At 31.5% G+C, this 144,179-nt stretch overlaps 11 protein-coding genes and 1 pseudogene across 19 annotated transcripts; 7 read left to right on the plus strand and 5 right to left on the minus strand.

Annotated features, from left to right (window-relative positions):
• The first annotated feature begins 2,720 nt into the window (after nt 1-2,720).
• On the plus strand, nt 2,721-7,837 carry LOC118048435 (E3 ubiquitin-protein ligase APD2-like; annotated as a pseudogene).
• Nucleotides 7,838-9,659: 1,822 nt separating this feature from the next.
• On the plus strand, nt 9,660-12,362 carry LOC118048433 (probable pyridoxal 5'-phosphate synthase subunit PDX1). 6 transcript variants are annotated; one of them, XR_004687470.2, is made up of 3 exons: nt 9,660-10,721; nt 11,232-11,320; nt 12,031-12,362. XR_004687470.2 is itself a non-coding variant. In XM_035058102.2 (2 exons), exon 1 carries the CDS (start codon nt 9,755-9,757, stop codon nt 10,682-10,684), a length of 930 nt encoding a protein of 309 aa, XP_034913993.1. In that variant the 5' UTR covers nt 9,660-9,754; the 3' UTR covers nt 10,685-10,721; nt 12,031-12,362. The 6 variants fall into 6 exon arrangements, 3 of the variants coding, with proteins under 3 accessions (XP_034913993.1, XP_034913992.1, XP_073266118.1); XR_004687469.2 differs by having other exon boundaries at nt 12,095-12,362; XR_012170168.1 differs by having other exon boundaries at nt 12,098-12,362.
• A 221-nt stretch (nt 12,363-12,583) lies between these two features.
• On the minus strand, nt 12,584-13,577 carry LOC118048434 (rhodanese-like domain-containing protein 10). Its single transcript, XM_035058103.2, has 2 exons — nt 12,961-13,577; nt 12,584-12,842 (listed from the first exon to the last, which is right to left on the minus strand). The coding sequence occupies exons 1-2, from the start codon at nt 13,416-13,418 to the stop codon at nt 12,641-12,643; spliced, it is 660 nt and encodes a 219-aa protein (XP_034913994.1). The 5' UTR covers nt 13,419-13,577; the 3' UTR covers nt 12,584-12,640.
• Nucleotides 13,578-16,385: 2,808 nt separating this feature from the next.
• On the minus strand, nt 16,386-19,719 carry LOC118048466 (uncharacterized). Its single transcript, XM_035058152.2, has 6 exons — nt 19,065-19,719; nt 18,505-18,633; nt 18,279-18,399; nt 18,112-18,193; nt 16,944-17,097; nt 16,386-16,845 (listed from the first exon to the last, which is right to left on the minus strand). The coding sequence occupies exons 1-6, from the start codon at nt 19,419-19,421 to the stop codon at nt 16,711-16,713; spliced, it is 978 nt and encodes a 325-aa protein (XP_034914043.1). The 5' UTR covers nt 19,422-19,719; the 3' UTR covers nt 16,386-16,710.
• Nucleotides 19,720-21,995: 2,276 nt separating this feature from the next.
• LOC118048431 (PHD finger protein ALFIN-LIKE 1) lies at nt 21,996-24,753 on the plus strand. The gene is made up of 5 exons (XM_035058094.2): nt 21,996-22,277; nt 22,392-22,424; nt 22,903-23,125; nt 23,833-23,953; nt 24,311-24,753. Exons 1-5 carry the CDS (start codon nt 22,187-22,189, stop codon nt 24,557-24,559), a joined length of 717 nt encoding a protein of 238 aa, XP_034913985.1. The 5' UTR covers nt 21,996-22,186; the 3' UTR covers nt 24,560-24,753.
• A 146-nt stretch (nt 24,754-24,899) lies between these two features.
• On the plus strand, nt 24,900-27,690 carry LOC118048430 (myb family transcription factor PHL7). Of its 4 annotated transcripts, XM_035058092.2 has the most exons (7): nt 24,900-25,736; nt 25,823-25,908; nt 25,994-26,070; nt 26,504-26,540; nt 26,620-26,677; nt 26,774-26,843; nt 26,978-27,690. In XM_035058092.2, exons 3-7 carry the CDS (start codon nt 26,023-26,025, stop codon nt 27,401-27,403), a joined length of 639 nt encoding a protein of 212 aa, XP_034913983.1. In that variant the 5' UTR covers nt 24,900-25,736; nt 25,823-25,908; nt 25,994-26,022; the 3' UTR covers nt 27,404-27,690. The 4 variants fall into 4 exon arrangements, with proteins under 4 accessions (XP_034913983.1, XP_034913982.1, XP_073266270.1 ...); XM_035058091.2 differs by having other exon boundaries at nt 25,823-26,070; XM_073410169.1 differs by lacking the exon at nt 25,823-25,908.
• A 7,571-nt stretch (nt 27,691-35,261) lies between these two features.
• Nucleotides 35,262-37,794, minus strand: LOC118048467 (jasmonate-induced oxygenase 2). Its single transcript, XM_035058154.2, has 3 exons — nt 37,088-37,794; nt 35,891-36,224; nt 35,262-35,767 (listed from the first exon to the last, which is right to left on the minus strand). The coding sequence occupies exons 1-3, from the start codon at nt 37,591-37,593 to the stop codon at nt 35,522-35,524; spliced, it is 1,086 nt and encodes a 361-aa protein (XP_034914045.1). The 5' UTR covers nt 37,594-37,794; the 3' UTR covers nt 35,262-35,521.
• Nucleotides 37,795-60,557: 22,763 nt separating this feature from the next.
• On the plus strand, nt 60,558-62,014 carry LOC118048497 (jasmonate-induced oxygenase 1). The gene is made up of 3 exons (XM_035058195.2): nt 60,558-61,140; nt 61,227-61,560; nt 61,659-62,014. Exons 1-3 carry the CDS (start codon nt 60,644-60,646, stop codon nt 61,914-61,916), a joined length of 1,089 nt encoding a protein of 362 aa, XP_034914086.1. The 5' UTR covers nt 60,558-60,643; the 3' UTR covers nt 61,917-62,014.
• Nucleotides 62,015-78,781: 16,767 nt separating this feature from the next.
• LOC118048425 (calcium-dependent protein kinase 13) lies at nt 78,782-85,331 on the minus strand. Its single transcript, XM_035058086.2, has 8 exons — nt 84,344-85,331; nt 83,563-83,706; nt 83,151-83,303; nt 82,216-82,331; nt 81,957-82,124; nt 79,494-79,724; nt 79,264-79,408; nt 78,782-78,999 (listed from the first exon to the last, which is right to left on the minus strand). Exons 1-8 carry the CDS (start codon nt 84,966-84,968, stop codon nt 78,959-78,961), a joined length of 1,623 nt encoding a protein of 540 aa, XP_034913977.1. The 5' UTR covers nt 84,969-85,331; the 3' UTR covers nt 78,782-78,958.
• Nucleotides 85,332-107,207: 21,876 nt separating this feature from the next.
• Nucleotides 107,208-108,522, plus strand: LOC118048494 (trihelix transcription factor GT-3b). Its single transcript, XM_035058191.2, has 2 exons — nt 107,208-107,635; nt 107,813-108,522. The coding sequence occupies exons 1-2, from the start codon at nt 107,354-107,356 to the stop codon at nt 108,341-108,343; spliced, it is 813 nt and encodes a 270-aa protein (XP_034914082.1). The 5' UTR covers nt 107,208-107,353; the 3' UTR covers nt 108,344-108,522.
• An 11,305-nt stretch (nt 108,523-119,827) lies between these two features.
• LOC140955676 (uncharacterized) lies at nt 119,828-120,712 on the plus strand. Its single transcript, XM_073409702.1, has one exon. It carries the CDS (start codon nt 119,828-119,830, stop codon nt 120,710-120,712), a length of 885 nt encoding a protein of 294 aa, XP_073265803.1.
• A 12,848-nt stretch (nt 120,713-133,560) lies between these two features.
• Nucleotides 133,561-136,488, minus strand: LOC118048506 (omega-3 fatty acid desaturase, chloroplastic). Its single transcript, XM_035058211.2, has 8 exons — nt 135,745-136,488; nt 135,551-135,640; nt 135,348-135,414; nt 135,136-135,228; nt 134,873-135,058; nt 134,668-134,748; nt 134,242-134,379; nt 133,561-134,099 (listed from the first exon to the last, which is right to left on the minus strand). Exons 1-8 carry the CDS (start codon nt 136,260-136,262, stop codon nt 133,917-133,919), a joined length of 1,356 nt encoding a protein of 451 aa, XP_034914102.1. The 5' UTR covers nt 136,263-136,488; the 3' UTR covers nt 133,561-133,916.
• Nucleotides 136,489-144,179: the final 7,691 nt, after the last annotated feature.

The following is a 144,179-nucleotide window of genomic DNA, read 5'->3' on the forward strand; positions in this document are numbered from 1 at the left end:
GAAACAACAATGGAGGCATGTATGTGATACAAAAAGGAAAAAAAAAAAAAAAAACAAGAGAGAGAGAGAGACTGCCTCTGTGATTCTGACTTGTCCACTGCATTGTTAGATATTGAGACTTCTTCGTAGCATGTACCATCCTCTCTTGCAAAAACCAACAACTTTCCATCCTTTTTGGATTTTACTCTTGGGTTCATTAGCTCTTTCCCTTGCCTGCATTTCAAGATCTCCCATTAAGATTATGCGATGAGGTTTAATGGAATTGTAAAAAAATAAAAAAATAAAATTGTGCTCTCTGATCATCCACGTACGTGACCTCCTTAATTTACTTCCTCTTGTTATACTGGCAATACGTGTATTCTGTAGAAATAACTACTTTACCAGATTCAGTTTATGCTAGCCTGATAATTTGTTGAGCTGTTGAGAGAAGTTCTGGCCATCTCTTCCTCTGTTATTTTTAGCATATTTAAATTGCTTAGCAAGATTAGTTACCTTCAAGTTCAGCCCGTGCCCATTGACATTGGTTTATGCTTTTTTTTTTTTTTTTAGTAGGAAAATTATAGAATATACTCTCAATCCCTCCAGTTTGTTATGGAAAATATACTAATATCCCTTCACATTTAAGGATAATGATTTACACACAAACTTTTCATACTAAATTTTCATGTCAATTAATAAGTGATAAAAAGCAACTAGAAAAAAAACAATGAAGTACAAACAAATTCAAGCAACCTAGTAACAAGACTCTCGGGTTAGATAATTGGTTAATCAATTGATCCTATTAAGCTCTTCTATTCTTTCAAGCTAATGTAATTGATAGCTTATACTTACTGCTTAGTAGACCAAGGTGATTTGTGGCTAATATCTGCAAAAAATCTTCATTTGATAGAGGTGGGGACTCTCCAATACTTAAATAAATATTTTTTAGAGAGAGAAAAATACAATAATATTATAAAGAAATGCTTTGAAAATATATATGAAGATTGTGAACCTTTGATTTGAAGGTTTTATGATGTATTTATAATCTATGAATCTTATAATTTTATCGTGATAGCTTTTAAAAAGGGATAAATATCCCTTACATCTATATTAATATTTAATAGAAATGTAGTGGGTCCTTGAAAGACTTTTATACACTTAAAATGTTTAAAGATATTAGGATCCTAGATGTTAGATGTAGTTGAATATATGGAGGCTGAGCTTTTTCCCTTTCCCCTATGCTAGACCCAAGGGAAGAGGGTCATCCTTGTGGACGTGTCTCAAGTAGGATGGTCATTCCCTTGAACATGCCAGGGGAAGATGATTATTTCTTAGACATGCCTAAGAAAGGATGATCATTTTTTTTAGGCCGTGCCAAAGAGAGCATGTGGTAATTTCCTTTGGGTGTGTCAATAGAAGATGATCATTTTCTTGGCGTACTAAGAGAAGATAGTTGTTATCTTGGATTTGTCGGATTGTCAAGTTCAAGTGTCGTGTGTTGACATGTTTGTCAAACTCATGCCAATTTAGACTTGGCAAATGGCCAAGTTGAAGTACCTTGGGTCTAACATGTTTGCCAGACTCATGTTATCTTTAGATTTGGTTGACTGTCAAGTCAAAGTACCTTGAGTTTGACATGTTTGCTAAATCCATGTTACTTTGGGCTTGACTCAATACCAAGTCTAAGTACCTTGGGTCTAACATGTTCGTTATATCCATATTATCTCATTCTCTTGTTTTACCAATGAAGGATGATCATTCTCTTAGGTGTGCCCAAAGAAAGAGGTGGCCGTTCACTTAGGCGTGCCTAAGGGAGGATGGTCATTCCATCGAATGTATCAGACTATCAATTCCAAGTAGACCCATTGTTGTTTGGACTTAGTGAACTACTAAGTTCAAATGTTTTGGATCTAACATATTTTCCAGACTCATGTTAAATGTCAAGTCCAAGTATCTTAAGTTTGGTATGTTTGCCAGACCCACATTATCTCATTCTTGTGGGCGTGCCAAGAGAGGATAATCATCTTTTTTGACGTGCCTAAAAAAAGATGTTTATTTCCTTGAGCGTGCCCAAGCTTGACATACTATCAAGCTCAATCGTGCTTGTTTTCTCAAAAATTTGGTTCATAATTTCTCAACAAACAGGTTCCAAATTATAATACATTTTTTAAATGTCTTAATGAAATATGAGTTGAAATTTGAGATTAATGTCATTTTCCTCTTTTCTGCCAACTAAGCCTATTTTGACTAACCGGGAAAATGATAGCATACATTGCAATACCAACGAAAAATATAGTAATCTAATTTGAAGTGGAGTCATTAGTCAAAAATCAAAATTAAGCCAACGTACCTTCACCCCATATTAAAAACCACCTCTCTCTGATTGGTGTAGAGAAGAAGTACACACCCCGAAAACATCATACAAACATAAAGGGAATTGTATTTGGCAAAGCTTTATCATTTTTTTAAAAAACAATTTTTAAAAATCAAACGACTAAGCTACCCTCTTCTATCTATTTTTTTTTTTTTTTACTTTTTTTATCATGAACTTAAATATCTAAAACACCCTTGAGGGAGAAAGTATGTCTTTATAAAGGCTACATCATTTAAAAGAACACTTGCACACACACACACACTCGCCCACGCATAACAAGGAGACAAAGGTCCGAAGGAGGATCTTACTAGCTTTTCTCGCATAAAATAAAAAAGGTTATCTGCAGTTATAAATTATCCAAGGACTCGGAAGGTCATTTAATCAGACAAGTGTCCATAGCTTAGGCATTCCAAAATATAAAATAAAACCCCGCCAAAATTCACAACAACCAGTCCGTGGTCTCTTTTCGAAAACAGTAGACTGATCGGTGGGTTAGTTGCAGTAACTCAGCCTGTATCATCAACTCTCATGGAATCTTCTTATCTTCAACTTCTCCAAGGTTTGCTCCCAGCTTCTCCCTCTAGGTCCTACTTAGGGTTTTCAATTTTTCACTCATTTAATTAAATTATCCATCCCATTTTGCTTCTTAGAATGGCACAACCAGGTCAAATTTCAGTTTCTTCTAGGGATTATTCCGCTGCTGCATCTTCTTCTTCTTCTTCTTCGAATCACGCTTCTTTTCCAGTCCACGAAGAAGATAATCAACGGTTTCGTCAACTTGAATTTAGACAGCCAGAGATAGAGTACCTGCAACACCAATACATTGACCTTTCCTACCGTGGAAATTATTTTGGGTTTGATGATTTATCTGCTATCAGAGATTGCACGTGGTTTTGTGTCGTTGTGGTTCTCACATTCTGCTTCTTTGGTTTGTCTTTCGTGTATCATTTTTCTCTCTATTATTATTATTATTTTTTAAATTGTTTTTAGATCAGATTTTAGACTGTTCAATGTTAAATTTTGTAGATAGTTTTAGCATCTTATAATTGGTTGTTAATTTGACAGTGTCCATGACTTTGATTTTGGGGGTTTTTGGTTCAATGAGGCTAACCCTAGGACCGAAATGCTCGATTCTTTTACCACCTAATCCCTTATTTGTGCAGTCTATAAAGGTAAATTATTTTATTTTATCTGTATCTGTAGTTCTTAAAGCTGGCACCGACGGGAATTAATGGTTTAGATACAGTACTTCCATTATTGAATTAAAAGAGGTTCTTGAACTTGATATGGTGTTTTGGGTTGTAATTTTGATAAATTTGGGTTGGTTTTCTCTAGGTGGAACAGTTGTATGATACTAATCCGGGGCTGATGCTATATGGGTTTTATAAACCTCCTCCGCTTGATGTTGTACGGACCTGGTCTAGAACTCTTGATGTCTCTGTTCCTGCCGATTCTCACAAGGCAGGTGTTTTTTTCTGTGCAATGGTGTCTGTAAAGCTATGCTTGCAGTTATGTTTTGAATTGGTTTTGGTGCTTGTGAATGTTCTTATGCTTATTTTGCTTTTGTTCTCCAGGACTTCGTATATTTTCTGAATAAGGGATCTCAAATAAATATCTCATACAGGGTGAACTCCCCGAGCTCCTCTGTTTTACTTGTAATTGCATAAGGTATGCTTAGGAACTGACTATTAGATATATTTTCTGGCTTTTCTGGAATTGTCATTTGTGCTTGCTTCTAGGGTAGGTATGCAAATGTAATGAGTCCATGTGAATTCGGAATTAGTTATCTTTCTTTGTTGGCTACAAAATTGGACTTTGAGTTTTATTTTCATGTGATTCTGAAGCTGGGAAATCGCAGGGAATGAAGGCCTTTCTCAATGGCTTGAGGATCCAACTTATCCAAACACCACTTTATCATGGAATGTCATTCAAGGTGAGATTAAGGTTGTGGTTTTAGATGTTTTCTTTGTATAAAAATGTTAACTGATATGGAATTTGTTTTCTTCGCAGCAAGTGGTTTTGTCCAACAGAGTATATTGACCTCTGCAAGCTACTATATTGCAGTGGGTAACTTGAACTCAGAGAAAGTAGAGGTAATTTGCAAACATTTGGACCTGTTTATTTATAATCAATTGGTTTCTTCTTGCAGGAATGTTCCACAAGCAATTAATAAAGATTTAATCCATAAATATCTCATTTCTTCTATTACGATCCACAGATAGACAGTTCTTTGTTTTTGTAGTTCATTGGCTTCCTAGACATGATATTTAGTAATTGAAGAATAAGTTGGCTTCCCAGACATCATATTAAGTAATTGAAGAATAAAAAGACATGAACGATACTTTATCTGAAAATTTAGGACCTTGCCTATCCTTGTTTCTTGTATTGAACTTGCTAAAATATTTTCCTTTGGGCAATGTTTAGATCACCCGGTGCACCTTATCATTATGATATTTTCTACGTTGGAAGATAAGTGCAAAATATGAAAATTTCCTTGTGCCACTGGTGCTTGAACCACATAATTTTTTTGTTTGATTCACTTACAAAAGAATATGAGAATCTACATGGATTAGTATTTGGCTAACGTCACCTTTTGACCCGTGAATTATGCCATAAATAGCAAAAAAGGTGCTTATTTTTCTTTACATTGTTTTCATCTCTTGATAAGTTTACAATTTTTCTACGTTGAGAGCATTCATGTTCTTGTCAACCTAAGCTTCAGCTCATTTGAAAGGACAAACTTTGTAGACAAAACATGAAAAAGTATTTTGTGGTTTTGGCCATTTGCACTCCAGTGACAGAGGCCCCCCCCTCCCTCCCTCTCCCTCTCCATTGTCATCATCCCCAGGTTCTATAATCGGTCTAGCAGATAACCCTGAAGATGACTGTTATGGTATCCTTCCTTCTATACAAAAATCTTAGGCAAAATATATTTATATATATTTTTATAGTGCATTCATGCAGGGTTCTGGAAGTCAGCCCTTTAGACCCATAACCTACTTAAGATATATTCAAAGAGTCTAAAAAAATGGCCTATTTTCATATGTGCTATATCAGATGCGTTGAATATCTTTGTGTTCATTTTATTACTTTATAATCTTGTTTCTACTTGTGTTGATTTTGAAACAGTCCTGTGTCCTTCCTGGATGGCTGTTTGCACTATTTACTTGGGCGAGTCTTTTTTTTTGTTTTTAAACAGGTTCAGTTAGCCATCAGAGTAAGATCTTTCCAATACAATACAAGCAAAGCTTACTACAAATGTACATTTACTGATGGCAAGTGTAGTTTGAACATTATGTTTCCCAATGGAAATGTTGCTGTCTTAAACTCTTTCGGTCCAGAACAGGTAAATCTGTTTATCTTCACTGTAACGCCTCTGTTTTAATGTAAGGCCAACATCTGGAGTTGAGAGCTTTGTTGAATGGAAGAGGAAAAGAATAAGTTTTAGAAGTACCACTCCCACTTTAGACGTCACTTTGGAGTTCCATTTCTTTTAAGGCTGTCCCATTGGCACTCTTACAGTACTGTATTTATAGATTTCAGTAGGACTACCAGAGAAAAGATCATCATCAAATAGTCTGTAGAACTAAAGATTCCCAACCTTTATCCATGTTTTTTTTTTTTTCATTTGCTTCAGGGTTCAGAAAGTGACGAGTGGAATGTCAAAGTCTCCTATGTACCAAGATGGGTCACATATATTGTCGGCATAGGTATACTCTATTCTTGTATTTCCTCTCTTTAATTGACACAGGGATATCTTATGTTTACGTGTTTTTCTGCCTGTAGGTGGAATGACAGTTCTCATACTAGCGGCATTCAACTTCTTGAACAAGTTTCAATGCATTCGTGAAGATGGAACCAGACTTCTGTTTGGAGAGGTAGAAGCTCAGAGAGCCCCCTTGCTTTCATGTAAAGATGATGACCTTTCAAGTTGGGGCTCATCTTATGATTCTGTCTCAAACGATGAGCAGGATCTTGAAGATTTTCTTGCAGCTGGTTCCATTGAAGGGAAATCAAGAGATGGTGAAAATGGCAATAATACCCGTCGTCTTTGTGCACTTTGCTTTGATGCTCCGAGGGAATGTTTCTTCCTCCCATGTGGGCACTGTGTTGCTTGTTTTGCATGTGGAACAAGGTAATCACTCTCCACCCTCAAATTTAGATTATTTATTTGATCTTGAAACAGCACTTTCTGGACCTCGTGACAAATTAAGGTTGGCACACTGGGGATGACGTAAATGCATCAATTCTTCCTTTAGTCTGTGAGGGCGTGCCCTGTGTAACCCTAGGATGTGTTTTAGACTTAGTTGGCACCTGGTAGATGGCGCATATTAAAATGAGGAAAGCACTATTAATATGCATATGGTTACAGAAAGTATTTAGAATGCGACAAGTCCATGCTTAGGCCTTTGGTATTGTAAAATGTCATTGTTTTAAATCACAATCAGAGTGTTGCTGGCTGATGCGGATGCTCTTTGATGGTAGTGGACAAGATAACCCCTTCCGTGATAAGTGGTAAAATATCAGCAGTCTAAATGTCTCACATTCCTTGGTTATACTCGATATTTAAAACCATGCTGTCTGCAGAGTTGATGAGACCTAGAGAGGCTTGGAAACCATTTCAGTGTTTTAGTTGGTCTATCGGAGCACTTTAATAGTATCTTTTAATTACTGGACTATTGTTTTAATGGAAGCTAGATGGCTGCATCCTTTGTTAGGCACAATCTCAACCTGACACCAATTATTAGGCATGACCTTTAGAACAAGCTGATCACGGCATGGTTTGGTTGGGTGGGACTTGTGGAATGTCATGATTTCTATTTGAAGTTGATATCATGCCATATTAAGGTATTCTATTCTGTCTCATAATAGCAATTGCACATAAAAAGAGTCTGATGATTTTAGTGTTTTCAAATATCGCAGGGAATCAATAAAAACGTTTAAAGTTCCGGAATGCTATTTAGCGTTATTTTACTTCTGACTCACTCTTCTGGGTCATTAGCTACTAGTCAGAAATGGTCTGAATAAAATTTGGTCTTTGCCAATACTGATTGTGTTTACTGATGCAAGGCTATTTTTCCTTCTGCGACAATCATCTTGACCAATAAGAAGCCAATTTATGTTTAAATTTGATCTTCGCAGGATAGCAGAAGCTGATGGTACTTGCCCTACATGTCAAAGGAATTTGAAGAAGGTGAGGAAGATTTTTACAGTTTAAGCAACATGAAGCTACATTCTTAACACCTTGTAGATCCGGTAATAACTTGCAACATAGAGTAGTTGCATCTACACCATTGCTTGCTTTCATGCCCAGATGCGATTGCATGAGCTTATTCTTTGAAGTGGAAGACCATGCCCTTTGTTTTTTGTTTTGACCCTTCCGCCATGTAACATTCATTATCTCTTTGTATAGGCGTAGAATACATGTTACCTAGGACCCAGGATCCAAAGTTTTAATGCAATATGTTATCTTCTGTTTTTCCATATCTGGTCTCCGAGAGCTTCATTATGTGGCAAAAACGTGATGTCTGGTTTTGTTGCGACCCAAGGAGCTGATCAACAGGATGATTTGATTTTTATCAGGTTAATTTACTATTTTAGGTTTAAATAGATAACAAAAGAAATTAAGAAATGATCTCTAATATCTAGTGAAACCAGCGGAGGCGAGAGAGTTGTTTCTCATGACAACGTTGCATATGGCTTCAATACTGGTAATGCTCCCCGTCATATCTTAAAAGTTAAAACCAGATGACCAGTAATCAATCAGCTGCGCCATACGAAAAGAAAAACAATCAAACTTAATTAGACTAAGTACTTTACCAATCATATTTTAACAGAAAGCAAAACAAAGATTTGCTTGCTCTTTCATACTGAAAGCGACCCAGAAGAGTAAACGACAGTCAACAAATGCAAACCTTTTTCCAAAACCCATCCCCCTTGACCCCACATTGTTTAATCATGTTTAACAAGAGAAATAAAATGAGGAGGACAAATCGAAGACGGCTGCATGACCATTTCCACACTTTCTTCGTGGGGAGGATAAATTTTATCAGGATTGGAAATGAGCCGCAGCCTTCCTCTCTTTTGTCCCAGCCACTTAAAATCCTACCTTATCACCTCGCCTTTTCTCCATCGAGTACGAGAGAAAAAAAAAGTATTTTCTGAATATACTAGTGGCCATGTACAGTCTGCCTGTCCAGGATTTTTTTTGGGGTCAAATATGGATACAATTTTGATTTCAAATCATCTCATACAATCTACAATAAGTTATTTTAGGCGTCGTCCGATGTATGAAAAATCCCCTGCCTTCATTTAAGCTTTTCAAAAAATTCCATATTAAATTGATTTATATGTCATGCCTTAATTACTCTTTTTATCCTTTCATTTATATATAAGTGATTTGTTAATGCCTTAACTTGTTTTTTATGTTTTTCAACTATTCTTTATATAAAAATATATTAAATTAATGATTTTTTCGATAGTTTTTATATACAAGTTAAAAATTAAAAAAATAAAATCTTGTAAAAAATCATTAAATTTTTTTAATTAAAAATTACATTTGCAAAAATGTCACCAAACATGTGATGATTTTTACACACTATTGTATAGTAGGACGGGAATTTTTAAGATTTTTGATTTTTTAAAAAAATAAAAAATTATTTTGATATATTTTTATAAAAACAAAAACAGTTTAAAAACCGATCAATTGTTACTTCAAATAAAACAAAAATGAAATAATAGGCCGTCAGACATCCGAGGCAAATTGGGTAGGGCAAAAATTCCTGTCAGTCAAATAAACAAAAGAACCTTGATTCCCCACGTAAGCTGATCTGATTCCCCAAACCGAGGTTCCGCATATCGAAAGGAAGGCGTGGCCTCCAAGTTCCGAAAATCTACCTGACCCCACCCCCTCCAAGACTCTTTTCAACCGTCTGATCAGAATCTCATATCATCAAGACACAGCCTCCCTCCTCAACCAGTAAGAATTAAGGCTACTCAGATTAGTCCCCCAACTCTCATTTAATCTCTATATCAAAACCATTTTACAAAATTATGAAATAGCCTTCACCCCCTTCGAACCAAGCTCAATTTGATAAAACAAATTATTCACCAAAAATTAATTTTATTAATTGACACATTATAACTGGGCCAATTTGAAATTTAAGAATTTTTTAACCATCTATTTAAGAATAAAAAATATTTATAAATCAAATTGAATACACCTTTATAATGTTAGGACTAAATTCGATGTTTTCCAAATAAATAAGAACCATTCAACAGCCCCACCGCTCTCACTACTTAAACACCACAACCCCCTCTCCTCAATCGCCGCCTCTCTCTCTCTCTCTCTCTCTCACAACCCATCCAAAACCAATCTCTCCCTTTCTCCCTCTGAAAAAAATGGCAGGAACCGGAGTTGTGGCTGTCTACGGCAATGGAACAATAACAGAAACCAAAAAATCCCCATTCTCCGTTAAGGTAGGCCTAGCTCAAATGCTCAGAGGCGGGGTCATAATGGACGTGGTCACCGCTGAACAAGCCCGTATAGCCGAAGAAGCCGGAGCTTGCGCCGTCATGGCATTAGAACGAGTCCCCGCCGACATCCGTGCACAAGGTGGTGTGGCACGCATGAGCGACCCTCAGCTCATCAAAGAAATAAAACAAGCAGTGACCATCCCTGTCATGGCGAAAGCCCGAATCGGGCATTTCGTAGAAGCCCAAATCCTTGAGGCGATTGGTGTCGATTATGTTGACGAATCCGAGGTTCTTACACTGGCTGATGAAGACAATCACATTAACAAACATAACTTCCGCATCCCTTTTGTTTGCGGATGCCGGAATTTGGGTGAGGCCTTGAGGAGGATAAGGGAAGGGGCGGCAATGATTAGGACTAAAGGCGAGGCGGGCACGGGCAACGTTATTGAAGCTGTTAGGCATGTTAGGTCTGTGATGGGGGATATAAGGATGTTGAGAAATATGGATGATGATGAGGTTTTTACCTTTGCAAAGAAGATCGCTGCGCCTTATGATTTGGTTATGCAGACAAAGCAGCTCGGGAGGTTGCCTGTTGTGCAATTCGCAGCGGGTGGAGTAGCTACTCCTGCTGATGCAGCGTTGATGATGCAGTTGGGATGCGATGGGGTGTTTGTTGGGTCTGGGGTTTTTAAGAGTGGGGATCCGGTTAAGAGGGGGAGAGCTATCGTGCAGGCTGTTACCCATTATAGTGATCCTGAGTTGCTGGCTGAGGTGAGTTGTGGGCTTGGTGAGGCTATGGTGGGGCTTAATTTGAATGATAAGAAGGTGGAGAGGTTTGCTAGTCGGTCGGATTAGGAGGGGGGGTTTGGTGGTTTGTTGGGGGTGGCTCAAGGTGAGGTTCAAAGAAGTTGGTGCTTGATAGTAGTAATTTTATTAAGATTGTTGGTTTTTGGATTTGATGTTTTCGAGATTTTATAATTCTTGTACTTTGTTATGTTTTAGATGGTGTTACTATCTTGGGTAGCGTTGTTTATTTGTCAATGGTCAAATATATGGCACCTTTTATGTTCTATCTTTAATTAATAGCTTATTATCCCTTTGATCAGTTGATGGCTATTTGTTTTCTGTCTTTAACAATGATAATCTGGAAACTTATATGCTTATGTATGTGCTCCTTGATGTGGGACTGAGGCATTTTTTTTTAGCTGTAAGTGAAGAGAAAGTGTTGTGATTACTGGTGTTTGGCTGCTTATTTTGGCTTCTTTGTTGTCCCAGTGCTCTTACTCTAAAGATTTGACAGTATGCACAACATCGACATAATTATTCTATTTTACTTCTGCTGATTTTTCTTTGATTTAAAAAATTATGTTAACTTCGTTGATTCTTGTTAAAACAATCTCAGATAAACGCCAATGATTGATATCTGTGGACATGCTGCTGTTTTCTATTGAAGATTTGTTCCCTTGTCAAATTTAAGAAAGTTAAAACCAGGTGATTACTTGTATTGTTGATTCACTGACCTGTTCTTGGTCCTGGAGGTGTGACCATGCAGCTTGGAACTGCTGCATATCACTAAGAAACGAAAGAAAATCTTATTGTTTCCTTTGGTTTATTGGAGATTTAATATCACATATCACGCCATTATAGGCTGCATCTGGGCACAGATAGAGCTTCTTGAAACTAGCAAGTTCTTGCCCCCAAAAGGACCAAAGAAAATAAAATAATAAAATAAAATAATTACTGAGAATAGCTTACAATTGTAAATTTTTTTATACCAAGTTGTTAGCAGTTTAAAGAGTCTGACTAGGAATGGTTTGGATATCTTCATAGTTGGTTGCTTTGCATCTCACCATGAATTCATTAGGAGGCAAGCCTTAGGAATCTCATGTGATTGCTTTATGCTTCATCTTTAAATTCGAATTTTGGCATGGATGACAAGATTAGAAATGCTCCTTTCCAGTGATAGATACCTTTTCACTCTCGTAGCATCTCGTGGAGGTGGTAAGAGCTTGTGATTATTCGAGACTTGAGAGATCTCAAGTTTTGGTCTTGTTACAGATATTTATATGTTATCGCTTGCGGAACTTGTAGCCCTGCTGAATGTTCCTGTTTGTCTTTCAATACATGCTTGCCTATTCAGCTGTTTGTAATGTTTTTCCCAATTTAGCAATTCTTTCCGATCGTTGTATGTAATCTTGCAGAAATATTTTCAGCAACGTAGATGGCGGAGAGCTTGCTGATTTTGTTTGATTGTATTTTCTGCAGCAGTCTTCTCTGATGTAGCTGTGTTCAAGTCATCCAAAAGCAGTCCACAAGCACTTGGCTACTTTGTGTATAATATTTGCCAAGTGCGGATCTTTTCAATTGCTTTTACCTTTTCTTTTCATCCGATACTCGGAGCACCACAGAGACAATCCAATAAATGTCCCTTTCCTTGTTAGACTATTTATTCATGGTTTAATTCAACTCTTAAAGGCTCTAAGATCTTGTTTGATCTTGAAGGTTGATTTTTTAAGCATGTGGCATTCAATTATGTGGGCAAATGTGTCTTTTTCCTCATCTTTTGACAAGCCTGCATGATTCGTACCTGCCATTGGGAATGTTCATGCAATTTGACCTGTGATGGCTGTTATGATTTGGGATGCAGAGTGGGAAATGTGTTTTGTTTAACATGCTATTCTGTAGCCAGCATTAGATATTAGCAACGTCAAGAAATGCTTAAAAACGTCTGGGCTTTCTAGCCAACATTACCATAAAAAAACTGCCTCAAAACGCTCACAGATTTTGAGAGCGTATCGCATTATTTACCAATCAATCATCCTTGCCCACGGCTTGCAACAGTATGAGTAATTGAAGGAAGAAGTAGGAAACACCACCTATGGTTGCATATTGCAATTTTTCTGAACCCTCAACAGCTGGGAAATCACTAACTGCAGAACGATTGAATCCTCCAGCAAGCCATCCCAAGTTCTTGAATCCTCCAGCGTACAATTTCGAAGCTGCCATAATGGACCTGAGCCATCGCAACAAAGTAAAGCAAGGTGGCTATAGAACCGTATCTGTCACTTCATTTTGGGCTAGTAGCCTGTTTTAACAAAGATTTCTAAGAAACAAACAGCAATCTTTCTTACCTTAGTCCTTCACCACAAGCCACAAGAAGCTTGACATCTTTGTCAGGAACTTTGGCCTCCACTTGCTGGAGAAAATCAGGATTCATCGTGGTGAAATTTTGGCCAGTCCATAAGCCGATGTATCCAAAATGAACCCACTTCTTCAAAAGAGTTAAGGGACTGCTGTCCATGTCTTTGACAAAGAGTGGCACGTGCAATGACTCAGCCACCCGTGCCTTGTCCCTCTCCCAATCTGGTCTGATGTCCAGGAGAACGAAACCTTCAGAGCTCATTGCCATGGCTGCCTCCTTCGGTGGTATTGGCCTGACAGCACCAGACTGTATGAGCTCCCTGCCATTTATGGACGCTGCTTTGACCTGAAATTTTGTTGGCCTAGGTCTGGTGGAGGTAAGTGGAGGCTTAGGTTGTTTGCCATGCTTAGAAGTGTATGGATAGAAGTGGTTCAGTTGAAGTGCCATCTCTCTATCTCTCTCTTATCATCAACTTTCTTTTGTCAACAAATCTTGTCTGCTCTTGAGATATTTGTTATTCTGTTTCTTGCTTTCTGTTATTTCCACCTTTATATGGATTCCAAGAATTCTTTGCAAGGACATCCCTGGTAGCATAAAACAAAGAGTCCAGAACAGGAATTGTAAACAGATAGCAGCGTGAAGGGCAACACTTCGATGAATTAGTACCTATGATAGCAACCAAGAACATCAGCAAATAGAAAGATGAAAGACTGCCTATTCTCTGTATCCATAATATTCAAGTGTGTAATGATTTTCTAGCACATCACCTTCCTGAGAAATTCTAAGAGTTAGTGCTCAAATTAGCTGTCATGGTAACATTTTCCTTCACCATGTTCATAATTAACCCTCATCTTGAAATTTCGCCTTTAAATTCATACAATAACGAGGACGTATTGTTTTTCTTGAAACGTCTCCATTTTTTCATAAATTTGAGTGGGTATGCTTAATATTGTTGGGGGATCTAGGTGAGAACTTATTTTCTTTGAGGATGTAGTTGAGAATCATGTGCTGGTTTAACAAGTTTTAATTACAAAAGCGACCATCGCATCTTCCCCGCCATACCTTGCAAGTCTCCTAACAGTAGCTGTGAACTGGTGGTCAAGATAGAGTGGGGGCTCAAAGGGAATGAGGGTATTGCATAAAATTATAAATGAGATATTTTTTTATTTTTTATATATATTTGACAAGTGGGATACTAGGGCAACCTTCATTTTATATTTGAAGCTTTTTTTATTAAATAAAAGCTATTTTCATATATAATTGATAAATATACTTTACTTATTTTTAAAGTTTTTTTTTTTTATTAAATGAAAATCTTGAACCATTACCCAAATAAACTCTTAACTTAAACCGGCGGTTAAGGGAAAACCACATTTCAGCAGTAACTGCTAATCTCCCTATAGTTTTAAGAGCAACAAAAAATTAAAAAAAAAAAAATGATCATCTTTGTTCTTTATACCACACACTACTTTGATGAATTATCTACAAGAAAAGAAGCAAAGACCAATTCTACACTTCTTATGTTCAATAATTTTACTACGTTTCTCTACACAAAAAAACATTTAATAATTTACAAAATAAAGATTAAAATATCAATTATTGTAGTTGCACATACAAAATATTAATTAATCATAGAATACAAGTGTTGTCAAAGTGACTTGTACTATAGCATATCTTTCATTGCTTGTAAGGATTTTTAAATAGATTTAGCTCGGAAGGATACATGCCTGATATATAATATTTTAAATAGATTTTTTTATTATTAATATGGATATTCAAATCTGCTTGTATACACATCGATTAATTCTATAGGCTATGAAATTAACAACCATGTAAATATTCAGTGACCATAAAATTTATGGAACTCGAACTAGTTAACCTTCTAATGAAGCAGATAAGATCTGATTAATTAAATTATACTTCTAAAATTATTTTAAATAGATTTTTAATTCCCACACAACTCTTCATTAAAAAACTCACCTTTCAATTCACTTCGACATTAAGGAACTTGGATATAAAAGCTTATTTTATAAAATATCACATTATTAAAAAAACATATAGCAAAATTGTTCAAAAAGTCCAATAATTTATCAATGTCACGTCCATCCAACTATCAAAATTTCAAACTCCCTAGCTAATATCCCAAGTGTCAAACAAAGAAGGCATCTTGTTTCACATCATGATATCATATATATAAACACACTCAACCATACATGATACAGTTGAGTTATCGAGTAGCTTGGAGAGCAGTTTGCAGATGGAGGAGAGAATTGCAACGAGAATTATTTTTCACTCTGACAAAAAAATCGATTAAGCTAGGTGAGAACCCAATTATTGCCTATGGAGTCGGCATATTATAATTAATAATATAGAAATTATTGGAGGGCTAGAATTGCTATTATGTTGCCTGCATGTTATGGAAACTGGTCGTCAAGCTCGAATCTTTCCGAAATTCAATTGAGAAAATGGTTTATCTAAGCTATTATATATGTCTAAAGATGTGCCAATATTCTAGGTCTCACCTCCCTCCTCGCTTTCTACAACTTCCTTGGTTTCATGTTCTGCAACTCTGATGACACCCATCAACGAAATATAGTAATCAATCAAGGGAGAAGAATCTTCCTCCATTGTTGTGTCAAGGCGAGTCAGGGTCATTCTACAGGTTGGAATGCCCCAGCGCTCCATGATTTTGTCCTTCAATTCGGCCACTGTGGTTGTCTCTCTCACTTTCATTGCCTTCCAATCATTATTTGGAAGCCCAACAGCAATGTCGAACTCTGGATTTCCGGTTAAGGGGCTAACATCAAGATGAATGGTTGCCTCTCCTCTGTCTAGACATTCTTCGAGTGTGCGATCATCCACCAATTCTTCAAGATTATGGCCACCCCTAAGACTTAGCCTGTTCCTGTTCAAATTCGTTAGCTCAGTAATCTTCTGCTTCACCTCACCTATAGTGCACAGAGGAAACATTTCAAAAGCAAGTGTTACCTTCGCTCCAACAATCGTGCTCGCTATTGTGGCCATAATAAAATTATATTATATTTCTCTTTATGCTTAGCTACTTGCTGTACATATAGCTAGGTTTATAAATACAATATCCATGCTTGTGGGAACAAGATGGTGAAGTGCATGCTTCGTTCATTGCTGTTACATTTGAGGTATTATGAGAATCTCATGCCTACTCACATCACATAATATTTGCTTCGATTTATAACCTCACTCTTTTCTTGTGATTCTATATATAGTCCAGCTAGCAAGCTTTCCAAAAAAAAAAAAAAGCCAACTAGCAAACGTGTATTAAGGACAGTGACTGCTTGGGAACGTGGTTTCAACCATGTTTCCTAGAAAATTGAAAATTGTTTTACTTAAAATTAACCAATCATAAATAATAAGTATTAAGTAGCGGAAAAAACAGAGGAAAGAATCATAAATAATCATTCCACAACGTTTATACAAAGGAAGAGTCAACTAATCCGTAACAAAAAGCAATTTCCAAAACCTTCAAAATCATTAACACTACTGACTATGCCTAATTACAAAAGAATCCGATTTTGCTCAATCATGGAAAACCTGCTTCGTAACTTATTAGAAATGCACCATTGCAGGTTCCTCAAAAGAACATAATTCCCTTCACCAGCACCTGTTCATGACAACAATAATATACATGGAATGACAATTTATCACTGCAAAACACTACCACGGAGATCTGTTTGCTCAGGTGCGCACAGCTTTTTCATTCTCACACTGTCAAAGCAGAAGCAGGAATGCCATGCATTTGAAACCATTCAGGCATGTGGAACCTCTCGTAAAGAACAGGCCTAACATCCTTTTGTAGGGATAGGTTTTTGAGGAGTGGAAGGAGGACGTCCAAAAGCTGCACAAGCCAAATGACAGAAACAAACAGAAATGAAGTATATAAGATTCTTTGGCATTAAAAAAAGTTAAATTCCTTAATGCACTGAGAATTCCTACCTGCTCATCATATGGCAATCTAGCAGAGAATGGAACACATGGTATTCCATTCAATGGTTGTAGCAAGAAACTAAATGGGTTGTTGTCAACAATCACAACTCGTGAGAGATCTTTTGATAAACAAGACAGATCCTTCACATGTTCTCTATATTCCCTGTGATTTACACAATGTTGAAGATTGTCAGCATTTGCAAGCAAGGTCCTCAATCTATATTCATTTCAGAATCCAATAAAATGACAACAACTTGTGGTTTATTCCAGTTTTCCAGATAAGCAACAATTTTCCACATGGCTTCCAAGTCTGGAAGGAGTCATGCAAGTGGTAAACAATGATATGTGAACTAGAATTAGCTTTTCCAGTACTATTTCTAAAATGAATGCTCTAATTAAATCTTCTCACTGGCAACATAGACCCTATAAGCCATTACACATGAAATTATTCAAAAAGAAAAAGGTGAACAATTATGCCAGCTGAGATGAGAGGTAGCACTCACATAACATTCCGAAGGCATTTCTGACCTAGCTATCTAGCCTTACTACTCTTTGATATATACTCATGCCAGTTCTTACTCAATCAAACAAGTTAAAATACCAAAATATAAAATATATATTGCCTCAGTAACACGAATAATATTGTGGACAAGCTAGCTAAAATTAGTATAGTCACTTGATGCCATACCAATAGTATACTAATAGCATAACTTTGGGATCAAATCCCACTCACACTCCAGAAGGGAATGATTGTTTAGTATGGTTGCTTGACGCCATACCCCATGTGCAGCCCAAGGTTCAATGAGGTTCTCAATAAACCAAAGAGGAAAAAGGACAAACTGGCTATAACCAAACCCATTCATTCTAAGTTAAATTTCTCTTCACTGAGTCTGAAGATGGAACCTATGTGACGCTGCAAGGACTGACCTCGCAATCTAACCCTACCCGTTAAGAACACTCTGTTCTGCCACTTAATCCTAATAAAGAAAGTTTGCTAACAATATCAAAAGGTTGATGCCACACCCCGTATTGTGTTGCCCAAGGTTCAATGAGTGTCTCAATAAACCAACAAAGTAACAGCACAAACTGGTTACAAAAACCCATCTGTTACAGCATTTTTACCTCAGACAGGATATTCTATAAACAAAGAGCATTGGCAATAAACTAGGGCACTTACGTGCTAACGGTTGAAGGTCGATAAAGACGTTGACTAAATTGGTTCTCCACATCTATCCTGTCAAAGAGTGGCCTGGCATAACCTGTATGAAATCCAAACACAATAAATAAGAGGAAAAATGAAAATAATAACTGGAAGATCAATAAAACTAACAGAACAACATCTACCTTCAAGACCAGCAGTAAACAAAATCAGATCAGCAAATTCACCAATCTGTTTCAAGAACTCTTTCAAACCAGGTCTTTCAAACACTGTCACATAATTAATCCTTGGTTTTCCTTCAACATCCTTCAATCCAGTAAGATCATGTTATTATGTAGCTAGGATATCGACAAAATTCAAAGTATCAGGTTATATATATATATATAGGGAGAGGGAGAGAGGGAGAGAGACCTTCTCTGAAGAGAAACATTCCAACTCGAAACACTTCACCCCTGCTTCTACAGCTTGGGTGCGAATAATGGCTGGCAAGCTAGAAGCCTCATATGCACAAATAAGAGTTTCATCCAAGTCAAGCACCACCTACATTTGCAGAATAAAATGCATTTATACAACTTTTTATTTAAAAAATTTAAACTATCATAATTTAGGCCAGTGGCAGATTTCCTTTCTCCCACAACAAGACTTGAACTAAAACAACCACTATCACTTCATGCGACACAAAAACTCCCAAATTCAATCCATAACAGTTCCGTATCTAACAGCATGAATTTTTCATTCATCATTTATTACTACATTTACCCAAAATGTCATTCATTTTCTCCTGTCTACTAAAACCAAACTAACCTAAATGAAAAAAATGTATAATAAAAAACCTAAGCAAGCCACATTCAAAACACAGAAAAATAGTGCCGATAACCACTAAAAACACCCGAAAAAAAAATTAAAAAAATAAAATTTAAACAAAACCCACAAAAAAAAAAATAATGGAAACAGTAAAAGAGAGCACGTACAGTGAGTTTCTCAATGAGGCAATCATCAGAAGCACCAAAATCACAGACATAACCAGGAAGACAACTGCTATCATGGGCTTTGTCTGTGATCTTGTTCGACGTGGTTTCTTGCAAGGGAATCTCAACAACAGGCAATGGCTTAAAAGAAGGGGTAGAAGAAGAAAGAAGAGGAAATGTGAAACCAATATAAGAAAGTAAAAATTGTGCCATAGAAGGAGTCCCTCTTAATATCTGTAAAAACAACTTCATTACAAACCCTAACCCATTCATCATCCCTTTCCATACTTCGTTCACTGATCTAGACACACACACTTCTCCTCCTTGTTTCCCTCCTCCTCCTCCTATTTCCTCCATCATTGCCAACCCACAATTTTCTCGTTCTGATTTTGTCTTAACAAGTTAGACAGAAAAAAATTAATTTAAAGACACTGGCCGAGACTATGTTGTCTTTCTAATTTATGGGCGTGTCGTTTGGAAGATAGTTTGTGTCGGTTGGGTAATGGAGGGATGGTGGTGTCGGCCGCGTCAGTGGGGGTGGAGTATGGTCATGGTGGGCTGGAGACGACTTTTCGGCTTTCGTTGCCTGGACTAGAAGTTTGGTTAAGGCGGAGAGGAGAGTCTTCGGATAAATTGAATTGAATCGGGGCATTTTCAAGAACAAGTTTTTAACTTTCAAATTTGAAAAAAAAAAAAGGAAAAAAAAAAAGAAAAGGTTTAGCTCATTATTTTGTTAACTACATATTAGTCCCCCGGTTTTCAATTTGATTCGGATGATTTAAAATTTCTAATTCTATTTTTTTTTTTTTTGGGTTATTTAAAAAGGGTACTATATCACTTCCAAAGAAACAACAAAATAAAGATTTAATAGGAAGAGGTGCTTTATGCGTCGTTTAAAGAGCACAAATGACTTTTACACGTTGTCCTATGAATTGGATAAACAAGTTATTTTTTTATATATATTTAGGGTGTGTTTGGTATTGCGGTTGTTGTTGTGATTGTGGTTTTAAAAAAATTATTTTATAAAAAATACTTTTAGTTGAGGTTGGTTTGAAAAAATATATGTTTGGTTAAAACTGTGGTTGAAATTAAGGTTGAACAAAAAGTAGTTTAATGTGTTTGGTTAAAAAATTTTTCAAATTGGGGTTATAAAATAATTAAAAATATATATATATTAATACTAATGATTTTTAATTTAAATATTGTAGATTTAACCACTATTATTGTATCATGAAATAAATAATATTGATATCAAATATTTTTTATTATTTCATTAAACTATGTGTAATGTCATTACATACGAAATGTATCCAATAATGATTATATTTTCCATGGTTTCTTAAGTGCACAACAACAAAAACTGAATTTTTTGTTACGTCATCAAGCAATCTCTTTTTAATTTTTTAATAAAACACAATTAAAATAAAAATAAAAACTGAATTTCTTTTTAACTGGGTTGGACCCGACAAGAATATAATTGGAATTGCGATCAAATTTCCACAAATGCTATGTTATCATGCGATATCTTTTCTAATTTCTTGTAGTGTTATTAAATAATATTAAATACTATTTTTTCAAGTAAAACACAATTTTTTTTTAAAAAAATTACAGTTTTATTATGTACAAAATTCATTTGATAAGAACTACAGAAAAAATGATTTTTTAAGCGTGCAATAAAATTAGATAAAATATTATCAGAAATAAAATTGAGATTAGTACGAATAAATTTAATTTATTTTAAACTAATTTTTAAAAAAATTAATAATGTTAATATTCACATGAACCATGTGAGTAAAATCAATTAATTACACTATTTTTCAAAAAAAAGATATATAAACTTTTGGCAATGTTTTTTTTTTTTAAAAAATATACACTGAACAGTGAAGCCATGCTCCACTGTTCTGCTTTCTCCCATACGAGAGAAGCAATATTTTGCTGCTTCTCCGAAACCAGCGGTTCAGCTGGGATTTTGGTGGTCCCACCATCAAAATCAATCTTTTTTTGTTTACCAAACATCATTTGGTGTGGCTGCAGGTGAGCAGCCACACTCCCAAACAACCACTTAGTTAAATATCAATTGCCCTCTCATCTGATATATTATAATAAAAAAAACCATTGCAAAAGAATGAAAAAGCTTCTTTAACATTAATTTCAAATTTTTTATTTTAAAAGTATTTTTAAATCTATTTTATTTTTTATATTTAGTAAAATATCAAATTGCATCTCAACTAATCTAATAATAGCAAAATTATGAAAAATAAAAATGCCCCTTAAGGCTAATTAAATTTTTTACTTTAAATGGTATTTTGGTTGTTTGATTGTTCTTTTAAAATGAAGAAAGAATTTTTTTTTTTTTGTTTTTGATCAATTCAATAATAATTAATAGACTTTATGAAAAGATTTTAATACCCTCAGCCTGTTTTAAGCTTTTTAATTGGAAAAGTAAAATTATAAAAATACGGTGAATAATGTTTTTACTCGTGGTCTTCAGTGTTTTTTTCAAGTGGTGGTAATTTTAGTTAATAGCGTAGATTTTAAACCTGCCCGATAGAGTTTTATCATCGAATAACTTGAAATTTCATTGATGATTAGAAAATGAAGGATTAAGATCTAAATTTTTTAAAAAGAAATTGAAGAAGTTGGAGTAGTTATTTTGAAGAACATAACTGATGGAATCATGCAAGAACCAGTGTTGGAAAATTTGAAACTCCATCGCTCAACTGCTCAGGCGCAAATGACCGGCCTAAACCAGGTGGTAGATATTTGCAATTTTGAAGTTACAGCCACCATCAAGTTATAAAGTCAATAACAATAGCAGATGCTCACTAACTTGGTTTATTTAATTTACTAAAACAAATGTTAACGCAACACGTGGGAAGCCAAACAGTAAAACTGAGCGCGCCAATAGCAAATAACCTTAATTGCGTCAAACGAACTCCCTCTGCCTATTTTCTCCTTTGGTTTCGCTTTTCACGTTTACATGTGTTGTCTTTGTATCATCCTCCCTTCCATCCCCTGTCTCTCTTTCATGCTCTTACCGTACAACAATCTCTATAATTTCTTAAAATTATCCAATAAATAAATAATTTTTATATATATTTTTAGATCTTTGTAGTTAATTGTCCATGGAAATGACTTCAAGCCCACGAACCGTAGAGGAGATCTTCAAAGATTTCAGTGCTAGAAGGGCTGCTGTCGTCCGTGCTTTAACTTATGGTAATTTAATTTTTAGTTCTTTCTGTTTTTCCTTTCCTTTCCTTTCCTTTAAATCTTGAATCTTTTTATAAATATGATCGTGGGTTTTTTTACGTTTTCTTTTATTGTTTTCAGATGTGGATGGTTTTTATGGACTCTGTGATCCAGGTAATGTGTAGTGGTGTAAATGTAGATTTGAATTATTATTGATTTTTTTTCCTTGTGGAATCTTGGTTCTAGTTTAGGGTGAAATTTAGAGAAATTGTTTGGCTCTCGAGAAACTATGAGGTCGAGTGATTTGAAGGTTTGCACGTGATCTCCGCTGCTGTATTTTTTAGGATTAGTGGGTTTTATTTCAGAATTTGTGGTAGATTTTATGAAAATTTAAGCTTTGAAAGTGGAAATTGAGGGCATCACTGTTGGAACTTCAATGTTTTGTTGACTCTGTAAACAGAAAATTGAAATTAAAATGGATATTAAAAACTGGAAGAAGAGAATTTGAAATAACTAGTACTTGCAAATTGGTAATGTTTTTATTTATGAAGAAACAAGAATTGTAAGATTTGCATTTTGCTGTTACTCTGCTTTTCCTCTGATTTCTCAAGGAATATTAGCTTTACTCTTTTTTTTTTTTTTTTGGTGTTAGATAAGGAGAATTTGTGTCTGTATGGACATCCAAATGAAACATGGGAAGTAACCCTGCCAGCAGAGGAAGTTCCACCAGAGCTTCCTGAACCTGCCCTTGGAATTAATTTTGCTAGGGATGGAATGAACAGAAAAGACTGGCTTTCACTGGTTGCCGTGCATAGTGATTCATGGTTGCTTTCCGTGGCTTTCTATCTTGGTGCTCGTCTTAATCGGAATGAAAGGTAATCTAGTGCACAATTGCAGGGACATGTGGTATTCTCATTCTAGTACATTTTTCTTTTGTTATTCGTTCTCCAATTTTGCTGTGACTAAAATGTTGATGAAGTTAGGAAAGTTAACCTTGGGAAAATAGATGGTACCACCATGTCCCACCAATCAATGACCCGATCATCTTTCTTAATTGCCTTCCAGTTGGTGAGATTTAGAATCATGGTAGCGTTATCAATTGGTTTGCTTGAACAAGATTTATTACATATATTGGATCTTCTTGATAATATCCTCATTTTTTAACAGTTATTCCTTTACAAAGGACAATTTATGAAATTGTTTATTACTTTTTAGCACCTTATAAAATCTTGTTATAAAGGATTCCAGAAACTTCAAAAAATCCTTGACAGAAAGTAATGTCAAGATATGCTTTCAATTGAATATATGGCAGCATGCAGTGGTAGTATATTTATTCTTCTTGGCAAATTATGGTTTGTTTGAATTGGTCAGGACTGGATAGGCCACCACAGATAATATAAAAACTTTAAAAGATCAACCATCTATTTTGGCATGTAATGTTTGTCTTGCAGACCTGAAACATAATTATTTTCAATTTGCATATTGGGATGTTTTCAGGTTTATTTTTATTGTGTTGTTCAGTTTTCAGTGTGATGTTATGTTGAGCATGGCTTTAGAAACTAAAGTACATTTTTATTGACAGGAAAAGGCTGTTCAGCCTGATCAATGATCTGCCTACTGTCTTTGAAGTTGTAACAGAAAGGAAGCCTGTGAAAGAAAAGCCTAGTGTAGATAGTGGAAGCAAATCTCGAGGCAGCATAAAGGTGGTTAATCAAAAATTGATTTAGACTGTCTCTATTTTCTTATAATCTCAAACTTGATCAATAGCTTTTCATTCTTATTTTTCTCTCTGCTCGTTAATTGTTACAACTAAAATACTAATCTGGTGTAGAACTATATCATGCATCACCCTAGCGACTGATGGTGCCATCAATTTTGGTATTCTATTGATATACTGCTTTAGTGATGCATAGATGCAGTTATTCAGTAAGCAACAGCAAGCCTAATTTCCAAATGTATACACTTTTCTACTTGTCCTCAACCTTTCATGGATGTACTTGTTTGGACTATTAAATGCATATTATTGCTGGAACCACTGACTGGGTTCCTCCTCTCTGTAGAGATCAAGTGATGGACAAACGAAAAGCAACCCTAAGCTTACAGAAGATAGTTTTGAGGAGGAAGAAGATGAACATACTCAAACTCTATGTGGGAGCTGTGGTGGAAATTACAACTCTGATGAATTCTGGATTGGCTGTGATGTCTGCGAGAGGTGGTACCATGGAAAGTGTGTGAAGATAACTCCTGCTAAGGCTGAGAGTATTAAGCAATACAAATGTCCATCTTGTATGAAGAGGAGCCGGCCATAGTCAGCGTCGTTGCGGTGGCAGACAAAGTAGTGAACATTATCCTTATGCAATGTGAAAGTTAAAATACTTGTTTATAACAGATGCCTCCAACTGTTTAGTTTGCCTTCTTCCCAACTGAACCCTTTGCTTGAATAGCAGGTTATGTAATCTGATCTCTTATTTTATGTTAAATGCATGAATAATATTAAACTAGAGATGACTTGCTTTGCAGGAGTCTGCTTGTCTGCCTGGTGATCTAAACTTATTATGCCATCCCAATGAGTGGCATCTATTTTCCTTTTATTAATTAGTTATCCTAATTATAGAAAATGATTTTTAACAGGGAAAAGTGGAACATAATATTGTGCTACTGGCATCCATTTTGCTTGATGTATGACTGAGACCAGTTATGGAAACGTGGCCTCGAGAAATGCTGCTGTGGATGATACCTTGATGAGCTGTGGCAACCAAACATCTTCAAGGGATCCTTTCCTGGCCCAGCTCGCTAACACGCTAGCTAGGATCCGAAATGTCCCAAATAGTCACTAAGCTAGGTCCAATCTGAACCTAAAAGCGTAGCCAGTCCAAGACACTAGAGGATCTTGATTGCCTTGGCAAGACTAGACTAGAAAGTCCATTTGACTGGGCCTTAGCTACAGAATGCTCTGTTTTTCTCCCAGGTGATAATCAGGGTTGACTGAGGTCGGATAGTGCAGAAAAAAACAACAGGGACAGACAGAACATATGCTTATCATGAGCTGTACCGTTTTTGGACTTTGAGCAATACTCTTGAATTTCCTTACCATAGATGACAGAAAAGTTGAAAAACCCTTTTGAATTTGGAGTTATCCACACTCCTACTCATAAAAGCTTGGTTTATCCTCGACAAGTAGACATCATTTGGCATCTTCTTTAATCAAATTATATCTTAGTTCTCATCGACCCAATCGTCTTCTCCATGTCTACATAACTGTTCTTTTCTTGCTCTCTTGTTTTAATAACCCTCCTTATAAGGGAGAAGACGCAGTGCATGCATCGTTACTTGTACGGTGGCATTGACAGTGTGTAATCACCTTAATTATTCCAACAATGGGTTCAAGTCGCTCCGATGTATCCAACAAAGAAAGATTGCGCTGCTGGACGCAAGAACTGCACGATCGGTTCGAGGAGGCTGTTAATCAACTTGGTGGTCCTGACAGTACGTTCTTGGTTAATCAGTGTACATTCATTTAATGATATTTAATCCGCCACTAATTAATACTGTGAACCTTTTTCTTTTGAAAGATTTTCAGTGATCAAAACTACACAGAAGCTCACCCTGCTAATAAAGCTTGACCAGATTAATTTCTTATCAATACACTGCAATTCCAGTGATGTTTCTCCTGTTTATTGAGGTTTGTAAGATGTCTTGTTATTTATGTGATCACTCATGTTTATATTTTGTAAGATTCGCAGGAGCAACACCGAAGGGTATCTTGAGGGCTATGGGCATCTCTGGGTTGACTATCTACCATGTCAAGAGCCATTTGCAGGTATTTATCTATTTCTTCCTCTAGCTAGCTTGCACTCCTGCATGGAACTATACAACCCATTAAGATTTTATGTCTCCAACCTGGATTCTCACTGTCGTCAATTCAGATTTCGACTGCAAGATGCATAGCTGCACTCTTGTATTATATCCTGACAATTGAAATACTAAATACTAACTAAAATACACTCATGATCATTGATACTTTGACCTAGTATATGTTGATATAGCTCTATTTCTGCAAAACACACACACACACACACTATAGAGTTTTCTTTCTTTTGTATATAATATATTTCTTCGTTTTTTTTCCTTTCGAACTGCAATCTTTGTCCATGAGATAGTACAAAAGTGTGATTAATAACATCCAGGGCTTCTGTTAATCAGTTTTTAATATTCTCTGATCTCTGTCTCTCTCTTCTTCTTCTTTTTTTCAGAAATACAGAATATCGAAGTGTATCCCAGAAACCAACAGTAAGTCTGGAGTACCATAAATTTGCAGTACTTGTAATCTTGCTTTTATGTATGCTAATTTTTTGGTATCTTCCTTCAGGAGGGAAGTATGAAAGGAGAAATATTTCAGAAATGTTGCCAAATTTCAGTGCGAAATCGTGAGTTAATCACTAATTAATTAAGTAGTTCCATCTCCTTCACCCTGTTCATGAACTTGTGTTCTAATCTAAGTATTGGTTGCAAAATTCTTGCAGTGGAGCTCAGCTCAATGAAGCATTGCTGATGCAAATGGAGGTTCAAAAGCGACTGAGCGATCAACTTGAGGTAGCAACATAATTTTCTTCATGCAGATTTATTTGCTCAAGAGTGAAAAATGAAACTTTGTTTTGCTTTCCTAATTGTAAATAAACACAGTGCATATGTTTGTTGATTTCTTTTTTGTTTGTGCAGCTCCGAAGGTTCAAAAGAGCTTGAAGAATAAGATTGAAGCCCAAGGGAGATTCCTTGAGAGAATCGTGGAGGAAAACAGAAACCGAAGTGCGTCCATTAATCCAATCCCAAAACATAGCAATTCTCTCTCTCCAGTATCACAGCCGTCTCTCTGTGATGAATCAGAATCAAATGCTAAAGAATTTGAAACTGATTCGGAGGGTGAGAAAGCTGAAATACAGCCTGAAGAATACCTTCAAGCTCTTAAGAGATTGAGGACAGAAAACCATGCTTTACCTTCGCGGTATCAACTCCAACCTCTCAATCCTGATCCTTACAATCAAAACATCGTTCTTCAAAGAGATGCAAAATTTTCATATCCATCTCACGATGCCAACTTCCCATGGAACATCTTGGCCACCTGTCCATCGCCTCTAGTGCCCAGTTTTTTCTAAAGTTAACTAACATGTTGTATTGTTGTGGTTGCATGAAATAAAAGGAATGGAAGCACCATTAACCATCGGATGATTTCACGGTTATTCAGAAATCTTTGGTGGATATCTTACTTTGAAGATCATGAAGGCAACCAAAACATTTCTGGTGATGATATATAGCTTTGTAGAAATAAGAACATCCACATATATAGCATTTAGTGGATGCCTGTTTGATTACATATATGAAAGGCGATCTATCTTTTGCCCCGTTTTTTTTTCTTGGTTTATTGAGCGAATACATTTGTTTAGTACTCTTGTGTTCTTGCCATATTTTTTTTTAGAGTAAAACTATATTTATTTTATTTTTTATTTGTTTCTATATAGATTTTAAATTTCTAACAGAAATTAATCGAAATGAACCACTATGTATTATAAGAACCTCAAATAGAACCAATTTCAAATGCTTGAAAAACCGACTAACTTGCTGTTTTCTTGATTCATTTGGTCCAATAATCCGATTCTGTTATCCGATCCAATATAATAGAATGATCTAATTGAAAGAAAAAAGTTTATAGAAATTATTAAAAAAAAAATTCCAAATGAATTAGATGTATTAGACAATTATCATGAGTAACAAGTCATCTTGTTAAGAATACTAGTAGATTGGCTGATGCTACACAATGGATTAATATTAATTTTTTAAAAAAATATATAAAAAAATATTAAATATAAAAAATATTTTAAGCACTTGAAATATAACAATCATATCATACTCATGTATTTTTTTTTTTTTTTAATGCAGACCCAAGATACTTAGGTTTGACAGTCATGTTAAAACTAAACATGATTGTTAGGTGCAAGTAAGTTGGGCCTTGACATAATTTGATAAATATATTTGATGTGACAAACAACAAATAAAGAAAGATAATTATATATTTCAGTTGTTAGGAGAGATAAAAAAAGAAAAAAAAATACAAATAATCGATCATCGGCAGCAATTCAATCATTATTTATTTACACGCACTATATGTGATTTTTTCCATATCATTTAGCTTTTATTATAATAAAAGGAAACTAATCTTGGAAATATTCATGGTCATTAAATGTAGCCAGCTTGATGATTTAATTTAAAAACCTAGTAATTCAAGGCCAAAATCAAGTCAAGTTTATAGTTCAATCACCTAAAAAGTTTGACACACTCGATCAAAACTTAATTTATTCAAGTAACCCGATCATGACTCAATGTAAACCCAATTACTTAAAAAACAAAAAAGTTTGGCCTTTTGACTTTTTATTATACCTTGGGCAATCTAGTGCCCAATAACTTATGAGCGGACTCTTAACTCGATACTTTAGGTTAAATTTGACAACTGTAATAATAATAATAATAATAATAATATAGCATATTGTATTAGTGAAATATGATACGTTAATTAACTATAAATATACAGTTTGGATTTTATCACTAGATAAAAGATGAGAAACTTTATACTACTCGATAAATAATTATCAATACTTGTTATAATTAATCGATTTTAAGGAGAGATATATACGAAGATAAAAAAGAAAATCATATCTATGCATATAAAAAATAAAATAAAAATTTTATACAAGTTCAAAAATATATTTTTTAATTATTTGTTTTGTCTTCTCCTTTTATTTATCTTATATTACACAAATAAACATTGATTCTTTTAAGGTTTCATGCTTCATAACATGTTGGGGGTCATGATACTAAAAAGTGAAAGAGAACCATCACAATGGAAAGAGCGTGGAAGCCTAATCCGATAATCCTATTTGGCTGCTATTTACAATTTGGGCTAGACTAATATGAACTACCCCAACTCAGTTAATTTTAACTCGCCCCGTGTTAATTAGGTTCTACAACCTAGCTAATCCAGGATTAATTAGCTTGAATGAATTTAGGTTGTCTATTCTAGACTTGTTCAACCATGTTGATAGTCAATATTAATCAATTTATTGGTTGGATTATTGGATATTAAGATAAGATTTCTAGTTGACAAATATATAAACTAATAAAAAGAGAGATAAAAAACAGAGAAGTTCTCGGCCTTCCCACTACTTGTTAAATGAATAATTAATGTGACAAGTTAATAATAATAATAATAGTTAATGTGACAAGTTTGAGAATGAAGATTTTTCCTTCAAACTTCAAATAAACGTGCCTTGATTTATGCCTATTCATTTTGTTACGTCTCAAATAAGGCAACAATGGGACATGGTAGATAATCAACCCAGACGTGCTATTTGGAATTATAGTGGAAAAAAGTGTTAAAAAAGTTAAAATGTATAATGACATGTTATTTATACAGATAAAATGATTGACAAAATTAACTCGTCGGTAAAATCTAACACGACCCTCTTTCCTCCTCCATTTCTTCTTCTTCTTCATCCCAGCTCTGCAACAAACAACACATCTCTTATTTTAGCACAAATCAATCTCTCATCATAAATCCGGCCAACCCAACACCCAGTTTGTTAACATCCATATTCTAATTCAAATTTGATTGATGATTCCCCACATCAAGTAAGAAAAGCTACCTATGTTTTACTTGAATTCAATTTTAAAATGTTAATTTTTATTGTATATTTTTGTAGTATATATATTTTGTTTGGGTGTTTACTTGTTTTATAGCTTTTTTTTCAATATAAATTTGGTGTATGAATGTTTAATTTGTACATATTAGGGTTTGTTTGAGAATTTAAGAAACTATATTTATTTGTAAATTGATGAAATTTTTTCAAAATTGTCACTTAGATGTTTTGTAATGAAATAAATAATAGCTTATTTAATAGATTTATTTTATATTTTGTCAATTTTATTTTTGAGTTGAAAATTTCAGTAAATATATAGAATTTTGAATTTATAGAGATAATTAATAATGAATTAAGAGTATTATTAAAATAGATTGAATAAGTTTGAGTTAAAGCAATGTTAGCTAATGTATTTAGTTTACATAATTAATTCATACACATTGTTATCATCAATATTCTATATAGGTTTGATATAAGTAATGGATGACCGTTCATAAGATGTATCGAGATTCACCCGAAGGGTTGCATATGATAAATTATTGTAATGAGATTGAAGGTTTTATTAATTATACACTATCTAATAAAAGAAATATTAGTGAATGCAATATTAGATGTGTCAAAACTATACACAAGGAGAAACTTCTGTACTCACGGAGATCAGTCACTTCTTTAGAAATTGAAAAAGAAGAAAAAGACAATTCTAATTAATGTGCACAATATAAATGTGTAATGCAATTAATTAAATGCCATATTTTTAGATGAAATTAACTTCAATATAATGATAATGACATGAATTTATTATTACATTACAAGGAAAAATTTAGTTTTTGTGATTTTATTATTATAGACATAATTAATGTTATTGTGTTGTGTGTGCTACTATGATTTTAAGTATTTGTAGGATGGATAAATATGGAATACAAATACAATCTAGCCATAGAAACTATTTTATACAGATGGAATTACTAATGGACCATAAAATAAAAACAGATACACAAACGCATTAAATCTTTTGGTATATTCTAGAGAGTTTTGAAACTGTTCATTTCTCAATGACACTATTCATTGTGTTCTTTACATACGACATCACTGGCGGATTACGTTTGTTGGTATGTTTCAGAGAGTTTTGAAACTGTTCACTTCTCGATGACACTTTTAACCATGTTCATTACATATAACATCATAAATGGGTTAGGTCTGTTGATATTTTTCCGAGAGCTTTGGAACTGCTCACTTTTTAATGACACTATCAATTACTATTTATTGCAAATGAAATAACCAACAAACTGAAAAGTTATCAGTGATTTATTTGGGGGGGGGTTTCTAAATTCTTTTGATTAAATTGAAAATTTCAATTAAATGTTATAGACAGAAACACCGACAAAAATGTTAAAAATATTAATATTAATTATTTTTTTGGTAAAATTATTGGTAAAAAAGGATCCAAATTAAAAGACCAAAATCCTTAATTTTATAATAGAGATGTATTTCTTCTTTTCTCTTTTTATCTTCTACAAAAACATCTCTCTTTCTTTCTCTTCTCTCTTTTATTCTCTCCTCCTCTATTCCTTGTCTTCTTTTTTCTTTTTTCTATACGAGCCAGGTATGTCATTCTCTTCTTTTTCTTCTTATTTTGACCTTTTTTTTTTGGTTAATTAACATTTCTCTCTTCTTATTTTTTTTATTTGTTGTTTTTTTCTCTTCTCAACTTCACTCACAACAAAATTAGGGTAAGAGTTTTTTTTTGTGTATTTTTTTGTATTACATTTTTTTTTATTTAATTTTTTTGTTCTTAATAATTGTTGAAATGTTGTTGTTGGAGGTTTTTTTTTTTTTTTTCATATGAAAACAATTTTGTTGCATTTAAATGATATATTAGAACAAGAAGCTCTTCTAAGAGTAATAAAAAAATGGTTTAAAACTTGGTTGTCATTTTCTAGCTTATTCTTTCAATAATATTTGAAAACAAAACTTGTTAAGAAAAATCAAATATAAAACAACTCCAGTTGAGCTATAAAAATCAATTTTGGATGCCAAAACTCACTCATGGTTTATGAGACTTTCCAAGATTTGTTTTGCATATAATGGTGCCTATATTAACAAGTTCCCTTCTCACTACTTATTAGGCATGCAATTGACTATACTGAAGTTTAGGTTACTTGTCCTTATCAATTACAAGTTAAAGTTATAAATTTAGATTGATTTTTATGGGATATACAATATAATATTATTATGATAATAATTGTATATATTCAAAAATTAAAGAAAAGAAGCATTGCTATTTATAAAGTAAAATTCTAGTTAAAAAGCAAAGATTCAATAATTAGGTTTGCTTTGTAATAAATATATATTAATATTTTTTTTTAAAATAATCTAAGAAAGACCAAAATAGAATGTTCACCAGCAATTCTTTAAATGACGAAATTCCCATCAATTGCTTAACTTGGTATAGAAAAATAGAATGTTTAGGCATGTATTGTAATAATATTTTATATTTTTCATTTTCTTCAAATTCAACTGGTTTGTGACAATCAAATTTAAATTGATGTATATTTGTAGGTAAATAAAATTTGGGCAGTCTCTTATATAGAGGAGGTGCTGCTAATTTTATTTTTTTTTTTAAATATGAATGATTTAAGGTATCTTAATCCTTTAATTTGTGTAGATGCTTAGGAGAAAGTCAATAGTACATCGTATGGACATGATCACTGCTAGTTCTTGTAACAACGCTTTTGTCAACTATGAATAGGCACTTGAGTCATAAGCATCCACTCTCGATGCAGGCTCGTTGAGTGCTATTCTACCACACTGGGGGGGGGGTTCCTTTTAGAGTGAGATCCATTTACTAGGAAGTGTCATGCCTAGTGGAAGCCCAACCACTCAATATAAGTTTGTTTTTCTTTTATGCATTACTAAAAAATAAAGAACAAGTTAATAATTTTTGAAAAAAATAATTTTAATTAATGAATGCAATTTCAGGTTTACAAATATTGAGATTGCTTGAACCATAACATTGGCGATAAAATCATCGATGAAAGTGCTATTGTTTTAATGGAGTTAGGTTTTCAAATATCCTGAATTGAACCATATGATTGATGCAAGTTTAAGAAGATTTAAGGTCAGTATTAACTTAAACATTGTTTTATTATGTTAGTTAAGTTAGTTTATTACAATTAATGAAATTATTCTTTTACAAATTTGAATAGCAAGGAAAACGTTTAGTGAGATAGAGCTAACAATGTTGTTGTCAATAGGGTTTGAGAGAATCACGCTGCAACTAGGTAAGATTGAAATCAAGATAAATTTTTTTTAACCCAAATGTTAAAATTTTATTTTTTATTTATTAATAGAAAATTCATTTATACCATATACGTTCCATGACTTTTGATAAGAGATGCAAATAAAAGCAAAATAATATGCGAAAAAAGCTTTTAGGTTGGAAGGATGTGGTAGTCTGGAGGATTTCAAACCTTTGTGTATGTTAGAGGTTGTATGGATATAATATATTCAACACGTGACTTCCGAGTATTTTGTGCAATGGCCACAATCTGATACAAAGAATCGGAACCAGCAGATTCATGGTTCCATTGCCATACAAACCAGCAGATCCATTCTATTCATTTCTCTTGTGAAACATATAGTAAGATTCTCTTTTTATTACATCCATTTTTTTTTTTAATTTGTTGTTTTATATGAATATGTTTGACTAATAACAATTTTTCTTGCAAGCTACGGTTTTTGGATGCAAACCAAGACTGATAAAGTTTTTTTGTCGAAATGCACATGCAAAATGATGATCATTAGAAAATGGTACAATAACTCGTGGATACTCGAGCTTATCACTTTATGGTATGTTGGACTTCAACAATTTCTTTTCTTTAGTTATTTTTTTTTTAATTTTCTAACCTGTATTTTAGGATATATATAACACCGAATGAAGGAGAGATATGTGGACAATCCTTAGACCCATCAAGAACTTGTTATGGATTTATAGTTGGAGGCAGGATCGTCCGATGGACTCGATAAAAATTAGATGTATGGTATCTTAGACACCATGGCCAAGGACTTGTACATGACCCAAAGTGTTTCAAACATCGGATACTCGCAATCAGTTATGAGTACTCAAGCTTCAGAGTTTGAGTTGATTTTAAATCAACAAGTTAAAGCTCGAATGACCCATCTTACTGTTGAGACGACCAAACTCCACCGATTGTACATGGAGTGAAATCACATATAGATGGTACATGTTCTTCATCTTATTGGCCCTATGATCCCGACAAAGACCAGCCTTCCCCTCCTTTTTCAGCTCCTCTATTCTAGATTAATAGTATTTAAACTTATAAATTTTTAAATTTGTAATAAATATTTTACTTTTATATTAAATTAATTTTTTTAATTATTTTATACTTCTGTTTAATAGATTTTTTTTAAAAAATATTTTTAAACCATTACTGACGGTCTTACCAACGAATTAACTTTATTGGTATATTTCAAAGAGTTGGAAAAGAATTACTACAAATATCAATATGCCACTAATCACCAACGATTTCATTTCATCGGTAATATTAAAAAATATCATTGATGGAATTACATATAGGGTTTTTATCGATGATATGTAATAATCATCGGTGGAAATACTGATGAATTAAAGTAGATATTTTTTTGTTTAATGTGCTTTTTTTATCTGTAAATCCACTGGTAATTTTATTATCGATGAACTAACAAACAGGTTATAAATCACCAACGATAAGATTTCTAATAAAGTATTTGCGTCTAAGAGCCTGTCGTTAAAAGTTATGCCAATATATTAAGTATATAAATACTTATACAATATTCCGTCGGTAAATTCAAAAACCCCGGCAGTGGGAGCTGCTTATTGTATGGTGCATTGTCACATGGCTTGGAATTACAGCAACAGAGATGCAACAATCTTTACATTTTGGATGGCATCACTACCTGAAGATATCACGATGGAAACTTGGTGTCCATCTCATAGCATTCAAGTAAATACTGTAGTATTAGTGAAGAAACGTGGAAACAGAAGCACCCACGTGACAGAAACACAGCCAAAGAGAAGTCATGGAAAGTGAACGGAAATATGTGATTTACTTTTTTGAACAGGACAATTTAAAATATAGCTAGTCAATGAAGGTGAAAGCTCCTCTTCAAAAAGCAGAGCAAGATATGCACAAAATCTAATGGTTGGGTTCGGTTCTGTTTTCTAAAAAACAAGTGTGTTCCAACTAATTCACGTTCTGGTCAAAGAGGAGTTCCATCAACATTCAAATAATTGGTTGTTGCTTAACGATTTGGTACGAGCAAATACACAATAACTTAATTCCACCTTCTTATACAGCACTGAAAAGGAATTTCATTACATTTGATTGACATTTCATCCTAAACAGACAGAGGCAATATTGACTTGAAAACAAAATCAAGCTGTAAATTGCTTCTACCACGTGATTCAAATTTGCCCCTCTCTTTGTTCCCCGGAGCTCATGCTTATTATTATTAGACATTTATTTTAGATGATGACGGGACCAAGGAGGGACGCTGTCATCGATTCAACATTCACTGCATGGCCTAGGATATTGTTAAGGATTCGACCTGTTCCTTGCCGCAGAGACCCTTTGTCCTAACGTAAAGTCTGTATTCATCAAATCTCATCGGCGGGTAGAGAGCCGGCCGGTCATCGGACACAAACTCCTTGGATGGTTCAATGACCGAGTCGTTCTTCGGGTTATAGAAAAGGGCGAGAGAGACTCTATCACTATTAGAATTCACAATAACCCTGTGCTCCACACTCTGATAGATGGCGTTGCTCAGTACCTACATATAGAGGCATTAATTAGATGAGTAATTTGCCATCAGTACCCGTGATAATATGACTGTAAAAGTTGAATGGAAGTAGTCTTCAAGATAAAGAAGAGTGATCGATAGAGATGCATATACCTGGAGTTGATCCCCTATGTTGATAATGAAGGCATTTGGGATCGGCTTTACAGTGAGCCAGCTGCCCTTCCTGCGGACCTGTAGGCCAGCCACATTTTCATCAGGCAGGAGAAGGGTCATTACACCGGGGTCAGAGTGTGGGGAGAGACCTAGTGTAAGGTCTGGCTGGGGACACTTGGGGTAGTAATTCACCCTCAGGCCTGCCCCAACGTTTTCTTCTCCACCAAAAGCGTTTAGGAGGGAGTCCTCTTCCAGTCCAAGGTTCATGGAGAACACCTTCATCAACTTTCCACAAAGTTTAACCACTTCACTGCCATACTCATCTACCAATTCCCTACAATCAAGATGATCGATTAAATAGTAAACTTAATTACGTCTTGATCAGCAGTTTTATAAATCAATTAGTATCATCAAATCTGTGTATATTAATTCATTTTCGGCATGACTCAATTGATTTTTTTATCCCTTGATTTTTATTAAGATACAAATAATTGAAATATAGGAAATAAACCTCCTCTCTTTCCTTACCCTTTTAACTTTGTGATAGTTATTCAAATATTATTTCTTGTCTTACTCTGTTAATTATATAATTATTAATTGGTCTCCAAAAGCATCTTTCCTTTTTTAAAAAAGATGGATGATAAAAAAAAGAAAAAAGAAAAAAAGAGGAGTTGATGCCATCCAACACATATGCATGGACGGTCAGCTAAGTAATTATGTATTCATGATATCCTCATGTAAAGGATGGTACTATTGGCTGTACTTGTGAAGCAATTCTTTGGGAAAACATCGTGCTGCCAAACCTCCTTTTCTTCTACAGTTCTGCAACCTAATTGGATACAATCCTTCTGATATTCTCTCGTGTTCGTTTCAATAAAATGATCCCTTCTGTTTCATATTTCAAAGCAATAAATTGAGATGGGAAAAAAACGGTTCAAGAATCAAATTAATTTATGCACACTGTCAGCTGATTAAAGTGCTAATAACCTGTCTTACTGTGCCTTCTTTGCTAGGCTAAATTGGAAGGTAGCAAGGAAAGAAATTGCCAACAGCCAATAAAAGAAGTAAAATAAAATAAAATCCAGTACTACTGATTAAATTGAAGAAAACTCGTGTATATAACCGACCAAGGAGAAATAGCCAAAGATACGAAGGAATACTAGCAACATGCGGCTGGTTATGAAGGTGCACGCATACCTGCAAGAAGCTGGGGTTGCAGGCCACTTGTTTTGGTTTCTGAGAGAAACAGGCATATAATTAAGGAAGAAATAATCACTCCAATCAAGAATCGCCCCCTTCTCCACCCCTAACCGACTACCATAGCCCTCATACGTAGCAGGAGTGTTAGCATACTCCTGCTTCACCTCTACTGGCAAGTTGAAGAACTCTCGCCAAACCTCACTTGTCCTCTTCATCAGTTCATGGCTAACACCATGGTTCACTACTTGAAAGAACCCCCATTCACGGCAAGCACTGTAGATATCACGGAGGGCCTCGTCACGGAGGCGTTGGTCGTCAGAGAAAACGTTTTGGAAATCAATAACAGGAATGTTTACCTCTTGAGGTGGTGAAAAGTTATCTTTTGACAAGGGTCTATGGGATGGTGGCTTAATATAACGCTCTGGGATTGCCCGGATACCACTTGCTGCTAAAGATTGGACTCTAACCACAGGTTCAGGCCAACTCTGCAAGCAGTTCATCATTTTTTGGGCTAATGGAAGAAAGGAAGAGATAAAGATGGGAATAATTTAATTTCTAGTGTTAGTCTTGCTGCTGTTGGTGTGGTGGGTGAAGGTGACGCTAAATTTGATTGGTGAAAAGCATTAAAAAGAACGTGTAAATTATGGGGATACGAGAGACGCGGTGAGATAGAAGTTGTTGTGTGGTGGTAGTGTGTGAGGAGTGAAGTGGGTATTTTCTGACCTATATATAAGAGATCGCAGTACTGGACCGCGCCGTGACGAACTTGATTTGTTCATTACCATACAAAAAGTTTCAGACAATTTGATCACCTTTCTCTTTTCTATTTAACATGTAGTGCGTGCTTGTAATAAGTCTATTCAAATATATACTATTCTTCGTATTAAATTTTATCATTTTATGAGCTACATTGAGAGATTTATAACAGTAAATTTATTTTCTAATTCGAATGCACTAATAATAATAATAATAATAATATTTTAACTAAAATCATTTTTTTTTTCCTAATTCTTCTTCTTTTATTTACCCTATCTCTCTTTCATAGAATAAATATTAATAATTACTCTTTCGTTACCATAAGAATTTCTGGTGTGCTATGCCATTTCATACTAGTTCAGAAAAGGATAAAATGCAAGAATAGCCTCGTGCAAAGCAAATATGATTATTAATCATGTGTTAGACTCACCACCATATATAAACTAATATGGTTGGCAGGAACTTGGAGAAGATACGTAGATGTATAGATTAATCAAACACGAAGTGGGTTTCGCGCTAGGAATTGGAAAAGTTCATTTTGACTCCATATGGACAATTCAAAGAGAGGACTTCTATACACGTGTCTTTTAAGGGCTATAATGTTAGTGGCTACTGAATTTCCTCGCACCTTCTAATCTAGGATATACTACTATTATTATTCCATATTATTATACCGTGAGTCGAACAAAGAAAATTAATATAAAAAGAATGTACAGACATTGCTATTTTTTTCTAGTAAAAAGAATTTTAAACTATATATGAGGGGAATTTGATTGACTTAACAAGTCTAAAAACAACTTAAATAATCAATAAAAATATAGTTTGAGTTGAAATAAATACTCAAGATTAGATATTTTTTACAAATATTAAAATGAAAAAATATAAGATTAATTCGAGTCAATCCAAGTTAATCTGACAATTTATATGCTATGTTATGAGATTATGACAATTCCATAAAAAAATTAAAACAAATCATAAAGCATACTTTTCAATAAATTCAATGTTAAAGGATGAGATTGAAAAAAAAATCAATTAAAAAATGGCAAAAAAAAAACTCGAGTAAACTCAGGTTAACCTAACAAACTCGTGACCTGAATCATGAGATCGAGATAACTCAATAAAAAGAAAATTAAAATAAATTATGAAGTATAATTTCCAATCAACCCAGTGTTGAAAGATTTAATTGAAAAAATCAATTAAAAAAAAAACAACCTAAGTCAACCTGAGTTAATGTGCTAAAATTATGACTCGAGTCATGAGACACAGATAACCTCATAGAAAGCAAAATGAAATAAATCACAAACCCTAATTCCCAATCAACCCAATGCTGAAGGATAAAATTAAGAAAAAAAAATCAATTACAAATAGGAAAAAAATACTCCACCTAACTAAGTTAATTCGTCAAATTCATAGTTCAGATTATAAGATCAAGATAACCTGATAAAAGTTAAATTGAAAAATATTATGAAGCCCAATCTCCAATGAACCTAATATTGAAGGATGAAGCTGAGACTAAAAAATTAATTAAAAAAAACACAAAAAAATAGCTTGAGTAAATCCAAGTTAACTAGGAAAATTTACGATCCAAGTCATGATATCAGTATAATCTCATAAAAAACAAATTAAAACAAATCACGAGATATAATTCTCAATTGAAAAAAAAAATCAATTAGAAAAAAAAAAAACTCGAGTTAACTAAGTTACTCTTCTAACTTACGATTCAAATTATGAGATTGAGATCACCTTATGAAATGTAAATTAAAATTACAAAGTCTAATCTCTAATAAACCTAATATTAAAGAATATAATTGAAATTGAAAGAAAAACCATAGATTATAAAAAAAAAAAAAAATTATTTTAATGAATAATGTTTTATGACGAGAGGTAATAAATAAAACCCTTTTTTGTTTTTTGTTTTTGTGTTTGTATTTTGTTTTTTTGTTAATAATTAAAGCAGCTGTAATATCAGTAGCTAGCTACCATTACATACTGACCTTGTTAGCTAGGATTGCCTAATGGCTTAAATAATTATGTGGATGGGCAAGCTAATCTTCCATGGGAGTAGAATTAGTGGAGATTCTCCGAAGGCTTTCATGTATTTTGATCTCAAACCGAGAGAGAGAGATTTACTAAATTTATCCGGAAACGGAAAGTAGGTTCTCTGAGTAACAGCGTGGCCATATTTTAGCAGGACATGATCCATCATAATTTAGCTTGAGATCCTTGTCTCCAGGAATCTAGTCTTGTGCCCGACTTCTGTCTTTGGAGGCAGCTTCGGTAGCTTTTTTAGTATTTTATGCAAAGGAGAAGCTGTTAAAATAACAGGGACATTAAGCCTCTGCTTCATAGGGTAGGGTGGCAACCTACGTGTCCCAATTCAGTGTCAGACTCTTAATTAATTTCCTTAGCTAACAAATTAGGTTGTCATTTTAGTCTTAAAAGACAAAACATGCAGTTGAAAGAATACTAAGATAACTTCCTCAACTTTTATTTAATATAAAGAAATGCAATTAACTACCAAACTACTTTCTAAGAAGCAGAACTACGTGCTGCAATTTATTTTTTCATCAGAATAGCATAGCAATTAAATATGTCTTGAAAAATAGCTCAACAACTGGTTTCAGTGCATCAACCACTTCTATTCCTAACACTCCCCCTTAAACTAGATGTCTTCAAACACTGGTTTTGTTTTTTCTGAACTTCCTTCATGCATGGAGTATACCCCGAGCACAATTCTTGGTTTCTTGAACACTACATGTACATGTTTAAGAGACTTATTCATGATACCTGCAATTTTATCTTCATTTTTGCAATAGACCAGGTCAATTACTTCATCCTTGCAGAGATCTTGTTAAAATATAATAACATACATTTATGTATCTGACTGACTCTTTATGAAGTCAGTTTTACCATTGTAATTACTTCATCCTTGCAGGTCAATTTTATCTTTATGAAGTCTCGTTTTACTAGCTACAACTAGTGTGTAGGATAAATATTAATCTACTGACTCTTTTAGCTTTATATGAAGAGTTTCAAACTCTCTACGAAGAACTTAAAGACGTTGTCATTTTACTTTGGTTATCCCTTAATATTTCTTCTTCCTGAAGTCATATATCTGCTTAGAGGTATCTTTTTAGATAATGGTCTCATATATAAAGAATAGCTTGAAACAAATAGTTTTTTGCTTTGAGGTCTTTTAGTTTTTATTCATCATAATTCCTTTTTTGTGTTGCATCCATTAATGTTTCTCCTTCAGGAATGCCGAACTCTATAAGATGCCAATACGTTTTGGATCTTTGAAAGGTTTCCATTAACATTCTCCAATGGTTAGAGTGATCATCGAAGTGTGGGAGACTGTATAAAGTCATTAGATGCCATTTGTGATTGTTGCTGCAATTTTAGAGGCTTTCTTGCACTCTTCTCTCGTGTTTTACTCAGCTTATAGTTGTCTTCACTTGTGTTTTTTACTATATAGTTGTCTTCACTTGTGTGCTTTTACTCTTCTCTCGTTTTTCACTCACTTTACAATTTTCTTCTCGTGTTTCTCTCTCCTCACAAGCTCTGATACCAAATGTTAATGTTAATCTTAAAAGACAAAACAAGCAATTGTAGGTATAGGCAGCAAAGAATATCCAGAGAACTTGCTTGCCTTTTATTCAATAGAAATTGTCTTAAACAATACAAACTTAGGCTTAACGTAAACTTTACAAAGAAATAAGGATATCCATCCCATGATCAAATGATTCTCCTAAGAAAATACAACTAATTAATAAACAACTGCAATTTGTTTCTATTAAAATAGCATAGTAGTTAATTAACTACTGGTTTCTTCTTAGAGAATACATCTACCACTCTTATTCCTAAAATAGCATAATATTTTTTTTTTTAATTATAAGGTATATGGCATGTCACGCGTGACATGACGTGCTTCACTAATCTTCAGCTCCATGAATGGAAACCTAATGATTCATAAAAGGACCAAATAGAAAAAAAGAAAAAGAAAAAGAAATATATATATATTGATCGAGCGGAGCATGATTTTAGTGGGGAACACGAAACCCTCTGGTCATTGTCACTGCATACCAGTCATGCATGCTTGCCAGATAATCTTCATGTACACAAAATTTAAGGCCTGATGAAAAATGCACGCACGACAATCTGGTTATCAAAAGAGTGGATGGAAGGCAACTGGCAATTCAAAACGAAACTGGTCACGGAGCCGACATATGAACATAAAACTGCTATGCCATTATTAGCAAAAGACCAAAAGAATCATAGCTAAAGAACTGGCAACTCAGCCGACATAAAAATTTGCTTCTATTTATTTATTTAATGTTTATAAGTCATGGGATATATATCCATGGATCACGGCAATTAATAATCCCTCAATGTTTGTCAATTTAATTTGTGGTGCTGCCTCGTCTGGTTCAACTTTTTACAAAATATATCTTTATTACTTGTCATTATGTCATCGTAGCTGTTAAACTTAGTTTAATTTATTGAATTTATTTAAAAAATTCATGATATGAAATTTAATTAAACTGAATTTCAAATATAATTAATTGATAAAAATATCCGGAATTAAATTTAAATTTTATTTTTAATGAAATTCCAACTCAACTATCAAATTTAGGACAACGAATCCTAGGATTCTAATTAACTTGACAACTTCAAAGATAAGTTGCAAGCGAGAGGGTCTGTTAGTTAACCTTATCACCCACAATGGATAAACCCATAACTATATATACAAACACAATTTCTTAAAATCTTTTGATTAGCTTTTATACTATTAATACAACACCAATATTACAACATAATACTAATAGTAATTAATTGAAAAGAATTAATTAAAATAAGATTTTTTCATAACAAGTTTTAAGTGAAAACTTTTTTAATAACTATTATTCTAAAATTTAGTACATGTGTACACGTGTTTCAAAAATAATAAACAAAAGAACAAGAAAATAAAAGATTAGAATGGACCATACATCATAAGTTTTAAGTATTTTCTAAACATGTTTGGAAATGTAGTTGCGGTTACTTTTTAAAATATTTTTTGTATCGAAATGTATTAAAATATTTTTTTTATTTTTTTAAAATTATTTTTGAGATCAACGTATCAAAATGATTCAAAATATACAAAAAAAATAATTTTTACAAAAAAAAAATATTTGTTTTGGAGCACGGTTTGTATCACGTTCCTAAACATTAATTAAACTTAACTATTTAATTTAATATAACCTTGATCTAAATAAAGGTTGCCTCAATCCAATTGAAACAACTTGAATTTGAATTAAAAAAAATAATAATCAGTATTTATGATTAGATCAAATTTATATTTTAAAAAGCGATATTGCTTAAAAAATCCAAGATTAATAATATAACGGAAACTTTTTGTTTAAAAAAGTACTAATCGAGCTAATAGATGGCACGCGCCAATATTTTAACCATATCCATTGTGAAGTTTAATCAGAAAAAAAGACTTCTCCCATAGTTTTAATATTTCAAAAGGTAATAAATTAAAAGAAAATAATAAAAACCGGACCCATAAATAATAAGTAATGGGAGCCATGCAAATGGAGTTCGAGGGAGGTCCCATTGCAGAACGTGGCCGACATCACTGGAACATCACCGAACTTGAAGCTTTAACACTTTTACATCACGTGGCAAACATTGGCGAAATTTATTACAATTAAAGTACACGTGAATCGTGACGTGATAATGGATATACATGCCACATCAGCTTTCCAGAATTGTATTATTGGGAGTGAATTATAAATTAGTCTCTCTAGTTTCTCAAAACAAATTAAATAGCCTTTCTAGTTTTAAAAATTAATTGATTAGTCTTAATTCGTTTTATTAAGTCTATTTTCCTTTTAACCCTTTTTATTTTTTTCCAATTAGCTTTTTATTATTAATAAATAAAAAAATAAATGGATAATACAACATGATGAAAAAACAAGACATCTTCTTAAACAAACAAAATAATATTATACTAAACGTAGTTAATACTATTCAAGTAGTTAGGACACTTAATGAAAATTTTTTTTTTCTCACCAAATCACATCATTTCTTATATATATAAAATCTATAATTTAGTTGAAAAGTCTTAAAAATATATGGAAGACTATAATTGAGAATTTTTAAAAGTTTGATGGTAAAATTGATAACAAAAATAATTTAGGTGGAAAATTGAGACAATCTATATAGGGGATATTTTTAAGGTTTGTCCATTATAAATAAACAAAAAGGATTAAGTTATAAATAAATAAAACCATTGTAATTAAATATACAGTTTCTAAAACATTGAGGACTAATTAATTATATTTTCTAAACTCCTTAACAAACTCCTAAATTTTCATTTTCAAGGTCAGCTAAACCTAGTTTGTCTGCCCTTAAGAAAAATAATTGGATGCCATATAGCGAAGTTGTTGAGTTTTATTATAGACTTAGACAAGAGCTTGTACGTTAATGGGATGTTATCTTAGTTTTTTGAAGATAATTAGAAATAGATTGACTAATTAACAAATATACCTTAGAATGATTTATTTTTAATTATAAACCTTAAAAATGTGAGTATTTATGTGATTAAGGAATTATTAGAGGTGATTTGATAAACTCAATATTAATACTTGTATCATAACACAATATATGAATCTACTACTTAGAATAAAAAGAAAAATTTTTAATACTTAATTTGTAATTCATCAAATCCTATAAGTTATAGTTTAATCTCACTAAAACAAATGCTAAATTATTAAATAACTAAACACAGTGTCATATCATTAAAACTTTCTCTATTTGTGTCTCTCTCAACACTTTTTTTACTCTTTCTCTCAATCTCTAGCTTAGTCCCCTCCTAATGTAGACAAAAAATAATACAAGAAATATAGATAACAAACACTACAAAATTATACCAAATAAGATCATCACACCAAAAAATCTAATTCAAAATTTTATTTATTAATAATTCACCACACCAAGTAATCTTTTCTTTGATAAGTTTACATCTTCTTAAATAAACTTAAAAAGTAACCTAAACAAACTATGAAACTTGAAAAATAAAGGAAAAGCAATAAAAATCCTAAACAAATTAAAAAATAAAGTTATTAAGTATAATATTTAATTTTCTAAACTAAATAAAAAATAACTAAGAAAACAAATGACTTTTAAAAAAAAAAAAATCATCATGCATCAGTTTCCACATTGTAAAAAACTTGTCATTGAGTTTTAACCATCCATTTATCACGTTGTTGTTATTGTTAACCATTGAAAATAATGTCTGCACCCTTGCACTTCATCGACCTATAATATGTTGACAGTATACAATTAGCTGACTCCAATTAAGTAGGCTAAAGATCAATTTTCAAAACACTTTCAATATTTATAGAACTATTACTAGTTGTCAATGGCTTGTTCAACATCATTCAACATCATACATTTTTTCACATCCATTCTGATTATCCAGAATCTCCTTCTTCTTATCCTATGCCATTACACTAGAATAAAACCAATATATTTTTACCCTTGCTCTTAACAACTGTCCTCTCTCTCCTAGACGTTAATACTATATGATTTCTCTTTGCACTACGAAAATATATATTACATTATCCATTATGCTAGACCAAAGGTCTCTAGAATCTATGATTTTAATAATTTTGATGATAACAACAATTTGGTGAATTTGATGTGAATGTAAAGATGACGTTGTAGGATTATTTTTTTTCCTATTATGTCAATTTAGAGCAAAATAGATTCAATTGGATGCAAACTTGTCTTGAAGAAACCTAAGCATAATTTTATGCAATCTAGTCTTTAAGACTATAAGTGATTAGTAAATACATGAATGGTGGTTAAGGACCAGAGAAGGCAAGATTGGTTGAACCACTATAAATGTAGTGTCTCTCTCTCACTCTATATCTTCTTTACTTTGTTAAAACACTATAAATTTAATGTCTCTCTCACACTCTCTATCTCCTTTACTTTATGCACTTTTATATTGAATAATTATACATGTGTATGCTTGATTATTTCAATAAAGTGTGTGTGTGTGAAGGTAAAAATATTAGCTTACAAAATAAAAATATTGAACCTTAGTTTTGATATTTTGAGGAGTAAAATAATCAAAAGTTTTAAGATATCAAACCTTTAATTAAGATCCTAATTTACCCCCATCTTAGGCTCTTTTAAGACTTTTATTTGGCAGCAAAGCTAAGACTCATTGTTAAAGGTTTTATCATTTAGGAGAAAAGATTATGAAACTAGAGGGCCAATGCTTAATTAAGGCTCTTTTCTTTGATTATAATAATTATTTTTATTGGAAAGTTAGGATGCAATTTTTTTTTAGTTTATAGGATAATGTTGAGAGTGGATATACTTAACTTATAATTCATTAAAGCTATGAACGAGATGATACATAAAGAAAAAGACATAGTTATAATGCCAAGGTTAAAAATCCATTCTTTTGTGTATTTAATCATATGGAGTTCACTTGATTAAAAAAATTATAAAACAACTTATGAAATTTGAAAACTTTTAGAAGTCATATCCATGAAGGAACAAGTCAAGTTAAAAATTCTAAATTGATGCTATAAATGCAAAAAAACCAAGTTAAATAAAGTATGATTTCTTTATTGCTTAAAAGAATAAAAGTTGAACAAAAGAAAAAAGGCAATAAAGTAACCTACTTAGAATGACATGGATGATAACTCAACCTTTTCTAGTGATGATGATTCCGACTTGAAAGAATTAGTCAACCTTGTCATGAAAAGAAAATTTGGACAACCACTAGTAATGGAAGCATTTCAGTGAAAACCTATTGTGCTTTGATTAAACAAACTACAAATGGAGGGGATCTTCACATTCAAAAAGATGTTTGGCTGAAGAATTACCCTTCAAAAATCCAATGCTTTATTTGGTTAGTTATTCAAAATAAACTTAGCATGAAGAGTTTCTTACTTCATTACCGCTTAATGCTAGAGGCTTAAGCAACTTACAACATTTATGGTAGAGGTATTGAGAACACTAACCACCTTTTCATTCATTATGATTTTGCTTGGAATATTTGGATGAGAATTCTATCTTAGTGGGGAATTAGTAGATGTTTTCCTAGGTGTTTGGATGATATGTTATATCAATGGTCTGCGTTGGTTACTGGAAATTTTCAATAACGAGTTTGGAAGCTTTTATCCTTCTGCACAACCTGGAATATATAGCTAGTTCGGAATAATATTGTGTTTCAAGAGGGTACTGCAAATCTTGATTCTTGCTTTAGCTTGATCTTTCATTGTCTCTCTTACTGACTGAATGCCTATAATCACAAGTTTATATATTCAGGATTTGATCTTCTAATTAATACATATGATATTATGTTTTGTCTGTTTTTTCTTTTTCATATCTCAATGTAAGTTTCCTCGTTTTTTTTTTCTTATGGATACTGCCTAAATAGCCATGTTTTAATAAGATCAATGATTATATATATATATATATAAAGAAGAATTAGTCAATCTATGTTTGGTGGCTAATATTGATATAACCGAAAAAGATGTTTGCTTGATGGCCAATAACTCAATTGACATTGATGAAGTAAATGAACTTGATTTTAAAATAAATTTTAGTGAGTTGAAAAATGCTTTTGAAGAATTGTATTATGATTTCAAGAAAATGCGTAAGACAAATATTTTGCTTTCAAAGAAACTATTTCAAAAGATCTTGACATGTTACAAAAAAATACCTTATTAACAATGAATATTTGTTTTAAAAAACAACTAGATGCGTGTAATTCATCTATTTTCTATAAAAACTTAGTATGAAAAATTAGATCTTGAAAATTCAAGTTGTTGATTCAAATTATTCTTTAACTAAATTCATGTAAGGAAATGAGAACTTAAATTGACTTTTAGGTAATCAAAATGTGTATTTGAGAAGAATGGTTTGAGATATAATCCAATGAAAAATAAAGAACTTTACTCAAATTTCTTTACTGAGGCATTAACATCTTCAAACTTATATGTTTCTTGTGGAAAAAATGAATTTCATGAAAAACATTAGATACACAAAAATATTTTGGCTATAAAAATATCTATTTATGTGCTAAAAAGCACATTTACTAACCCAAATTAGATCTATAAGATCATGAGTACTAAAAGCAACAAGTTGAGATGTTTTTATGAGAAAGGTTGAGGGAGGTTTGACTCGAGTCTAATTCACCATGAATAGAGGAGTCAATGGTTTACCAATGGTGGAAGAGGAAGAGATGACGAAGGAAATAATTTGTTTTTTAAGAGGTAGTGGTGACTCAAGTCTAGTTCAAACTTATTTGTTTTTCATCTTTTTTTTTATTATTGTTTTTTTTTCTCTCATGATTTTGTCAATGCTCACTTTATTATTTCAATCAACTTTCTTGCCAAAATGAATGTAAATTGTTTTTAAGAAATTGGAGAATTAGCTACAAAAATGGTTTCTCTTTGTAAAGACAATTCTTGGAACAAAGGATCCAAATGACGTCTAATTAGTAGTTGATGAATGCAATCAACGACCAATATCAGGTGGAATCCTTCAAGGCCAAGGTAGAACTAACTAAAAAGGTGCTTATTTTACTATCTATAGCAAAGAAGGAAAGCAAGAGAGTAGAAAAGGATTCAGAATCTTTCATTGCCAATAACTTCACTCGTTTAGCTAGTAGCTTGTCGTTCTTGACTGGAAATAACACTTTTGCACTTATTTTTTTTTGTTATAAATAAAAACAATTTCTTGCAAATTATTTGTTTTGAACTAACACTGTACACATGTAGTTAGAGAATATATATATATATATATAACTTCAAAAAATTAATTAATTATCGACAAAGAGATCATGATTGCTCATGAGGTATTATATAGCCCACAAGCATGCAAACAACTTCAAGTCAATTATATGTCCCAATCATCTTGTTTAAAACAGCACAATCTATACTCAGACAATTCAATAAATCACAGGCTGTCTTTAAGCAAGGAAATTTCAACCCTTCTATATTCTAGAAGTATGTTATTGACCAACAAGTAAAGGAGAGGATTGATAGGATTGAATTAGCACAACATTCGAATAAGCTTAAGATATTAATTATTTTCTCTTAGGATTTTGGAGATTTGTCTTGATTATGATGATGCTAAGTAGGATAATAATTTATTTATTTTTATTTAATTTAATTGTAATGTTCTTCACTACCAGAAAATCAATAAATACAAACGGAAATACCGAGGGAATATTTCCGTCGGTAAATTTCCGAGGGATTTTACCGACGGAAAGATTCCCTCGGTATATACCGAGAGAATTACCGTGAGGAAAAAAAAATTAAAGCAAAGCAAAAAAAAAAAAAACATGACGTGTCAATTTTTACCAACGGATTTACCGACGGTAAATCCGTTGGTAAAATGTAAACATTGTTCATCATGTCAATTACAAAGGGAATTACCGACGGAATTTTTCCGTCGGTATTTTACAGAGAGCTCCAGAACTGTTCATCTTCCACTTGCACTATTAATTGTTTTACTTTACAGACAAAATCACCGACGGATTGAAAATTCATCGGCATGTTTTGGCGGTTTTCTGAAAAAATTCAATTGATTTAAAATTTTCATTTAAATATTACAGATGGAATTACCGACGGTTTGAAAAATCATCGGTAATATTTGGCGGTTTCTGAAAACTTTTTACGAAATTGAAAATTTAAATTAAATATTACCGACGGAATTACTGATGGAATAATTAAAAAATATTAATATTCAATTATCCGTCGGTAACGCGCCCCAATAAAAAACCTGAATCCGCTTATTTCACAAGAGACAACTTATTATTTCTTTTTTTCTTCTACTACTTCTATTTCTTCTTCTTCTACTACTTCTACTTCTACTTCTTCTTCTTCTTCTTCTTCTTCTTCACCATATGTAGAAAACATCAATATCTATTTCTTTCTCTTCTTTTCTCTCCTCATCTCCTTCTCTTTTCCTCCATGCTCGGGTATGTCTTCTTCTTCCTTCTTCTTCTTTCTTCTTTTATCCTCTTAGTTTTTTTTTAATTAATATGCTTAACGAATTTTTTTTTTCCTTAGCTTCACTTGCAAGTATATTAAGATAAGATTTTTTTTTTTTTTTTTTTCATGATTTTTCACTATATTTGTTTTTTATTTAATTTTAATTGATTTTGCTCTTAATAATTGTATAAATGTTGTTGTGAGATTTTTTTTTTTTCATATGAGATCAATTTTTATTTGATTTATTTATAGGATTTTTAAATTTTTAGCAATTGGCAACTTCATTTTTTTTCATATGAATTTTTTTAGTTGAATTAATTTTTTGTTTTTTACTTATTTGTTGCAAATTTGTTTGAGTTGATTTTCTTATTCTTTTTTCCAAGCATTTTGAGTATATATTATACAATGTTGATTTATGTTAATTTAATTATTTTATAATTTTATAAAATTAATTTTTTTAAAAATGTTTTTAAATAATTACCGACGGATTTACCGACGGAAATTTCCGTCGGTAATAAAAAAAATTTACCAACGCGTCTGTTCCGTCAGTAAATCCATCGGTAATATTATTACCGACGGACAAAAAATTACAGGCGAACGATTCACCGACGGAAATTCTCTGTCGGTGATTTCGTCGGTAAATTAATTACCGATGGAATATGTGTCTTACGCTGACGGAAAAATTCCATTGGCAAAACTGTTAAATCTTGTAGTGCTTGGAGAAAATAAATTTTAGAATAAAATGATATTAAATATCATATTAAAAATAAGTTTACAATAAAACTTCCACCTATTTATTCGGAAAAAGATATAACTAAAACTTCCACACATATTAGCATGATCAAAATAGAGTTTCATGGAGCCTGGCGTGATGATAAAGAATTTAAGATCTGCACAGTAGGTCTCGAGTTCGAGTCAGAACATGTATCAATTGTAAAAGCTTGAGAGAACCAAAATTTTACTTATTTATTTGGGCCCATAAAATATGATTTTTAGGAGTGGGATTTCCTCAAATAATAAAAAAAAAAATGATCAAAATAGAATACTACGTCTTGGATATTTAACAATAGATCACTTGCTTACCTTCTAACGTACACATATTTATTTTTACTTTATTTTATTCAGCATAAATTATTTATCCATCTATTTATTTTTTTGTTAACCCGCATACAACGTGGGGTTAATCAGGTATTATACAATAAAAACCAAGGTTAAGAGCTTTCTCTCTTTTCTTTGATATTTTTTTTTTCAGGAAAAAGAACCATCGTACGCTAAATATCTATTTGAAGATGAATTCTGTAAAGTTGATGACGTAAGTGTTTTGGTTTGGAAAAGGGTTGCAGAAGGCTAGCGACACAGTTATATTACGAAGAAATCACCTTTTGAAAAGATAACTTCTGTTCCACCCAACTTCGGCCATGTTTTTAATTTTTAGTGCATGACAATATTATAAGGTGTGAATCGATCAGAAGAAGCCGTGGTGTTTCTGGTGCACTGTTGCAAGTTGTCGATCCCAGACAGACAACAATGGTACCTCTGTTTTGGTGTTTTTTGTCATCGTGCACCAAAAGAAGACTGTTTTTGTGGACACAATACTGTAGAATTCAGGGCCATCGTGCCTCCCGAAAATTTACATTTTCCCTACAAGTAGAAGTTAATTATGCAAATGGGAATATAATATATGGGTGAAATAAAGGGAAATTATGCAATGCGATATAATATACTTGGATCGTGGACCGAGTATTAATTCTGATTTATTAAGTTATAGTTAGGAGATTCTTTCTTCCATAACTTCAATTAAATAAGTTTATTTTTTTAAACAGAAGTGTGTAAACTGAACCTTTTTGTTTATTTTTTCATAAAAAGGTAACTCATTTACGTCATTGTAGCTGTTAAATCGGTTAGTAAGTGTGAACCCACAACATATGTTGCTTGAAATTATTCCTTCGGCTGAAAATGTTTTGCAGAAGAACAATGTGGATCTGCATGTGCTGATTTTGGAAAACATATTGAATTCTTTTGGTTTTTTTAAAAAAGCATTGCCCTTTTCGATCTCTTGGCTGACGACAAGGATAGGACATGTATTTTCCATCAAAAGTCTATTTATATGATGGGTGCATGTGCTCAAGTTATGCAAGTAATCTCTACTTAATGCATATAGTCTTCGCTTGATTTCATGCAAGTTCAGTGTATTCAAATTTCATTGTTAAGAAAAGATAGAATGGTTTTTTTTTTTTTTTCAACGAATAAGTACATCACTATGGAAAACCAACATATCTGAAGTTATTAATAGTCAAATAATAGATTGAATTATATATTAATAAAATGCATTTCCTTTAGAGAAAGGATATGCCCAAAACTTATAAACTGTGTGAACCGGCCTTGATTCCTATCTGATGTGAACACATATCGATGGAGATGAACCGGACACCATCTTTCATGAGGGTATAAACAAACACAATTCAGAGCAAATGTTAATAATTGAATCGTATCCTTCAGACAGAAACCAAAAGACCACTGTATGGATTCATAAAACGTGCCTTTAAAAACATGTTATGAACAGTTTGTAGAAAGAGTGTTTAGTGTATGTTTAGTATTATGGGATAAAGTATTTTTTAAAAAAAATGTTTTTTAATTAAAAATATGTTAAAATAATTATTTTTTTAATTTTTAACATTAATATATTAAAACTATTAAACAATACTTAAATAATATGATCAGTTGAATACTTTTGTCACGCGATAAGCAATTTTGAAAAGCACATCTCAATCAATTGCAAAAACAGGCACCTGGTGCATCTCCATTACTAAATTTTCTGAATTGATGCCTAAAACAAAGTCAACACCGCATGAACAGTGAGACATTGACCATTTAGCAATTGTATGGAAAAATTACAATTTAACGACAACCAACGACTTGGCGGTGCCATCATTTAACCATAATTATTAAACATAAATTGTCGGAAAAGTTAAACTGGTGCCTCGGTTAATCAAAGCATGGTTTGGGTTAATTTTTATTTTGAACAGTTTTTACATTGTCAAAGTCAAACATAATTATTTTTTCATCTCACAGTTAACTTATGATATAATTAATTTGACAAAACTCAATTTAAATATGGCATGCTCAAAACCAAGGAATTTTTCTTTTAAATTGGAACGTGTCATTTTCAATTAAAATAATAGAATCTAGTTGAGCCATTAAGTTATTGATTGATTTAGAGGTGCATGAGTTGACCTGATGTGATGCATGAATTAACTCAGCGATTAAGTAATAGAATTGCCGACAAAAAATACCCTATCGGTAATGTCCAATGGAAATTGCAACAAGTAATTTTTTTTGAAAATTGCCAACAAAGCGATGGAATTTTTGTTATTGGTAAATACCCATTGAATTGCCATTAGAAATAAAATAATAAAATAATAAAAATCCTGATGGAAATATTTCGTTGCCATTTTTCATTGAAAATTCTATCAAAAAAAATTTAATAGTGTTATAACCTACAATAACTCCCTTCTACTTTTTCCTCTTCTTGATGTCACAATAGAAATGACAACCCCTCCTACCTATGTTGTCACAAATTTCACCCCCATAATCACATATTTGACCACCTTAATTCTCAACATTGCCAACATCCCTATCTTAGATTTTTTTTTTCTAAAGATTCATTACACCAAGTAAGTAAACCTACCCTTTTTTCATGTAATCGTATTTATATTTTAAGTTAATTTATTAAAATATTTTTTATAGTATTCATAGTTTGTTTGTACAACTTTTTTCCTAAAGAATTTTATTATATGAATGTATGATTTGTATGCATGTATGCATGTTAGGGTTTGTTTAGGATTTTGAAGAAATTTAATTTGATGAAATTGAGTTTGATTTTATAACTTAGGTGTGTTATTATAAAAGAATTGATGGGTTATTTAATGAATACCAATCATGTTTTGTTAATTTTATTATTAAGTTAGAAATTTGGAGAAAATTTATTTGTTTTTTGGGAATTGATAATATTTAAAAAGTATTAAATTATATTGAATTAAGTTTGAATTGAATAATTGATAGATAATTAGTTGGGAACCGACTATTTGTTGCTAATATAATTAGTTCATATTTTGACATAACATTGAATTTATATAGAAATGATAATTCATTAATGGATTGTGAATTTATTTTTAATTAAAAAAATTTGAATTTTAAATTGATGGTTATATTATTAATAAATATTTTCATCAATTTGTTATATAGGTTACATAAGTAATAGATGATCATTTTTGGATGCATTAAAATTCACCCGAAGAGTTATATAGGCAAGATTATCTTTATTTAAGGGGGTTGAGGTTTTATTAATTTAATTTTTTTCTAATCCAGAGAATATTAGTGGAGGAAAAACTATATGCCCATATGTATGGTTGACTCAACTTCTATTTTGAATAGCATACATGAGTTTGTGAATGATAATAATAATCCTTATAGGATTATGGTGATGGATGCAATCATAATTAATCAATGTTATTCAGGTGAAGGTTCATATAACATGTTTTTAGATAAAGAACCAAATATAGATGGAGTTAGATTTTTAAAACTTTTGAAAGATTTTGGTTGACCATTATAAGATGAGTGCATAACTTAAAAAAAAAAGAGTATTGGTTATTACATGAGTGTTTACCATTAAATTAGATTATGAGTTTAATAAGGTCGATCATGACAATATTATTGAAAATGAGAAAAACATGGCACCTGAAAGGAATAAGCTGAAAGAGAAATTCTATGCTGCAAAATCTATGATGAAACCTTTTAGCTTAGGATACTAAAAAAATAATACATGTCCAAACTTTTGCATTTTGTACTATGGTGAATATACAAATTTTACAAAGTGTAAAACCTGTCAACATGCTCTATATAAACTCAATATTGGTAAAGAAAGGACTCTCATCAATGATAAATATTAAGATACTTCTCAATCACTCTTAGGCTGTAAAGGTTATTTATGTCTATAAAGACTGTAAAGCACATAATATGTCATCATTCACATTATAAGATGGATGAAGTCATGGTGCACTCTTCCTATTAAGCCAGTAAGGGTATGGTTGAATTAAATATGTTTTAAATAAATTCTATAAAGGAAAGGGCCAATAAAATGAGAATTTAATTAATTAGCATAAAGGAAATATGGTCAATATAGCAAAAAAGTAAAACATTATAAATTGAGAGGAAAGACAAATAAAATATAGAAATTGTCTTGTACACAAATGCTAAACTAAATGAGGGACTAAACTAAAGTAAGAAAGGAGAGCAAAAAAAACATGAATGAGATAACTAGAATGGTAAGCATGAAAAAAGAGCTAAAGAACAAGGGTTAATACATAAAGGTGGTTTAATAAAGAGCGGTAAAGAGAAAGATCATTCATGATAAGGGACCTAAAGGATAAATGACCAATAAATAAATATAAGTCAGCCCTCACCCTAAATAGAAGGTGGAGAACTTGTAGAGGAGAAAGACCTCTCTTTCTTCATCTTCTCTTAAAAAACATCACCTTAAACACCCTTGTATGCTCTTATTGAGCTTAGATAAAGAGAGAGAAAAGCATATAAAAATAAGAGTTATACTTATGGGGATAAGTTAAAAGAGAGACACCATTTTGGAGAAGAAGAAAGGAGAAGAAGAAGAAGTTGGAGCTGTGAAATCAACAAAGAAAAGGATTTTAAACATACATAAGTCAAGTTAGAGCTATTTTGGTAAGTATTGATGTAAAACCTTAAATTTCTATGTTTGGATTCTTGAACAAACCTTGAAAAATTAAGGAATTAGGCCATAAGAGTAAAGTATAGATGAAATATACATGAAAAATAAAATATATCAAAATAAAAACCTTGTGCGGGTTTTGGCTAAAGTTGGTTTGAGTGTTGATTCTAGAATTTATGGTTGCAATCTGAGTATAGTTCGGTGGGTTCGGTTTAGCCATTGTTTTAGGTTGTATGTGATTTGAAAAGGGTTTAGATTCAGATCGTCTTCTCTAATACCATGTCAATAGTGTCTAGATAGTGCAAAGATAATTATTTGTATCAATTCATTATGTTCTTTCTTTATTATATAGAACTTGTATATATACATTTACAATAGATCATTTTTAACGATGGAAAACTAAGAATAGAAATGCATCAAAATCTTTCATAAACTTCTTGATTTCTAGTTTTCCTAATTTGTAATATTTTCTAAATTAAAAATTAATCATTGTCAACATTTGGCTTATGTGATAAAAGTTAAAGGTCATGTTCAGTACATATGTATGTATCCATTTAAGAGGTTAAAGACTACATGTATGTTAAGTAATTGCCAGTTGTGTTTTTTTTTTTTTTTTGTAAACTTTAAGCTACTCAATCTCTATTTACTTCCATGCAAATACTTATTTAACCTTAAAAAAAAAAAAGTTAAAAACAAAGTACATGTTGAGGTCTTAATATCGAGGCATAGTTGAAGAGATTTCAACATTTATCTTCTATTATTTTGAGCTTCATTTAAGAACATGAATCAACTGTGTTTCAAAACATCATGATGGTGGTGAATTGCATTCGAATGAGATTTTATCCATATTTTCCCATTTCGTGTGACCATTATCAAAGAATGTAGTGACATGAAGATATTTCACACACATCAAATTCAAACAACTATATAATGACATGTTATTCAACTATGATAAATTAAGACCTTTTATTTAATAAATTAATTTTATAATTATATAGTTTTAAACAATTTTATATTATATTCTCATAAAGAATCAATTCAATAGCTTTTTTTAATAGGCAACATCATCAACTATTGTTATCCAAAAATTCAAATGCTGCTAAATCTCAAAATTTCCAATTACAAAATGAATAATTTACCATGTGGTTTAAAACTATTACGAATAGATTTACTTATATTTTTTCTTTGACTGTTAATGATTTTTTACTTTAACCAGGTTTCCAAAATGACAAACAATGCTAGCATATTGAAACTCCTATTTTTAGATCCTAAAAAAAAGATTATCATGAATGGATGAGTATGGTTGAGGCTTGGTAGGGAAAATTTAAGGTTTGAAGGTAAATAATCCTTGCTTATAGTTAATTTATAGTTTTTAAAATTTAGAAAACTAATTAGTTTACAAAATTAATTATAAGGAAAAATTCTACTGGGATACAAAAAATAAAGAAATGGCCAGGAAAGTGTGAGAAAACAACAATACAATTAGGTAAGATGTAATGTGTCAAAAATATATATATATATATATATATATATATATATATATATATATGTATATATATATATATATGTACGCGCGCGCTTTACTTTGCAATATTTTTTTCATTATCTTATTTTTGTTCAATGATTTTCTTAACTAGGTTGCACAATTTATAGTATGAAACCTATAAATATACAAAGGAAAAAGCTAAGTCCAATGATATTAGGTTATGAAAACATTATAGATTGAGTGACATCATAAAGAGTAATTGAAAAACAATTCAAGAATTTATGGTGTTAGATGGTTTTAGGAGGTTCTCACAATCTGGATTTCAGAATAGAAACAAAGAGAATTATAATTTCATGAGCAAGCACACCGGTAGATCACTTTTTTTTTATGAACCATGAAAATCATCTAGTAATAACTCGTTATATTTTTTAGTATTTTTCTTCAAATATTAATTTAGTTTTTACTTGTAAGAATTTTTAATAAATGATTCATTTTGTAGGCTACATAGCTTGGGCACAAATGTTCGATAAAGTTATATGTGAAAACACATATAAAAAAAAAAGAGGATGAGATGAAAGGGGTGTATTAGTTTGTCAATAGTAAAGTCAAAGCATTCATTATAAGTAATTTTTGAAAAGTTATAATAGGCTTGATTTCTTTTTTTTTTTTTTTTGGATTTTAGGATTTGACTTGATTTTTAAGGAATCATATAACACCAACATGCATGTGAAACATAGAGAGAGATTTCATCCCATGTGGAATATAATCCTTCGTTATGATTAGAGGTTCGAGCTATTAGTGGATCTGATAGGAATTAGATTTATGGTATGTCTATGACTACAACCCGAAATATGAGAACAAGTTATAATTGCTAATTCCATCAGTTATTCTATTAGCAATATTTAAGTCATGGATGATGACATCACTGATAATATATTTTGTTGGTACTTATTATACCAATGGATTTTTATACAGACATAAAAAAACGTTGTATTTTTTTGGCGTAAAAAGTTCTTTCGACAGAATTCCTAACGGAAATAAAATTCTTGATGAGGAACTAGCCTATGACATTATTCCATCAAGAATAACATAAGTAATTAAAATATCGACGAACATCAAGCATAAATATTGATGAAATATTTCATCCACATTTAACAATTTTCTAGAGGTGCAAATAAGGTGAGATGAACTTTTCAACAAATTAAAAAGCAACTAAATCAAGATACTTTCAATGAAAGTCTATATTCTTCCACCTAGTCTAGCTACAACAAGTAGAGTACTTAAACCTTGAAAATAAAAATTAATTTTTTAAAAATATCAAAAAATAAAAAATAATTTTTCTGGTGGTGTAATTAAGGGGGGATGAAGTTTTCAACAAATTAAAAGGCAATTAAATCAAGATACTTTTAATGAAAGTTTGTATACAACAAGGAGAGTACTTAAACCTTGAAAATAAAAATTAATTTTTAATAATATCAAAAAATGAAAAATAAATTTTTTGGTGGTGTAATTAAGGTGGGATGAACTTTTCAACAAATTAAAAGGCAATTAAATTAAGATACTTTCAATGAAAGTCTACATACAACAAGGATAGTACTTAAACCTTGAAAATAAAAATTAATTTTAAAATATCAGAAAGTAAGAAATAAATTTTTAAAAAACAAAAGAATAATTTAAAAACCGTATAAAAAATCCAGAAAACATTAAAACAATAAAAAAAAATATGACAAAGGAAAAAACTAAAAATAACTTTTAAAATCTAAAAAAATGATAAAACCAAATCCACTCATCATAAAATATGTATCTGAAGTTCTGAAAGATACAACTTTATCAAGCATTTCAATAGTTTCATATGCTTCTTTTTTTATATATAATTTTTTTCATGTTTTTTCAATTTATCTGGAATGCTCCACTTTTTGATATATTGTTTTTCATATTTTCAATTTTTTCTACTTTCTTTTTTTTTTCAATTTTTTTAAAAATATTTTCATACTTTTATATCTTAAGAATAATTTGTTTTCTTTGAAAGCTTTAGAGGCTTTTTATTCAAGGAATTATAAACAATTATATAAGATAAAATATGAATATATGAGGGCATATAGAGAGGAATAGTTTAAAATGATATATAAGAGGATATGATTATAAGAATAGATGAATCAATTGACCTAAAAAATCGAAATACCTGAACATAAAATATCAATTCTTTCATGAAATGGAAAATCAAGCTTATAGAGAATTACATATTTACCATCACCTAATATGTTTAATCAACACTTCCATCTATTCAATGAATCATCTTTTGATTTACAAGGCCCACATGATTACTAGGCTATTAACTAATGAGTTGGTGACAACGAATATTTTTACTTTAGAAAAAGTTGATTACAAAATAAAAAGATAACTATTTATAAATGAAATAAAATATCAACTAGCTAGAATAAATAAAAAATTATCTCGCATAAATATAAAAAATTAGCAAAAACTTTTAATCAAGTTTTTTTTAATATTTAAAATAAAATAAAAATATTTGCAAGCTTAAATTGAAGATTAGAAAAAGGAATTTAGCATTAATAAATTTAAAAATAATTAATTCTTATATTTCTTTGAAATATCTTAATAATAATATGTTGTGATGACGATGTGGTATAATAATTGTAGTTATGGTGGTAATAATAATAAATGTGTAAAATTAATGATTATAACAAGGAGTAGGTGATAATGATAAAACAATGACAGCAGTGGTAATGAAGGGATAAATATAGTACTGGTTATGACAAAAATAAGGTGCAAAATTTCATAAATTAAAAAATATCATTTAATAAATAAGTTAAGTCTAAAAATTGATTATAAAATATTTTATTTTAGCTAGTAAAATATCTTATTTGAAAAAAAATAGAAAAATATATTTCTATAAAATATTTTATGCAAAATAAATGCCCCTTGGCATCCAAATGTGAAGCAATAAATTAACAAAATTGGAATTAAAGACCATATTTGTGAAAAACAAAAAACCAATATCATATATAGATACTGATGTTTTCAATATAGGTTATGAATTATGAACAAGTGATGGTAATTACATGAAAAAAATATATTCAATGCAGAAAAAAGTTACTATTTGAGAAATAATTTTAAACTATATTTTACATTCAGATTCAAAGTAATTCAGCATATCCCTCGTATGACACGTTTGATAGAAAGCCTTTTGAATTAGGCATGTTGAGTCAAAATTAATGTTTTTTCCATGCCCAGGAGCACAGAACCTACCGACCATGTTAATCCATGGTGGTCAGCGTAGTTTACATCTAGCATGCCTAGTAATTATTCTTTCATTTTAATATCTCTTTGTGTTTTATGGAACTGGTCAGAGTCAGAGAGAAAGAGTATAGCTGATCAAATTGTTTACAACTTTTAATCTCAAAAATAAGTCGTCGGCCACCCCGTTATTGCCTATTTAGAGGCCTCCAAAATCCCTCTTAAGTCCACAAACTACAATCTCTACTACATACATCATTCAAATTCCCATCTTTATCTCCTTCTTTCCCTCTTGAAAACAAATGATGAACTGCTTGCAGAGTTGGCCTGAACCAGTGACTCGAGTCCAATCTTTAGCAGCAAGTGGTATACAGGCAATCCCAGAGCGTTATATTAAGTCACCGTCCCATAGACCCTTACTAAACGACGACGTTCAGGAGGTCAATGTTCCTGTTATTGATTTCCAAAACTTATTCTCCGGTGACCGAGGCCTCCGCGAGGAAGCCCTCTGCTGCGTTCACAATGCCTGCCGTGAATGGGGGTTCTTTCAAGTAGTGAACCATGGTGTGAACCATGAACTCATGAAGAGGACTTGTGAGGTGTGGCATGAATTCTTTAACCTGCCATTAGAAGTGAAGCAGGAGTATGCCAACACTCCTGCAACGTACGAGGGGTATGGTAGCCGGGTGGGAGTGGAGAAGGGGGCAAGTCTTGACTGGAGTGATTATTTCTTCCTTCATTTTATGCCTCTTTCACTCGTAAACAAAAACAAATGGCCTGCAATCCCAGCTTCTTGCAGGTATACATGCATGCACTTATATATTCTCTTATAGTTGGCAAATATTTAACAAAGTAATTAAGTATTTTATATCATCTTGATTGTAGGGAATTGGTAGCTGAGTATGGCAGTGAAGTGGTCAGACTTTGTGGAAAGTTGATGAAGGTTTTCTCCATGAACCTTGGCCTGCAAGAGGACTCCCTCCTAAACGCTTTTGGTGGAGAAGAAAACGTCGGGGCATGCCTGAGGGTGAATTACTACCCCAAGTGTCCCCAGCCAGACCTTACACTAGGTCTCTCCCAACACTCTGACCCCGGTGGAATGACCCTTCTCCTGCCTGATGAAAATGTGGCTGGCCTACAAGTCCGCAGGAAGGGCAGCTGGCTCACTGTAAACCCGATCCCAAATGCCTTCATTATCAACATAGGGGATCAAATCCAGGTTTATGATCTTATTATCACTGATACTTGTTAAAAAAGTATTAGATAGTTACTTAACAGTAGTAATTAATTTGATCCATATATTTAATATCATCATAGGTACTCAGCAATGCCATCTATCAGAGCGTGGAGCACAGGGTAATTGTGAATTCTAATAAAGATAGGCTCTCTCTCGCCCTTTTCTATAACCCCAAGAGCGACCTGCTCCTTGAACCATGCAAGGAACTGCTCACCAAGGACCAGCCAGCTCTCTACAAACCGATGACGTTTGATGAATACAGACTTACCATTAGGATAAAGGGTCCTTGTGGCAAGAAACAAGTAGAATCTTTAAAATCTCCTGGGCAATGTAATTAATGTTGAACTGCTGATGAGTTAATGAGTCCCTGTCCAGTGTCCAGCATGGATACAATATTATATATGACAATATTAATTCACATAATGTTTAGTAAAAATATTATTGAATATGCTTTGCAGTGTATTGTTCTGTTGTTTACATTTACATGGGATTCATTCCTTTTTTTGGACGGGCATTTTTCCCTTACTCCTAACAATTCTAGTGATTGAGAGGCCAAGAACTAATTAAGAAATACGCGTTTATGCACATTTTGTCTTGTTCTTTTGTAATTAAATAAAAAATTATATATATAGTCTTATTTGGGACAACTGTGCATATCATATGTATAATTCTAATTATAAAAAATATAAAGGAAAAACGTTCTTTCGCTGTAGAGGCAATTGTGGCGTCTCACACGGACGGGTACATATTAAATGCTTCAGGTAATTATCAAGTAGTGAAAAAAGATCACCTGAATTTTACAAAATTCGGGCATTGACTTGGCTTTGGACTCTGTCGGCGACCAATAATGCATGTATATATATTACCTTACCTAAACAAATAAAACTATCCGAGAAATTTTTGAAAAATAATCTAAAACTTCTAAATAAGAATGAAAAAATTGATTAAAAATTTCTAGAATCCTTGCCCAAACATAAAATAGAAAAAAAAATGAAATGAAAAGTATTTAATACCTAAAGGATCAATATTTGTTGGTTATTGACTCATGTATTCTTATGTTTTTTTATATGGATTAATATTTTATTAAAAAAATGGAATATACAAGGGATTTAAGTAATTCTAGGATTTACTTTTTGAAGTGATTGTTGGGTTACTTTTTGTATAATCCAATTTTGTTTTCTTTTTATTTGTTTGTAGGAGCTTTTTGTTTTTGTAATTAATTGTATAAACTTTTTTTAGTTTTTTTATTATAATTTTCGGGTTTACTTATCATTACTGTGGATGAGGAGAAATTAGGATATTTTGTTAATACATTTGTTATATTTAAAAATATTATTAACAAAACGACAAATTGGAGGCGTTGATTTTTCTTGTGAAGAATCTACTAGAGACTCTCTAATAAATAAGGATATGTATTCATCAATCGCATCCGTACAATTATGCAAATATATTGACTTGTAACCAACAAAAATGCTACGAAATAGGATAAATGTCTTAATATCTTAACCTCTCGTTGGACATTAATATGCTTACGTGGTGAGGATATAATTACAAACTTCCTTGTCCCGCATGTTACTCTAATTCATTAATTTTGTTCAACCCCGGGAAATATTTCTATGAATTTTAAAGAACTCTCTCAGGAGTTCTATGAATTTTTCAAGGGATTTATAGCTTTTGAGTGAGATGGTGCAGGATAAGATATTTTTTATCATTTCCAACCTGTATTTTTTCAACAAATCAATAGGAATGCAGGTGGACTTCAATGCAGCCTTTAACTAGTGTTTGACTTTTCTTGATAGGGTTGTTATTGCCCAACATGTGGCATATCAGCAAGGAGCCTGAGCTAGATATTTAAGCTTTTGTTTTTTTACCTAACCCTGATTTTATGAGGTTTATCCATGCAACATTTATCTTTTATTTTAAAATTTTGATTCTTTTCATTTCTTTGTTTACTCAGGTGTATCGATATAATGCTTAAGATCCTTAGAACAAATTTGAAATTTTATATAGGTCCAACGACAGAAGTTAAGGGTAGATTTTATACGGGGTCAAATGCCCACATTAAAAATTCTATACATGGTTTGAAAACCTTTAGAGATTATTGAAAAATTTGTGTGGGTCTAACACTCACACTTAGGAAAACATATATCAAATTTGAACTTTGAATTTTGCCTAACCTTAATCAAGATTGAGGAGGGATCTTTTCCCTGCTTAGAATCGAGAGGAAAGCTTGGTTTAATGTAGAATACTTTGAGATCAGATAAATCTCTAGGTAAGTGATGAAGATTGGTGTTAATTTTCTTAGGGAAAGCATCATTGTTAAGGTAGTCCATCATATTCTTGAAGAGATATGTCATCACACTGAGGATCAAGCCAAACCCTTCCAATGTAACTTTTGTGATCTCATAATGGAGAATAAGTTCATCACATCCTTAGAAGATTGGAGGTCTATTACTCTAGAGAGTTGTTGTATCAGTCCTATCATTAAAGAGTTGTGCAATCATACTAGGAAGGCTTCAGATCCATCCTTTTCAAGATAAATATACAATCGCACTAGGAAGATCAAGTTAATTTCTTCCAAGGTAATCCATGCAATCACACTAGGGAGACTAAGTCCATCTCATTCTTAAAAAGCTATGGGTTATTACTCTAGAGAGTTGTCGTGTCAATCACATCTTTAAAAAGTTGAGCAATCATATTAAGAAGGCTTCAGATCCATCCCTTTCAAGGTAAATATGTAATCATACTAGGGACACCAAATTGATTTCTTCCAAGGTAAATCACGCAACCACACTAGGGAGACTAAGTCTATCCCATCTTAGGAAGGTTATGGGGTTATTACCCTAGAAGGCTGCCAAGTCAATCTCATCCTTGGGAGAGCTATGTAATCGCACTAAAAAGGCTTCAAATTCATCATTTCCAAAGTAAATATGCAATTGCACTAGAAAGATAGGGTTGATTTCTTTAAGGTAAATTGTGCAATCACACTAAAGAGACTAAGTTTATCCCATCTTTAGAGGGTTATGGGGCTATTACCCTAAAGAGTTTTGTATCAATCTCATCCTTAAAGAGTAATGCAGTCGGACTAAGGAGGCTTTAGATCCACCCCTTTCAAGATAAATGTGCAATTGTACTAGGGAAACCAGGTTGATTTCTTCCAAGGTAAATCATGCAATCATACTAGAGAGTCTAAATTCATCTCATCCTTTGAAGGCTATGGGTTATTACCCTAGAGAGTTGCCAAGTAAATCTTATCCTTGGAAGAGTTGTGTAATCTTACTAAAAAGGCTTCAGATCCATCGCTTCCAAGGAAAATTATGTCATCACACTAGAGAGACTAAGTCCATCCCATCTTTGAAGGGTTGTGGGGCTATTACCCTAGAGAGCTATTGTGTCAATCCTATCCTTGAGGAACTGTGCAATTGCACTAGGAAGGCTTCAAATTCATCCTTTCCAAGGTAAATGTGCAATGTCACTGTGGAGACTCGGTTAATTTCTTCCAAAGTAAATTGTGCAATCACACTAGGAAGACTAAGTCCATCACATTCTTAGAGTGTTATAGGGCTACTACACTAAAATGCACCTGGAGAGTAGAAAACATCGTTACTTTGAATAATTTAATTCATATATAAAAAACTTATATTCTTAATCTTTGACCATAGTACATTTTTATTTCCCCTTGAGTTATAATCAACTTAATAACATTTATATTAAGATCATAATCTATGTTCTAGGAAAGGAGAGAATGTTTTCCTATAGATGTTTTCTAGGTAGTCGCGAAATAGACTTTCTCAAGTTGTACAATTTAAACAAATATTCCACTTGTACTTGTTGAAAACTTTTTAAAATCTCGAGACTCCAACTGAAATTGGAAAATGTATAACCTAAACTTGTTTGCAGTACTAAGCCTATGGATAAGTAGGAGGAATCATACTCTAACTTAATGTGATTAAAGTATTGCATAGCCTTTCTTATGTTTCAAAGAGTGGCTCACACATGGATGGAGCATGTGTGTCAACACTGTAGGAAGGTCCATAACACGTCCAGTTCTAGAAGTGTTTTGTAATCTACCTTTGATGGTGATTAAGGATGTCAATAACCTAGCTCTTAAAAGAACAATCAATGTTTTTTTTTTTTTTTTCTTTTCCTATAAACGATGCCAATATTGATGTCCTAAAAAATCCAGATAGCTTAGGGACAACGCTTATGTTTTGGATAATCAGTCAATCTTTTAGTTTTGACAATTTGATTCGTTCTTCATAGATAAGGTGGCCGGTACCTGTAAAATGTCCTTTTTGGTGAATCTAAGTACTTTCTGATGCTTAAATAAGTATCGTTTTTAAATAAAAAGCTATGATATTATAGAAAGAGACTCTGAAAATAAATATGTAGTAGAAATGAAGATTGAGAGCCCTTTGTTTGAAGGTCCTTGTGTATTTATAACTTATGAGTCTCTTTATAGAAAGGGGGGGCTAAAGAGTAAAACCCCCCTTATAAGTTTTAATGAGGAAAAAAATATCTCTAACTTTATTTGATGAAAATATCTTTGACTTTATAAGAAAAGAAAAGAAATGTTTGGCAATGTCCAAGGATGTTGGGTCTAGTAACCTTGCTGAATCTACATATATTTGGGCTTAGCATTTTGTTGAACTCAAGAACACTAGGTCTGATAGCCTTGTCAAACCATGTATATTTGAGCTCAACGTTTAATTGTATCTAAGATTTGTTTGCACCATTCACCTTACCCCTAGTTTTTCTCAACGAAAATGTAGGTAAAAAACATATTTGAAAAATATTTATCCATTAATAACATTCTGCATCTCATTGCAATGTTAGATGAAGAAATGTATTGACTTATACTCAACAAAATGTTATCAATCACTTTAAACTCCCTTGACCTCACATTGGAAGTTGATGCTTATGGTGGCAATACAATTTCAAACCACCTTGTCCAAAAGATCACTTTAATCTATTCATTAATTTGTTCAAGTTTAGGAAAATAAAATATTAGCAATCATGTCGTACATAGATAATAAGACAATTGCATAAATGATTACTTATATACACACACATATAGGGCCTGCATAAGCAGAATTTGAAAGATAATCTCAAGCTATATCTATATCACGTAATTGTGACAATTAAAGTTTTGCGTATTCGAAAGAACCAGTCAAAATTGTCTATCACAGCCACGCACGTTTGTTTCAAGTTATAAAATTCTGGAATGCATTAAATTTAAGTTTATATCTTTTTTCTAGATCCAAACGCTCATCTTTTCCATGATGTTAATTAAATTGATATATTAATTGTTCTTGGAAATATGATCCTCTAATTTACACCACTTATTTTTATAGTCATAAAATCTAATTTGAAGTTAATCTTAAATAAGATCTTGTCAACAGAATCAATCTAAAAAACAATTAAATGATCAAAACGGTGTTATTTTAACATAAAAAAATCAATAAATTTTAACAAATTTTATTTTAACCTGTTCATATCACATATCTAATGGGTTGATTGAGAGTGATCAGATAAAAATCTTGAAATGTAAAACTTACTAATTATTACAACATTTAATTTCCAATGATTAGCTTACTAACAAGTGTCCTAAAAGTATCTGTTGAATTTTTAAGTATGCTATTTTTTTTCAAGTTTAGTACCTTAATTTTAAGCTTAAAAGTTCACGAAAGGAGAAAACTTTCAAAGCACAGTAGAGCTATAAAAAAAATCAGTTGATCTAAAAAATAAAGATTTGGTTAATATATCTATATTAATTAGGTCTATTCTTTCATATATATTTTGAAGAATTTTTAATTCTTATACGCTCTTGTATATATATATATATATATGTACTCTCTGCTGCTTTTTGGACAAAATATGCTCGTGTAACAACCAAAAAACATTTAATTTTGAAATTCTTAAAAAATAAAATTTTAACTCTGAAATGTTTTTAAAAAGGTGGAAAAGTAGAAAAGCTCAAGAAACATAAAAATATTGAAAAAAAAAAAAACTAGAAAACAAAAACCTAGAAAAAATATAATTTCTATAAAGTCTCCGCAAATAGAAATATATCTATGGCAGCGAAACAAGTTTTATTTGACATAGATTTTTTCAAACTTTTAATTAGATACCAATATTTTATGGGTTACTTTATTATTATTTTTATTATTTTTGTAATGTTTCAAGTTCTTACGTTTCTAAGTATTTTTCTAGTTTTGGGTTTTCAAATTTTATTAAGTTTTTTTCTTAAGTTTTAATGTTTTGAAAATTAATTAATTTTTCTTTTGGATGTTTGGGGGTGTTTTTATCCAAATAGCAGCGAACGAGTATGTAAGATAAAATATGAATATCTAAAAAATTTTGAAAACTGCATTTAAAAGAATCATCACTTCTCAGGGAAAAAAAAAAGGAACTTAAATTAAAATGAACATCTCATTTATAAGGATAGATAAATCAATTAACTTATAGAATATTTCAGTGCGTGTTTGATATTGTGGTAACTTTTACAATTACAATTTAAAAAAATAGTTTTAAAAAAACTACAAATTATAGTTTTTCTTAACCAAGATTTCAAGAAAGAGTTTAGTATAATTTATGCAAAACGGTAATGTTTGTTAATTAATCAAACACTTTTAAATTTATAACTGGGAAAAAACATAAATAATATCACATTGCACCACAAAAACAAACAAAACCTAACCTTATATGTAAATATTAAATTTTTATTTGAGTCGTTTTTTATATTCATATATTCATGCGAGGAAGGTGATTTTGTTCACTTTTAGCTTGAATTTAATAAAAAATCAAATAAAAATGAAAAATACTCAAAATTTATATATGAGTAATATTATGTATAGAAGTAGTTTAGTTATATTCATATTATAAAAGCTAACCTAAACGTACAATACTATGATAACAATAACAAGTTAAAATATAGAAAAGTAAGTTATATGATATTAGTAGGAGACTAAGGAGAGGAAGTTAGAGGTAGCTTTATCCAAAAGTTCAAAATATAATTAGTTATCTTTCATGTCATTAATTAATTTATTTATATTATTTATTGATTATAATATTATTGATTCACTTTATCAAATTTTAATGTAATTTAATTTCTTGACTAGAATTATTAATATATAATTAGTTAAAAAAAATTAATTGTGATTTTACGAGTTTACGATTCGAATTTATATTATATTTTTTATGTGTTTCAAAAATATATTTTTAATAACCTTAATTATAATGTTATCTTTTTAAAATCATAAAAAAATATATTTTTATAGTTTCAAATTAAAGGTTTGGAAAATTGTTGTCGAAGGTTAGCAACACAGTTACGTTACAAGGAAACTTTTTTCAAAAGATGACTTGTGATGGTTTAAATTCTCAGCGCAGCACAAAATTATAGTGCGAATCAAATCAAAGCGATGTGTGCCCATTTCAGACAGCTACAAAATTTTTCGTACATGGAAAAATGGAAAAATTTGAAAGTGGCATATGATCATAACTTTGTTAAATCAAACCACATGTGGTCGACCACTGACCAAAAAAAACAAGATAACATTATTTTTTTGTTTTTTCTATGACCATAGGCTACGGCAGATAATACAGAATTGACCGGATAATAAATTATTGATTGAATGATTAAATGGGGAAAAAAAAAAAAAAAGAAAAAAAAACCCTTACTGAAAGGGCTCCAACAATAACTAAGATAAAAATAAATAGAAGAGACAAATATATAAATATAAAAAAAAAAGTAAGTAGATGAACATGAAATTGAATTAAAAGAAATGGGATTGTACATGTTAGGTGAAGCTTCATTAATTATTTTATATTATTTCTTTAATATATTTTTCTTTAAATAAAAGTTTTTTGAATTTCAAATTTACATATTCTCACACCACTGCATGTTAAAATTGTTGTTAGACTTGAAATCATAACAATTTGATCATATAATAATACTATATTAAAGAGTCATCAAATCATTTTAAGCCAATAATTTAACGATGTTGAATGCAATCTCAAGATAGTTTAATATTAACTTTCTAACAATATATGCGTGTAAACATGTCCACAATCCGTTGTGATGCTTTTAGTTCAATATTTGAGTTTTGTTATTAGACGACATGATATTTATTCTGATTATTCTATGTTCTAAAATTTTTACATGTCTTTATATTAAAAAAAAATAAATAAATAAATAATATTGGGATTAAAGAATCAAATGAAGGAAAGGCTCTAGCCACATGATTTTTGATAAAGAACCATCTCAATTAAACAGTTTAAGCTGTTAAATAAGATTTCAAGATATAATTTAAACTATATTATCTTATGTTTAATTTTTTATCAAATAAATGAGAATAGTGAGATTTCGAACTCGTGATCACTTAATCATTAAGACTCTGATATTATATTAAATAATTATTTCAATTAAATAACTTAAACTGGTAGGTGAAATCTATAATATAATTTATATTATTTTTTAATAACTTTGGAGTCAACCAGAATGATTGGATTAATATAGAAATCGCATACAGCACAGCATATGCGAATAAAAACTGCTTTGGAGGTTGCAGAACACTTTCACCTCAATCCATCTACTACTGGTAAACTCCCTGGAGTCTGTAACGTTTCGCTCATCTAGTCAGAGAAGGGAATGATGAGGCTGATGATCATGATCTTGCTGAACAAAGTCTTGATAGGAATAATGAGTTTTTGGCTTGCTACTGTTGTGTTGCTATAGCTAGCCCTGTCTTCTTGGCTGATTTTCCAAATTAATCTACACAGATTTTCATAGGGTATTGGTCCCAAACGAAAACATACTTTTTTCCCTTTTGAGTGGAGGTGATATATACAACAGCTAGGGAACATGGGTGCGCAGATGTGAACCCACGATGATGCCACCATTCTTTCCATTGGAACAAATGTTTTTCAGAAGAACAATGTGTACGTACATGTGTTCTTTCTGGAAAGCATATTAGACTCGTAAGGTGCTTTCAAAAGCATTTCACTGCTGTCTTCAAGGAAAAAAAATTTAAAAAAAAAAAAAAAAAAAAAACATTGCTGTGTTATCTTTGCTGAAAAGGAATGGTCATACTTCCCATCAAAAGTCTATGTTGAGTGCTTGTGCCCAAGTTTTACAAGTAACCTCAGCATATTTGCTTCACCATTCGCGTTTAATTCTCTGCTTCAATTATATATTTTCATCACTTTTTAGATTTTTATTCCTGACCGACTAAAAAGCTACACCTGGTTTTCAACTAGACATTTTCATCGTTTTGAATTTAAATTCTTCTATTGAAAGTTTAGATTATTGAAAGAAAAGAAGAACTGGTTGCATGGGCTCTAACTAATTTATAATAATATAAGATATAAGTTTGTATTTCATCGTAAGAAAAACCTAGCTACAAGCTTGGAAAAAATCAGGAGGAGGTTATTTCTGTCAAAGGCTTTAACAATGACTTATGGTATATTTGGAAGCCTAATAAATAAAAAAAAATTGTTCTAGAATATATTAAAATAATTTTTAAAAAAAAATATTTAATTTTAATATTAATAAATTAAAACGATATAAAAATACTAAAAATATACAGGTTAGTAATTGAAAATATTAATTCCCAAATACTTTATTAAAGCTGAAGTTATCAACAATGAAATGACATGTTAGAGCTTAGTAGACTGAAGTCTACGAGCTAACAATGTCATCTTTGAGTATTTCCCCTCCTATGCGTTTGGTACAGATCAATGAACACAAGAAGGTGGAAAAGAGTAATGCTAAACGTGCTTTTAAGAAACACGTTGATAGCCATTTTTATTTCAAAATTAAAAGGAAAAAAAAAAACTTTTAACGCTCTATAATTTGATTATTTTTTTACTTTACAATTAAATTTTTAAATATTACACATTAAACTTGAAATTGAAAGATGTGCAACAATTTACATCCTTAAAACTTGGTGTCAGAAAAAATTAAATAAATAATGTGTATTTATTTAAAAATAGTAAAACTACAACTAGAAAACTTAATGAAAAAATAGATAAAAAGGAAAAGAAAAAAAAAAGTAATCCTTCTCTCTTCTTTCTTCACCGTGAACCATCATCCCTATCACATTTATAAACTTATTTAGAAAAATATTTTGAAATAAAAGCTTAATACGTGAACCACCATCTTCACCACAGCTATAAACTTATTTATAGCATAATTTTGAAATTAGGAGCCATCTAGCAATAATATGAAATCTTTTTATTTCCATTTTAAAATTTTTTGACACTTTTATAAAACAGTGCCAACCCTACCTCAGCACACTGCCGGCAACCACCGACAGTCAGTTAACAGGACCATTTGGACCTATCAAATAGACATCCATGCCATCAGATCTGCCAAAAATTTGAGCTATCTCGATCCATGTTGAAACTAAAATTTGGTTGTGAGGTCTATCCTCTTGTAGAAGAAGGGCACATTTGTATTCTTCTTTACATAAAATGCCAAAAAAAATAATAGAGAAACAAAATCCCAAAGAGTGGACGTGTAAATTCTTGAGAAAGGAGGAGGTGTAGAATTGAAAAAAAAAAGGGTCATACTAGTATTTAATATGCTTGATTTAGTCTCGAGCCATGAATTTGTGTTCGAGTTTTTCTTTTAAATTTGGGTTTAACAGAGAGAGGATGAGAGAGGAGAGAAAATTGGTATGAAAGGAGAATCCATGAATTGTGTTTTAATGATTTTTTTCATGTTTTAGTACGTATAGGTATTATTATATTTTTAAATATTTGGTTTGACTATGGCTATAAAATATAATATTAAAAAACTTGGTTATAATCTTGAGACACGCAGCTTAATTGGTCAAGTTTTAAATTTTTTTTTTAAAAATTATCAGTTCGAGTAATATAAATCTTAAATTACTTGAAGGCTTATATAATCATTAATTTCAAGATTCCATGGAATTAGTTAAGATATATACAAACTAGTCCGAACATCTATTTTAATAAAAAAAAAAAAAAAACTTGGCAGTAAAATAAAGAAGAAAGATTACCGAACAAAAACCATAGCATAGTACTCAACATAATTTATTTAAAAAAAGAATTTTGCATCGTGACAAATTTGCAAATAATAACTGTCAACATCTTAATATCCATAATGATAATCACGCTAGACAAAAAGAAAATGGATTTTTTCAGGAAGAATGGGTAGTCTCTATCAATAGCAAAAGTTAGTGATGAGCCCATGTCATCGATGTGGTCCATTATTGACAATTCATGCCTCCCAAAAGTCATCTCCACATGAAAAATGAGACCTTTATCAAATTATGTCGGAAGGCTCTCTTGTTATTATTATTATTATTATTATTATTAACAAATAAGGTGGAAAGGGATGGATCGCTGGTCGCGGATATATATAGAGTATTCCTTCAATATCGATGGGTCAAAGTCGATGCATTTCAATCCAGAAGCTCTGAGGGCCGTCGATATTGTGGGACTGGCATTGTAAATTTGTATGGGACGAATCCGAAGGGGTGGCCCTGGCCCTTGTCTTTAGATAACTCTAATTTAATCCTTACAAAATGAAAAATTTAATCATTTTCTGCTGTGAAAAACTCCTTTCTTGACATGTTTAATACTTCGAAAGATAGAAAATTGGCTGCCTCTGCTTTCAAATAAATGTCACACTTAGCCCTCTTCTCCTAAAAAAAAGTTAGTTAGATACTTAAGACAAAACTTACTTAAACGTTCCTATCACATTATCATCTTTTTATATATTTTTATATTGATAAAGACTTAACCCGATTCACAGCGTATAGCATGCCATCTATCTATCTAAAAATATTAATCTAAGAGCAAGTTTGGGCACGTTGGGACAAAGAGTTATGTCAATTGTCATGTAAGAAACAAAAAAGTAGGGTTTTTTTTTTCTAATTTCTTGGGCGAATTCCTATGATTGACAACTAGAACACAGTTTAAGCTGTGCCTAACAAGACCGTTAGCTCATGAAAACAAAAAACTCTGGTTAAGGTCGGTATCTCGGCCACTTTCCAAACAAATTAATTGCTCGTTTTTCCAATTGTTAATTATCCCATTGGAGCCGGCAAAAGTAGAATTTCGGCATTGCACATTCGGGCAAGTCAGAGATCGAAGAGACAAGCGGCAGCTAATGTCGACGATTTTTAATTTCCATTGAGAAAGAGACAGCTTGTTTTTTAAAATTATTTTTGAAAATTTTTGAATTTTTTATTATTTTTATTTTATAAAACAACTATTAGTATAATAATAAATAATCTCGTAGAAGAAGAGGAGTACTGATGCACGCGATCAGTGGGGGGCGCACTACAATATTTATTTGTCAGGCTATAACGTAGCTAGGGGGAGCTAGGAAGATCATACTGATCCACGTGTTAGTATCTTAAAGACTGTTCTGGTCAATCAGATTTAGGTCCATCTTGTAGAAATCTTAGAGGCTACGGTATAAGGAAACAAAAACGTGATTAAAATGCAGGAATAGGAAAGCATTAATTTTAGGACAGTCGGTATAGAAACAACAAAAAAATAATACCATATTTCTGTGGTTCCCTTCTCTAATTCAAACCTTTGGTACAGTACTTATCCTTCGATATATATATATATCTCAAACTTCATGTTTGATTTGATCACTCAACAAAATAGTGCTACATCCATGCATTGATTTTTTTTTTCTTTTCTTTCTTATCATGTGAGATATGTTAAAAACTTTAAATTGTACTAGGACCTTTCCACAACTACTATATAAATTGATAAGATGACTAGACCGGCCACTAACTAGTGAGTAGATGAAGTGACTAGACTTGGACACCACTTAATGAGATAACCGGGTGATTGGACTTGTCTGTCCAATGCTCTATTACTGAAACACGTTTTTTATCATGATGAAGGACCATTTGATGTTTAAGTTAGTATATTTAATAAAAGAGATAATATACATAAAAGAAAAGGAGAGCAAAGAATATAAAAGAGTGTATGATTGTTATTGTATGAACTAGTGTTCTATGTGATGTTCCTGAATAGACTTGTTTATTTACCTTGTAACCCAAGGTATTTATACAATATGGTCACATGAGCTTACCATGTGGAGTCATGATGGATAACAATTACTTTTCCTTCTAGGTAGTAATAAAAAAGTTGTTTGTTATTATATCTTGTTGTGCTATTGGTGAGAAAGGTTGGCGCTCACAAATGATTAGTGAGAAATGTTAGTTCCATTTAAGAAGACATATTAGCAGGAGATAAACATTGATAAGAAAGTTAGGTGTTCTCTAGGAAGATAATGTGGCAGGAGATAGCAATTGGAGAGAAAGGTAGGTGTCGTACTGACAATTCATGATAAGCATAGGAGAGTGTGGCGTCGTAATAACTTTTTTAGAGGTTGCAACATATGGTGTGTGTCAGTCGTTAGGCTTCTTGGAATTTTCACAGGAGAACTGGATCCCAAGATGGTTAGGATTAGACCTAGTTTTGGAGTGAGTGCTTAGACTAAAGAGTAGTCTCTTGGATCATAAAGAAATTAATTGGGTTGGAGAGCAGTCCCTTGGATGGGAGAGCTAACCGGTTGGGTTGACCTAGCTAGACTAGAGAGCAGTCCAGTTAGGTTAGCCTAACTTGATTGGTTTGTAGTTTTTTTTTGTATCATCACCCTCCTTCCATTCTTTGAAATTATGTGAAATTTTGAAGAATCATGAATATATCTTCATCAAGTTATAAAGCACTTAAGAGTGTATATAATCTATTGTGTTTTTATGGTTGTAAAAATGGGTAGTTGAGATGAAGAATATTTTCACATGAAGTGGAGAATACTTTGTGATTATGGCTCAACATTATGTATGGAGATGTTATACTGATATTTTATTAGAGATATAAAGATTAGTCAAAAACATGGGATTTCATTTGAGCCATGGAGATTTTGTTATGGAGATTGTTTTGGAGATATATAGAATTCATTTGGACATATGTAGAAACATTATTTTTTTTTTATTATTGAAAAGTTCAAAAGATTTTCTTGTTGAAATGAAGGTACAAATTCTGGAGATTATCTTATCCCATGCAGTGTATTGTGGGATGTGCTAATCTTTTTCTTCTTTTTTTCTGTATACGTTGCATTTCTTTCATTACAAAACTATTAGAGGTGATTGTTGGCAATTAATCTTTCTATCTCTGTTTTAAGAGTTAAAAGTTCTTAGAATCGTACTCATTATTATAGTGAAAGAAACAAAATTTGTTGGGGCTCCTCATGTTCATACTACTCTTCAAAAAGATAGATATTGAATAAATATTTTTTTCCCTTGATCACATCTAATACTTAGTACACATGGTAGTCAGATGTGTATTCATGAGCTCAGGAAACATTAGTCAGTCACAAATGGATTTCCTAGTTTTCTTTTTTGATATCTTATGGCTAGAGACTGATGGCACTAAAAAGATTATGTTCTCTATTGCTAGAATTGAGAGTGTTCTTGTTTGGTCACATTCACTTCTTCTACTCGAATATGATTTTTCAATATATGTACTAAGGAAAAACTAGTTAGGAAAAGTGTACAATCATTCCCATAAAGAATTATAGACTTCATTATTCAGGACTTTAGTGGCAGTGAGTTTGAGTAGACTTTTCACGTTGATAATTTCCTCATCAAACCTTTAAAAATATGCTTTAATTCTATCATTTTCTCATTGTGTGATGACAAAGAGCTCAATTATACTTTTTTTAGTCGGAATTATATTGATGAAAATAGAGATGGTTTTGGAATAAAGATTGTCAAAGTCAATAATGGATCCAAACTTAAAGATGTGATACAACACCCAAACAAATCCATAAAATGTTGTTGGAAGGATTTTATTTTTTTTACAGAGCGTTATTGTCTTATATTGCAAGCTCCAAGGCACGTTATATGTTCTATAAGTGCTCTTTTGATTTTATAAAATAATCATAGTTGTCTAAGTCGGTCTTTGTATATAACAATCCTTGAAGAGACGTGTGTGTAGTAATTGATAACAAACTAAAGAATCTTTCATTTGATGGTGTTTACCTTCAAAAACATGTACAATTATTGATCTTTGTCTCGTATTAGGGTGTTTTTTTATAATAAGCATGTGAGCGAGAGTTAGAGGCAGATCGATGATGATATCCACTCTCATGGGTAAATCTTAATGAAGCTCTATTTTTTTATATTAGAGTGAGTCTAAAATGTCTAGTTTGGTTTATAACAGGAATGGATCCTTAATAGAGTTGGAGTATGAGTGTTCTTGTGTCTACTTATATGTATGTCATTTTACCTTTCCTTTAAGGAATTAGTTACTCCTATGTACACTCACTCGTTAAGAAAGTGCAAAAGTGTGAAGTTGTTGTTGTTATTATTATTATTATTATTATTATATTATTATATATAACAGCATTATTTAGCATTTCCACTTAATAGTTTGTTGGAGATCTAAAGGAGTTAATCTTCCTATGTTTGAGAGATTAATTACTCTCTCCTGTCTAGGAGTTTTTAAATCTTCATCCTTGAAAGAACTTTTGGGCTAATGTGGGAAATGATAATAAACTAGCTTTTGTTTAGTTGTTCATTAATGGTACCATAATGAAGTAAAAAAAACCTTTGAATTAGATCAGCGCCTTTTAACTTCTGTTGGATGGGCTGACAAGGCGACAAGAATTAGTCATTACTTGATGAGATAACAGGGTGACTAGACGTAGTTGTCTTAGGCTCTCATACCAAAACAAGCCCCCTGTCAAAATAGAAGACCCCTCAATACTTAGGTTAGTAAAGTTTGTGATGGACATAATATACAATACAGAGAAGGAAAGAGAAAAAAAAAACATAAAAGAGTGTCGTATGTTCTTGTATGAACTTATATTTTATGTGATGTTTTTAAATTACTTCTTTTTTTTTTCTTATGAACCGAGATATTGATATGGTTTGGTAACATGAGCTTACCTCTTGGTGCAATGACGAAGAAGAATTACTTTTCCCTTTAGGTAACTTGAGAGAGAGAGAGAGAGAGAGAGAGAGAGAGAGAGAGAGAGAGATGTTAGTTGTTATGCCTCATTCTCCACATTGATGGGAATGGTTCACTTGTGGGAGATTGAATATAAAGGTTTGGTGTCCTCTCAAGAGTTAGGTTAGTGGGAGATAGTCATTAGTGAGAAAACTAGAGTCCCTCTAAAAAAAACAAATTGACGAGAGATAAATTTGACATTGAGAAATGTAAAAAACAGATAATACTAATAATTTATAGGCAAGTATGCAGGAGAATATGATATCTTTATACTGACTTTCTTAAAAGTTATAACTCATGATGTGTGACAGTTGATGAGATTTTGAGAATTTAAATTGAAAGGCTCAATCCCAATATACTAGGGGAAAAACCTAGTTTTGCAATGAGTGGCTTGACCGGAGAACAATCCCTTAAGTTGGAGTGTAGACTAGTTGGTTGGCCCAACCATATTGTGCATTGGTTTGAATAGGGGCCAAATCAAGTTGGAGAGCAATCTATTTGGGCTTTGGGCTGTATATGTAGACTAGTCTATAGCTTTTTTATTTAATTTTATATCATCATAATCATCATGAAATTGCATGTTGATAATTATTTATTTTTCAACCCTTGCCTTGAAATAAAAGTAAGAACACCAAATGTGTTTAACGCATGTCATATTGGGCGGAAGCGTGGTGTCAATTTCATGAATACTCACGACAACTAATTTTTCTTACATTCCAAAGGTCTATTTTATTCTGTTGAATATCTTCGCTTTCTTTCCTTTTGCACAAGGTAATTAATTTTAAAATATGGTTTAACTAACTTTCACTATACATTTTTTTTCAAATCTTCTTTTTGAATTTGGAACTTAGTCGTGCTCGTCTTTTTTTTTTTTTTTTTTTTTTTTTTGGGGGGGGGGGGGGGGGGGGGCGGAGGCCATGGGAATTGAGACCACTAATGGTGTGTGCTCTATTGTGGACTGATTTGGTTATAAGATGAACATGGGCTACCGTGACCGTATCGCTCGTTTCTTATCTCAAATCATTCGGAATGTACTATGCACCCATGAAGTTGAGAATGAAGCACACGGACGAAGTTACATCTTTCAAATATAGCTACTACAAATTTTTACTTGCATGTAAATAATTCTAGTAACATCAATCAACAACTCAATACTAACTGGCAATTGCTGGCTAGGCATGCTCTAATGTATAACTTTGGAGAACAAAATTTAATAAAAATATATGCACCCATCTAAAAGTTTATTCCTACTCACAGCATTACATGTAGTTTTCGCAGATAACTTCACTAATTTCTCGTGTTTTTTGAGCAAAAGAAAAGGGTGTCAAAAGTTGGGAGCCCCGGAACACAACGCATTTCCTTTTAGAATATACTACAGCCCTACAGAGTTCACCCCACCAATGTTCGCATTGTCTACAAGAAACAATTACCGAAGGTTAAAAGTGGTGGGAAGAAAAGGGAAAGAATCATACATCCTGTACCGTGGTACCAGTCATCATTTTTACACAACTAACATTTTGCAGACAGATAAGACGCCCTCAGCCTCCATGATCCTTGTAAGCCCACAAGCAAAAGGGCCCCACATAAAAGAAAGCAAATCTAAGATGCATGGTGATGACCCACTACTTTCTTTGCAAGGATAAATTAAACATAGGCCCTGTGGATATGTTTACTCACCACTCCCCAGGTTTAGTGAACCATCCTTCATGAGCTTCATGCTTAGACTGTTGAATCTCCCTCTAGAGTAATGACGGGAAGCTTTCCTCCAATCTGTTCCAGTTTTCATCATAGCAAAGAATTCGTCATAGCTGATTCTTCCATCCTGCATTCATACGACATTGATGTCAGACTGAAATCTCCTGAGCCAAGATTAGCATATAATGTTAAATTTAGCATTGCCAATTCACCTTGTCAGTGTCTACTTCTTGGAAGATGTCATTTGCCACATCTGTACAATCATCCGCTCCATCCTCCATCAGGGCATCCCGGAGCTCATCTGGCTCAATGTAACCATTGCCATCCTTGTCGAAGTAGGAGAATGCCTTGCGAAGATGCTCATCATTGTCCATCCTTTGGAGAGGAAGAGAAACAGCGACAAACTCCCCATAGTCTAGTTTACCCTTCCCATTAGCATCTACCTGTTGGCAAACAAGTAATCCATTCAGAACCAACTGGATATAAAATATTCCTTAACATTATGTTTGCTTAACAAAAGGTACGAGGATGAACGGACAAGTAAGAAAGAATAGGCTAGAGACAGAAGCAATGCTCAACGCATTTTTAGGTGGATCCATATCGAGTAAAGAATACATGAATCCAATCCTCACATTGATTCCAACATAATTCAAATCATCCAAATTCAAAGGATAGGGAGAAAAACAAGAATTAGATGAGCATTGTTCTATGGTACCTGTCATCTAAATTTTTTTTATCTTGTCCACCAAACTAAGTAAGAACCGAGAAAGAGAAACTGCTTTCATTCTCTCTCCTCTTCATCTACCCAATTCTTACACTATTTTCTATCCTCCCAACCATTTTCAATGTTACTTTGTTCTAACAATTGCCTAAATGATAAAGATTGAACACTTTGAAGAAGGAACAAACAAATTCATGCATGTACTTGCAGCATGTGAAAACTCCTGAATTCTTCATCAAACCACATGTAAACTCAAATTCTTCATTAACCAGGTAGACTTCAATTTAAACCTTCACCTTTAAAATGTGGTTATAAAACCTCAGAAGCTTTCCCATCTGTTTTGATGTCTCCCTTGTTAGTTCTTTCTCGTATTTGACTAACAGAAAATGAGATGGTGGCTTGTTAATTTTCTCATCTTCTTTTTCTTCACATGGAATACATCAACTTCCCAAATGAAATGTTAAAAAGCAAAATTGAGAAGAAAAAAAAAACACGAATCCATAAACTGCCCTCCCAACCCCCCCAGAACATATATATACCTACTTGTAAAGGTAATTGATAGTCCACCTTTATCCCCGGCAAACCCCATCAGCAGTCTGAAATCAAGATAGAACAAGGCTCCAGTCACTCACCAATCTCTCAACTCCTACAGATCCAATCCAGCCCAAGAATCTCTTCAAACCCATTCCCCACAACACGGTCTGATGAAAAGATAAATAAGAAACTGAAACCAGCTACCATAACTGACTTTGAAATAGTACATGACACAGGGAAAGGGATGATGGAGATGGTGTTAAGAAAAACCAAGGGTGTGAAGAAGAAAGGAGTTCAAATGCGGAATTATTGAGAGGATGTAAACATAGGTTGAGATCAAATATTCAGTGTAATGAAACCGTGGAAGAGAGCATGTTAATGGAATCAAAGGATAAAGGATGGCTGTATCTAATTCTAGCTTGATAAGACTCAGATGTTGCGCTTACACACAGTTTAAAGAGAGGGATAACAGCAAAGAATTCAGATTTTTCCCTAGCTTTTCTTGGATAAATTTTCAAAAATTGGCTTGTTTTATGGAGAAAAAAGGAAAGGAAATTAGTATAATTTCCATGGGCACTTATAGCAGAGGATTGAAAAAGGTCACACATCAAAAAACATGAGAGAATAAGAGGTTAAGTTTTAGAGCGAGGTGGAGATGAAATCTGCTCTGAACTGTGGGCTATCCCTGTAGTTAAGCCAGCTATTTTCTAGCAGCAATGAAATGTTCAAACACCATAATTTTTACACCCTTAAGTTCCAAGAGTGAGCATTCTATTCAGAAGCTTAAAGTCAATCCCTTATACAAATGTAATTTTGGTCTAGTAGCCACCAGCTTCCCTTGTTTTTTTTCCTTTTTGGGAGCCCTCAACCTTCATGCTAGAACCTAAACCTTCATCTTCCAAATCAAGCTGGAATCCAGTTTATAAATTTAAACAACATTTTGTCCATGTTATCACTGTAGAAATATAATCTATAATCCTACTTTCAGATTTCCTCAAAGTTGTAAATTATTTGTTTCAGGAAAGACAACTGGAAAGTGCAGGGATAGACCACCTAAACAAAAGATTAGAACTAAAATTGCTTCCGGGACAACTGATTATGCTAAAGTGCGGCAAATTAAGTAACTGGTCAGATAACTAGGCTTGATGTATTCTCATGATGTGTAAATGCCAAAGCCTCGTACCTACACTTGCATAATACTTTCTCCAATGTCGAAGGTGCATCCCTCACTTAATACGAAAATCATTGCGGATAAGAGAAAAGAGAACTCTGAGAAGTATCAATTGCAATCACGCTACCAGTACTGTTGTTGAAGGGGAAAACATATAGCACGTATACTATAGATATTGTTTGATTATTTTAGCCAAGTACGGATACTGTTTGATGAAACTTGAAACTGAGATGCATAAAGTGTACTCACAGCTTCAATAAGCATTTGAACTTCAGACTCCCCAAGCTGGGAACCAAAACTTTGAAGTCCAGTTTTCAATTCTTCAATTGAAACAATACCGTCATTATCAGTGTCCATCTTCTTGAACATTTCTTTGATATCTTCAACTTCTTCAATGGATAAGAAATCAGCAATAACCTAGTTAAAAGTACCAAACTATTTATTTCTGGATGGGAAAAAATAATATCAGATGAACAATAAGAAAATTATAGAGGAATAAAAATCTAACCCTGAGAGCTTTTCTTTTGAATCTGTTCATCATTGAAAACTGCTTAAGTCTTGACTTGACAACATCTCCAAGAGGAACATTTGGCGCTTTCTTAGCATTTAGGAGCCAAGGATGCTCTATAAGTAGAAGCATAAACATTAGGTGAAAGATAATAAATATTAATCATGCTTGTTCAAATGTGACAAGTATTGAAATCATGATACATGAAGAATGCCATTAGATAAACTGGATAATCATAGCTTTTTCCTGGACAGAATGAACAGCTTGCTGAAGCAAAATATTAACTAGGGAGATGCTAAAACTTTTAGGCTTAAAAGCAGCAATAATGTACCATGTATACAGCAAGAGAGATAATGATGAAGTTATCAAGCAAGATTTTTTAAGGCTGGTAAGCTAGATGAAACTGTAGCATTCCCAGTTATATCTTGCATATTGTAGTAGTTCTTCAAACTATGATGCATTATCACATCTGTAAAGCAACAAAGCACTTGTTACAGATTCATTTATCAAGTCCCACATTGTTGTCCACATAACAAGATAAATTGTGAGTTAAGATAGTTTCCTAAACAGGTCAGAACTGCAAATTTCAGAATTTTTGCCAATAAACTAGGGTATCTAATAAATTGTGGGGGCTGTGGACAGGGTCAGAACTGTAATTCTTTAATACCTTAGGTTCTTTTGCCTCTTATCTTTAACTCCACTATTCTAGGAGTGTTCAGTGATGTAATGCAACTTAATAACCAGGTAGAATCTCAATTAAAGAAACAATCTACCAAAACAGTAAAATCATACCAAAATCAGATGGAATTTGCAACCCCATGCTCCCACACCCACCAACCCAAAAGAACAAAGAAACAGTGTTCCCAGATGGTAAAACTAAAAAACATGCTCATATGATGAGGTTCTGTGCAAATAAAATCATATATATAATATACCTAACACTTGTTTTGCAGTTAATCGAAGCTTTGGGTCTGGCTCCAGCATTTGCCTCACTAAACCCTTAGCATTTTCCGAAATATTTGGCCATGGATCCCGTTTGAAATCTATAACCCCACGAAGAATGGCCTGAGCAACTCCTTGCTCGGACTCTGTATTCATAAAAAATAATAATAATCATAACCCTCCTTTCAAGAAAAGCTCAAAAAAAATAAAGAAAAAGCAGTACAGAACAAAACGAAGAAAGAATAGCTGTGCACATACACTGAAGCCATCATACAATGATGGAAAGGAGTTTATTAGAATATGGTGCAAGCACTCATGCTGCAGTCTCCCTCACCACAACACACAAACACACACAAGCAAACATAGTAAATGCAAGAGAGGGGTGGGAACCAAAAGTATAATTACCGGCCCAAAATGGTGGAACACCGCACAACAAGATATAGAGAATGACCCCTGCACTCCATATATCAATTTCCGGTCCATAGTTCCGCTTGAGCACCTCTGGAGCCATGTAATAAGGACTTCCAACAATTTCAGAGAACCTCTCACCTATTACAAATTAGGCAGTAATGAACATTAGCATAATATAGTAACTAGATATAAAAATAATGGAAAACAATAAAAATTTCAATGATTTTCACCATATGGCCAGCATGTGACAATTTTTTGAAATTGAAGTTGTCTTCCCAGAAGCACCTAAAATATCTATGACAATTATGAGGAAGAAAACATCAAGTTCATATCTAAAACCCAACCGTGACTAAACATCGTAAGCACCCTACACATGAACTCTAAAATAAAACTGTGCTCGAACAAAATAGCATCCCAATCCTCTTATTAGAGCAACCACAATAGGTTCTTCAGAAAGGGCATCATAAAAAAATTACGCACATAGAACTTAAGATGCTAAATGTAGACTATTAAACAGAATATTAAAAGGAATTTCCTAACATTTCAAAGCATGATACTCCAATAGTCTTATCACTCTAGTAACTAAAGATTCCAGCATTTTCACTAATACTAAATTACCCTGGCAAGTAATAACAAACCACATACTTACATCAATGCATTACTTACACACAGGCACGCAAGAAAAGGAAAGGGAAAAAAAATCACTTAGTTATCTAAAATAAACCCTTATCATTCCATTTTCCCATCATCAGTTAATAATAAAGTTATTTCTCACCTGGCTTAAAGAAAATAGACAAGCCAAAATCAATAGCTTTCAAAGGCGAATTCTCTTTCTTACTCGCGAACAAAAAATTCTCCGGCTTCAAATCCCTATGAATCACACCATGCTTATGACACAACTGCACAACCTCAACAATCGTTCTAGTCACGGCGGCGGCGGCTCTTTCAGTATAATGACCTCTAGCAACAATTCTATCAAACAATTCCCCTCCTTCACACAACTCCATAACCAAATGCACCGCATTATCATCCTCACAAGCTTCTTTCAAGCTCACAATACTCGAACTCTTCGGCAAATGCTTCATTATCGCTACTTCTCGTCTGACATCTTCAATATCCACAGCAGTCCTCAACTTCCTCTTCGAAATGCTCTTACAAGCAAGTAACTCTCTCGAGTCTCGCTCTATACACAGATACGTTACGCCAAATTCTCCCCGACCTAGCTCACGATCTACTAAATAGCGCTCTTCGATATTCTCCTTGGGGAAGCCAGTGAGTACTGTGATTGGTTGCGGTGTTTTTTTAGCTGTGTTGTCTTTCTTTCCGTGATCGTGACCGGAGAAGCTCGATTTCACATCTTCTCTAGCTACGGCGGCCGGAGATCTGCAACAATTCCCCATTTATAGTGATTTTTTTTTAGATCTTGTGATAGAAAGAATGAATTAGGGTTTCACTTTTTCTACATTATAGAAAGTGAAACCCTACTGAGAGAGTGTGAAGGCAAAGTTAGAGAGAGGGGGAGGAGGAGGAGTGGCGTTAGTGAGTGAGAGGAGTGGAGAATAGCTTTTTAGAGTAGAGTTTTTTTAGTCTTTTGAGAGTGTTTTTATTTATTTATTTATTTATACTTTTTTTAGAGATAGAATAGTACTTATTTTTTTAATCGGAGACTATGGTTCTGTGACTTTTGTCGGCTAATCGGGGTTGGAACGGGACGGTGGAGCAGGAAGAGAGGAAGGATGGGGGAGTTGTTTGGATTCGGCAAGTGTATTTTATATGGAGTCTGGACAGGACGGAATGATAGGAGTGAGAGATTGGATAATTTTAGTTTGGAATAAAGTCCTTCGACTTCAGTGTATTTCTAATGTTTCCACTCTTTTCAGGTAAACTATGTTTTTATCTCTGTAGATTCATAGATGTTTCAATTTTATACCTCTAGATTAAAAAACATAGATGTTATCTCTGTAGTTTTCAAAATGTTCATAGTTTACTATTAACTAACGAAACCGATTGACGAGTTTAATTTTCTGATTTTTTTTGGTTCCTAGAGTACTTCCCATGAGATATAATTTCAATTCACATGCATAGGAAAAGGATGAAAAAGGGTGTGATTTCCTAGCAAATTTAAACGATAAGGTGACAGAAACATTTTAGAAACATTTTAAATAAAAAAAACTTATCATGATCTCAAAAGAAAATTTTAATAAAAAAATATTAAAATAATGTTTTAATATATTACATTTGATTGAAAGCAAAAAAATCAATTAATGTGATAAAATCATCAAGAATTTATTATAAATTGTGATACACAACATGGCAGGACACCTATATTTTTATGGTATTGAAAATAAGTTATTTTGGGGAAAATAAAGATTTTATTGGAATTATCATCTAGTAATTTGAGAACATTAGAAATCCTAAATTACACATTGGTCTTAAAGATTCAGGTACTAAGTTAGTTATGATTAAGAGAAAGTCGACATAACCCTTAAAACATCATTTCAAGTGAAAAGTTACCCTTGCTTGTGTTTTTTTTTTCTAATTTTATTCAATTGCTATATTATTATAGCTTATTTTCAATTTGATTTTGAGGGTTAAAAATAGAAGACATGTCAAAAATGACAGCAATCCCTAAAAATAGAAACATGTCAAAAATGACAGCAATCCTAAAAATAGAAGACTCGTCGAAATGTTAATGTTTTAAACCTAAAAAGGAGAATTATGTCCAAGTTGCAAAAAGAAAAATGAGCATAATCCATATTTGTTTTTCTTTTAATTTTGAAATTGGTTCTTTTTAAAAAAAAAAAAAAGAGATGTGTCAACGAATAACGTTTATTCCTAAAAAGAAAGATTATGTTGGAATAACTAAAAATAGACATAACCTATATTGAGAATTAGGCTTAGACACTTGCACGATGACGGATAACTTAGACGTTGGACCTGCATCATCATTCTTTTTATATTTATCTCAAGTATTTTACAAAATACAAAAAAATGTATAAATACATGTATAAAAAGACAAATAAAATACTCTTAAAAGTCCCAAAAATTACCTAAGTGTCATTATATGGGAAAAAGACTGAAATACCCTTGAATTTCACCAAAAAATATGAAAATAGCCATGGTGGCGTGTGTAGCTCACGTGTAACCATTACTGGAGGAAGGCGATCCCTATATCTCATGAGGATTTTATATTTCATTTTGAATTTATCTATCAGTTATACTTTGGCCTGACCTTTGTTGAATAAGCTCTAGGTAGTTGGATGATTATGGCATGGAACAATAAGATTAGTAGCTAACTTCGATCCCACAATGGCAGAAGGAATCGCATTTAGAGTGACTGCTTATTGGGAGAGCTTTTATGTCTACGAGAACAATCTCTAGAAGACTAGGAGATCATCAGGGTGGAAAACTTTCCAAGTCATTTTGTCCAACTTCCTTTAGATACTACAATTATATCGTGACAAAATGATTGTGGTTGAGAGGTTTAGACTAAGAAAGCTACCTTATGTGCTAGGACTTATCAGGGTGGCAAGGCCTAATGTTGTCTCTCGGATGCAAAGATGGCTTGGGTAAGGGCTTACCCTTGATTAATGAGTTATGAAACTTTGATGGAGTAGATGTGCTAGCAACTACAGGGAGGTCTGTGACACGTCTTATTCCCAAGTTTTCTTAATTGTCTGCCATTAATAGTGATTAGGGATGTCAAAAATCAGTTTTAAAAGAACAGTTGATGGCTTTTTGATCAATTTCTCATAAAACGGTGTCAATTGATGATGTTATAAAATCTAATATGCTTAGGAATGAGAGTTATTTTTTTAAGTGTTTGGATAGAAGATGATAGGGGTGAGCAAAAAAACTGATAAACTGATTAAACCAAGAAAACTGGAAAAAAAAAAACCGAAAAAAACGAACAAAAAAAAAACTGAATTAACCGATTAAAAAATTACAAAAAAATTCTGGTTCGGTTAAGTTTCAGTTTCAGTTTTCAAAGTTTGAAGCCGATTGAACCGAATCGAACCGGTTTCAACCAAACCAACACTTAAAAAAAACAATAAATAGGATGTTTTTTCTAATCCTAAACCTAAAGCTTAAACTTTGCTCTCTGCATTCTCTAAACACAAAAGCAGTTGCCCCTCCCCTTCTTCTCTATGCATCTCTCCCCTCCCCCTCCCTTTCTCTTTGCATCTCTCCTCTTTGATTGGAGAAGGAGACTGAGTTGGTGCAACAGAGTTGGATCGGTTGCCATTGAGAGCGAGTTTAGGGTTTTTTACTTTGCAGGTGTGTGGTGACTCAAAACAAATGGGGAAGATTGGAGAGGAAAAAAAAAGGGATTTTTTTAACTAGCGTATGCAAGGGTTTGGCCCTTCCTCTTTGATTTGTTTCCTCTTGTTCAAATAATATTGTTATGATGATTTTACATTTTAATAACAGATATCTTTTAATCTTTTCTTTATTTTATTTTTCTCCAGTCAAATGACTTCTGTTCTTTCCTTTTGTTTTGTGTATCATTTTCCAAAGTTTAATTCTTGGGCAAAGATCTAACACAAAGAAAAATCGGATTGAATTTCTGAATATCAATACAGCCTAACCAGTTAAAAAAATGTCATACTTGTTGAGAAAACCAAGATTTCTCAGAAAATAAGCACAAAAGGAACAGATCTGTGAAATTAGAAATAAAACGAAAATAGAATTCTTGAAAAAATATGATCAGTGAAAAAACCCAGAAATAATTTTTGGTTTAAATTGGTTTGGAAGGGAAAAAACCAAACCGAACCGAACATGTTCGGTTCGAACCGGTTTTCGGTTCGGTTCGGTTCAAAAAAATTGAAAAAAAAAATAATTTCAGTTTGATTGTTTTATTTTGGCCCAAAACTAGACCGGACTGAATCGAAAATGCTCACCTCTAGAAGATGATCACACATTCATGTTAATGTTTCCTTCTTTAGAGTTCCAAAGAAGTTGATGATTAGTTATGGAAGACCAATACTACAAAACAATCTTTTTAAGTGGGATTTAGAGTTCCTCCAATGATAAAGTCAATAACTTTGAATAAATATTGCAATAAATGAGATAATAAACTTTAAATTATTTAGAACAAAAGTGTTTATTCGTAATTATGTATGATAAATGCTTTGAATAGAGGAGTTGAAATGTCATCTCCTCCTAATAGCATTAATGTGGATAAATATCTCTTACACAATATTAATGATGAATATATATCTCTTACACAATATTAATTTTAATAGAAATATGATCAGTTCTTAGAAGATTTTTATGCACCTAGGGATATAGGGAGATAATCATTTTTTACTTTTAACATTTTATGTTATAAGACATAAAAATAAACACACAAATTCTCGTGACTCAATATGAAGTCTAAAAATATTACCAACTATATATTTATTTGGATCTAGAATGACTCTAAACCCAAGGGTAAAGGGTTTGAAATCTTGTCAAACTCATTTGTGCTTGAGCTTAGCGCGTTGCAGGCCCCAAAGCAATTAGGTCTGGCACCTTACCACACCCACATGCACTTGGGCTTAGTATGCGGCTAAACCTAAGAAATTTGGATTTGATATCTTATCATACTCATATATATTTAGGCTTAACATGTAAATGAACCTAAGAAAGATGGGTTTGACATCTTGTTAGACTTACATGTACTTGGGATCAGTACATAGTTAAACCTATAAAAATTAGATATAGCACCTTGCTAGACTTATATGTACTTGAGCTCAACGTAGAGTTCAACCCAAGGAAGATGCCAAACCCATATATATTTGAGTTTAGCGCGTAGCTAAAACCAATGAAGTTAGGTCTCACATCTTGTTAGACTTATATGCACTTTGGCTCAGTGTGTAGTTAAACCCAAAGAAGTTGAGTCTAACATCTTGCTAAATCCACATGTACTTAGGCTCAGTGCGTAACTAAATTCAAGAATGTTTGGATCTAGCACTTACCAGAACGATGCACACTTGAACTCAGTGTATAGCCAAACCAAAGGCAGTTGGGTCTAGTATTTTATCAAACATATATGCACTTAGAACCCAATGATATTTGGATCTAGCACCTTGTCAGCCCCACATATACTTGGACTCAGTGTGTAGTTTAAACCCAAGATATCGGTTTGTAAGCAAGTTGAAATCCATGTCATCTGGGCTTGGCAGAATGCCAAGCCTGGATATATTGGGTTATTACCCTATCTTTAACCCTTTTAATCGTGAATTTTTAAGCGCACGTGTAGACACACAAGTTGCCGTTATCTAGCTTTCTATATTTATAATGTAATATATTTTATATTATAGAAAGTTAGATAACCACAACTTTTCACTTTCCTTGTGCTAGGAAAAAATATAAATATATTACGTCATAGAATTACATTAATGAAAAGAATAACAAGAAGATACGCTTCCTTATTCTTATGGTACAATGTTTTGTATTTTGATATTTGTGTTACTTTGCATAAAATATAATTAAAAATCCTCTATACCAAACATTTATATTTTCCAATCATATAAAACACTTAAGTGTCATCCAGTAACATCATGCTGTGTATTAAAAATTAACTATAAAAAATAGATCCTTCTTAACATGCGTGTAATGAAAAAACATTTAGAACATCAATAAATATTTAACAGGAAAAAAACTAAAAGATTTTTAATTAAAAAAAATGAATCAAAGTTTCTTACAATATATTTCATTTTTTTTACTTAAATCGATTAAAATCTCATATTAGACTTTAATTTATCACTTTTTTTTTTTTATTAACGTTGCAAGATAATAAGAAAGAAATATGTTTTTTTTTAATTCTAAAATCCATCACAGGTTCCTTAAATTATTTAAAAAATTATGATAATACTAGAAAATAAATTATATGTCATTTATAGATTTATTATTTTTCAATGATATATCCTTTATTGATAAAACTAATACATAACTTATTGAAATTCTATATCGTGGACTTGTCACGAACACATGCCAAGAGGAGTTAACCTAATCAATGATGCTAGCTAAAAATTCACAAGCTAATGATCAGGGACGCAAAAACAAGAGATGTCAATGATGTGGGTGGATATCAGATAAGTGAATTTCTAGGAAATATGTGAAATTTAATTGGAAAAAAGGATCAAAATGCAAAAAGAACAAAAAAGAAAAGACGAAGAGAATTTGCGAGAATTAAGAAGAGAAGATGCCTCTTGTTGTCTCTATTATTGGCAAACATTTGACCTGTGTGTCTGTATCCTTGGTGATTGATTAGTTTACAAAGATACTTCAATAACTGTGGGACTCATTTGACCCTCTAACAACCGGCTTTCTTCTTGAGTGGTATTTGATTGGAAGGCTGTTTATGTGGGCAAGCCACACCAATTTTGGATTCCTGGGTCCAATTAAAGCTCACATGTAAACTCAGTGTTTATATATATATATATATATATATATATAATTTAAATTTAAAAACAAAGAACTAAATCTCTTCTTATTTTACTGTGTATATAGGATTCTAATAATACTACACAATGATTTCTCTTTTTCTTTTTGTTCTTTGTTTTTTATCACTCTATTTTTATTTTAATTTGATCATTTCCCATCCAGTTAAATTAAAATTAAATTTCATGATTTATTTCAATTGCTTAAATATAAAAATAGCATAGTGTTAAAAATATTTATGGCGCTTGATTGATGCTCTATTTAGAAAAATAAAATTATATTTTATTGATTTAAAACAATTAAAACTTTTAAGACCTAATTCAAAATTAAAACAAATATTTAGCTCTTCTTTTTTTGCCATATCGGACTAAAATGAACAATAAAGGGAAAATATCCGGCCCATTTTTTTGGTCCTCTGATTATTTTTTTATCACTTGGCTTTTTTTTAATCTGATCTTTTGGTTATCTAGATATGGGAGATCTTGTAGTGTCAAAAAAAATTTTGGCGCTTGGTTATTGCTTGTTTGAAAAAATAAAATTCAATTTTATTGATTTAAGATAATTAAAGTTTCATGGACCAAATTTGAAATTGATACAAATGTTCAACCCTATTTTTTACCAGGCCAGGGACTAAATTGAACAGGTAGGAAACAATTCCAGCGTGTGAGGAAAGCTATAGCATTATGGAAAGCGTGCGAATTTATTTGAGAACAAAAAATGGCCTTCTTTTGGCCTTTGAGATCATCTCGACAAAGGCTTTATTTTTCAGAGGTGAGTGTTGACGAAGGAGTTATGGTTTGGCTTTGGTGGCTTCTTTTTTTTTCTTCTCCTCTCTTTTTTCCTTGATTTTCATGTCTTTCTCTATCCAAAATAGCAAAGTGGACTATAATTTTTTTAATATTAAATTTAATCTTTATTCTTTTAATTTGTTATTTTTAACAAAAATTATAGCTCAGTTATGTAGAGTTTACATTTGATGAATCATGGAATGGTGTTTTAGATCATAAGCTCATGAGATAAAGCAAGGTGAGATAAATATTAAAAAAAAAACAATGAAAATTTAACATAGAAGGAAGAAACGATCCACTGTGGATTGGAGTTGCTCACAATATTTTTTTTTGTCCTTTAAAGTTTTTTTTGGTCACTTATTTTTTTTTTAATTTAATCTTTTGTGTTTAAGTTTATTTAGGATTCGACTTAATGATTTGTTTTAAATGACCTGATGCGGGGTTTTCACAATGTCAAGAAATAAGTCTCTATAATAATTTAATAGTCGCTTGTGCGACCAGGCTTATGTAGTTGGATTTTTTTTTTATGGGTCAAGCCCAAAAGTATATGCTATACTTGTAAAGGCCTTCAATTTCTTTCCTTTTTAATTTAGATTCATTAAAATCTATTGATTTTAAATATATTTATAATATTCTTATTTTTATTATATACCATTCACTTTTACTTTGTATTTTTATGGGACAACATGCTTGCAGTCCTTTATGAATTTTAGCTTGTTTTCTTAAAATTTATTTGATGTCTTTCCTTCACATGCCTTCAAAAAAGGTGACAATGCTTGAGTGGTGTGATGTTCTTATATTCACTTTTTTAAAACTTGCATTGAAATTATTAAAGTGTTTTTTGAAAACAAAAACAAAATTGATGGGATATTTTTTTTTTTTTACCTTTTCCAAATTATCTTGTTTTTTTTAATATATATTTTCTATTTGCTTTCAATTTTTATCAAATTAAGAATCCAAGCCAAAAAAAAAAATCATTCCTAAGAAAAATATATTAATAAGGAAAGGAAGGGCTACACAACAAAATTAATTATTTTTTAATTTGGGTTTAAATAATTACTTTTTTTTATAAAAATTAATAATTTTATTATTGTGTAGTTTAAAAAAAATTAAAAACTCTTTGCATCACAGATCAAATATTTTAGTATATAAATTTTCCTCTTAACTTCCTAACTTAATTTTAATTTAGTGTTAAAGCTTTTTTATATATTTGTTGTGACATATAGTTATCGATTTATTTATTAAATATACTCTTTAGCTTTTCAATTCATGGTTATATTTTTTTCCCCTATAAATCTGCTTTCTCTTACTCTTTCTTTTTCTTTTGTTTTTAAAAAACAATCCGGCCCATAACAAACCGCAAGTACAATGTGTTTTATTATTTTAGGTGTCATTTAGAATTGCATTGCAACACCCATGTACAATGTGTCTTACTATTTTACGCATCATTATTTCAAATGATATTTCATGAAAATTTTAATTTTTATGTTTTTTTATATTTTATTATTTTGATATATTAATGTTAAAAATATATTTTTTAATATATGTATTATTTTAATATATTTCTTAATAAAAAGCATTTTAAAACATGATTGTTACTATATTCCAAAACACCACAATCATCAACCTTAATAGAAATTAAAATTTAACATGATGGACTGTCCCATACAATCCACGCATTTCCTTGAATTGGACAGACATTATTTCCCAACTCACAAAATTGATATTTTAGCAGAAAATTCACCACTAGTTAGTGAATAGATGTTTACCTAAGTTAGATCATTTTCCAACCCACAAACATTGATATCGCAGCCGAAAATTTACCAAACAATTAGTTAAAAGTGATCAGAAATTGAGTTTTATATAACACAATTAATGAAAATTCTTTAAGATGAAACGCATACACAGAAAGCTAACCATCATCATCATCACCAATCCTTCACTTCGACATCAAGATTTATCTGTGATTTATATATTCATTTTTGCAGAATACTGGTACAGATGGCCTGTGCTGTCCAGTGTACAACTTCATATACAGATGGCTAGTTGGGTGTCCATTATGGTGCAGGCAACCAGCTAAACGGACCCATTAATTAATCCCTGCCCGTCGTCATGTACGCTTTGATGTGGAAAATTAATGAACCGTCAACCCATAATTTTGGCTATTCTAAGTAACAAACATCAGTAGTTATTATTACTATTATTATAAAACATTAGTTTGCATGAGTTTTGCTCACCTCATTAAGTTAATGGAAATCAAATGATCATTATTCTTAAGAATTAAATTAGATTTTTTATATTAGCTGGTCAAAAAGAAATTATTACTACACAAATATCTTGTTTTTTTTGGTGAAAAATAATTTTTTAAATTTTCTTAAAAACTAATCATAAAAAATATTTTTCAATAAAAAAAAGGTTTGGCTTTCAAAAAGTTTTTTTTTTTTTGTAGAAAATACTTTTCGGAAGTTGTGAAAAAATTAAAAATATCATATTATTTGTTGATTATAACAAATTTGATTCTCAAACTTTTTTATTGCTATATATATTTTGTTTTAAATTATTTTTAAAAAAAATTTACCCCTTATATAATTTAATTTAATTTAATTTTATATTAACTTTGATTCTTATTTTTATAATTATTATTTACTTTTTCTTTATTATTTTTTTAATTAAAATTTTTTATTTATCAAATTTGATCCGCATTTCTTTGATTATTACTTTTTTTATTTGAAATAATTTATGAAATTATAATTATTATTATTTTAACTTCATTATATTTTAATATTTTTATCTATTAGATTTGATATTCATTATTTTTATTGTTATTTATTTTATTTGAGATCATTTATGAAATTAGATTTTTTTTTCAATTTCATTTACATTTAACTTTTTAATTTGTAAGATTTTGTTTCTCATTATTTTTAATAAATTAAAAATATATTAATAAGTTATTTTTCAACTAATTTTTCATGACATAACCAAACACTAAAAAATATTTTTCAACTTATTTTTAATGATATTATCAATATTAAAGCATAATTTATTTTTTAAAAATTTACTTTTGAAGAACAAAACTTTTCAAAATATTAATTCTACCCATAAAATTTCATTAGCCATTCCTTTTTACAATCCAAATTCATCATAACCCACCGATGTGGGATACATAGCATCACAATCTTATTATCTCTTTAAATGTGCGACATTCTCGTTGTATCACAATAAGTCCAAAAGTAAGCCCTATGCGGTGCAGATAGTCCCTGAACTTTCTATTTATCCAATTCAAATACTTAATTATTACTCTGTACAGCAACAGCATGGTGTTTCACTATTCATTGAACAGTAAAACACTTTCTTTTGAAAAACAATTGTTTTGGTCCCTCAAAGTTTTTAAAATTTTTCATATTTGGTCTCTTTAGTTTTATATTTACCTTTCGGTCATCAAATTTTATTTTCATCGTGTCTCAATTTTTGGATTCTAAAAAAAGTCATTCAAAAAAAAAGAGAAAAGAGAAATAATCTGATTAATCATATTTTATCCATAAAAAAATATCAATCTTAGTGTATCAATGAATTCGTCTTAGAAAAAAGAATTTAATGGTAATGGCTTTACTATTTCACAAATTATTTTTCTTTTATTTTTTTATATAGCCATGTGAAGAATATGAAGAATGGATTTTTTTTATTTGAAAATTTGCTTTTGCTTTTGCTTTTGAGATTATAATAAGTTTTTCTTTTAAAAAAACATGCTACTAATAAAAAAGACATGTTGTTGTAAAAAATAATGATAAAATGAGATTTTTTCCAAAAAAAAAATTTTCCCTCATTAGTTTAAATTACTAAGATTTTTGCAAATAATTATTTTTTATAACCTTGGGTTAAAAACCAAAGCTATTAATAAAAAAATATTTTTCATCAACATAAACAAAAATGTATAAATAAAGAATGGAACTTTGATTAAAAAAAAAAATGTTGTTGATAAAATTATCTAAGAAGAATATGTATTTCATAATGTTAAATTACATAAGTATATGATTATTAATATATAAACAATATCAAGGTCCTCGTGGACTATGGACTAAATTTTAATAGTAAAAACACAAAATAATACATAGTGTGTGTGTATAAAATAAATTAGACTTCTGCTTTGCGTAATCATACATCTGATATTAATGGCATTGTTTTTTGAAATATATAACTTTATTAAGAAGATGTCCTCTGAAATTTGTTGTTTTCATTGATGATATGCTTATGTTTTTCGTATTTTTCTTTTCAATGGAATTATATTTTCCTTACCATCAATATTATGGATTAACATCGAAGTTGGAAACATGTGTTCCTTTCTTTGAAGTACCATAAATATACATCCACAATGAACCATAAAGCTATGGGTTTATTTTGGAGTGTTATTATAGTTTTTTTTAAAAGTATTTTTTATTTAAAAATATATTAAAACAATATTTTTTATTTTTAAAAAAATATTTTTGATATTAGTTTATTAAAATGATATGAAAACATTAAAAAAAATATTAATTTGAAAGTAAAAAAATAATTTTTTTTAAAAATATTTTTAAAATATAAAAAACAAATAGGATCAATCATAGTTTTGAAAAACACGTTGAATTTAATTCCTCTTTTTGAACCTGTTTTTTGAAAAACTTTAATATTTTTTTTTGCTAAAATTGAGTGCGGTTTGTACTTTTTAGATCGTTTTGATGTGCTGATATCAAAAATGATTTTTAAAAAATAAAAAAAAATATTATTGGCATACTTTTTCGGCACAAAAAGCTATTTGAAAAGCAATCATTATCACACTTCCAAACACCCTCTTGAAATAGAGCCATAACACGAGATGAAGTACAACATTGACAATTTCGAGCAAGACAAAGGTCGAAAGGGAAGGATCTTGCATGCACTTCTGGAAACACCCTTTGTGTTCTTGGATCTAGAGGAAAATTGTTCTGATTTTAATGGAGAGGAATTGGAGACCTCTCCATCACGTGATATATGGAAATCAGCCCAGCCCGCGGTAGAGAGCACGAGAACCCGTTTTGTTTGATCATATCAACCACCCTATCTTTATATTTTCAAAATAAATATTTTTTAAAACAAAGTTTGTATGTACAAAATTAAAAAAAACATTTTTCAAAAATTAAATACAAAACAAACCTTTTTATTTTAAAAAGAAATGCAAAACTCGTGGCCTAAACTATAAGATTGAGATATATATAAAAAAAAAAAAGAAGATAACCACAAAACAAATCTGTTTTTTTTTAAACAATGAAAAATCATAAAATTATAAAAAAAAATGAGAAAAAAAATGGATTTCTAATTGTATCAACTTTTAAAATTTGTGACCCGTGTCACTAGATCAGAAGTACGATAAATATTAAAACCATGAATCTCAATATTCAACAAATCAAACGCCAAAAAATGACACCAAGAAAAAAATCAATCACACAAAAGATTATAATTAAAAGAATGAGGGTGAAAATAAAAATAAAAATAAATTAGAGGGTATCAAAAAAATTTAAATTGGAGGGTAAAATTCAAAAGAAAAAAACTTTAACAAAAGGAAAAAGAAATCAAAAGAATGAGGGATAAATTGGAAAAAATAAAACAACATAAAATTTGATAAAAAAAAATGAAAACAACAAAACTTTAATAAAAGAGCTAAGAAAAAAGAAACATGAAACCAAAAGAATAAGGGCTGAATTGAAAAAAAAAATATTGTATGACAAATTGTAATTTAAGAACTAAATGATGACATTAAAAACTTTTCTAAAAGGGTCGAGGAAGAAAAATAAGAAATAAAAAACATAAGGATTGAAGTTGAAAAATAAAAATAAAATAGGAAAGATGTGTACTTTCTCTAGGAGAGAAAGAAAGGAAGGAAGAAAAAAACATCACCATCTATAAATCATCCAGCAACAACTATCATGTGCTACACTAGAAGGAAGAAGGCGAGTTGACACTTCTAATGACACAACAGAACAACATGTTTTGCCACCAGGAGGCACTACATGTGCTTCCCTAATGGCGCGTGCGCCTCCCAAGCATAAATGTGTGAGGAAAACACTTTTGTTGCTTTTTGATTAAAAAAATAATTATTGAACGCAAAAAGTTCAAAATACCCTTCATAAATTTGGAATCAGCAAAAAATATCAATATAAAAAGATGAAAACACCCTCAAAAACATGCCTTTATTTTTTTTATTCTAAGGGTAAAATAATCATTTGATTGTTCTAGAAAAAGGCAAAGACAAAAATACCCTTTGTAAACAATTTTTGTTTTTTTTTTTTTAATTTTAAGGATAAATAAGTCATTTTACTATTTTAAAAAAAATTGAAGAAGATGAAAATATCCCTGGCAATCCTTTATGACTAATGAGTCATTAGATAAGATTGAATTAACCTCCAAACCAAGGCATCTTTTTTTTTTTTCTTTAAAGGACAACATTGCAATTTAACTGTCATAATAAATAGTCTTTTATTCTGTTCGCTAAGTGATTTTTTCAGTTAACATATATATATATATATATATATATATATATAGAAAGCAATGAAAAGAGATAATGTCATACATGCCTAATCATTATCCTCTTCCTTATGGACCTCTATGAGATCTCCTCCACCTCCACATGTGGCTTCTTTTTAATGTATATAGACATTTGTAATTGATTCTTGTAGTTAAATTAATAATATTACTAATGGTTAGTTTGTTAGTCATATGTACCGATGAATAGTTAGGTAAAAATTGATTGTCGTCTATTTTTATCACTGATGTGACTATTCTGTCATCCTATTCATTAGTATTTAAATCACCAACTGAATTATCGATGAATCTAAAATCCCTAACAAGACACTAATCAACAACACGTTTCTAGTTGGTAAATGTATTGGTGATTTTTGTATCAACAAAAACACAATTTTTATACCAATAAATATCATGTTGATGTAAATCAATTTTCTGATAATGTAATAATAAAATTTTGAAACTCATTCTTAATAAAATTCTCATCATCAACAAGAGTTCTTATTTATTTGTCCAATTTCAAGGGTGAATGACTTTCATATTTGCTTGATATATAGACACACACGTACACACATAATTATTAATAAAGAAGGGTTAAAAAAGCCACAAACGCAAAAGTGATATAAATTATAAAATGAAATATACGATCCCAACATGTAAACATGCACAAAATAAAGAACAACAAAAAATAAAAGTGGAAAGCATCGGCGATTCTAAAGCATCCTCCAGTTATCAAACGAGATATTGGTGTTCCTTTGCTCAAGGCCTCAGTCGACTTATTCACCATAGCACTAGCTATGGTTCACCTCCCTAGGCACCTCCTTATCAGCCTAAATACATATGGGCTCGCCATTTCCTCTGCTGGCTGACACGGACCATCCTAGAATCTACATTAACATACATTTTGAGATATTAAACTCTCTAATCTCATCAAGGTAGGACAAAGGTTTCGTATAAAATATAATTTATAGGATCAGTAATTGGAAACAAATATAATTTTGGAATTGGAACACCTCCACGCGCTCGGGGAGCCAATGATTCATCAATTATTTGACGGGTCAGCAAAAGTGGGTCTAAACGTAGGTTCTTTTTCCTTCCAATCACTAGCTACCTAGCCAGCCGTTTCATATCAATAAAGGTTGTTAAGGATTTGACCGTTCTCTTCTCTTCTTCTTCTTCTTCTTCTTTTTTACTTTTCTGTGCCCGCCCGGAACGAGCTGCGACTAACATATGTTTAGAGAATGGTTTTGTCCAACCTGTTAGAGTCCCCATGGAATAAACAACTGGAAAAAAGATGAAAGCAAATTTACTTCTCCAATCAACGTTTCTAGATTGAAATCGCGTTGGTGTTTGAAAGATAAGAAGAAAAAGCTGACCAATTAAGGAACTAATTCAATTGACTCTTACCGTGAAAGTTTGTTAAACCCTATCGAAACTAAGGAAGTGATTACCTAGACTGACTATTCAAACTTCATTTTAAAAAAAATTGCTTTCCAATGACCATGAAATTGTCAAATACAACAAAAAAATATAGATGAAAAAAGTATCATCAATAAATTACAATGATAGTTACCAATAGAATATTATGTTGTTATTTTTATCAGTATTCACCGACAAAAACATTTATGTCAATGAATACTTAAGGAATTACAGGTGAAAATAAAAAAAAATAAAAAATAGGTATTTTCTTGTTATTTTCATCAGAAAATATGACATGTCAATGTTATAAATTGAATTACTAATCAAAACTAATTATTGCTAATTTGCGTAGGTGAATCCGTCAATAATATTGAAGTTATAACTTGTTAGACGACCCCCATTTCTTCTTCTTCTTCCTTTTTTTTTCTTGTAGAAAACAACACCCTTCCCCCCTCGTTTTGTAAAAATCAAGCTCTCATCAGTATAAATATAGCTACCTCAATACTCAGTATGTTAGTATATCTATTCTAGTTCATTTTTTTGTTTTGAAGATTCACCATATCAAGTAAGCAAATCTACCATTTTTTTTACAAATCATTTCTTTATGTTAGTTTTTTGGTATTTTTTGGAGTACATGTAGTTTGTTTGTGTGTTTACTTGTTTTATAGATTTTTTTTATATAGAAATTTGTTGTATGACTATATGATTAGTACATGTTATGGTTTGTTTGAAATTTTAAAAAAATGTGTTTGTTTTTCATTTGATGAAAATGAGTTTGATTTTGTAATAATGAAATAAATAATGAGTTATTTAATGGGTATGTTTTATATTTTATCAATTTTATTGTTAAGTTGAAAATTTAGGTAAATGTTGAGGAATTTGAATTTCTATGATCAAATTTTTGGATCAAATTTTATTGTTAAGTTGAAAATCTAAGTTATGGGTTGCTGTTGGACTCGCAAAGTCAACCGAGTTACATCGGGTCAACCCTCACACGATTTAATTTTTTTCTGCTAGAAAAAAAACATTTTTTACATTTAATAAAAAATTAACTTGACCCGTAGTATAATACGAGTCAATAATCTAGTATATCACTATACTATATTATAAAAGCTAAAAGGTGTGGGGGGAAATAATGTTTCCCCAAACCTATTCACATTGTGGATTACATTAGTAATCCACAATGCTGACTTCTTCTTCTTTTATTTTGCATTTTAACTCTCTTTTTTTTTTTAATCTTTGGTTATTGCTTTTTGACACAACAAAAAGATTGATGTCTTATCCCAGGGTGTAGGAGTATCGAAGTAATAAATAACCCGAAAAGACTAGGATCGAACCACATGGAGATTAACTATATAAATTATAAATAATAATAATAATAATAATAATAAGTTAAAGAGAACTTTGAGATATAAGATTAATGTGAGAATTAAAAGACTTTGAGATGTAAGATTAATGAGGATTAATCAAAGATAAAAGCAATTGTCAAGATTAGAGGATCCACTAATAGTATTAGAAATAAGTATAGTATAAACTCTTTTTATTAATCAATTGAAAACCACATACAAATGAGGTTTCAATCCGATGATTTATCCTTAATAGTTCATTATAAATTTTTAACATGATCATATTAATTATCTTATTTAAGTAACACCATACTTTTAAATATTATCATGAATTCATGATGCTAACTTATGTTAACAACAAATCAAGTTTCTTTCATAGTACAGGTGTAGGTTATACCATACAATTAGCTATAAAAGTGTCAAGCATTTGTTGTACCAAGTGTTATACAACACAAATCTATATTAACCATTTAACAAGCAAATAAGGTATTAAAAATTAGTAAGATAAAAAGATAAGACATGTTAATAACAAACTTTCTTGAATATAAACATTGAAGTCCATGTTGAGTTTATATTATACTTATTCTAACACTATTAGTGAAATCTTTTTCACATTGACATAATAAACTTAACTGAACATAATGAAGAAGAGAAACATAAATAAATAAGAGGAGAACATAAGTATAGTAAAGGAAATGAAAATCATAAACAAGTTTCTTAAATATAAACATTGAAGTCAATGTTGAATTTATATTATATATATTCTAATGCCATTAGTGAAACCTTTTCATATTGACATAATAAACTTAGCTAAACATAATGAAGAAGAGAAACATAAATAAACAAGAGTAGAATATAAGTATAGTAACGGAAATGAAAAGCATAAACAAGAGATTAAGGAAAATATAACATGAAATAAAACTTAAACATTACAAAAATATGAAGAAAGAAATAAAGAGCATGATCTTGATCTGAAGATCAAGATGCCTAAATACATGGAAAATGCCTCATTTTATAGGATAAAATTTGGAACTATTGATTTGATAACTAATTGTTGAATAGGTGACAACATCTTAACTTGGTAACAATCTTTATCTTCTTGTCTGAACAAAACGTCATTGATAACGTCAGAATTTGAATCAACTTTACTCATGAAAGTTCTAGAAAATTATCTCAGCTTTCTAGGAAAAAATATTGAGGTCATTTGGACTTCTAGAACTCGAGATATAGGCTGAACACTGAACAATGTCTAGGTTGTAGGATAAATTCGGACTTCTTTGTTGTTGCTATAATTTGGACTTGAAATTTTTTTTAAAAAAAATCTTGGACTCCAATGAAAGTTTTAGGCCTATGTCTTAGCTTTCCATCCATATAAAGCAGACATAAATCCAAGATCTACAGCTTCATATATGACCCAATTACCGAATAGTGTTCCAGTTTGGACTAAACCGATATCTCTTTTTTAAGTTTGGCCATTTCTTTGTCCTTTCAATTTCAGTACTTAAACTCATCAATTAATCATTTTATTTATGTGATAGGTCTGTATTTAAGATGAACATTTATCATAAATTAAGGTATCTTATAGTATCAGACTTGTTATTATAAAACATGCTTTAGTTAAGGAGTTATTGATACTTCAAGTGCAAAATGATGATATAAAACCTTGATAAAAAATATACTTTTAAGTACTAATCACTTTTTTTTAATTAATTTTTATATGATTTGTTTATAGGGATTTATAATAGATAATTTATTTTAATTTTTCTTTATATAGTTATTGCAATATCAAAAACGTATCTCAGCATCAGGTTGATATTAGAAAAATATCTCGGCATAGCAGTATGGTCTATTTTTTAAAAAAAATTTAGTTAAATAAAAAATGACTTTTAAAAAACAAGGTTATTAAACTTTGTGGAGTCAATAACCTGGTTTGCGAGTTTGGCGAGATAATCTTGTTTACCCCTGTTTGCGAGTTTAGGAGGGTACCTATTCTTTTTATTTTTTTTTAATTGAACTCGATTATGTGATCATCTATTTTTCTTTTTATCATATAGTTACAAAAAAATAATTTTGAAAAAAAAAACACATTATTAAATTTTAGAAAGTTCATGGGTCTGTTGATGTGTATGGCGAGTTTAACTTTTCTTTTCTTTTTTCTTTTATATAAATTTATTTTTTTTAATTTCATCCTTTGATATTAAACTAATTGAGAATTAATTTTTATAATTTGTTCGTTTTGTTTTCTATGAGGTTATCATAGTCTTAAAAAAAGGTTTCAGTATTGATTTGATGCTCAATTTTGTAATTGTCTATTTTTATTATTATATAGTTAAATAAATAATAGTATAGAAAAAAAATTATCAATCCCGATGAAGTCCATTACCCGATTTGCGAGTTTGACGTGTTGACTCGAGCTACCCAATTCATGGGTTTAGTGAGTTTATCCCTCAAACCTGATATGTTTTTTGTTTAGTTTATGGTCCTTTAATTTTTTTTTAATTGTTGTTTTTTCATTTCACTCTTATTTAATATTGAATTGGTTGATAAATGAAATTCATGATTTATTTTTTTCTACTTTCTATAGGGTTATTACGATTTCAAATAATTCTTTTTTAGGGTTAATGCTTGATTTAAAAGCATCTAATGTTATAAAAAAATTTACAAAAATAACAAAGTTATTAAACCTATTGAATTCTATGATTCAGGCGCAGGGTGATTGATGTTGATTTAATCTAACATCGTCTTAATATAAAAAAATTATTATCTTAATTTTTTTAAAAGTTATATCATGGTACTGGTCATCCAAATTATTTTTGAACTTATTAAATTAAATATCTCCCTTTGGATCAACTCCTATGCGGTTTAATTTAAAACTTGAGTTAGGTAAGAAACCGGGTTGATAAATTTTAAGATTGAAGTGCTTAATTAGATTTGATGGTATTGTCAAAAAAAAAAAAAAAAAAATCTTCACAGTCAATATTTTTTAAGTTTAGATAAAAATAATTCAATTCACTGTGGAGCACGGACAAATGTACCATTAGAAGCTATAATAAAGAAATACACATCTTTTATATCTCTCGTTTTTTTCAAATAGAAAGTCTTTCATTTTTCTTATAATAATGTTATCTTGCGTTCAATCTAAAGCAATATAACACAGACACACACATTTATTTATCGTCTCTAAACTAATATTTGAAGAATCAACATTTTAATCACTCAATAAACGAAAACTTTATTAAAATATTCTTGTTCTTGGTGTTGCTGTTCAATCGCTAATAAACTAGGGAACGCAGGATGTCGGTATCTTATCGTAAGTTCAATTAAATATATGGCGGTGGTTCTCTTATTTTAATCTATCTCCTTACGACGTGTTAAATTGCCGGGTCAAATATTTGGGCCAAAACTAGATCAGGTCCGTCACACGTGTGAACAAAGAAAAGTGGGTCCGCCCATTTTTTCTAGTAACCCTTCCTCATTATCTGTGCATGTATGCCACGTGGAAAACGATGGTTGGCGTCCACACGTGGGACATGACAGAAGACGCGTAGAAAATTTAAGAAAACAACGGCGCACAGGTGCCCGGACCCCAGACAAGTTAGACGATTCAATTCTCTCTGGTTTTTTAGAGTAAATTAATATTTAGTCTCTGGAGTTTTAGTTCAGTTATAATCTAGTCCTTAATCCTTGAATACCTATAAATATAGTCCCTTAGAAATTCAATGGTTTTACTCAATCAGTTTAGTTCATCAAATGGTAGATTTAAGATTAATCATTTTATTTTTCAGTTTAAGTGCTTTTTAAAGTATATTGAAATCATAATAATGCTTCTTTTTTTGTACTCTTTAACGATCTTAATATGGGTTTTCAAAATCATTAACAAGCATATAAAGACATTTGGGCCTTTTCGGGAAAAAAGCACTTCTAATCTGATGCAATGGTCTCTATATAATAATTAATCAAATGATTAGATTACAGGTTTTAAAAAATAAAAGACCAATTTATAGTTTATTCATAAATCAGGGACTAAAGAAGAATTTACACATTCTTACGACCACCACTTTAGATTTCGAAATCCATGCAATGCAGTGGAAAGCAGCAAAAGGTTTTTGGTTGCTTGTTTTTAAGGAAAGCAGCCACCACGTACAGTTTCTCGAAAGCCTTTTCTTTCTGTCTCCTGCACACGTTTCATCAAGAAAGGACCAGAATGTTGACCATATTCTAATTAAAAAAAAACAAAAAAAACAAAGACAAAAACAAAAACAAAGCCAAAAAGAAATCTAAGATTGAGGTAAAAAAAAGAAGTAATTTTCTTTATCGGGAGATGACCAAGCGTGGATATCCTTTGCTTTTAGAGCAAGTTTACTCAAAGGGGAGATATGCTTTCAAGATAATGTATAGCCAAAGAAGTTCTCAATGTGTTCAAAGCATATTTGTTAGACCGACTTGAGGACTAACTTGAAAAACAATCTAAGTTACCTCGTTAATCCGGTGAGTCAATCATATATTATATTAAAAATTAATTTAACATAATAATTTTAACATGTTTCAGTTTCAATACAACTTCTAATATTAATTTCAATATATTTTAATCAATCCAAAAGACAAATAACAATTTTAATACTTAGAAGTTAAAATTAAAAAATATAATTCAAATATTAATTTAAAATACAGATCACATTTAAAATCTTAAATATTCAAAATACAACAACCACAATTCATAATTTCTTTTAAAAATACAAAGTTCTTTGTTTTTGAATAATAGAATTTGGTGGAAGGAATATATTGAGATCTTGAGTACCGAAAAAAAAAAAAGTTTTATAATTAATTTTATATTAAATTAAATTTGATCGGATCATGAATATGATCTGATCACTTAAATTTGGTTGAGTCAAACTAGTTTTATTGAATAAAAACTTGGATATTTTAATTAACCTTGGATGTTTCAATTAACAATCTAGCTTAAATCAGACTTCTCATCCTTAATTCTTAAAATTAATTCAATTCATTGAGTCGGACCTGGTTAATCAACTATGCTTCAAAGTCCGTATATGCCCCTAGAATTGGTGGTTTCCAGTGGGATCAAAGAAGGCCAACATTCCTATTTATGAAAAATCATTGTTTTAAAACTTAAATTAACCCACATATCCACCTAATACTTGGAATAGTCCAGGTCAAAGAAAAAATAATACAAAAGAAAAACTCTTTGAATCCAATCAAAAATTTAAATTAATGTATGAATTAAATTGGCATGAACGTAGCCTAATCAAAACCTGATCATCCACCCATTAACTTTACTTTTGAGATATTTTTGTCAAGACAATATTGTTTTGATATTTTTTCAAGAAAAAATATGTTTTGGAGGGTTGAATTGTCACCCGAGTTTTACCCTGAATTGGGTTTTAATATTTTTTTTTGATGAATTTATATGTTTAATATAATTTCCATTTTATGAAATAGTCCCCCTGAGAACCTTCAATAGAATTTCCTCGTAAGTAAATTAATGGAAGTATATGTATATATAAATTAATGGCCCCGCTGACCTTCAATATCTAACTAGAATTTCCTTCCTCCTAAATTAAACAACATTTCCTTTATTGCTATGGATAATATTGTTGCTTTCAAGGCTAAGTTTTATCTTATACACGTGAACATGATAATTAATTATTTATATATTTATAGAACTTACTCAAAACTATAAACTATGTATATGGTTTTAATTCAAAATGAAAATAAAAGAAAAAACAAAAAGTAAAATAGCTGTTGCTTAAGGTGCAAGTTTGATATAAACGGCAATAGAGACTACAGCCCCCACCATCACATAGACTTCTATCGTAAGCCTGACGACGCGTAAACGCAATGTGAACTTAATATTTATCGAACGCAGCCCAGCCCAGCCCAGCCCCACAAACCTCAAAAAGAAAATAATAATAAAAAATAGAAAATAATAAAGGAATTTTTTGATAAATCAGTTTCCGCGTATGAAAGGAAAAAAAGCGAGATCATCAGTTCTGCTGTGTTTCGTTTTCTTTGACACCTAAGCACTTACAAAAGAAACGAAAAAGAAAAAAAAATGGAAAAAATCGTTATTTTCACACTTCCCTTCAGCGTTCACACCACCTTCTCATATATATCTCTCCTCCCTTTTCTCTCTCTATCTTTTTCTTTCTTTCCTTGTTTCTTTCTTTCTTTCTCTTCTTTGATCAAATCAATCCTTTCTTGTGGGTGTAAACTGATTTAGATTATTTTGTGTTTGCGTGTGTTTGTGTGGTTGTTATGGAGGGTCTTCACCACCACCTTCACCACCATCAGCAGCAAATACAGCAGCAGCATCACATCAGTGTAAACGTTGATACAAGTGATAGGTTTCCTCAATGGAGTATTCAAGAAACGAAAGAGTTCTTGATGATCCGTGCAGAACTGGATCCAACTTTCATGGAGAAAAAGAGAAACAAAGTTTTGTGGGAAGTTATCTCTAAGAATATGAAGGAAAAGGGTTATAATCGTAGCGCAGAGCAGTGCAAGTGCAAGTGGAAGAATCTTGTTACACGATACAAGGTAAGCCTATTTTTCTTAAAGAAGTTGAGAAATGGAAAAATCTAGCGAGATTACAAAATATATGTCTGTCGATCTGTTTTATTGAGTGATGAACAGTGCATGGAAAAAACAAAAACCCTATTAGCTATATATATATATATATGGTGTTTGATAGATGTTTCTCATCTTGTTGCGTAGGGTTGTGAGACGATAGAACCTGAGTCTATGAGGCACCAGTTTCCTTTCTATAATGAGTTGCAAGCGATTTTCACATCGAGGATGCAAAGAATGTTATGGGTTGACGCTGAAGGAGCGGCAAGTGGGTCGAAGAAGAAAGCAGTGCACCTATCTTCTGACGAGGAGGAGGATAATGAAGAAATTAGCGAAGGAGAGAAGGGTAGCAGTAGAAAGAGGATCAGAAAGGGCAAGGCAGTTGGTGGAGCAAGTTGTAGTAGTGGAAATAGTAATAGCTTGAGAGAGACTTTGGAAGATTTCATGAAGCAACAGATGCAAATGGAAATGCAATGGAGAGAAACATTCGAAGCAAGGGAAAATGAGAGAAGGATGAAGGAGATGGAGTGGAGACAAATTATGGAAGGAATAGAGAATGAGAGGACAACGATGGATAGAAGATGGAGAGAGATAGAGGAGCAAAGAAGGGCGAGAGAAGAAGCTAGGGCTGAGAAGAGGGATGCCCTTATCACAGCACTTCTAAACAAGCTTAATTAGAAGAGAAGACATGTAGTGATCACCTTTCTTTTAATGTTTTTGCTGTTTTAGAGAAGAAGGTGCTTACAGAGAGTTTTGTCCTGAAACTCTCATTTTGGGAATGTTAATTATGTTCTTTGATTAAAACTTTTATGCTATGATCATCTCCTTTTTGCCAATCGTGGCTAGAAAAGCTTCAATCTGGCTCTCCTTTTCATTATATTGCTTAATTATTTTGATCTTGTGATCTTCATGATTACCTTGTGTTATCATTGACCAGTGACTAAGTTTAAGCACATAATCTCAAAATCATCATGAACAAAGAGGTTCAAGCTTTAGGTAACATGGTGGGGAAAAAAGAGCAAAATCTACATTCAACCATCCCACAAACTCTAAAAGTTATAGAGATAATGCTTGTGAAAGTAGGTAGTATATATCCTGTGCACCGCAATAAGCTCATCGATCGTGCAGGTTGTTCTTAATGGTCCAATATCCTTGCTATGGCTCTCAACCTCAAGAAGGTGTTGCAACTTTCACTTACATGCAATATTGATCATCTATGCACAAAACATCTCTGATTTTTAATGCTGAAAGGTGCAGCTCAATCCAAGTCATTAACTGTTTGCAACTTTCCTAGAAGCAAAACCACTTGAAAAAGTTGTCAACAGCGTTTAGATGAAGCAGAAGAATTGGCCCTTTGTCCATTTCATTTGTACCTATATTTCTAATTGATGGCTGCTAAGAAGTGGCCAGAATTAGACGTTGCAAGGGCACGCTGATCAATGTATTATATTTCTTGTTTCCAAAGATTGAACGAGGACTTTTTTCCCGAAAGTCAAAGAAATGTGTACGACTTATTTTCACTGGTAGAATAGCGCCGCTGCCAGATCTAGCTCTAGAATTCTCATGAACAAGAAAGGAAATTATTGATATCAATTTGTAACATCTGTTCATCATCCCAATCAATTGTTTTCATGTGGAAGAGATGGTAGGATCGTTGAACCGACAAGATACATGTTCATGGCTTGTAGAGAAGATTTTTGGCAGGGAAACCGACAGGTTAAGCTTCATTTGTTTTCTACATCAGCGGTCAATCAGGACCATGAGAAAACGTTGCAAGTTTGAGACCCAGCCTCAGAGTTCATTATAATTTGATATGTTTGCCCTCTAATATATATATATCAAGTTTGTTATATCAGAGCTACAACTTCACAACTATGCTGTTTCCTTGTCTAATTATTATGTATTTGTGTTTACCTTCCCTTTGTTCCTTAATGTTGATGTGATAGGGCTTACAATATGGATGACATTACATGTATTATTACTCTTTGTCATTTCTTAAAATTGATTTAATTTTGTTTTTTGATGTTTGAACTCGTTATATATATATATATATATATATATATATATATATATATATATATATATATATAAAGGGGCACAAAGAAGGGGACACATGGGACACATTTAGATACAGGTTTTAGGCTAAATGATCTGTAGTTTTCTAATACGATGTGTATATATATCCCAAAAAATTGATATTAGCACTCTTTTTTTTTATCTCCATTCTTTCTATCTTCTCTTCAAATATGGAATGAAATGGGAGTATAAAAAGATTATGCACTAATTTCATCTTCCAAAAACTCATGTTGTTGGATCGATCGGTGGGAGGGAATTCAGCCTCGATAGAAACTGTTTCAGGACAAATTAATAGATTTCTATTTTTTTGGATGATGGCAGATTTGTTCTATCCCTTCTTCCTTTCATACCAATTCAAGTATATACTTTTTTATCTCACTATGTGAAAACCCACAAAAACTGAAATCATAATTCCCTGCACCTCACAGCCATGAATGATGCCTTTTGCACCTTTTTACTTTTTTCATTATATTTTTGTCACAAACAAATAGGTTCATTTAATGAATAAATAAAAAAGTTATTTCATTTCAGTAAGCAAGTTTTTATATAAAAAATAACTCATCCACGTATCATCTAATTAAAAACAATAATTATTCATTAATTGTTAGTTTTTGAACAAAATAATAAGAAAGGTTAAAATCGATCAACAGTCAAGTTTTATAAATAACATGAGTTTTTAGTAAGTTAACTACGGATGTTATAAAATGACATGAACACATAATTTTCAAGAAGGATCCACGGAAGAAGTACAAATTGTACTTATAAGATTAAATTATATAGTCCTAACTATCTTAGACAATTTATATAGGATTAAGATTTTAAGTATATGTAAACTTTTATCTCTATAATAAATAGATCATCTAGTAGCAAGAAATGATGATAATTCCTATATACACATTTATTCACAAGTGTTTTGCAATTTACAGGTTTTCTTTTATGAATCGTTTTCTTATAGTTTAGCTTTTTCTTACATTTATTGATTCATTTACTTTGCTTATTATTATTATTATTATTATTATTATTATTATTATTATTATCTAGTTTATAGTTTTAGGCATTGCTCTTCTTTTCTTCTCTTAATCTGTTAAAATTAAGTGAAGAATTTCATACTCTACTTGATTATTCACTTAATTTGCAAAGGTGTTACTTGTCTAAATAACTAGTTTATTGACCAAAGAATTAGTGATAAGCCAACATTGAGTCAATACATTGATTATCTAAAGATCAACAAATTGGCACACCTAGTGGACTAATTTATTATTTCAAAAAATTACTCTAGCTATCACCAACAAATTTGTACTCTTGATGGGATAAGTTTTTTAAAATAATGTATTAGTCATGATGTTAAAAAAATCAAACTAAAAAATACATGGTTATAATGACTAATGATTAGTCAATCCACGCAACTAATAAAGGCCATCCTTATGGCCAAGAAGAATTAAAAAAATAAAACAACTCACAAACATAAAGGTTGATAAATAAGTCTCCATTAGACGCGTTATATGATAACTTTTTATCATCCAATTCCCCCCATCAATAAAGGAACTATGCATGGTTAAATTTATATTGTCTATATATAATCTATAACATTTTCACTTTTCCCAACAAAAATATCCTTATCCAGTTGTAGTGGGTATGTTAATGTTTATATACATGCAACACAACCTTGTGGTTATCTTTTTTAGGGACTTGATGGAATGATCAGATGGCAAATGACTATAATTAGTTGAGCCAATCCATAATTAATCAACAATATCTTTTCTTAAAGGTAAATCCTTTTATCATAATTTAAACCTATATAACATTAATTTAAGAGCTATTTAGTTGGATATAGAAAATACCACCAACATAACTTATACAATTAATATTATCGCAGTCAACAAGACCATGCAGGTTATAACCGATTGTTTCAATCAAACCTGAACGAGCTCAGATAAAGTCAATTGAATGTTCTTTTTATTTAGATATCTAGAAGATAGGTCTTAAGATAATAACAAGCTCATTAATAACAATACTTAAAAGTTCTTAGACTTATTCTAGATATCACATACCCACACAATAAATAGATATCACATACCCACACAATAAATACTACAACAAAATCAACCTAATTTGAGCGTTGTCACCCACGAGGCACTACTTACCCTACAAGTTTATAGGCAACCTCAAGCCATCTATGTGGCCTAACAATAATATCTATAATTAGCATAACATATAATTGGCTAGTTTAATACCTTATAGTAAGGCAACATCATTTTTTCTATACCTTAGAAGCCTATTATTAAACACCAAGCATGAGAAGGATTGATAGGGTTGAACCATCCTAACAATTAAGAAAAATGAGACTAGATATTAGATGTATCGGTAGAACTATAAATTATCATTCATATCTTAAATGGATTGATAAATTGCATCCAATTCTAGAAGAATCAAGATATATGACTTCAAATAATCATTTTAAGAGGACAAATCACAAATAAAATAGCACATTTTCTAAGTTCATTGATTAGTATGGTGATGAAAATAAGGCTATTTGATTCATTATTGATCAAAATTATCTTTCAATGATTCTTTATATTTTCACATAACTTTATCAGTAGTTAAAAAGAGATCAAGGTTCATTTTCACAAGTATTTTTATAAAACTAAACTAGAGATAACACTAGCTAACTTGGCTAGGATAATTCAAGTTCTAGGGGATTCTATAAAAAGCTATACCCTTTATTTCAAGACTTTGAAAACCATGTAAAATGCATTTATAATAGAACAAGTGTGTATTAAATAAACTTTAGAAATGATGTTATGGAATATTAAAAAAATAAAATACAATGACCAAATATTAAAATAATTATGCTCTTATAAATGATGTTCCTCGATATAAAAGATGTTGGCTAAATGAGTAAAAAAAATTACTTAAAGGAACATACCTAGTTGGCTATTTAAATGAGGTTATAATGACCCATTCAATGATCAAACTTTGATGAGAAGTGTGAAGAAGTTTAACAACTTATATCTGTCATAACTTAAAAAGAAAAAATCATTTTAAGATTGATTCATTAAAAAGACCAAAATAGGCTAACAAAACTATTGGTGAGGAAATAAAAGTGACCAAAATGACAAATGATAATAAATAATACTTATTTGATATTAAAAGACCTAAAGAGATATTATATAAATAACATGAAGGATAAATCAAAATTATATACAATCACATAACCCCAATGTTAAGTAAATAAAGAGAAAAAAAATATTATAAGCAGCATGACTCATGAAGATATGATTTTAATAGCTATTTTATATTTAAAAATTAGATCTAAAAGGCATTGAAAACTCATTGTATTTGCTTATTGGAAAAGAAAATAAAGTTGGATAAAGAATCATTTCATAAAGTGACAACATCAGTGTTAATCCCTAAACTAGAAGGACTTGCTGATAAAAGAGAATTATAGCAGATCGAGCTTGATTTACTACGATAGAGGCTAGATTTGGTCAATGATGTTATTATTGGTAGAAGGTATATCGATCATGGTATGGATAAAGAACTAGTACCTTAAAATCATGAAAATTCTCAATTTAAAGTACATAGATAACTTATTTATCATATAACTTTACATCAGAAGGAAGAATTGGGGGACAAAGCTAAACAACTTTGACACACAATGAAAGACTAAGACCTTTAAGCCCGCAAGGCTTGTTCATAATGGATGGAAAAACACTAGCCACAACAAAAGCCATTCAAACTTAATGATGATGATGATGATGATGATGATAAATTGACTAGTAATCATCAATATCTCTTATACATATAAACAAAGTGGAAATGAAGTCATCTAATCAAGACCTAATTAAAAAAAATACAACATCTAAACACACATGAGAGAAATGATGATGTTAAACTATACATTATACCAAAAAAAAAAAAATTTTAAGATCATGAAATACTAGTTCTTTGGTCAATAATCAACAATAACAAACATTTATCAGATTACTAACTCGTGGTGTTGATGCTTGACCATTCATATAATTATTGCAAGACAAGATTGAGCCTAATATATCCTAATAATAGGCTAACCATATTATGTAATGTTTGATTTCAATCTAAACACCATCTTCATCCACTTAGAAGATCATTTTCAATCCTAAATAAGTGAAAATGTAGATCTCTAAAGAAACTTTTAGAAAAGTGAAGAAGGCTATCATAAATATAGTAAAAATATTTGAATGACGTGATCAATCATAACCTGAAAAAGAAAATGTAATGACAAAACACATGATAAAGTCAAATATCAATCATACACGAAAATATGATAAAGGTGTCTAATGCACGAGGCCAACAACTAAAGAACTAGAGTAAACTAGAGTAAAGAAAGTAAGAACTGCAATAATGGAATAAGCCATGCCCCCTAAGAAATAAGATTAAAAAAAAAAAAACCCTCTATCAATAAAAAAGAACACAACGAGAACACCCCTACTAAGATAATAAAGAAAATTATCGTAATTAATAAAAAAACATCAAGTTTATTACAAGCATTGTGATAGTTGAACAAAGTAACAATTTGCATCCTATACTAGAAGATGAAGATGTTGCTTAGTTTTAATTAGAAGAGGGATATGGTTCCCAACATTGCCTTGTTTGATTTGATAGAAATTCTAAATAATTGAATTGCATGAAGAATTATCAAGTGTTTCTATTATATGCCAAAATATTGTTGCATTCTATTAAACTAATTGATGTATTTTGTAGTGGTAACATTAAGCTATATTAAAATTGACTTCTTCCATGTGTTTAGATTGACTTGGTCATCCTTAAGTGAAAGTCTTTCTTTTTAAATATTTAAAGGAAATGATTGTTTTCTTTTGTTACAACTTTCTTTTGATACGGACCAAAAACTCTCCAGTCATGTTTTCTAGAGCATTGTTGATAAAATAACCTAAAGAAAGATGTCATTTTTATTATAAAAAAAAAAAAAAGAAAAAAAGCTTCGGGTGTTTTTTGGAATCTTTAGTTTTTGCATAAAATAATTTAGAAATTTTGGAAGAAATTGGAGAGGTGAGTATCACTTGATGAATCGGTAAGTTGATTATGAATTAACATTACAATTTTTGTATTTGCATCAAAGCCAAACAACAAAAAAAAAAAAGTTAATTAGTTGACATGTTTGAAAGTAATTCATGTTCGAAAATTTGGAAGAGCAATGCTTAATTTTCTATGTCATTTATAGTAATTTTTTGAATTGATTTAAACATAAATTTCAAGTTGATATTCCTCCATTTATTTAATTTTTAAAAAATATATAATCCATCCACTTGTCATTTCAGTATAAGTAGTAGGTATTCACTATTAGTTTTCGAGCAAGACAATATAAAAGACTAAAATCAACTATCGACTACGAGATTAGGAATCATATTAGAAATCAATGATCAATTTTTATGAAGAACATGATTCATTAGCAAGTTAACCAATGGGTGTTATAGAATGACATGAAAACATACAACTACCATACTTTATTTATTTCCAAGTTTTCTTTTATTTATCGCTTTCTTACAATTTAGCTTTCTTTACATCTTTTACAAATTTCTTTATCTTAATTCTTTACTTTGTGTTTTTACTTAGTTTGTAATTTTGACATTATTCTTTTCTTTTCTTAACATGTTAAAATCAAGTTCAAAATTTTATATTTTATTTGATTTGCGGGGCTGTTATATACATCTGATTGAGATTAAGTTTTCAATTATAATTTAAAGAAAAGTAAAAAAATCGAAATTCATCTATTGATGCAAGTTTATCAATGCATCAATTTTAATTAATTAGGTGCGGAATTTGCATGTGAGTATATGATTGAGTTATGAATTATCTAATTACCCAGCTAGCCTATTGAATTCCAAGAATAATCAAAAGATTTCTCATAATATATATAATATTTTAGGAGTAAACAGATGCTGTTATTGCAGGAAATGCATGACATACTGTTATTTGTTTTTATTTGAATTAAAAAAGATATTCTAACTTCTAAGTAAAGTGAAACGTAGATTATAATTAACACAAGGACATTTTTTTTAATTAAATTTAATTCCACCTCAAGTAATTAGTTGAACTCATTTCAAATTATAGAATGGTGTAAAGGAGTTCCATCAAACACTTGGTTCCCTCAGACTTGCACATATATTAGTTAACTTGCAGTTCAAATTCTTATAAAGGGTTCGACGGGTATTTAATCAATAATTAATTTGTGATTCAAATTCGTAAATCATTTTCGTTTTTTTTTTTTTTTTTAATCTAACTGAGAGGAATTTTGATAGTTGAAAAGGCTAAATTTCAGTACGTCCTTCATTACAGGTGTCGTATCTTTAATTGGCTATATCTGAATTATTATTACCAGCTCATTTCTTACATTTGAAGGCAGATCAGTTGTTTTCATACCCGTGACTGAGACAGCTAAGCACAAACATAACCGTGTTCTTCGTTTTTGTTTCTGCCTATGCTTCTTTCTCAAACCGTGTTTCTAACTGAAGTTAAATTGCTTCTAATTTTCTCAACCGACATGTGGTATTTTATGAAAATTATTTAGTCCTGGAACTAGAAACTCATAGCTGCTATTTCAATTAGTTTCAGATTTGGAACGATTTAGTTGGCCCACGGCCAGAATTTTGTATGCTATGATTTTATTTTATTTTTTGGTATGTAGACATTAATTCTATTAGAAAAATATTTATTTATGAAATCATGAATGGTAACTAAATCATTAAAAAACTTATTTATAAATGATTTTTTATTATGTCGATAATAAAATCATTGATGGATTTATAAATAGAAAAGCACACTAAAAACAAACATTTAACTAAATCATTTTATCGGTAATTCCAATAGTGAGTATAGCATATCACCAATAGAAAAAGACCGTTTGTAATTCCATCAATTATTTAATATTAGTAAAGACTAAACAAGTTAAGTAATATACATATTGTCAAGTGGCATTTTTTGTAATTTTTTTGAAACTCTTTTGAAACTTTTTAAGGAACTTAATTCGGTGATTTCGTCTGCAATTATTAGTAACAAAGTCCTGCAATTTTTGTTCAACTTTTAACTCTTCAAAGAACTTAGTCCATCAATAATTTCATTTGTAATTTGTGTAATATTTTTAAAAAATAAATAGAACATTAAAAATTAAAATAAATAAAACTAAAATAAAAAACAAAATATTTATTACTAATTTAAAAAATTATCAATTTTAACACAATTTATCTAGAGCACAAAAGTTGAAGAGGGAAAAAGAAGGCGAACTTCATCAAGACCAGTGGGTGATAAGGTTAGCCAAATGTACCACCAAGATTTAACAATAGCTCCACATATAATCACGTAAGTTTGGTCATCTCAGCACTAAACCAGGTCGTTTGAGCTTCAATTAAATGAGCATTTTAAATTTTTTAAAAAATAAATTTAAATAGAATGAATGTGTAACCCTTAAACTCTTGAATGGATACATCTATCTATATTGAAAAGGTAATCAAACTTTTGCCTCAAATAGTCGATATATGGATAAATGCTCAATTGAGTCGAAAAAAAATGGAGGAAATATCATCTAAATATAGATTGTCTAGACGATATTCGTTTCAAGCTTCTCCATATGTTTGATTCACAACTTGTTAGAGTATTTATCTATTAAAAAAAACTGATCTCAGTAAGTGCATCCAATTTTATATTTTTGGAAATAAATCCTAGTAAGCAAGTGGAATGAGTTTTTGTATAAGCATGTGGCAGTCATAACTCTTCATTCCATAAAATCTCTTATCCTCTAAAATCACCAATCTAGATATATTCAAAACATATTTATCAGGAAAACACATACTCTTAAGCTATTGATAGAAAAATAGTTATGTATTTTTGTCTAAGACGAAGCTAGCTTTAAGCTTTGCAACCCATGATCCATCATAAGCTAACTCCATATTCTTACAGCGACAAAAACAAAGGTATATCTATCTTAGCCTTCAGATTATCCTTTTCTTCCTTCACGTCCATTTACCATGTTAAAAATATTTTCAAACAAATTCTTTTATATATTCATGACATCTAGATTATGGCGTAGGAGATTAGTTTTCCAATAAGAAAGCTCTAAAAAAATACTTCTCTTAATCCAATTGTAGATCACATCAAAACAAAAAAACTTCTACTTATCAGATTAAAAATCAAACACAATGTCTTCATACTACGATACCACATTACACAGTTCTTCATTTGATGGTACCGGCAATGCAACATCCATTTCAAATCTACCTACAAAGAATTCCTTTATAGTCTTTCTGTACTTGTGATCAATTGATAAGAGCCTCCGGTGGCAATAAAAAAAAAAGGCATTTTATCACCATTTATTAAGTTGAAGGCCTTCGTATTTTCCATACAGTATGGACATGCTGATTTTTCATACATGCTCTAACAACAAACCATCTCATATGCAGGAAAATTATCGACAATCCACGTCAAAGTTTTGCTTACTTGATGCGGCGAATGTTCAAAAAAAAATTTAACCAGAACATGGATGTTGATAGACTAAGTGTTGGGGTAGCCAGATTTGTGATGATAAGAGCTTGATTTATGATAAAATACAGGGGTGTTAAGTGTTTTCTACAGAATAAAAGGAAAACAGAAGAAGAAATGGGGGAGAAGGGGTCGTTTGTCAAGTTATAACTTAAATATTACTAATGAATTCACTTATGAGTATTTGCAATGAGCATATTTTCTTGGTAATTTTGTCTGTAATAATAACAAATCATTTTTTTCATCCTTTGATTTCCAATGGTAATTTCTTTGGTATTTACTAACGAAATTTTTATCAGTGAATATCAAGAAAATAGCAAGGTAATATTTTGTAAGTAAAAGTCATTGTTATTTATTGACTAGTTTTATTTCCATTTGAATTTGACACTTTTCTAGTGGCATCTTTGATGTTTGTTCATATTATGGCCATGGTTCTTTCCCCATTAACAATCTAAGGGTTAGTTACAAGTGTGGTCCTTGTAGGGTGTTAGTTTGATTAATTAAGTCCCTTCATTATTAATTTGATGTATTAAGTCCCCCTAATTTTTATCCCGTTTATAATTAAAACCCTCCATTTATTGAATTCTAAATTTTTAATTGATCTCATTTTGACTTAATCTTCATTTTCTATTATAATGAATTTGTAACACGAATAAAATAAAACAAATTCCAAAACAATTCTTAATTCAAAGAGTAAAAATGATAGAACTGTAGGGACTACGGACACCACTTATCTCCACATTGGTATGATATTGTCCACTTTGGGCCTAAGCCCTCATGGATTTGCTCTTGGGCTATACCCCAAAAGGCCTCATACCAATGGAGATATTTGTCCATCTTTATATCCCTTGATCCTCCCCATTTCTAGCCAATGTGGGACTTTGGTTGCATACCCAACAATCCTCCCCTCAAACAAAGGACCACCGAGCCTCCCCTCAAACAATCATTTATCCGTCCACTCTCTATCAACCATGATTCTTCATTCTCCACTTCACTGTGTTGGGGTTAGGACACGTCCATGAAGTATCCGGAGAGCACTACCTGACTTGAGAGTTTGCTCTTTCTAGGTCAACTCCTCTTCACCGTGTTGGAGCCAGGACACGTCCGTGAAGCACCAGGAGCACACCGCCTATCCAATAGAGCTGATCCACAGATTACATCATGATTTTGCTTGGGGGCCCACCACCTTTTGTTCGGCATTTCGAGGATTCATTCATCATGGCTAACTCCGGGGCAAGGCTCTGATACCACTTGTAGGAACTACGGACACCACTTATCTCCACATTGGTATGATATTGTCCACTTTGGGCCTAAGCCCTCATGGATTTGCTCTTGGGCTATACCCCAAAAGGCCTCATACCAATGGAGATATTTGTCTATCTTGAGCTTGAGAGTGTGAGAGTGTGACAAACCAGAAAGTTAAGGGAAACACAGGGAAGAGAGATCGTGAGATTGAGAGAAACACTGGTGAGATTGAGAGAAACACTGGGAAACACAGGGAAAAGAGAGATAGTGAGTTTGTGAGTTTTGTGCCTTTTTGCTGCAGCAAAGAACATGGCATCAGAAAATAATTACGTGCAACCTGCAATCCCACGCTTTGATGGTCATTATGACCATTGGAGTATGCTGATGGAAAATTTCTTGAGGTCAAAGGAGTATTGGAGTCTTGTGGAACAAGGAATCAATGAACCAACAGTTGGAAGTGTGCTGACAGACGCACAAACCAAGATTCTTGAAGATCAGAAACTGAAGGATCTTAAAGCAAAAAATTACTTGTTCCAAGCAATTGATCGGGGGATTTTAGAGACCATTCTCCACAAGAACACATCCAAGCAGATTTGGGACTCAATGAAGAAGAAGTATCAAGGATCAACAAGAGTGAAGAGGGCGCAGCTTCAAACTCTTCGCAAAGAGTTTGAAATTCTCCACATGAATACTGGAGAGTCAGTCGATGGTTATTTTTCACGCACTCTTGCAATTGCAAATAGAATGCGAATACATGGTGATAAAATGGAGGATGTTACGATAATTGAGAAGATTCTTCGATCAATGTCTGCAAAGTTTAACTATGTAGTCTGCTCCATTGAAGAATCACACAACATTGAAGAACTTTTGATTGATAAGCTACAAAGCTCATTGCTATTGCATGAGCAGCGGATGGTGAGCATTATTCCTGAGGAACAGGTTCTGAAAGTATCAATGAATGGTGGAGTACTTTCAAGGGGATATGGAAGAGGTCGCAGCTGGGGCAGAGGAGGTACAGGACGTGGTGGAAGAGGTCGTGGTTATGATCAAAAACCATTTGACAAATCACGAGTTCAATGTTATAATTGCCACAGGTATGGCCATTATCAGTATGAGTGCACAGATAAAGAAGAGAAGGTGAATCTTGTAGAAGCTGAAGCCGAAGAAGAAATGCTTTTTAATGGCATTTCTTGAAAGAAGAAGAATCCAAATCAGACAAATGGTATTTGGATTCAGGGTGCAGCAACCACATGTGTGGAAACAAGGAATTATTTTCTTGTTTTGGATGAAAATTACAAAAGATACAGTAAAGCTTGGGAATGGCATGTTCATTACTGTCATGGGAAAGGGAAATGTGAGATTTTATGCAAAACACAACACAGTGCAGACAATATCCAGTGTTTTCTACATTCCAGAATTAAAGAGTAATCTGATTAGCATGGGACAATTGCAAGAGAAGGGATATACAATAATCATTGCAGCAGGTTGTTGCAAAATACATCATCCAGAGAAGGGAGTAATTGCTGAAGCAAGAATGACAAAGCAATCGCAATGTTTCCATTATACATGCAGGATCAAATTCAAACCTGTTTTTCAACGAAAATGCATGACTCAACTTGGTTTATGGCATTATCGTTATGGGCATCTAAATTTCGATGGCTTGAAGGCATTGCAAGAGAAAAACATGGTGACTGGGCTTCCAAAAATCACTTGTCACTACTGAATTATGTGAGGAATGTGTTGTGGGGAAACAACCTCGAGATTCCTTTCCAAAAGGAAAAGCTTGGCGAGCTGAAGAAACTCTTCATTTGGTTCACTCGGACATTTGTGGACCAATTAATCCAACCTCAAAATGGCAACAAATTAACAAAGGTATTTTATCTCCTTTACTTTTAGATGATTGCAGTCGAAAGACATGAGTTTACTTTCTTTGCAAGATAAGTCTGAAGCTTTTACTGTGTTCAAAGAAATTTAAAGCTCATAGTGAAAAGGAATGTTCTTTTTAATTTAATTTCCAATTAAAAAAATCCTTCGAACAGACCGTGGTGGTGAATTTACTTTCACATGAATTTGCAATGATTTCTGTGAAATGCATGGAATAAAAAGGCAACTTACAGCAGCATATTCACCCACAACAGAATGGGGTGGCGGAAACGAAGAAAAATCGTACAATTATGAACATGGTTTCGTAGTAATGTTACTGAAGGGAAAATGCGAAGAGTTTCTGGCCTGAAGCAGTTTAAATGGAGTGTTCATATATTGAATCGTTGCCCTACGTTTGTGTAAAGAATATTACACCAACAGAAGCCTGGTGTGGATCTAAGCCTACATGTTGATCACTTCAGAATTCTCTTTTTGGGTGCATAGCATATGCACATGTTCCAGATGCCAAAAGAAAAGCTGGATGACAAGGCAGTAAAGTGTGCTAGTTTCTTGGAGTTAGTGAGGATCAAAAGCTTACAATGCTTTTTAATCCAATCACCAAAAAACATAGTCATCAGTCGTGATGTTCAGTTCGATGAAGAAAAACACATGGGATTGGAAGAGAACAGATGCAAATCTGTTTCAAGATTCTGACCTATATGAAGATGCAAGTTACGGAACAGAAGAGGTTTTTATTTGGTGATTCGCAGAATTGAATCTCACATTCAGCCAACCTGAATGTGAAAATTCACATAGAAGAGCAGCTGCAAATTCCTATTTCACATGAAGGAACCATTGTTCCACACAGTGAAGGGACATCCAACATACCTCAACGGCAAAGTAACAGCCCCTGCATGGATGAATGACTATGTCAATTGGAAATGAATTTTTCTGATGAAGATATACACCCTTTGCTCAGTTTTGCTTTATTTGCAGGTTCTGATCCATATAAAATTTGAAGATGCAGAAAAAGAGGAGAAATGGAGAAGAGCCATGGACACAGAGATTCATGCCATCAACAAAAACAACACCTGGGAACTTGTGGATCTTCCAAGAGGACAGAAAACCATTGGTGTAAAGTGGGGTCTATAAGACCAAGTTAAATGAGAATGGGGAGATTGACAAGCACAAGGCTCGCCTAGTGGTAAAGGGCTACAAACAGCAGCATGGCATCGATTATGATGAGGTATTTGCCCCAGTAGTCAGGCATGATACCATTCGTCTTGTAATTTCATTGGCAGCACAGCACACTTGGCCTATTTTTCAGATGGACGTAAAGTCTGCTTTCCTGAATGGGGACTTGGAAGAACAAGTTTATGTTGATCAGCCCTCTGGATACGTGAAGCAAGGATATGAGGAGCAGGTTTACAAGTTGAACAAAGCTTTATACGGACTGAAACAAGCTCCTAGAGCTTGGTACAGTCGTATAGATGCGTTCTTCACTAAGGCAGGTTTCAAAAAATGCCCACATGAACACACTTTATTTGTTAAAACTGCAGGTGGAGGTAAATTCTTGTTTGTGTGTTTATACGTGGATGATCTTATTTACACTGGGAATGATGGGATTTTGCTTCAAGAATTCAAGGACTCCATGAAAGCTGAATTTGAGATGACTGATTTGGGTATGATGCGTTATTTCCTTGGAATTGAAGTCATGCAATCAACAACTGGAATCTTCATTACATAGAAGAAATATGCAAAAGAGATCTTGGAAAGATTTCATTATCAAAATTGCAATCCAGTCAAGAATCCAATTGAACTAGGACTAAAGCTACATAAGGATCTTGATGGACAAAGAATCGACAGCACCTATTACAAACAAATGGTTGGGAGCTTAATGTACTTAACAGCTACTAGGCCGGATGTTATGTGTGCAGTGAGTCTTCTTAGCAGGTACATGGAATCACCAACAATTCTGCATTCCCAAGCTGCGAAGAGAGTGTTTCGTTATTTACAGGGAACAACTGATTTCGGTATACACTATAAGAAAGGAGAAGCTTCAAGACTCATTGGCTATGCTGACAGCAATTACGCAGGTGATGTAGACGACAGGAGAAGCACTTCAGGAAGCGTGTTCATGATGAATTCAGGTGCTGTGTCTTGGTCTTCAAGAAAACAACAGGTGGTTACTCTATCCACAACCGAAGCAGAGTTCATAGCCGCAGCAACATCAGCATGTCAAGCAATATGGCTGAGAAGAATTCTTGATGATCTGCATTTTCAGCAACATGATCCTACAATAATTCACTGTGACAGCAGCTCAGCAATCAAGCTTTCTAAAAATCCAGTCCTTCACGGGAGAAGCAAGCACATAGATGTGCGATATCATTTCCTTCGTGATCTTTCAAATGAAGGAACCATCGAATTGGTTTACTGCCGAAGTGAAGATCAAATCGCAGACATCATGACAAAGGCACTGAAGTTGGATGCATTTGAAAAACTACGTAACTTACTTGGAATGTGTTCATTTCAGGTTCTTGAGCAAGAAAATTGATGACAGCAGCTATGTTGTTTGTTTAATAAAACTGCTATGATGAAATCTCCATAGTAGTACCATCTTAAACTGTTTCTTTGCAGCAATCAGTTTAAGGGAGGGTGTTAAATGTTTATTGTTTATTTGTTATTTGATTTACTCTGTATTTGAATAAGTTCCTATTTACCAGGAACCAGTCAATTGTTTACCTATTCCTTAGGAAAATCCCAGCTTACTAGGTGACAGTTAGTCATGGGTTAGATGCTGCATATTTTTCTACTTATCTGTTATTTGTATTTCTATTTAAGTTGAACTTCTCTTAATAAATATACAGAGTTGCAATTCCACGTTTTTCTTGTTGTAAAGCTTTAGCTTCACTGCCACATTTTCAATACAATACTTTAGCTTTGAATTAGTCCAGAACACTTAGTGTTCAACAAGAACTGATTAAGATTTTGACACTATAATTCATTCCAGAATGATAAAAAAAATCCTTACAAATTCAGAAAAAAAAAAAAAAAAGAAGAAGTAAAACCTGATTAAGTTTACAAATATAATTCCTTTTTACTCGATGAAGAAAAAGAATAACAAATCACGTTGAAAAGAAAGTAAAATGAGGAGGAAAATGTAAAAATCAAAAAAAAAATAAGTGAAAAAAAAACCTTGGTCAAACAAATAAAGCTTATTTATTAAAAGTTAACACTGGATAAATAGAAAATGAAAAAAAAAAAAAACAAACGTAATTATATAAGCTTATTTATGAAAACGAGGATAAAGCCAAATAATTGCCGGGGAATTTATCTAGTTTACAATATCTTGATAGTCTGACTGACCAAATTAATATGATTTTAAAAAAATAATAATAATTGAAAGAGTAGCTGATCTTTTGAGTTATTGGCAATGTTTTGCCTGAAAATGATGTAGTTGTTCCAAGTTAATTATCCATGATAATTAAGATCAATGACTAATTAATCGGCCAGCTATGCTTTAAGCTTAAAAATAGGCTCCTCGATTCCAACTAGCAACATGATTTTTCTATGGTTTGCCCCACTTATTAATTAATTAATTATAAAATACTTTATTTTAGAGAATATTATTGAAGGCGTAGCAAAAATTCGACACATCATATTCCCAGGAGTACTGTCGCTGGGACAGCAAAGTAATAGTTGCTCTCATTTATGAGTGTAGCAGTTGATAAACTGAGTGGTCTGAATTAATCTTCTTGCCCGAATGAGCATCACAAATAGAATAATCAATCAATCAATCTCTTTTCTCCCCTCTTCTCGTTTTATAATATAAGGTATTTCATAGCTTCTTCTTCTTTATTTTATAAATAAGGACTGGCATGGTAATTAGCCTGTGGTACGTTGGGCGGTGGGCCTACAAATCGGAAGCTACCATTGCAAGTGATGACAGCAAAGCAGGATCATGGTGGGTCCGAAGGAGAGGACAGTCCTTGTCTGTAATTATAACTGATCCGCTGACTTTCTTTTTTAGCTCCACTTGTCTTCAACATGGCGTTGGTTAAAAATTAATACCAGCACCATTCATTTTATTAGTGAGTATTTTACCCTGTCCTGCGGGAAAAAAATAGTAACAAAGTTTTTTTTTTAAAAAAAAAAAAAAAGAAGTGGAAATTGGAATGCTGCATGTTAGATCCGAATCCATCGAAATTCTACTCCTTATACCATTGTAATGCTGGGAGTAGATAAAAAATTTATGGTGATAAAAGAGTAGAATTTTATTAGTTATTTTTTAAATTTATTTTGAAGAAAAAGATTGACATAAGGAGAAAAAAGAAAATAAAGCATGTAACTCATCAAAACTGGTAAAAACATCCTCACTTAAGATTTTTATCTTTTTATTATACCTATTTTTTCTTTAAAGTATCATGACAAGTAAATAATAAGATAACACTAATTATTCTTTAAACATGATAAGATTTTTCAGCGTGGTTGTAGTAATTATTTTGTTTTGTTTTTACTTGGATTCTGTATCTAGTTAATTAATCTAAATTTAACACTAAATATAATTCAAAATATGAAATATTTAGTAAGATGAATTATCAATCAATAAATTCACCAATATTTTAAACTCACCTAATACTTTATTTATTGAAAAAATATATAATCACAATTCATATGCATTAGAGAACTATCAAAGAATGGACCCATATTTGAGATCTTCACACTGCATGTTTGCTTGTTTTATAAGTTAATTAATTTGACCGGAATTTAATTATAAAAAATAGACAGAGACTCAAGAACCCATCAAGTTTGTTGTTAATTCGTCAAGAAAGCAGACTCTTCACATGGACTTCTGCTCTAGTTTCCTTTTTATTTTATTTTCCCCATTCCACACCGAGTCTATCTATGTACCGTGTACGTACCTTCATCTTAAATGCATTCTCTCTCAAAGTACGGTCGTCTAAGCTCAAATTAATTTCGTCGTACATGTACTTGTTCAACTGGTCAAAGATGTAAATTATTTAAAATCTTACAAATTGCAAGACCTCAAGTCTTTATTGTATTTGAATTTGGGAAGTTCGTTTTGCATATGGTATTTTACAATTTTTCAATTCTTGGATCAAAATTTTAATTTGGTCAGCTGTTTTTGTTTCGTGGCTGCTATTTTGTACTTTATAAATTATAGCATGTTTAGAATCTCATTATAGTTATTTTTTAAAATATTTTTTCAACAATAAATTTATTAAAATAATATATTTTTTATTTTTTAAAAATTATTTTTTTATATCATCGCATCAAAATAATTTAAAAAATACCAAAAACATATTAATTTAAAGTAAAAAAAAATTTAAAAATTTATTTTTTTCAAAAACGCTTTCAAAACACAAAAAACACAAAAATTATTTTTTGATATCAGTGCATTAAAATAATTTAAAAATACCAAAAAAATATTAATTTAAAAATAAAAAAAATTTAATTTTTTTAAAAATATTTTTAAAATACAAAAACAAATAAATTTTAAAATAAGTCCAGTTCTAAGTTATTAACATTGCCCCCCCTCCCTCTATAAATTTTATTGTTCCTATTTTATACATGTATTAATTAATTATTTAAATCTTTTTTTACTGATGCTTAATACAATCTCTTAAAATACTGTATAAATATTTAATATTTACCTGAAATAAAATATCTGGTATTTAATATGCACATGATTTTATATAAAACTTGATATTTATATCTCTAAAGCATGCGAAAAAAACCCACCAAAATAAAATTTCAGGACACAAAATTGAGTGGTCTTTCAAATATCTAAGAGCTGAGTGTTAGGAATACAAAACCCAAGATACATCTTATCTAATGATTTTTCTTACAACCACAATTAGGAATTGAATCAATATTCTTCATAAAAATTATGTTGTAAGAAAGTTCATTTCTTTCTTTAATATATATAAAGTTTCATTTTTAATGCAATGGACGTGGACTTGGGTTAAAAAAAAAAACATTTCATTTAAGCATTTTATTTTCAAATATAAAATCAGGGTGCTGTATGATGAAAATAAATACAATAAATTATTTTAAATAGTAATAAGATAATAAAAGATATAATAATTTTTTAATTTTTATTTTTATCTCCGGCTCGGATCCGTGGAATTTAGGTGTTTTCTGGAGTTCATAAATAGTGGAGTTTGTGCTGTGATTGCAAGTCATAACTCGAGATGGTTCTTGCGAGCTCCTCCACGGCTGCACTAGAAAAGCCACTTAGGTTTATGTGAGGCCATGGACATATATTTTTAGCCTACTTGAGTTGGGCTGGATACGTTTGAATCTGGGCTCTTCTTAGACTTGGAGGGCCCTAATCTGTTTTATGTTGATTAATGAAATGAGAAATGTTTTTTTTTTTTTTTTTTTTAATAAAAGTGAAATAAACACACTAAGTCATTCAATCATACTATATTTCGAGAAAAACATTACTAGCCTCCTAAGATTTATAGCATTACATTTTCAAACTAGTTTTAAATTTATATAACAACGTAATTTGATATAATTAAAAAATTATAATTATAATTGAATTAATAATTAAAAATCCCTTAAATTTTAAATATTACAATTTTTTCCTCAAACTTAAAAAAAAAAAAAAAAAAGAGCCACAACCACCACCCTCGTCCTTTTTCGTATGACTACCCAAGTAAATATTTTTTTAATCAAAATTGCAGAAGAAAATTTATCAAAGAAAAAAAAAATAGAATTCAACCAAGTTGATGCTTCCAGTTTCTTTACTTCCCTAGCAAAATCCTTCTTCCCCAACCATCTAGGTGGTGGCCTGGTGGCGAAAGCTTGGGACCAAGAGGTTTGCTCCCTCTGTGGTCTCAAGTTCAAACCCTAGGTTGCTCATATGATGGCCACTGGAGGCTTACATGGTCGTTAACTCCAGGGCCCGTGGGATTAGTCGAGGTGCGCGTAAGCTGGCCCGGACACCCACGTTAATCAAAAAAAAAAAAAAAAAAATCCTTCTTCCCCTTTTTAACCACTTTATCAAATGTAGCTTTATACAAGGCATTGTGGCAACTCCTTCCGCCAATTTATGCTGGAGCACATGAAAGTCCTTCTGCAATGAATTATTGAGAGCCCTCAAAAAGATGTAAACCCCAAACCAGCTTCTCAGGATATTTTACTCTCGGCCTGTCCAAGAGTGTCAAATGATAGTGTGCTTTTTCAGAAGGTGACTAGAAAGTTGTCCTGTACTTGGCCGCTAGCTTGATTGAATTTTTTGCAACATAAAAAAATAATGTTTTAAAAGCTGTAAGTATACTTTAAAGAACAAAACAAAAAAAAAATCAATGGCTCAACATCTTAGAAAAAAATTGAAAAAAATAAAGATTCTCAATCCTCGAGAATCAAAATTTAGAGGGGTGAAATTGAAAACCAATTAATAAAAAAAAATCTTAAAAAACAAAACACCAATAATACCATGTGAAGTCACCAAAATTCATGAGAAGGATCAAACAAACAGGACAATCTAATAAAAAGTAAAACTAGAAAAATTACAAAACTTAATTCTAAAAAAATCAAATTTTAAAGGACAAAATTAAAAATGATAAAAAAAGCAACATAAAAAAAAACTTAGACCACCCGGACAAACCTCCTACATACCTAGATTATGAGATATGGATAAATTGGTGAAAAAGAAAACCAAAGAAAATAACGAAGTTCATTTTTCAAAACAATCAATTTCGAAGGATGTAATCAGGAAAGAGAATAATATCAAACCGTGTTAGCTTTTCAAACCCATGACCTTAGTTGGTGACTAAACTTGAAGCATCACATCTAGAAAGCCACTATTTTAAAACTCAAATTGACCTAGCAGGTTGACCTATGACCTAGGTGATATGTGGCTTAGACCGAGTTGGATTTCAAACAAAATCGGGGGAGAATTGATCCAGTGTAAAATGGTCAAACCATGTCCTAGTTAGTTAATTCAGGGCAAATCTAGTCAAAACTCATTGACTATTTTGCTTTTTAAAACAAAAATGATATCTTATTTATTTTTTTATAAAATAAAACGATTTATTTGACTTAGGTTAACTCAGGTCAACCCACTTAACCCGTAACCCGATACATGTCTCAGATTGACTCCCTGGTAGGGCCTAAAAAATGGGAGAGACCAAGTGGACCAAATCCTAAAAAATCAAATGTTTAATGATGAAATAAAAAAAAATACAATGATAAGAAAATATAAATTAAAAGAATAAGGACTTCATTTGAAGAAAGAAAAAAAAAACAAAGAGGATAACCTAAAATTATGAATTGAATGACAAAATTGAGAAAAACAAAAAGAGAAATCAAATTAACAAATGAATCCAAAATAAAAAAATAAAAATCAAGAGAATGAGAACCAAATTAAAAAAAATAAAAAAATCAAGATTATAGATCTAAGAATGAGATTAAAAAAAAGACATTGAGGGCCAAATCTTATATATCATCAAATTTTGAATTGAAAAGAAAAATCAAATTCATAAAAGAATCCAAAACAAAAATAAAATTCAAGGGAATGAGGACCAAATATGAAAAAAATATTAAAAATAAAATCACGAATCCAAGAATGAAATTAAAAAGAAAAGAAAAATTGATAAAAGAGCCAAGAATTAATATTAGAAATCAAAACATTAAGGGTCAAATCTGAAACATCATAAAATATGAGGATAAATTTGATATAAAAATCAAATGACAAATAATGAAATAGAAAAAATAAATAAATGAAATTTGAAACAATTAAAAACAATGAGGACTAGATAATTATAGAATTAACAGATAACACTCTTTTTTATTTTTATTTTTTAAGAGAAACATGTTTTTCAAGGTTGAAAAGAGTGACAAGAGGGAAAGAAAAAACATTGTCAGAGCTCCACTGTGCATGGGGAGGTTGCACTAGTTGCACCACCATGAAGGGGCGGTGAGATGCATCGAAAATCATCTTGAAACATGGTGTTTGGTCACTGGGAGGCGTTGCACGCGCTACTTAAAGAGTATGGATGCTCCTACTGCACGTTGATGCGTGCAATACATGTGCCAACAGCTTTTGTTTGTTTCTTTTTAACTTATACAAATACCAAAATGCCCTAGATCCCACACAATATTAATGAAAAGTAACATAACAAAAAAAACCAAGAAACCCCTTAATCTAAGCTATAGATTATTTGACTCAAAAAACACTTCAGTAATTACATTATATTAAAAAAATTATAAAACCGAATATGCCCTTACCCTTATAGTTAAGGAAATTAAATCTTTGATGGTATTTTAGATATTATACTGTGCAAATAAAGTGGTAAAAGACTCATTTACCCCATTCAAACTTATAATCGCAAATATGTCCTATTAAAAATACTATATTAACATTGAATGCATGCTATAAGACTTGAATAGTTAAGGGAAAATCATAATTTTAATATGCAAAATGCACAGTGAAACATTAAACTTATATAACTTTTGTTATAATATTTTTTAGAATGAATTTTGAAATAAAAAAAGGGACATCATATTTTTCTGAAGAATAATATCTCTTTGTACTTTTTTCCTTGAAAACATTGATATTATTTGTGTTTATACTTTATACTAGTTAAAGTAAGAACTTGTAGCTCAAAAACATTTTACAAATCATTGACACGAACACCTCCCATTATTAACCACTCTTTGATACTTGGCTTCTTCATTTGGCCATCACAATATGTAAATCAATCAAGCAATTTTTGAAGATGTTGAATGTAAAAAATGGTTTTGAAATTAATTTAGGGTTATTTTAAGGTTTTAAAATCAATTTAGAGTTTTTTAAAAGGTTTTTGAAAAAAAAAAATTCTCGCAACTTAAGCAAAATCAAATTACAAGCAAAGAGGAAACAAATCAATTAAGCATAGAAGTGTAGATTTTGATTTTTTGTGAGTTTTTATGTTTATGGAGAAGGGGAAAAAAATAGATTTTAAAATCAATTTAGGTTTTGTTTTTGGTGAAGATTTGTTTATTAAACTATTTGTATTATATTATGTATGAAAATAAATTTAGCTTTCCGTATGCAAACTGTAATCTATAAAATTAATAAGTCAAAGTATAATTGCAAGCATACTTTGAAAAGATGAAGTAATTTTACCTAAGTAAATTAAGTTTGGTTTCAAGTAAATTAAGTTTAGTATAATTAAGTATAAATAAATAAATGTAGATAAGTTTGGTTTCATAGTCTCTTTCATCTAAGCAATTAAGTTCAAAGAAGTATCTTAACACACAATATTCTAAAGTTAACTGACCAAGAAGTTATTGGCTCAAAGTTTGTTACTTGAATTGAAAAGAAAGCTCAATAAAATCAAACATTGCATTATCTACATGAATTGAAAAGAAAGCTCAATAAAATCAAACATTGCATTATCTACATTTAAGTATTTGCAACCAGAGTTGCTAAACTAATAGGGATATCTCAACACCTAATATCCTAATATCAACTAATTTGAAAGTCATTTGTCTAAAGCTCATATATATATATATATATATATATATATATCCCAACCCAAAAAAATTAACCTTAGAATAAATTTTGTTTTCTTCCAAGAAAACACTATAACTATGTGTTTGTTGTATTTAGTATAAAAAAATAGGATTTATTAATATCTTGATTAAAAGATATATTATAGAAATATAAAATCTAATGAGAGTTTATTTATTTAAATTGATTGGTGAAAGTAAAATGATAAATATCTTGATTTTGGATTCTGTAAATTATTTTTTAATTTTAATATTTTAATTATTAGATAGTAGTAATAAGCTTTTGGAAGGTGTGATGAATACATAAAAATACATTTTATTAAGGTTTTATATTATTATATTATACTTAAAATATTATTAAATTTTCTAACTTAAAAATAATATAAAATATTTTAATTTATAGCAGATACTCAATTTTAAAAACAAGATTATAAAATAGTTATCATCATCATCTTTAATTATTTGGCACAAGACCTTAATCAAACCTTTTTCAAATTAGCAGCCGTACCAGCCCCACACGCAACTTCTGTTGCACTGGTTTACATCAAACCAAAATCATTACGGAAAAAAAAAACCACCTGGACGTATATTAATAAAAGGATATGCTTCAGTATAGGCAAGCCTACACACACTTATATGGCCTACCAATCATTTCAAGCCATTATTATTTTATTATTAACACATGATGTTCGGGTCGATTTATATATCCCATGACTAATCTCAAGGATCTTGAAGTTAATAATTATAGAAGTCTTCAATGATCTTGAAGATTTATGAGACTCGAACTAGTGATTTTTTAGAAAAATAAACCTAAAATTTGACCAATTAAATTATATTTTTTATAATTATTTTAAATGATTATTCAAACATGAGGTTGATGTTATATATTTTTTTAAAAAAATATTATGATTAACCAAAACCAAAACAAAATTTGTGAAACCAATCCTGGATAACCGATGCACACCCTTGTCTAAACTTAACGCAGAATATTTCCAGTGGAAATTTGCAGGCAAGCTCTATCAGTACACAAGCTGTTTTTCCCACAGGCACAGGCAACAAGCCAAATATCATAAAGAAAGCAGGCCTAGGGATGCATCCAAACAAGAGGTTACGGCCATCAACAACCATGCAAGAAAAAAAACAAGATAATATCTAAATGGATGGTTCAAAACTCCCCATCACTTCCTCGAATTGTAGTTTCAATTATGGAGCAAGTTACTGCTGACAACTCCCTTGCAGATTCAGGATCTAGGCACATGGAAGTTGGCAATTCAGCACCACATAATTTCTCCCTTACAAAACAATGGAGAATGACAGGGTTGGCGAATGGTCTAGGCAGGGCCCGTCGTGATCATGACGATTGATGATGAGACCATTTATAGGAAAATGGAAGCTAGCGAGAACCTTACATCAAAAATGATATTTGTGAGCTGCTTTTTGCAAACCATGGGTCCATGCTTCTTATCAAAATACTAAAAAAAAAAAAACACATGAACTCTAAGACTAAAAGTAAAGGGCTGGCGTGGCCTTTTTTCTCTCACAAAATATGGAGAAAAACACAGAGCAACATGAACCAGTATTCCATTTTGTCCTAAGAGAATCTTATGTCTTAATTCTGTCTACAATTACATCAAGATAAAAGAAAGAAGAAATGGTAGAAAGCAGCCACTGCTGTATTTTTCATTATTTTCTATCATTTTCTTTTTCAATTGTAAATCAATTGAAAAACAACACATGAGATCTACATTGAAGAGATGATTTCCTTTCCCCTTCAAGGAAGAGTAAATATGCGTTCTTTCCTTCACTTTTACATCATTAATGAGGAAAATTCCCTATTTGTTCACTCTCCCTGGAAAAAAAAAGGGGCTCCCACAATCATTTCTGGTAGGTATCAATTTTGCTCAAAGGAAAACATTGATGCAAATCGAGTCTGGCTTCTAGCTCAAACAAATTGTCTAGGTCAGGCGAACGAGTACTAGTGATTCTGCTGATGATGGCCAGGGAATTTTTACTCCGATGATGAGCCACCATGTTGCGGGTCACTCTGGTAGTAAACAACATCCCCTGTGTCGCTAACATAGTGATCTTTTCTCATGCTTCTTATCAAAACTCCAATTAGATGAAAAGGCAGAGGGCCTGACTTCTTTGGTTCTCGGTAATATTTCCCAAACACTGGTCTTGCAGCCTCAGTCTACATACAATGAAGTATAATAATCAGATAACAGAAAACAGCAAGTCAAAACAATCAAGTCTTTCCTTAGGCCCCAGAGGAGCGCTCGTCACGATCGCATATGGAAACAGGTTTTTATTTATCAAAATAAAGAAATACTCACTGCTTCAATTAAGTGATAGTGTGGGATTTGAGGAAAGAGATGATGAATGACATGGGTTCCTATGTCATGATGAATGTTATTAATCCATCCATAGTCACGATCAATTGTCGTAAGCCCTCCCCTCAAGTAACTCCATTCCTGTTCAATTACAAAGAAAAATTAAAAGGAAAAAATTACTAATTGAACTTCAGGCCAATCTAGATAAAGCCGTCGTAGAAATTTCCTTTCTTCATGATGGAGTATATTTACAAAAGACATGGCAATGAAAATCAACTTAAACATATGACTATAGATGTCAACTTAAACATATGACTATAGATGTCAATATAATATATTAAATTGTTAGATATTGGAATTTAAATATAACGCTCAAGGTCAAGGATTTAGACAGAAAATACAAAAACAAAATAGTTAGGATACACATACCTTTCCACGATACCAAGGAAGTTTGTCTTCATGACCATGGTGATGCAGGTAAGTCACTAAATCCAGCCACATAACAAAACCCTAAAATTGAATCAGAGTCAAGTTAAAAACATTCTTTGAATGGAAAAACAGAACCTTTATGGAAATTCAATTTCTGAATTTCCATAGCATAGGAACCCAAAACACAAGGAAAATTGGCATTTACCACATATGGCACTCCATAGAGTTTAAGCAGTTGAACAGGACCCATTACAAAAGATAAGCCAACAAGCAAAGCAGCCATTGCACTCCAACACAAGGTGGAAGTGATTACATCTTTTCTCTCACTTGGGACGAACAAATCACTGTTTGGGTCAAAGTGTGAACCAGATTTTCCAGGACTTCTGCTCCACTGAATTGAATAGGATATTCAGCAATCTATTTCTTCAACTCTGAATAAAATTGCTCAAAAAAGGAACACATACTTACAAGATAAATGGGGTATGCAAGCATGGGAAACGGCACAGTGAATCGTAGCATTTTTGTAATGCCATCCAGACTTTTATATATTTTCTCAGGGAGCTACATCAAAAATAGTAAAAAAAAATAAGCTTGAGGAATCATAGAAGTGCAAAAGCAAGGATGCTACAATGCAAACCGAAAAAGTAACAGAGAATCCATAAACAGATTATCTCACTAACCGGATGCCATGATTCATCATTCTCAACATGTCCATGGTTTTGATGATGAGTTCTATGGCTAATTCTCCTGCAAATCAGTACCATCGCAAGGCATTTTCTTATTAGAAACTCAAAACAATAGCTTACAATTGCTGCGGAATATGATTCAAACAGATGAAAAAAAAAAGAGATCAACTTGTATAAATCAAAGTGCAAGATTTTACCATCCATGGTAAGGTACAAGAATTGAAGAATGCAGAATATGCCCCACCACACTATTTAGCTTGTTGTTATTGGAAAAACTCCCATGGCCACTACAAGAATCAAATTCAACAATCAAAACACAATTAGCATCATCAAACGAAAGGAACAAGCAAATACATAAACCCAGATCTATAAACCAAAAAAAAGTGATTACCAATCATGTCCAAGAACAAAAAGTGCCCAAAACATTGTCCCTTGAGCAGCCCAATACAAAGGCCAAACTACCCAATTGTTAAAATAAGCAGCTGCGGCAGCTAAACCAAAAACCACAGCAACATCCCTAACAACATAACTCATTGACTTCCATGGATCTTTAACCCAACAATGCTTTGGTATAGCAGTTCTAATATCAGACAATTTAAACGGAGGGGGTGAACCGGGATCAAATTTTGTTTCCTCATCTTCCCCAACCCCATTAAAGCCAATAACTTCATTATCTTCCTCCCCATCTAATGATGCAACTCTATATGGAGCACTCACTTTAAGCCCCCAATTTCTCTCCCTAAAACACCCTCTTGAAAACTTATCAAAAGGGAGCCTTTTTAGATCTGTGAGAGTCCTGTTTGTGTACAAAAATCTTGGCTTTGAAGGGTTGATGATTCCATTTCTGGGTCTAGGCCAAAATTGAGGGAGAGGCTTTAAGCCACATTCTGGTAACACCCAGCTAGCCATTAGATCCCGAACTGGAGGAAGCCAAACTGAGTGTCTCTCTCTGTCTCTCTCTCTCTGGCTTCAGAGAAACAAAGAGAGGATAAACAAGGCTAAAACAAAAACTAGTTAAGTTTATAATCTAAGCGAAGCAAAATATCTAGGATAAAAGAAATACCTAAATAATATAATAATATATTATAGTTACGAAAAACAAAATATGGAGAAATAAAAGATACGACTGACTTGTGTACTATGTTTTAAAAAAGATTCTGGTTGTGTAAGGTGGCTTTATAAAGGACAGAGAAGACGAATTCGGTAACTTAGAAACGTTACCTGTATGTTTGGTTCGCGTGAAAATTGCCTGCCGGCCATGGTGTTGTGGTTTGACCTTTTCAAAGGATGTGTTTTAATTTCTTCCCTTTTCTCCTTTTCTTTTCCTTTTTTATCTCTTTCCCATCAGCCAACCGTCCCTTCTCTCTCCTCGTTGTCAGCGGCCTTTCCTCTCTCTCCCCACATTTTTATAAAATTAGTTTTCTACAGTGTTTTACCATTTCTTTTTGTATATTGTATTAAAAAAATTATTGTGTATGCCTTTAGCATTGCTGTTAAAAAGCATTTTTTATAAAATTTAAATTTATTTTTTATTTTAAATTAATATGTTTTTTGATGTTTTTAAATTATTTTTGATGTTGATCTCAAAAATAATTTTTTAAAAAATACAAAAATATTATTATATGCTTTCTGAGTGAAAAAAATACTTTGAAAAGCAACAGCAACCACACTTTCAAACACGATCAAGAGGGTGTTTGGTATTGCGGTAGCTGTTGTGGTTGTAGATTGAAAAAAATTGTTTTATAAAAAATACTTTTAATTGAGGTTCGTTTGAAAAAAAATAGATGTTTGGTTAAAATTATGGTTTAAATTGAGGTTGAACAAAAAATAATTTAATGTATTTGTTAATAATGCTTTTGAAATTAAGGTTATAAAATAATTTTAAAAAATATATATTAATATTGATGATTTTTAATTTAAATGTTGTAGATTTAACTATTGCTATTACTTCATGAAATAAATAATACCTTATATAAAATATTTTTTTTATTATTCCATTAAATCATCTACAATTTCATTATGTACAAAATTCATCCCACAAGAACTACAGTTTTCATAATTTTTTGAGCGTGCAATAAAATTAGATAAAATATTATCAGGAATAAAATTGATTTGATATTACAGTGCGAGTGAATTTAATTCACTCTACACTAGTTTTTCAGGGAAAAAATATTGTTTACATGACAATGCGAGTAAATTTAAGTCACTGTAGACTAGTTTTTTTATTAAAAAAAATGTACAAAAAATAAACACACTAGAAAGAAAGAAAAAAAAAACTGTTCACATAAACAGTGCAATTCATATGCACTGTTTGCGAATTGCACAGTGCGATTCACTTGCACTGTTCACGTGAACAGTGCAAGTGAATCGCACTCTGCACGTAAATGCTGAAATTCAAAAAGCAGCCAGGAGCTACTTGCCAAAATTGCTTGCAAAACGTGAATTATCGTGGGCCCCACCAAAATAAAATTATGTTTTTTACGTAATCAAACATAATGTTTGTTGTGGTTGCTTCAAACGTAGAAGCAAACACGCAAACAAATGGCCTCTAAATACATTCAAAACACCATAACATCATAACATCATCCTTTCTAGCCCGAGACGTCATCTCTCTCTCTCTCTCTCTCTCTCTCTTCATCGCAGGTTCATTGATTTCCGACCAAACCACCGACCTCCTGTTATCATTATTTTCCACGTTGTATATTTAGAGATATATTAAACATTTTTTTTACTAATTTAATATATTTTATGCTGATATGTGGTAATTTGACTTCATGTTAAGGTTTTGAATTAGAATTTTTTTAAAAAAAATTAGGGTTATTTATAATTAGGTTAATTAGATATAAATTGAGTTAATAATTATGTTAATTTTTTTAAATAATCAATGATGTTAGATTGTTGTTGATTATGAATTAAATGAAATTATTTTATTAGAGTTAGTATTGATTTAGGTTAAGTTATGGATTATACTAAAAATAATTTTTAAAAATAAAAAAAAATTAGGGTTATTTATTATTAGGTTAATTAGATATAAAGTGAGTTAATAATTATATTATTTTTCAATGATTTTAGATTGTTGTTGATTATGAATTAATGAAATTATTTTATTATAGTTAGTGTTGATTTAGGTTAAATTATGGATTATACTAAAGTACATATAAAATGTGATAATTGGCTATGACATATATAAATTTTATGGATAATTTTGTTATAGCAGTAAAATTTGATGAATGCAGGTGTTTATCGATTAATTTGAAGAATATGTTTTAGCCGATTATGTTACCGTTATGGTTTCTTGATAAATTATACACTTTAATTAACCCCAAGATATTAGTAAATTAGAATTGTGTTTTGTTGTGTTGTTTGATAAAATATCTGATAATTTATGAATATTATACTTCTATGGTGGTATTGTTGTCATTACCAACAATGGTATCACTTATAATGGAAGAAGTTATGAGTTCCTAACTGTTATATTAAACATGTTCATTTACAAGTTATCTAAAATGTTTTGTGATCGACTTGGTTGAAATATGTTTAAAATAAAAGTTGAAATTACTTGGAGGATGTTGCAAACCGGAATCAGTCAAGTTTGTTATGTCGATGTACCAATCTATAGTGATGGAAATGTGCTTCAATGTTTGGAATTACGAGGATTAATGGGATTAATATGTTAGAGCTCTATTTGAATAGTAGACCTAGACAATGAAACTCTTTGAGTATGGATTTAACCTATGTTCCAAGTAACTCTAAGAGAACCACACAAACATCACAAATAATTGGTCCATCTAGGCTAGGTGGTAATGCAAATAGATAGATTTTGGTATAGGAAATTATTAATATGGAACCTTAGTTGAGTATGACACCTGCTCCACATTGCTATGGAGAATCTGAACCAAGTGACAATGAAAATGATCATCATAATGATAAAGTCGAGGTTGAGGAAGGAAGATGATGAGAAGATGGGGAGTAGAGTTAGTTAAGCCTGTTAATTAATACATGGCTCCTTTTGCTTTTGAATTTGAGGTTGTGAGTGTGGATGATCAATATGAATGTAATAACTGAGCTAATAGTTGTAAACATTTGGGCTTATCAGTTGATGAGTTGGAGGTTGGAAAAAAGTTTAAAGACAAATATGAATTTACTACTACACTAAAGTAGTAGCATATAAATAATTCATTATAATACAAGGTCCATCGTTTAAATAAAACTTATATTCAAGTTGCAATGTGTTCAAGAACTAGTTTGTAGATGATATTTATACAGGAGATATCACCAAAGGTTAAATTCATAATAAATTTCAAAATTAAAAAGGTTATACACATGTCAAAATCCTCTTGTTTTGCAACGCCATTGTCAAATTGATTGAAATATCATTATTGAGGTAATGTTAATAATTGTGAAGAGAGATTTAAGTATGAGTGTTGCAACGATTCAAGGTATTGTAAAGAGGAATTGTGAGTATGAAGTCTCCTATTAAATGGTGTAGATAGCTAAATGAAAAATATTATAGCAATTTTTTTATACACATGAAGAGTCATTTCAAAACCTACCTAGAATGCTACTGGCCATTAGAGATTGAAATCTAGGAAAAAAAATATCACTTAGGATTATAAAATAGTTGATGGCAATAAGGTAAGATTTGGGAGAGCATTTTGGGCATTTAGTGCCTCAATTAATGGGTTTCATTATTGTTGTCCTCTAATTAGTATTAATGACACTCACATTTATGGTAAGTATAAGGCAAAGTTGTTGGTTGTAGTTGTTTATAATGCAAATAATAAAGTTTATTCATTGTGTTTTGCTATGGTTGAAGAAAATACAAATAGTGATTGGGTTTGGTTTTTAGATTTTCTTTATTGATATGTGATTGGCTATCATATTAGGTTGTGTATTATATTAGATAGACATGCAGCAATTAAGAATTTCATAGCACATATTTTTCCCAAACATATTAGATATCATCGATATTGTTCATAATACCAAATTATATGTGATAGTTTGGACATTGGTGACGAGTTGCATGATATTAATTGTTAGGATAAGCGTTACAAGAATTAGTTGGTGATTCATGCATCTTGTTGAGATCTTTGGGATGCTATGAGAGATCATGTTCTTAAGAAACAATATTCAATATTGGATGTAGATACTTAATGAGATAATATTTGTCTATTACACATCATTTCATTACACCTATTTGGTCATGTTTCGTGAGGTGTCCACGCAATTTGATGCATTATACACCCTGATATCCGAGATAGAATCGATTGGTATGTAATATTTTTTTTATAAAAAACATTTATTAAATATTGTTAATATTATTATGAATGATGACTACTAATTAGTTTTTAATGTATGTATATAGATTTATTACTTGGTATAAAAGGCTTGAAAAGCAACAACGATTATCAGTGAGGGTGTCGATGAGATGGGACGTATTGTGGCCAACACCACACTCGATTTATGTTGTGGTGGACTTCAAGAGGCTGTGGAGGTTGAACGTCTTAAAGTGGTATTAGCAAAAGATGAGATTGCTTATCATAGTAATGTTAGGGATGTTAGTTGTCCACGAGCATCTCATGTCCATCCACGAGCTAGGATGATATTGGTCATTCTCACACCTATATGGATATTACAGACATTTCCTCGAGTTGAACGAGTTAGGGTGAGGCTCTAGACTAGGGGTGTTCACGGTCCTGTTCGGTCCGGTTTTAACATAAAAATTCAAAAAACCGGAAAATACTATTCCTTGTTAATATAACCTGAATCAAACCTAGAACTAATTCAAATCAAACCACTTTTGTTCGGTTCGGGTTAGTTTTTTAGCCTTAAAAACCGAAACCAATTAAATAAGAGAAAACTTGGTCGAAACATAATCACTGGATTTATCCAAGTTAGCACAACTACATGTTAACAAAGATTTCAATAGCGTCCCGCAAACTACCGGGACCTCGCTAACACAACTGCATGTTAATAAAACCAGAAATAAGGATTTTATCCAAGTTTTCTACCATAAACTAAAGCAGAGAGTAGAAAGGCAACAATATAAAAGAAAATGAGAGAAAAAAACACATATGAGAGGGAGCGAGAGAGAGGGAGAGGTAGGGCAACTGGAAAATAGAAAAGGGGAAAGGGGGGAGGGGGAAGAGGGATGGGCAGGGCGGCTAGAAAAGGTAGGGGGAGGGGGTGGCTGGAAAGGTAAGGTTAAGGTATTTACTATTTAGGTTTAGGATGTTCCTTTTATACTTTCTTTTAGATTCAATTAAACTGGTTTAGTTTAGTCCAGTTAATTCGGTTTAAAGCCTTTTTAAACCGGAATTGAATCGGAACCGAGTGAATTTTTTTTATTTTTTAATCAATTTATTCGGTTAATTTTTTTTCAATTTAATCGGTTGGTCGATTTTTTTTAACACCTCTACTCTAGACCCATCTACGAGTGCTCCAGGTCCTTCCTTGAGTGGAGGGTATTATTAGATATAGTTAAATGTTATTGTATGTTATAAGAATTATAAATAGGTGCATAATTAATTTAATTTTAATAAAATATTGTGTTATATTAATAACCGATTTAATTTTATTACTTCATGATTGAACATATTATGTGTTGTTACATGATAAATTGTGTTTTGTTGTTAGAAAACTAATTATTTGAAATTTTATGAATTATGATTTTTTTGGGTTGATGAGTTAATAGCAGAAGAAATTATTGCAGGATAAGTCTCTTAGTTAAGTCACGGTTGGCATTTATGACTCTCGAGTCACAGATAAAAAATGCGATTATCGAGTCACAGATGTTATTTATGACTTGATCAAGCATGTTAGATCTCTAAATATTTTTTCACCCATGCTATTTTACCCAAAAAAAATTACTATGCTAGGTTCCCAAAATACTTTTGTCTATCAATTATTAAAACTAATTAATAAATAACACATTTATTCAAATTTTTATACTCGAAAGGGATGAGACAGGTTGAATAACTTTCAATTCATTCGGTCTTTTTATATTAAGAGAAATATATTTAATAACAAAAAGGCTTTTGAGTATTTTTATTTCAACAAAATAAGATCATATTTTTTTAATGAGCATAAAGAATTAGCGTACCTCCATTACATTAGAGGTCCTCCTCAGAATGTAAAAATATATGATAGTTAAAAGGGAGATTGTAAAGACAAAGGACACTTCCTTCACACTCCAACAACATCCATTAGCATAATGAACTTCGAAATGCTCACTAAGAAAAATAGTAAAAACAGTGATACTTAATGCAAATTAAACCGTTGGATAATCTATTAATTTATCAAGATATTCAGTAAACAATGATATGGTGATTGTGCTCACATAATTACACATGAATAAAAATAAAAAAATAATACTTTAATATATTTTAACTTTAAAAACACTTTAAAAACCAACTACATTTGTACACCCACACACCCAGACAACCGTCCACAATTTCTCTTAGATATAACAGGACCATGGCTTTCCACTTATAACGAGACCACATTCATCGATGGAATTTGATTGGAGGAGTACAAAGGTCTGACTCACTATCTGTGTAAAACGTGAAGGAACTTTTAAACTAAGGAATTTAAAGTTTCCTACTTGTACACTCAATGGGGTGGTGACAAAGGCACTAGGAGAAAAAAGAAACTAAAATTTGCCCCCCCATGCCATCATCCAGCTTCATTTTATTATATATACAAATATTAATTTGTGGTCTTACTCAAAAATAAAATAAAATGGAGAGCCAGGGTGGGGGTTCATGTTATTATTTGAATACCCTTGTTAAAATTTTTAAAACCGATTAAAAGGAGTACTTCTTTCTTTTTATTTTTTAAAATACTGTATTATTTATAGAATTAAAAAAATAAGCCATGTTTTCTATATGCTTTTTGGTCTTTTCACTATAAATGTTCTATTACTACTGGTTTCATGGAAGATTAATTTTGTATTTTTATACAAATTAATTATTAGGTAAATGAGAAGAGTTGCTAGTGCATGTCATTCACATTGGAGTTGCCCGTACATTTTGGGTGAAGCGTGTGGAGCCTTCCAAGAATAGAATATGTTTTTCCACTATATTGTTGGAAGCGTCTTGTGTCCTCTTCCTAATGGTTTGTATAAAACAATATTTATAACAGCGGCAATACAATAAGTTTGTATAAATCAATATTTATTGCATCGTGGTGGTGTTGGAAATTATTTTTTAAAGTATTTTATTTTTTGAAAAATAGATTTTTAAAAAGTATATTTTTTAATATATTTTACAGTATTATAAAAAATAAGTTGGAAATCAATTTTCAGAATATAACTATGCCATGAAAAATAAGTTAGAAAATCACTGATTAATGTTTTATTTTAAAAAAATATTTATAAAAAAATGAGTACAAAATATGACTGATGAAAAAGTTGAAGAATAGTGAAATTAAAGAAAAAATCAAATTTTATAAATTATTTCAATAACAATCAAAAGAATAAAAACCAAATGTAACAGATAAAAAAATTGAAAGATTATGAAATTAAAAAAAATATATATTATTTTATAAATTATTTCAAATAAAACAAATAATGATAAAAAGAACAAGTCACAAAAATTAATGAGGAGAGATAAAAAAGTTGAAAGATGATAAAATTAAAAAATATACATATTTTATTTTATAAATTATTTCAAATAAATAAATATAATAAAAAGAATAGTCGCGAAAATCAACAAGGAAGAGAAAAACACATCTAGAAAGGCCGCCTTCGGACACCGTATGCCACACACACGCCATCTAGGAAGGGAAGGGCTACCAAGATGATTCTAACCACATCAAGAAAAGCCG

This window comes from Populus alba, chromosome 6 (genome assembly GCF_005239225.2).
Source record: "Populus alba chromosome 6, ASM523922v2, whole genome shotgun sequence".
NCBI classification, from domain to species: domain Eukaryota; kingdom Viridiplantae; phylum Streptophyta; class Magnoliopsida; order Malpighiales; family Salicaceae; genus Populus; species Populus alba.

Bases quoted from the DNA above. Each gene is read 5' to 3' on its own strand.
- LOC118048433 (XM_035058102.2), top strand. From the start codon at position 9,755: ATGGCAGGAACCGGAGTTGTGGCTGTCTACGGCAATGGAACAATAACA.
- LOC118048434 (XM_035058103.2), bottom strand. From the start codon at position 13,418: ATGGCACTTCAACTGAACCACTTCTATCCATACACTTCTAAGCATGGC. The intron at 12,843-12,960 runs GTAAGAAAGATT...GCGATGGCTCAG, and splicing joins GCTTGTGGTGAAGGACTAAG to GTCCATTATGGCAGCTTCGA.
- LOC118048466 (XM_035058152.2), bottom strand. From the start codon at position 19,421: ATGATGGAGGAAATAGGAGGAGGAGGAGGGAAACAAGGAGGAGAAGTG. The intron at 18,400-18,504 runs GTCTCTCTCCCT...ACTGGATTGAAG, and splicing joins AATGTTTCTCTTCAGAGAAG to GATGTTGAAGGAAAACCAAG. The intron at 17,098-18,111 runs GTAAGTGCCCTA...TGTAAATCACAG, and splicing joins CGACCTTCAACCGTTAGCAC to GGAATATAGAGAACATGTGA.
- LOC118048431 (XM_035058094.2), top strand. From the start codon at position 22,187: ATGGAAATGACTTCAAGCCCACGAACCGTAGAGGAGATCTTCAAAGAT. The intron at 23,126-23,832 runs GTAATCTAGTGC...TTTTATTGACAG, and splicing joins CGTCTTAATCGGAATGAAAG to GAAAAGGCTGTTCAGCCTGA. The intron at 23,954-24,310 runs GTGGTTAATCAA...TCCTCTCTGTAG, and splicing joins AATCTCGAGGCAGCATAAAG to AGATCAAGTGATGGACAAAC.
- LOC118048430 (XM_073410169.1), top strand. From the start codon at position 25,628: ATGGGTTCAAGTCGCTCCGATGTATCCAACAAAGAAAGATTGCGCTGC. The intron at 25,737-25,993 runs GTACGTTCTTGG...TAAGATTCGCAG, and splicing joins TCAACTTGGTGGTCCTGACA to GAGCAACACCGAAGGGTATC. The intron at 26,844-26,977 runs GTAGCAACATAA...GCAGCTCCGAAG, and splicing joins GACTGAGCGATCAACTTGAG to GTTCAAAAGAGCTTGAAGAA.
- LOC118048467 (XM_035058154.2), bottom strand. From the start codon at position 37,593: ATGATGAACTGCTTGCAGAGTTGGCCTGAACCTGTGGTTAGAGTCCAA. The intron at 36,225-37,087 runs GTATGCGTGCAC...TCTTGATTGTAG, and splicing joins GCAACCCCAGCTTCTTGCAG to GGAATTGGTAGATGAGTATG. The intron at 35,768-35,890 runs GTATATGCATCT...CTCTATATGTAG, and splicing joins ACATAGGGGATCAACTCCAG to GTACTGAGCAACGCCATCTA.
- LOC118048497 (XM_035058195.2), top strand. From the start codon at position 60,644: ATGATGAACTGCTTGCAGAGTTGGCCTGAACCAGTGACTCGAGTCCAA. The intron at 61,141-61,226 runs GTATACATGCAT...TCTTGATTGTAG, and splicing joins GCAATCCCAGCTTCTTGCAG to GGAATTGGTAGCTGAGTATG. The intron at 61,561-61,658 runs GTTTATGATCTT...ATATCATCATAG, and splicing joins ACATAGGGGATCAAATCCAG to GTACTCAGCAATGCCATCTA.
- LOC118048425 (XM_035058086.2), bottom strand. From the start codon at position 84,968: ATGGGGAATTGTTGCAGATCTCCGGCCGCCGTAGCTAGAGAAGATGTG. The intron at 82,332-83,150 runs GTATATTATATA...TTCTACTTATAG, and splicing joins AACTGCAAAACAAGTGTTAG to AGCATCCTTGGCTCCTAAAT. The intron at 79,725-81,956 runs GTGAGTACACTT...GTTTGCCAACAG, and splicing joins TTCAAATGCTTATTGAAGCT to GTAGATGCTAATGGGAAGGG.
- LOC118048494 (XM_035058191.2), top strand. From the start codon at position 107,354: ATGGAGGGTCTTCACCACCACCTTCACCACCATCAGCAGCAAATACAG. The intron at 107,636-107,812 runs GTAAGCCTATTT...CTTGTTGCGTAG, and splicing joins ATCTTGTTACACGATACAAG to GGTTGTGAGACGATAGAACC.
- LOC140955676 (XM_073409702.1), top strand. From the start codon at position 119,828: ATGGCATCAGAAAATAATTACGTGCAACCTGCAATCCCACGCTTTGAT.
- LOC118048506 (XM_035058211.2), bottom strand. From the start codon at position 136,262: ATGGCTAGCTGGGTGTTACCAGAATGTGGCTTAAAGCCTCTCCCTCAA. The intron at 135,229-135,347 runs GTTAGTGAGATA...TTTTTGATGTAG, and splicing joins ATGATGAATCATGGCATCCG to CTCCCTGAGAAAATATATAA. The intron at 134,380-134,667 runs GTATGTGTATCC...GTAATTGAACAG, and splicing joins TTCCTTGGTATCGTGGAAAG to GAATGGAGTTACTTGAGGGG.